The 144,179-nt window shown below is 35.9% G+C and overlaps 9 protein-coding genes and 3 long non-coding RNA genes across 18 annotated transcripts in view; 5 read left to right on the top strand and 7 right to left on the bottom strand.

The window, feature by feature from the left end:
- The window catches only part of LOC125656101 (galactoside alpha-(1,2)-fucosyltransferase 2-like), a 4,459-nt gene extending 935 nt beyond the window's left edge, over window positions 1-3,524 (bottom strand). The window contains exons 1-2 of the mRNA XM_048886690.2: window positions 3,300-3,524; window positions 1-212 (exon numbers count right to left, since the gene is read on the bottom strand). The exon at window positions 1-212 is cut by the window's left edge and continues 935 nt beyond it. Coding sequence (XP_048742647.1) covers window positions 1-212; window positions 3,300-3,333 — 246 coding nt within the window. The 5' untranslated portion in view covers window positions 3,334-3,524. The remainder of the gene's footprint in view (window positions 213-3,299) is intronic.
- A 6,375-nt stretch (window positions 3,525-9,899) lies between these two features.
- On the bottom strand, window positions 9,900-13,581 carry LOC125657062 (galactoside alpha-(1,2)-fucosyltransferase 2-like). Its single transcript, XM_056143057.1, has 2 exons — window positions 12,892-13,581; window positions 9,900-11,786 (listed from the first exon to the last, which is right to left on the bottom strand). The coding sequence occupies exons 1-2, from the start codon at window positions 12,911-12,913 to the stop codon at window positions 10,621-10,623; spliced, it is 1,188 nt and encodes a 395-aa protein (XP_055999032.1). The 5' UTR covers window positions 12,914-13,581; the 3' UTR covers window positions 9,900-10,620.
- Window positions 13,582-30,238: 16,657 nt separating this feature from the next.
- Window positions 30,239-32,595, top strand: LOC130047681 (uncharacterized). Its single transcript, XM_056143056.1, has 2 exons — window positions 30,239-30,325; window positions 30,583-32,595. Exon 2 carries the CDS (start codon window positions 30,613-30,615, stop codon window positions 32,272-32,274), a length of 1,662 nt encoding a protein of 553 aa, XP_055999031.1. The 5' UTR covers window positions 30,239-30,325; window positions 30,583-30,612; the 3' UTR covers window positions 32,275-32,595.
- Window positions 32,596-41,045: 8,450 nt separating this feature from the next.
- On the bottom strand, window positions 41,046-43,823 carry LOC130047680 (galactoside alpha-(1,2)-fucosyltransferase 2-like). The gene is made up of 2 exons (XM_056143055.1): window positions 43,610-43,823; window positions 41,046-42,503 (listed from the first exon to the last, which is right to left on the bottom strand). The coding sequence occupies exons 1-2, from the start codon at window positions 43,629-43,631 to the stop codon at window positions 41,338-41,340; spliced, it is 1,188 nt and encodes a 395-aa protein (XP_055999030.1). The 5' UTR covers window positions 43,632-43,823; the 3' UTR covers window positions 41,046-41,337.
- A 13,283-nt stretch (window positions 43,824-57,106) lies between these two features.
- LOC130047679 (uncharacterized) lies at window positions 57,107-59,991 on the bottom strand. The gene is made up of 2 exons (XR_008796511.1): window positions 59,857-59,991; window positions 57,107-57,205 (listed from the first exon to the last, which is right to left on the bottom strand). It is a non-coding gene; the product is annotated as an uncharacterized LOC130047679 (long non-coding RNA).
- LOC125654573 (E3 ubiquitin-protein ligase TRIM36-like) lies at window positions 58,341-60,902 on the top strand. The gene is made up of 2 exons (XM_056143048.1): window positions 58,341-58,442; window positions 58,700-60,902. Exon 2 carries the CDS (start codon window positions 58,730-58,732, stop codon window positions 60,389-60,391), a length of 1,662 nt encoding a protein of 553 aa, XP_055999023.1. The 5' UTR covers window positions 58,341-58,442; window positions 58,700-58,729; the 3' UTR covers window positions 60,392-60,902.
- On the bottom strand, window positions 60,631-105,189 carry LOC130047677 (uncharacterized). 2 transcript variants are annotated; one of them, XR_008796508.1, is made up of 6 exons: window positions 105,048-105,189; window positions 73,244-73,384; window positions 71,535-71,677; window positions 70,568-70,694; window positions 66,109-66,212; window positions 60,631-61,062 (listed from the first exon to the last, which is right to left on the bottom strand). It is a non-coding gene; the product is annotated as an uncharacterized LOC130047677 (long non-coding RNA). The 2 variants fall into 2 exon arrangements; XR_008796509.1 differs by lacking the exon at window positions 105,048-105,189 and adding an exon at window positions 75,149-75,239.
- On the top strand, window positions 76,097-99,076 carry LOC130047675 (uncharacterized). Of its 4 annotated transcripts, none has more exons than XM_056143052.1 (12): window positions 76,097-76,115; window positions 80,668-80,800; window positions 81,257-81,358; window positions 82,272-82,424; window positions 83,889-84,013; window positions 84,697-84,883; window positions 94,294-94,459; window positions 95,004-95,271; window positions 95,726-96,063; window positions 97,055-97,172; window positions 97,546-97,631; window positions 98,954-99,076. In XM_056143052.1, exons 4-12 carry the CDS (start codon window positions 82,319-82,321, stop codon window positions 99,066-99,068), a joined length of 1,509 nt encoding a protein of 502 aa, XP_055999027.1. In that variant the 5' UTR covers window positions 76,097-76,115; window positions 80,668-80,800; window positions 81,257-81,358; window positions 82,272-82,318; the 3' UTR covers window positions 99,069-99,076. The 4 variants fall into 4 exon arrangements, with proteins under 4 accessions (XP_055999027.1, XP_055999026.1, XP_055999024.1 ...); XM_056143051.1 differs by lacking the exon at window positions 76,097-76,115 and adding an exon at window positions 79,435-79,614; XM_056143049.1 differs by lacking the exon at window positions 76,097-76,115 and adding an exon at window positions 79,621-80,215.
- LOC130047678 (uncharacterized) lies at window positions 86,813-91,285 on the bottom strand. Its single transcript, XR_008796510.1, has 3 exons — window positions 90,870-91,285; window positions 89,509-89,658; window positions 86,813-87,327 (listed from the first exon to the last, which is right to left on the bottom strand). It is a non-coding gene; the product is annotated as an uncharacterized LOC130047678 (long non-coding RNA).
- LOC130047676 (mucin-7-like) lies at window positions 99,080-102,975 on the top strand. Of its 2 annotated transcripts, none has more exons than XM_056143054.1 (5): window positions 99,080-99,193; window positions 100,447-100,614; window positions 100,780-100,993; window positions 101,237-101,679; window positions 102,755-102,975. In XM_056143054.1, exons 1-5 carry the CDS (start codon window positions 99,080-99,082, stop codon window positions 102,923-102,925), a joined length of 1,110 nt encoding a protein of 369 aa, XP_055999029.1. In that variant the 3' UTR covers window positions 102,926-102,975. The 2 variants fall into 2 exon arrangements, with proteins under 2 accessions (XP_055999029.1, XP_055999028.1); XM_056143053.1 differs by having other exon boundaries at window positions 101,234-101,679.
- A 12,216-nt stretch (window positions 105,190-117,405) lies between the features above and the next one.
- On the bottom strand, window positions 117,406-129,699 carry LOC125654851 (chitobiase-like). 2 transcript variants are annotated; one of them, XM_056143047.1, is made up of 9 exons: window positions 129,510-129,679; window positions 125,448-126,159; window positions 124,875-125,299; window positions 123,770-124,507; window positions 122,675-122,915; window positions 121,141-121,393; window positions 119,338-119,353; window positions 119,160-119,284; window positions 117,406-118,912 (listed from the first exon to the last, which is right to left on the bottom strand). In XM_056143047.1, exons 2-9 carry the CDS (start codon window positions 126,154-126,156, stop codon window positions 118,849-118,851), a joined length of 2,571 nt encoding a protein of 856 aa, XP_055999022.1. In that variant the 5' UTR covers window positions 126,157-126,159; window positions 129,510-129,679; the 3' UTR covers window positions 117,406-118,848. The 2 variants fall into 2 exon arrangements, with proteins under 2 accessions (XP_055999022.1, XP_048740914.2); XM_048884957.2 differs by lacking the exon at window positions 119,338-119,353 and having other exon boundaries at window positions 119,160-119,300; window positions 129,624-129,699.
- An 8,408-nt stretch (window positions 129,700-138,107) lies between these two features.
- On the top strand, window positions 138,108-140,825 carry LOC125656109 (uncharacterized). Its single transcript, XM_056143046.1, has 3 exons — window positions 138,108-138,188; window positions 138,531-138,638; window positions 140,375-140,825. The coding sequence occupies exons 2-3, from the start codon at window positions 138,581-138,583 to the stop codon at window positions 140,722-140,724; spliced, it is 408 nt and encodes a 135-aa protein (XP_055999021.1). The 5' UTR covers window positions 138,108-138,188; window positions 138,531-138,580; the 3' UTR covers window positions 140,725-140,825.
- The last annotated feature ends 3,354 nt before the right edge of the window (window positions 140,826-144,179 follow it).

Raw genomic sequence — 144,179 nt, 5'->3', positions numbered from 1 at the left:
GACGTTGTAGCCACATAGATATGGGGGGTGGGTTTGTGTGTGTGCAGGTGGTGTACTCTCCTCTATATTTCTTTTATTTTCTTGAGATTGTGTGACATCATCAAATGAAATAATTATACGAAATGGAAGTTTGCTGCTAATATCCTTTAAGTTTTTCTGATGATGGGATATCAGAAGGACGACAAGTAGGACCACAGACCCGATCAGACAACCTAAAACAAAGGAGGCATTGTTTTATAGGATCAGACAACCTAAAACAAAGGAGGCATTGTTTTATAGGACCACACAACCTAAAACAAAGGAGGCACTGTTTTATAGGATCACACAACCTAAAACAAAGGAGACATTGTTTTATAGGACCACACAACCTAAAACAAAGGAGGCACTGTTTTATAGGATCACACAACCTAAAACAAAGGAGGCATTGTTTTATAGGATCACACAACCTAAAACAAAGGAGGCGTTGTTTTATAGGATCACACAACCTAAAACAAAGGAGGCATTGTTTTATAGGATCACAGACCCGGTCAGAACACCTAAAACAAAGGAGGCATTGTTTTATAGGACCACACAACCTAAAACAAAGGAGGCACTGTTTTATAGGATCACACAACCTAAAATAAAGGAGACATTGTTTTATAGGATCAGACAACCTAAAACAAAGGAGGCATTGTTTTATAGGACCACACAACCTAAAACAAAGGAGACATTGTTTTATAGGATCACACAACCTAAAACAAAGGAGACATTGTTTTATAGGACCACACAACCTAAAATAAAGGAGACATTGTTTTATAGGATCAGACAACCTAAAACAAAGGAGGCATTGTTTTATAGGACCACACAACCTAAAATAAAGGAGGCATTGTTTTATAGGATCACACAACCTAAAATAAAGGAGACATTGTTTTATAGGATCAGACAACCTAAAACAAAGGAGGCATTGTTTTGAAGGGGGCATAGACACGAATAATTTTTACATGGGATAAATTTTGCATTTACATAAAACCGTGTGTTTAAACACGTATTCATCACTTATACCCAGAGAGAGACGAATGCGCGCGCATTTCATAGGACTGCCAACAAACACCTGTAAACTACGTGCGTAAGAATACCAAGTTTTCTAAAACGTACGTCAATGAAAGGTGAAGATAACGAACAATGATCAATCCCATAACTCCTATAAGCAATACAAAATAGATAGTTGGGCAAACACGTACCCCTGGACACACCAGAGGTGGGATCAGGTGCCTAGGAGGAGTAAGCATCACCTGTCGACCGGTCACACCCGTCGTGAGCCCTATATCTTGATAAGATAAACGGATTTAAATAAAATACAAGATTTCGACATTTAGGGAGCAAGCACAAAGAAGTTTGGTAAGTTTTTTCATTGTAAAAACTTTTTTTTTTAATCCGAAACCGCCATGTGGATAGTTGTAAACATGGACAGGATCTTCGCGCCCCAAATTCAAAACGTATCTAGAATTCACATCTGTTTATCATTTAAAGTCGTTTTTGAAAGCATCCCCTACAAAAACATTATAGATATGAAATTCTCTATTCTGAAAAAAAAAAACCCGCTTCAAGTTGATTATTGAATTTCATCATGTATTCATCATGTATTCCAAATAGCAGCACGGGTTAATAAAGCTTTGAATTCTAGTATTACCGTGGATATACATATTATTGTGAGTTCCATTCTCTTTTCGTGTGTCGCGTTAGTATTTTACTGAAATATTCCTTAATTGAATTATATGAAGCAAAGTGGGATTAAGTAGGCGAGATATTGTAGAAATCAAGTAGTGCAGGATATTTTACAACACAACTTCACTTCAAATCACGTTTAACATAGACAATGTTCCTTCGCCATGCACCCAACATTAGAAGCAAAAATTACGGGTCTTTCAGATATGACCTTAAAAATGGAGGCAGAATATAGAACCCTCAGTGTTACGGCCCTAAGCGCCTCAGTGTTACGGCCCTACGCGCTTCAGTGTTACGGTCCTAAGCACTCCAGTGTTACAACACTAAGCGATTCGGTGTTACGACCCTAAGCGCCTCAGTGTTACGATCTTAAGCACCCCAGTGTTACGGTCCTAAGCACCTCAGTGTTACGACCCTAAGCGCCTCAGCGTTACGATCTTAAGCCCCTCACTGTTATGACCCTAAGCGCCTCAGTGTTATAATCCGAAGCGCCTCAGTGTTACGGTCCTAAGCGCTTCAGTGTTACAATCCGAAGCGCCTCAGTGTTATAATCCGAAGCGCCTCAGTGTTACGACCCTAAGCGCCTCAGTGTTATAATCCGAAGCGCCTCAGTGTTACGACCCTAAGCGCCTCAGTGTTACGGTCCTAAGTGCCTCAGTGTTACAATCCTAAACACTTCAGTGTTACGGCCCTAAGCGCTTCTGTGTTATGACCCTAAGCGCCTCAGTGTTACGGTCCTAAGCCCCTCAGTATTACGATCCTAAGCACGAGACCCTAAGCGCCTCAGTGTTATAATCCGAAGCGCCTCAGTGTTACGGTCCTAAGCGCTTCAGTGTTACAATCCGAAGCGCCTCAGTGTTATAATCCGAAGCGCCTCAGTGTTACGACCCTAAGCGCCTCAGTGTTACGGTCCTAAGTGCCTCAGTGTTACAATCCTAAACACTTCAGTGTTAAGCCCTAAGCGCTTCTGTGTTATGACCCTAAGCGCCTCAGTGTTACGGTCCTAAGCCCCTCAGTATTACGATCCTAAGCACGAGACTAAATTTGTGGCACTTCATCTGAAGTTAGAGACGTCTCTACAGGAGTGAAAAATTCTCGAATGGGTACGTACTACACCACCAACAAGAGGAAACCGATTTCACATTGCTGAAATCAGCTGCGTTTATTGAACTAGAATTAAACTTGTCCAAGTTCTCAATGTTGATTTTTATTGGATTTTATGCATTTGCATGTCGGACATTATAAAAAGGTATGAAAGCGATCAGATGCATGGAATAAAATAAAATTTAATACAGAGACCAGTCTACAAGAAATCCGATAACCAGAAATGAATATGCTAGAATTGTCCTTTTAACCTAGATAGCCCGCGAAATGTCCGCAGACAGTGGAGACATCCGACTAAGCCATTAATAACACTATATACCTGTTCACGATCGCGTACATGTATGTATTGCTACCACGTGACAGAAAATCGATCTGCGAGAACCTCAAAACGTTACCCATATCGCATCAACAGAGAAATGTAGAACGAATATTTAGAGAGAGAAAAAAATTAAAGAAAAAAGGACATTTTAAAAGTGAGATTACTGTATTACCTTTCAATGTCCGTGCCTTAGAAATGTGAGGCATGGAGACAACTGGAGAATATTTTCTCGGGTAGAATCTTGGGTGGAATCCGGTAACTGTACATTGAAGACTGGGCGGATCAAGGCTTTAGTCCAGGGACACAAGGCGCGTTATCTTGACAGGCTAAAAGTAATGAGGTTTGCGGTTTTTATCAGAAAAGTTCATACAAGTACATGCCGGGTACATTGTGAAGCAGAGGGGTTTCTAATGGATTTGTAAAATAGACTTTTGCATGAATGAAGAAATATTCCAGTACATTCACCCAGAGTTCTAATAATTCACAACCATTATCAAATTAACGTACGTGTATAGTTGTCATTCGTAATATACATAATCTTAATACACTTCATACAATGTTGTATACTAATCATCTATGGTTGATAATAAAGATCTGTACATGGTCCGATGTTTCGGCAAATTTTGTCCATTTGAAAAAGCATTTTTAACCCGTCGCATTTATGTACATCTGTAACGTATTTACATTAAATTCTGGGATCGTACCTGGTCAATTCCAGGGTTTGGGGTATTCAACAATAACTAATTTAAACTAATTGGTATGATTTTAGTGGACTGCCAAAATATACAAATATGTCCTAACCTTATCTAGGTTAATTATCATCCAACAGAGAATCACTGTATCAATCAGATGCAAGCAACGATAAACTGGTAGTGCTAACTTAAAATGTAGAGCCCAGTCGCCCTCGGATTACCCCCATATACTGTAGGACGCCTTATTCAGGACGGACAGTATATGTGGTAGTAGCCCTTCAACCACTACACTCACCGTAGGATGCCTTATTCAGGACGGACAATGAGTATATATTTAAGGAATGACTTTAATTCTGGGGCAAGTTATACGAGTATAACCTGGTTTGGGTCAGTTTACGCTTTATAATCCGCGAAGCGGATTATAAAAAAGCGTAAACTGACCCAAACCATGTTATACTAGTATAAATTGCCCCAGAATTAAAGTCATTCCTTATAATTTAATGCAAGTGACAAAGATGCTAACCTTCGTTTATCAAAATATACATACATTCGGAAAAATACAAGTCAACCAAGCCGCGCAATGATTTACTTAGCAACAGCGACACGAAGCGTCTAGATCGAGCTGCGAAGCCAAAGGTCGCCATCTTTAATCTTAGTTCTACGGAGCCTAGCCATTTATCAAAATATTGGATCGAAAGTGAAGTTTATCATGATAGAAAATATGTGTAAACTATCCATGTAATGAGTATTTCGCTGCCCTTTAGAGATAGAGATCGACTTTGAAGTCGCTCATCTCCGACAGATTGAGAAAATCCGAGAAATTGCATTGTTTAGGCCTACCCAAAATAAATCTTCAAATATCAGAAAATGCAATAATTTACGGCTTTCAACTCTGTGAAAACTTCTACTAAATGAAAACTTACCCTTGTATGCAATGTGTCTGACGTCATGTGATAAAATGTGACGTATGATTTTTTGCTTGCTTTGTTGAAAGACGGATCAAGGAATGAAACAACGCAGTGAGAAATGTATTTTAAAATGAACAGGGTAATGCTTACTTGGAAAATCATTAATTCGAATATAATATATTTGTTTTAATCTATCAATAGTATTATTCGACCATACATACAGAGAAAGATGTTTAACAAAAGTGATTTGCGTACAAGTAGGCCTAGATGCTAATATTGACAACGACAAAACAACATGTGTATCAAACCGAAGTATCTTATTGTGCACGTTGACTTTCTATTCCATAGAAGTTTAGAGAGAGAGAGAAAAATAGTTCCGACATCTGGTTGTCAAGGGGGTGTGTCCCCATACCAAACCAGCTGATACAAAAATAACCTGTGTTCCTCAATTGGAATTTGACCAATCAGAGACAAGGATACAATAAGAATTAAATTATAGCGGCCTACACCAAAATCAAACTATGGCTAGCCTCTTTACTGGAGGTCAACCTCTTCGTGGCAGGCCAGACTTCTGATGGCCTTCCAAATTCACTCTCTAACTGTAAGAACAGGCGAGGAATTGTTTACCATGAATACTTTATTAGTACACATAATCTCGTCCTCTCTACTTGGCTGGGTCTTCTATCTGAATGACACAGACGACTGCGGAGTCTCAGTATTGATACAGAAATGAGATCACGTGATATAAACAGTGACTAACTGAAAACTCCGCATGGTCGTACCTCAAATATCCGGAATCATTACAATCTAACATACCTTACATAATTACAACTGTTTGAACCAGATTTCGGTGTTTACAAAGAATTCAACAGGTAGTCACGTGACCATTTAAATAGGAACATTGGGTATCATGTATTTCTTTCGTCAGTCTGGGACGTCCAAAACATAATTTTGCCAATGAAGTGCATGGTTCTATCAAATCAAGTACCGAGGAATCATATGAGATGACTTAGGTCACGTGATTCCATTCAACCAATCAGATCCCTCAGTACTATTTGATTTGAGAGAATTACAATCAAACTTCATCAATATTCGTTTAATTTAAAATTATAGTCGATAGTAACTCTTCGGCTATTTCCGTAATCGCAAATAATGCGCGCTTCCGGCGAATAAATTATTGGATGCAATAATTGCGCTGATCCAGTGTTTCAATCTTACGACATCGAATGCTGATGTATACTGAAAAGGAAAAGGAAAAAGTTAAGATAACGAACAGTGATCAATCTCATAACTCCTACAAGCAATACAAAATAGATAGTTGGGTAAACACGGACCCCTGGACACACCAGAGGTGGGATCAGACAAACACGGGGACCCCTGGTCACACCAGAGGTGGAATCTCATAAAGAATACAAAACTGAGAGAAGGGCATGCAACCACGGACCCCTGGACATACCAGAAAAGTATCAGGTGCCTAGGAGATCGAGTAAACAGCCCTGTTGACCGGTCACATCCGCCGTGAAACGTATTCTCTCTGTATAGTGTAGTGTACTGCGCCAAGCTTATGCAACAGATCCAAAAAACTCGTTAATAATTCGTAAAACAAAGCAGTTTGAAGGTGACCGACCAAATCGAATGGTAAGAGATAGATGATATTCCACATTAATTATGAAGGTAGTTCTGTTCCCTTTATGAATGTCAAGGTAATTAAGAAAGTATTGAAATTGAGCATAATCGCACTTTGAAACAATGGAAACATCATTTTAAAGAAGATTAGAGACACAGTAGAATTTGTTTTCATCCCCATATTGTTTTCACCCATAGTGACGTCACCAGCTGGGTGTGATCATGCAAACTTCCACCAGAGTTCGTTTGCTCACAAACCAAACTCTTCCACTTAGGCATTATGGGATAGCGATTTCTTAGGCCGCGTATACTGTGACGTCACTGTAGAATGACGAAAAAACATAACGTCAAACGTAACCAACTTTCAAAACAAGAACGTAAACATCAAATTCATTACTTTACACAATAATTTGAACAGAGTATCCCTACTTTTTAATGATCTTTTGATCATTTTATGTTTAAAATAAAATCCATACTTTTATATTAATGCTTTTAATATTAATATCTTCAGACTCTTAACTGCGAACTACTTCTTTAGTGTAATTTGTCTGCGTGATAATCTCGGACTCACAATATACAAATCTGTATATTGTGGTGCGTCACATAGGAGAGGTCTATTCGTAGGCACTGTGACGTAATGAGGCCTCGACGGGGAGTTTGGTGATCATGCAATACTACAAAATGGCGCTCAAAGCGTTTCAGTGATAGTCTCGTGCAACCAGACGCTCTGCTTTTTTCGTAAATATCCAGAGATTTACGGAGACAGCTGAGTGTCTGGTTGAACGAGACTATTTCAGTGAGGGTTCTGAAGTATCGTGCCAACGGCGCCTCCGTGTTTAGTATCATTCCCGAAAAACACACACCTATTACATTTGGAATGATAGTACCAAACCTCGGAAGCGTAACCCGGACGCAGTTTACCCTAAGATTGCGCAGAGGTATAAATGTCTAGGTGCTGTGCGATTGGCTGAAATCAAGAGAGAAATTATTTGGAATTGAAAGAAATATTATTGTGGCGATGAAAATAGAGAAATGACCGGGGAAATTACTTTGGTAGGGGTATGTTTGAAATGCAGAGCGTAATTCACTGCAGATCGCTATGTGTTGTAAAATAGTACAAATATCACCTACATGTACATGTAAAATAGTACATTGATGGCCTACATGTAAAATAGTACAAAGATGACCTACATGTAAAATAGTACAAAGATGACCTACACGTATAAGAGCAACGGGCCCTATATATATATATTTGCCGTGTTTGTTTTTTTTTTTATTAGCGCTTGGAATGACCTTTGGCGGTCATTTGTGTACAATTGATACATTTAATTAGTGAGAGGGCCATAGGTTAGTATGAGGTCTATGGGAAATGAATTGGTATTTCCCCCATTTGATGCACGGCGCTTATCAGTGAAACAGTCCTATATAACCTCAGGTACACGATTTACGTGGACGCGAATCACTCGGAACGTCTCGGTTGTGAACGAAGAACCTTAATCACTACTAGCCTACCCTGACCAGCATTTTAGTAAGATTAGGTTTACGTTCCAGTGGCGGATCCAGAAATTTTTCAGGGGGTGGGGGGGGGGGTTTGCGACCCAAATATTTACCTTTGTCTACATAAGGTTTGAAGACCCCAAACTGGCCAAAAAAACAAACAAAAAACCAAACCAAACAAACAAACAAACACCCCCCCCAAAACAAACAAACAACGAAATACCCCCCCCCCCAAAAAAAACAACCCCCAAAACCAGTTAGTTAAAAATATTCACCCGCTACTGCGTTCATGTAAGATGGTTCTCCCCCCCCCCCCCCCCCAGGCGAACCTACCATGTAAATTTGTAACTCAAGCCTTGTGTCGATTGTATAGTACTGATTGACTTTATTCACCAACATGTGACATGGATGAAGTGTGACATAATTTAATGCCTATTATCTGTCGATGTGTGAAAACATGTTACACTTCGTAAACGTCTGTGCCGATGTTTGAAGCTCACCTGATGTTGATGGGAGACAAAAGAAGATTGATCTAGATTGATATCATACAGGATACCCAGAGCAAAAACTGAAATCCAGCCTCACCTTAAAACGAAAGATGTAGGCAGTACAATGCTAAAAATGTTACCATATTATCTAGAATCCTTGGAGATTGTTCATGGCTCCATGCCACTAGTACATAAACATGTTATACTATTTTCCCCACAATGTTCACTTCAAGGCAAAATAAAAGAAAAAAAAACCCTCAAACAAACTACAAACGAAAATAAGTCTGTGTATGGCAGCATACAGACATCACGTCTATTCATTATAACAGGAAGTAGGCCTAACACCAGTACACCCCAACATCCAGAAACTCCATATTCTGTTCATTATAACAGGAAGTAGGTCTAACACCAGTACACCCCAACATCCAGAGACCCCATATTCTATTCATTATAACAGGAAGTAGGCCTAACACTAGTACACCCCAACCTTCAGAAACTCCATATTCTATTCATTATAACAGGAAGTAGGCCTAACACCAGTACACCCAACATCCAGAGTCTCCATATTCTATTCATTATAACAGGAAGTAGGTCTAACACTAGTACACCCCAACCTTCAGAGACTACATATTCTATTCATTATAACAGGAAGTAGGCCCAACACTAGTAAACCCAACATCCAGAGACTCCAAATTCTATTCATTATAACAGGAAGTAGGCTCAACACTAGTAAACCCAACATCCAGAGACTCTATATTCTGTTCATTATAACAGGAAGTAGGCCTAACACTAGTATACACAACCTTCAGAGTCTCCAACTCCAAATGACCCCCTAGCGCAAACATCCGGGCATCAAGGGACCCCATTGGAATACCGTAAGCTCTCAAGCTTTCATGGGTTATCCTTGGTATTTATGTCTGTCTGTCTGTATGTATTTATGTACGTATGTTTGTATGTATGTATATATATGTACTTATGTATGTATTTATGTATGTATGTTTGTATGTATGTATGTGTGTATGTATGTACAGTATGTTTGTATGTATGTATATATGTATGTATGTTTGTATTTATGTATGTATGTATGTATTTATGTATGTATATATGTATGTATGTTGGTGTATATATGTATGTATGTATTTATGTATGTATATATGTATGTATGTATGTATGTAATGTAATGTATGTATGTATTCTATGTATGTATGTATGTGTATGAATGTATATATGTATGTATGTATTCTATGTATGTATGTGTATGTATGTATATATGTATGTATGTATTTATGTATGTATGTATGTATATACATGTATTTATTTATGTATGTATGTTTGTATATATGTATGTACCGAATAAACGTTTATTTTTATTTATAACTGTGGAAGTGCGGAGCTGGCACCTTCAACTATCCATTCCTAATATCAGTAAATACATTTATGATAGCTATAATTCACTCACAAAATAACCGTCACACATTGAACGCCGACATCATTGAGAACTTCCATCGACATCAGAATGGAATATAGTCAATCCTTTGATTTACTGCTGCAAACTGAACAATTTCATTGAGAAATGTCTTTATTAAAAATCACGAGATGACACATTACTTGAGTTTGATATATCCATGACCTTATTGTACTTGATTAAACAGAATTGACAGTATAATTAAATCTTTCCTAGTAATGTGAGAGAGACCGAGAGAGAAAGAGAGAGATCGAGAGAGAGATCGAGATCAATATTCTTATCGATGGACCAAAACCTGTTGCCCGTAAACAACAATGACAGTCATTGTCCTTATGATACAAATGACAATGGAACTATTGGTAACCCTAATTGATGTGTTGTCGGACGAGCCGCTGAATGCTTTAATACTAATCTCATCACAATACCGGCTCCATTATGAAAATGTCAAAAAAACTATAAATATTTGGGATAAACATATGTCTAGGATATTCATGTACCTAATATTTTCTCATGATAGCCCGGTGGCCCACGAGGACGCACGCATTCACAAACAAGTTCACACTCATGTTTACAATTCATTAGAAAACTCTGTAAGTACTTATATGTACGGTCAAGACGTAGTAATATTCTTTTGCAATAAGACAACATAATGTATATATTTTCACTATTTGAGGATCGATTAATTAATATTCTGTGCATATATTCTTTTTAAAAATATTTTCTTAAAAACTAGTTGAAGGAAGAGTAATGTATAAATATATATAATTTTGTTGACCCGATATACGTCAGAATCTCGTGCATTGTATGAATGCCTTTACTACATTCCAATCCAATGAGGCATGAAAAAATCCGAGTAATCCGAACTAAACGTCCCTCGTAACCTTCCTTTCTCCTTTGCAGGCCATTTATAATAAATTACTTTTCCATTGTTTAACCAACCAGCCCACCATCCAAAAGTACCGACTGTTTGAATCATGTGGTCAGAAGAGGCTAAAAGAGCCAAGTCCACATCACGTGCGTTTCCAACGCTGTACTCAACTCTCACGTTCTTTGGCATATGTTTTTGAGACCAAGTTAAATCCAAGGAACATACTATAAAAATAGTGTTTGTGTAATTTTTGAAATAAGCCACTGCACGAGAAATATATTCAGGGGTAGCTACGTCATAACCCAGAGGATCCGTCAACATGTCCCCTCTCCGAATATGAATTCCAACAAATGTGACGTCAGACCGTGACGTAAAATTGAATTTTTTAAACGTCCTATCCTGTATTTGGGTTGCTTTATCACGAATGTGTTTCCTAAACGTCATTTGTTTTCGCAGACTTTGATAAGAATCATTGAAATATTTCCACGATTGTAGACCCCATCCGATCCACATGTTGGAGTTGACGGTGAAATTCTCCAGTTGCGGATCATATCGACTGCACCATCTCTCGTATCGCGTCGGTACGTGCTCACATTCCTTCCGGTCAGACGAAAGCAGAAGATGACTGTCATTTTTTAGCTCAAACACGGAGTCTACCGAACCTTTCCGCCGAATAACTGAGATCATGTTCTTCTTGGCGGCTACGCCATATCCAGAGGCAAACTCAAACAAGTGGTTGCCTAGCCTACCCATAATGCCTGTGCATAGAAATAATCTAGGTTTCTTCTCAAGAGAAGTCACAGATAAAGTTTTTAATTCAATCTTTTTGATCGTGGAATTCTTCACTGGTGTACTTGAGACTGTGTGTAAATTCGGTTTGATACTAGTTTTTATAAGATGTTCAACTTTTGTGTATGATGCCTGGTGGGTGGATACGGTCGTCATTAACTCCCTTGACGTCATGTTAGTTAAATTTATATCATGTGAGATAGAATCGTTCATTGCAAAACGAGCCCATACCGTCAGAAGCTTGGTCTGCCATTTGTACTTCCGGGTAATTAGGAGATGCTGAAGTACGCCCACAATGACCAGTATGTAGACAAAAAACAGCAAACCTGTGGTGATTAAATTAGTGAATAAAGATTGTAACATTATAAAAACAGCGCTCATTATATATAAAATTGCAACGTTATAAAAACGGAGATTTCAGCGTTATAAAAACAGAGATTTCAGCGTTATAAAACAATTTCCAGCGTTATAAAAACCAATCGGCAATCTTCGGATGTTTCCGTTACCCTTCGGTGTGCGAGGAACGAGGCACACGAGGAGTTCCGAGATTTACTAGCGTTATAAAAACAGAGAGTACAGCATTATAAACAAAGATATTTCAGCGTTATGAAAACCGAGATTACAGCCACATGCACTTGAGCTTTCAAATATCTATAATAAAAAAATGACTTCCTGTAAATAACATATTTTGTTTACAGAAAGACGTTTTTTATTATATATATTTAAAACACCGAGTGTCTATGCTTATGTACAGCGTCATAAAAACTGATTTCAGAGTGATAAAAAGTTGTCTTTATTCGTAATAACAAGTGTTGTTTTACATTCTGTTAGCAATACTGATCACGTGATTATCCCGGGTAAAATATCAACATTTACAGCTAGTTTACAGTATGGCTCGCTATAAAAGCAGAAAATCAGGTGTCATGTATAAGGAATTGGAACAGAATGGTAGAAGTGTATTTACTATCATCATTGTGTATTCAATGGAAAATGAAAATAACGAAAAATTACATTCTTAGTAAATCCTTTAAAAACTCTAATTTCTAATTTTGTCTCATGAATGATGATCCCACCAAAATATAAATTACAAGAATCTATGGTTTAGATTTAAACTTTGCATTTCATGATCAACATTTCATAGTTGATAAGATCATTGTTTTGAAAGATCTGCTAAAGAATCCAGCTTTCAATGTAAAATATGCGTTCATTTGCTCCTGAAAATAACTGAAACTCAAAGAGACCCTCATGCGCTTCATTTTGAAATTCATAAACAGTTCTAAATCCCATGATTATTTCCCTTCTACATCATACTAGCTAGGATCTTCTTTGACACCTAGTAACATATTAGATAAAGAAAAGAAAAAAAAGTGAATAAAATATTAAATACGAAATTAGGAATTCATTAGCATGCTTTATGATAAACTGACTTACCATTAATATATTTTCTGTACATGATTGTCAATTTCACAGTTCACTTTGAAATAAAATAAGTATATTGATTCCAAACGCCATCTGTACATTGAAGAGAGACAAACAATGACAGATACTCATCACACGGATCGAGATACAACACCACGCAGGGACTGCTGGAAGATTTTACACGGAATGAATTTTATGATGAAGTTTTAAAACTTAGATGCTGTAGTTTAAGATTGATCTCGCTGTTTACAGAACAAAGTGACGTCATAATGACAATAATGACTATAATGACCATAGCGCAAAAAAAAAATCAACAACAAACAAACAAAAACAACAATAAAGAAACCAAAAAACAAAAAACAAACAAAAAACAAACAAACAAACCAAAAAAAACACCCCAAAAACAAACCCAAAACAAAACAAAACAACAAAAACCTGTCATATAGGTAAACGGGAAATAGCTGTGCCCATGGTTGCACATTTCTCAATTTAAATCTTTTTATATATATAAATGGTGTGTGTGTGTGTGTGCTGTCCGACTGCTGTGATGCTTTAAGTGTTCTAAAACAAGTTTTGACACTATATAAAACGGTATAAAAGAGAGAAAATATATCAAACAAGAGGCCCACAGGCCTTATCGCTCACCTGACTATTAGTTAGAAGTATCACTTGTGCCAAGAGCTATAAACTCCTGTTCTGCATATAAATTCAAATATTTAGCAACAGTATAAAACAAGATGTGTTTTTAAAACTGAAATGCACTCGAAAGTGCCTATACTGATGAAAGGTTTTATATAATAAAAATATAACATTAACACGATATGACTAATTTGGTTGAGTGATTAAATATTGTTTAACGTTCCTCTCGAGAATATTTCACTCATATGGAGACGTCACCACTGCCGGCGAAGGGCTGAAAAGGTTAGGCCTATGATCGGCTCTTACAGTCTTTGAGCAGGGAGGGATCTTTATCGTGCCACATCTGCTAAGACACGGGGCCTCGGTTTTTGCGGTCTCATCCGAAAGACCGCCCCATTTAGTCGCCTCTTACGACAAGCAAGGGCTAGTGAGGACCTATTCTAACCCGCATCCCCACGCGACTAATTTGGACCTGTCATAGAGTCTAACCCTAAGGTTGCAGAATTCATGTTTGGTGCATCCTTTCCTGCTATACCGTAACATAAAGAAGTGAAGACAATAATCACTATAATGATTTTGGCCCACCCTCAACCAAAAACCGTTACCCCTAAAGGAACATGAAATTTACAATTTTGGTAAAGGTCGTCCTACTCCTAAATATCTATAATAATTTAGGTTCAATTTAGTTTCAATAGCATTAAAGAAGATATTATTTAAATGTTTTACACCTATACACTATATGATGATAAACTCTGGCACTACTCTGGGGTCAGAACCTCTACCCCAGGGATCATAAAACAACATTTGTAGAGGTTCTTACTCTACATCAATACGCATTTAGTTTCTCTTATACATGATTTTAGAAAATTCGTCAATTTTTAGCAGTTTTTGGTCCCACCCCTAAGTTTTTGCCCCACCCCTAAGTTTTTGTCCCACCCCCTAAGACCCCAAGGATACAGAATTCATGAAATTTAAAATTTATGCCCCCCCCCTTGTCCAAAGAATGCTTCATACCAAATTTTAAAGGAATGGAATGGGACCTATCATTAAGAAGTTAAAAATGTTCTAATGTTCCCACATTTAGTAACTGTCCATTTTGGATCATGAAATTTACAATTTTGGTTGTGGTCATCCGGCTCAATATCACTATGGATTTAGTTTTTCTTACACATATCTGGTTGTAGAGAAAAAGATTTTTGAAAATTTGGCAATTTTTGGCAGTTTTGCCCACCACAAGGCCCCAGGGGTGCAGGAGTCCTGAAATTTACAATTTATGTCCTCCTTGTCCCAAAGATGCTTCATACCAAAATTGAAAGAAATTGGAATGGTACTTATCATTTAAAATGTTTTAATATTCACACATTTAATAAGTGACCACTTTGGCCCACCCTAATACCAAAACCCCCATACTCCTAGGATCATCAAATTTACAATTTTGGTAATGGACTACCTATTGTGGCCCCACCTTACCCCCGGGTGCCATATTAGCAAACTTGAATCTGCACTATGTCAGGAAGCTTTCATGTAAATGTAAACTTCTCTGACCCAATGGTTCTTGACAGGAAGATTTAAAAAAAAATTCTCTCTATATATTCAATTGTAAAACTTTGATTCCCTATTGTGGCTGCACCCTCCCCCCGAAAGGCATGGCTTTAACAAACTCGAATTTGCGCTATGTCAGGAAGCTTTCATGTAAATGTAAACTTTTCTGGCCCAGAGATTCTTGAGATTTTCTCTCTCTATATATATTCAAATGTAAAACTTTGATTCCCTATTATGGAGCCACCTTACCCCCAGAGGGCCATGATTTTAACAAACTTGAATCAGGAAGCTTTCATGTATTCACCTCTTCTGCCCCAGAGGTTCTTGAGAAGATTTGTAAATGAGCCCACCCTATTTTTGCATTTTTGTGATTATCTTCCCTTAAAATGGGAGCATGGCAACTCATTTGATTAAACTTGAAAGTCCCTCACCCAAGGATGATTTTTACCAAGTTTGGTTGAAATTGGCCCAGTGGTTCTGGAGAAGAAGTAGAAAATGTAAAAAGTTTACAGACAGACGACGGACAACAGGTGATAAGAAAAGCTCACTTGAGCTTTCAGCTCAGGTGAGCTAAAACTATAGACTTGAGCAAGTGCACTGTTTAATCATTACAATGGTAATGCCCCCACCTTTATTTTTGAGTTTTAGTAATTGACACTGCACTGTCAGTCGCGAGTTTTAAGTGTTATTCCCCCAGTGTATATCTCATTTTCATTTTTTTCTGTTTCTGAAAAGGATTAATAAACGTTGTCTGTGTGCTGCACCAGTCTACATGTGTGTTCTGTAGTGTGTGTTTGTGGATATGCGTATTTGTTGTATACTTACGGACAGTTTTATGGAAGCCCGTGGTTTTGTCACACGCTTTATATGTAGCCATTTAAAAATAGACTCTCCTCACAATACACATGACCCTACTTAAATTCATACGTTTGTTGATAGAGTGCATGTACAGCTTGATGATAAAAATATCAATTTAAGTAAGCAAATTCTACGATTAATTTGATAAAGAATGATTTGCTTAAATTACAGAGTAGCTATAAAAGTGATGACCTCCATTTTTGTTCTCAAAACCTCTCAATGGCATAGAAATGCACATTAAAGACTAATAAAAAACATTCAATTTTTTTTTTTTTTTTTTTTTTTTTTTTTTTACAAAATCAAGAGAAACCCGATAAAACTACTTTAGATAACCGCTGTTTGTGTGAAGACATATACAAGGAAGAATTATTGTCTTGCAAAGCAATACTTATTTGATCACCAAAATTAAATATGCATGTGTCAGGTATGAGGTTAAAAAGTTTGAAATAATTAAGTACTGGTGTTATTACTGAAACATATAATATAGATCTAGAGCAAATTTCAATGAATTCAATATTTGGGTGACAAAATGACAGCTAATTATACCCCTTCACGCCTCAATCCTCGTGTACAATATGTCGTTAACAATGTACCAGTTCATCACATCATTAGGAATTGTGAGCCGTAATTCACCGCGACGCCCGTCTTCAATCTGATATCCGACGAAATCATATGGTTCATCTATCTGTATACACAGTCTAGAAGATACTTAGTCAGTCATGTCATTGTTTATAACCTCTGGTTTGACTTTTAATAACCTCCAAGTAATAAAGTTGTTTTATGATGGGCCTCTCCTTTTACATAAAACATCAGATAAGCATATGTTACTATCGATAATGTTAAATACATGTATATTCTCTTCTCGTTGATAAACTACAGTCCTATTCCCAGATCTTTTGATTCGTCAACATTTTTGAATAATAGTTAAAAAATAATAATAAAACACCATCAGGTTGAAGTGTGCATAGGCAGTAACAGTCTGTAAAGCGTATCCTTTCTGTTGAATTTTCAAATAAAAAGATATCTCGAAATATTAAACGCTATTAGTATTCACTTTCTTAGAACAGACGCCGTAGTTTGGGACGAATATGGGTATTGCAAGTACATGAAATGTATACTTGTATTGTTAGTAATTGTAAGCTTGTGTTATACGTGTATGGGTATTGTAAGTATTGTTAGTAATTGTAAGACTGTGTTATACGTGTATGGGTATTGTAAGTCTGTGTTATACGTGTATGGGTATTGTAAGCCTGTGTTATACGTGTATGGGTATTGTAAGCCTGTGTTATACGAGTAGGGGTATTGTAAGCCTGTGTTATACGTGTATGGGTATTGTAGTATTGTTAGTAATTGTAAGGCTGTGTTATACGTGTATGGGTATTGTAAGTCTGTGTTATACGTGTATAGGTATTGTAAGTATTGTTAGTAATTGTAAACCTGTGTTATACGTGTATGAGTATTGTAAGTATTGTTAGTAATTGTAAGCCTGTGTTATACGTGTATGGGTATTGTAAGCCTGTGTTATACGTGTATGGGTATTGTAAGTATTGTTAGTAATTGTAAGTCTGTGTTATACGTGTATGGGTATTGTAAGTATTGTTAGTAATTGTAAGTCTGTGTTATACGTGTATGGGTATTGTAAGTATTGTTAGTAATTGTAAGTCTGTGTTATACGTGTATGGGTATTGTAAGTCTGTGTTATACGTGTATGGGTATTGTAAGTATTGTTAGTAATTGTAAGCCTGTGTTATACGTGTATGGGTATTGTAAGCCTGTGTTATACATGTATGGGTATTGTAAGTATTGTTAGTAATTGTAAGTCTGTGTTATACGTGTATGGGTATTGTAAGTCTGTGTTATACGTGTATGGGTATTGTAAGTATTGTTAGTAATTGTAATCCTGTGTTATACGTGTATAGGTATTGTAAGTCTGTGTTATACGTGTATGGGTATTGTAAGTCTGTGTTATACGTGTATGGGTATTGTAAGTCTGTGTTATACGTGTACGGGTATTGTAAGTCTGTGTTATACGTGTATGGGTATTGTAAGCCTGTGTTATACGTGTATGGGTATTGTAAGTCTGTGTTATACGTGTATGGGTATTGTAAGTCTGTGTTATACGTGTATGAGTATTGTAAGTATTGTTAGTAATTGTAATCCTGTGTTATACGTGTATAGGTATTGTAAGCCTGTGTTATACGTGTATGGGTATTGTAAGCCTGTGTTATACGTGTATGGGTATTGTAAGTATTGTTAGTAATTGTAAGTCTGTGTTATACGTGTATGGGTATTGTAAGTATTGTTAGTAATTGTAAGTCTGTGTTATACGTGTATGGGTATTGTAAGTATTGTTAGTAATTGTAAGCCTGTGTTATACGTGTATGGGTATTGTAAGTCTGTGTTATACGTGTATGAGTATTGAAAGTATTGTTAGTAATTGTAAGCCTGTGTTATACGTGTGTGGGTATTGTAAGTCTGTGTTATACGTGTATGGGTATTGTAAGTCTGTGTTATACGTGTATGGGTATTGTAAGTCTGTGTTATACGTGTATAGGTATTGTAAGTCTGTGTTATACGTGTATGGGTATTGTAAGTATTGTTAGTAATTGTAAGTCTGTGTTATACGTGTATGGGTATTGTAAGTATTGTTAGTAATTGTAAGCCTGTGTTATACGTGTATGGGTATTGTAAGCCTGTGTTATACGTGTATGGGTATTGTAAGTCTGTGTTATACGTGTATAGGTATTGTAAGTCTGTGTTATACGTGTATGGGTATTGTAAGCCTGTGTTATACGTGTATGGGTATTGTAAGTCTGTGTTATACGTGTATGGGTATTGTAAGTATTGTTAGTAATTGTAAGTCTGTGTTATACGTGTATGGGAATTGTAAGTATTGTTAGTAATTGTAAGTCTGTGTTTTACGTGTATGGGTATTGTAAGCCTGTGTTATACGTGTATGGGTATTGTAAGTATTGTTAGTAATTGTAAGTCTGTGTTATACGTGTATGGGTATTGTAAGTATTGTTAGTAATTGTAAGTCTGTGTTATACGTGTATGGGTATTGTAAGTATTGTTAGTAATTGTAAGTCTGTGTTATACGTGTATGGGTATTGTAAGTATTGTTAGTAATTGTAAGTCTGTGTTATACGTGTATGGGTATTGTAAGCCTGTGTTATACGTGTATGGGTATTGTAAGTCTGTGTTATACGTGTATGGGTATTGTAAGTATTGTTAGTAATTGTAAGTCTGTGTTACACGTGTATGGGTATTGTAAGTATTGTTAGTAATTGTAAGCCTGTGTTATACGTGTATGGGTATTGTAAGTATTGTTAATAATTGTAAGTCTGTGTTATACGTGTATAGGTATTGTAAGCCTGTGTTATACGTGTATGGGTATTGTAAGTATTGTTAGTACTTATAAGCCTGTGTTATACGTGTATGGGTATTGTAAGCCTGTGTTATACGTGTATGGGTATTGTAAGTATTGTTAGTAATTATAAGTCTGTGTTATACGAGTATGGGTATTGTAAGCCTGTGTTATACGTGTATGGGTATTGTAAGTCTGTGTTATACGTGTATGGGTATTGTAAGTATTGTTAGTAATTGTAAGCCTGTGTTATACGTGTATGGGTATTGTAAGTATTGTTAGTAATTGTAAGTCTGTGTTATACGTGTATGGGTATTGTAAGTATTGTTAGTAATTGTAAGTCTGTGTTATACGTGTATGGGTATTGTAAGTATTGTTAGTAATTGTAAGTCTGTGTTATACGTGTATGGGTATTGTAAGTATTGTTAGTAATTGTAAGTCTGTGTTATACGTGTATGGGTATTGTAAGCCTGTGTTATACGTGTATGGGTATTGTAAGTCTGTGTTATACGTGTATGGGTATTGTAAGTATTGTTAGTAATTGTAAGCCTGTGTTATACGTGTATGAGAATTGTAAGTATTGTTAGTAATTGTAAGTCTGTGTTATACGTGTATAGGTATTGTAAGTATTGTTAGTAATTGTAAGTCTGTGTTATACGTGTATGGGTATTGTAGTATTGTTAGTAATTGTAAGTCTGTGTTATACATGTATGGGTATTGTAAGCCTGTGTTATACGTGTATGAGTATTGTAAGTATTGTTAGTAATTGTAAGCCTATGTTATTCGTGTATGGGTATTGTAAGTATTGTTAGTAATTGCAAGCCTGTGTTATACGTGTATGGGTATTGTAAGCCTGTGTTATACGTGTATGGGTATTGTAAGTATTGTTAGTAATTGTAAGCCTGTGTTATACGTGTATAGGTATTGTAAGTATTGTTAGTAATTGTAAGCCTGTGTTATACGTGTATGAGTATTGTAAGCCTGTGTTATACGTGTATGGGTATTGTAAGTCTGTGTTATACGTGTATGGGTATTGTAAGTCTGTGTTATACGTGTATAGGTATTGTAAGTATTGTTAGTAATTGTAAGCCTGTGTTACACGTGTATGGGTATTGTAAGTATTGTTAGTAATTGTAAGTCTGTGTTATACGTGTATGGGTATTGTAAGCCTGTGTTATACGTGTATGAGAATTGTAAGTATTGTTAGTAATTGTAAGTCTGTGTTACACGTGTATAGGTATTGTAAGTCTGTGTTATACGTGTATGAGAATTGTAAGTATTGTTAGTAATTGTAAGTTTGTGTTACACGTGTATGGGTATTGTAAGTATTGTTAGGAATTGTAAGCCTGTGTTATACGTGTATGAGAATTGTAAGTATTGTTAGTAATTGTAAGTCTTTGTTACACGTGTATAGGTATTGTAAGTCTGTGTTACACGTGTATGAGAATTGTAAGTATTGTTAGTAATTGTAAGCCTGTGTTATACGTGTATGGGTATTGTAAGTATTGTTAGTAATTGTAAGCCTGTGTTATACGTGTATGAGAATTGTAAGTATTGTTAATAATTGTAAGTCTGTGTTACACGTGTATAGGTATTGTAAGTCTGTGTTATACGTGTATGGGTATTGTAAGCCTGTGTTATACGTGTATGAGAATTGTAAGTATTGTTAGTAATTGTAAGTCTGTGTTACACGTGTATGGGTATTGTAAGTATTGTTAGTAATTGTAAGTCTGTGTTATACGTGTATGGGTATTGTAAACCTGTGTTATACGTGTATGGGTATTGTAAGCCTGTGTTATACGTGTATGGGTATTGTAAGCCTGTGTTATACGTGTATGGGTATTGTAAGTATTGTTAGTAATTGTAAGTCTGTGTTATACGTGTACGGGTATTGTAAGTATTGTTAGTAATTGTAAGTCTGTGTTACACGTGTATGGGTATTGTAAGTATTGTTAGTAATTGTAAGTCTGTGTTATACGTGTATGGGTATTGTAAACCTGTGTTATACGTGTGTGGGTATTGTAAGCCTGTGTTATACGTGTATGGGTATTGTAAACCTGTGTTATACGTGTATGGGTATTGTAAGCCTGTGTTATACGTGTATGGGTGTTGTAAGCCTGTGTTATACGTGTATGGGTATTGTAAGCCTGTGTTCTACGTGTATGGGTATTGTAGTATTGTTAGTAATTGTAAGTCTGTGTTATACGTGTATGAGTATTGTAAGTATTGTTGGTAATTGTAAGTCTGTGTTATACGTGTATGGGTATTGTAAGTATTGTTAGTAATTGTAAGCCTGTGTTATACGTGTATGGGTATTGTAAGCCTGTGTTATACGTGTATGGGTATTGTAAGCCTGTGTTATACGTGTATGGGTATTGTAGTATTGTTAGTAATTGTAAGTCTGTGTTATACGTGTATGAGTATTGTAAGTATTGTTGGTAATTGTAAGTCTGTGTTATACGTGTATGGGTATTGTAAGTATTGTTAGTAATTGTAAGCCTGTGTTATACGTGTATGGGTATTGTAAGCCTGTGTTATACGTGTATGGGTATTGTAAGCCTGTGTTATACGTGTATGGGTATTGTAAGCCTGTGTTATACGTGTATGGGTATTGTAGTATTGTTAGTAATTGTAAGTCTGTGTTATACGTGTATGAGTATTGTAAGTATTGTTGGTAATTGTAAGTCTGTGTTATACGTGTATGGGTATTGTAAGTATTGTTAGTAATTGTAAGCCTGTGTTATACGTGTATGGGTATTGTAAGCCTGTGTTATACCTGTATGGGTATTGTAAGTATTGTTAGTAATTGTAAGTCTGTGTTACACGTGTATGGGTATTGTAAGTATTGTTAGTAATTGTAAGCCTGTGTTATACGTGTATGAGTATTGTAAGTATTGTTAGTAATTGTAAGCCTGTGTTATACGTGTATGGGTATTGTAAGCCTGTGTTGTACCTGTATGGGTATTTTTAGTATTGTTAGTAATTGTAAATCTGTGTTATACGTGTATGGGTATTGTAAGTATTGTTAGTAACTGTAAGCCTGTGTTATACGTGTATGGGTATTGTAAGTATTGTTAGTAATTGTAAGTCTGTGTTATACGTGTATGGGTATTGTAGTATTGTTAGTAATTGTAAGCCTGTGTTGTACGTGTATGGGTATTTTAAGTATTGTTAGTAATTGTAAGCCTGTGTTATACGTGTATGGGTATTTTAAGTATTGTTAGTAATTGTAAGCCTGTGTTATACGTGTATGGGTATTGTAAGTATTGTTAGTAACTGTAAGTCTGTGTTATACGTGTATGGGTATTGTAAGTATTATTGTTAGTAATTGTAAGTCTGTGTTATACGTGTATGGGTATTGTAAGCCTGTGTTATACGTGTATGGGTATTGTAAGTCTGTGTTATACGTGTATGGGTATTGTTAGTAATTGTAAGCCTGTGTGATACGTGTATGGGTATTGTAAATATTGTTAGTAATTGTAAACCTGTGTTATACGTGTATGGGTATTGTAGTATTGTTAGTAATTGTAAGCCTGTGTTATACGTGTATGGGTATTGTAAGTATTGTTAGTAATTGTAAGCCTGTGTTATACGTGTATGGGTATTGTAAGCCTGTGTTATACGTGTATGGTAGGAGACTGTGTACATGTATTATCCATCGCTCATTCCAATCCAACAGGTTTTTTTTCTGAAGGGAAAATAAAAAAGTTGTCGATGTTCGTAAAAACTCTAATCGTACATGTAACTAGTAATTGGTATAGTACAAGTTTTACATGTAACTAGTTGATAATAAGTTACATGGTTCAAGTCATCAATGAAGTAAATCACTGCTGTCCAGCATATAAAAGTGTGATCTGTATACAGAGCGTCGTTCATTGTTGTCTAGTAGATGAAGCCGTGGTCTATATAATCCGTGTCCATTGTTACCCGCTATATAGGGCGCGTGCTCTATTATCCACCGCCGTATAGTGGGATTCTTGTCATTATTCAAACAAATGAGTGGAAATCCATGTATATGCGCCATATGTGTGTGTAATTTCATCAGTTCTGAAACAAGTTCATTATGAAACCACTTTGCTATTTCTTACAATTAAAGCTAGAATGAGGTCCGGGGAATATGAACTATATGGGGCTATAATTTCAGTAGAATAAACGGTATAGTATAAATATAAATTTCTCTCCTTAATAAAAATATCTAAAATACTGACGTCTCGATTAGAACAAATCCACAATTAATTTTTTTTTCAAATAACGGAGTATAAAGCATACTATTTTGAACTCTCTACCCCTTCTAAGGCCATTTCAAGCTTATCCCTATCCTTTTCTTTAGGAATACATGAAAACATAATTTTCTGTTTCTGATATGATCCGATTTTCCTTCTTTATTGTATGTCAAGATTTATAGTGTTATCATAAGAAAACATCCAAGAAATCCAAGCAGAATTAGTAGGCCAAAAAATAGCAACCAATGTGCCAAAATTATCAGAGGAAATTCATTATACCTTATTGGATTTGCTAGTGTTCATTGCGAGTTTACTGGTTTTTCCAAGCTTTCCGACTTCGGATTTCTAATTTTTTAAAAACATTTTCCAGATTCAAGACATCGTGGTTTGCGATGAGAAGTGAATGCGATCGATCTCTCTGCACTTGATAGAGTCTTTATGTGAAAAGGCGTCTAGAATAGGTGCAAATCTAGATACATGGTGCTTTGTTAGAAATAATTGAAAAAACATAAATCTTTATGAATATCGGCATATCGGTGGGGAAGGTACAATTTATTGCCGTGTTGTCTTTATGATTCATATTTGCTAAACACACACTCAAATATGGCAATCAATGTTCGTGCTCAACATTAACTATATTTCACAACTCTTTTTATGCAAAACTGATTACGGTTTATCTATCAGCAGCTAGTTCGGTTAAGTTTCCATTACTGAATATTTTGCACATGGAGAGACGATTTGTTACGAGGACTTCAGAATGCATTGATAACTGTAATGTCACGCTTATATATAGTGTTGTGTCATGCTGCGGCCATTTTCCCTTTGATTTTAACCATACAGAATTCCAAAATACAATAACTTCTAGGGGTCAGAGCTTAGCTGTATTATAACTTCTATGGAATAGCATTACAACTTCCAAACAATGAACATAGAAAAGTAACAATTTTGTGACATTTCTTCAATGATGAAAATATAAGAAATGGAACATAGAAATAAATTAAGCAAAATTAATGAAAGATGAAGATAACGAACAGTGATCAATCTCATAACTCCTATAAGCAATACAAAATGGAGAGTTGGGCAAACACAGACCCCTGGACACACCAGAGGTGGGATCAGGTGCCTAGGAGGAGTAAGCATCCCCTGTCGATGTGTTCAATTAAGAAGAAACCAATATAGATACTTGTAATGATTCTCAAATGCTACACACGCGTGTTGTAGCTAAAGCCTGCGAAAAAGTCCTAACACCCGCACTAGGTAGATGGCCCGAATCAAGAGGACTTGGGCTCCCGCACTCGACCACAACAGACGTCCAAAACACCACAGTTCCCAGCATCGCGTGGTTAATGTGCCCAATCCCCCATCCACGCTGTTTTCCCCATTATCCGTATTTGAGATAACGTAATGTCATCGAATTTGAATCATTTTGAAACTCTTATTTTAAGTAGTCAATGTCACCGATACCCATACCGAAGGTAACGGTTTCCTAATTCTAATTTTTGACAACAGTATACTTATGACGTCACATCACGTGCACTTTCGCAATTATGTTATGAATATGTATAATGTAATGTTTTCTTTCTAAATGTATGCATTAATAATGAATGCAGGTCAAAATGTGCATTGTACTTTTTTCAAACAATCATGGGAAAAGTCAACATATTAAAGTATAATTTACAAATGTATTTTCAACAAGTATTCATTCAATTTGGTTTGATAAATGTAAGTTACTAGTATATAGCCAACAATATTGACCAACAAAAAAGAAGCTTTAGATCAATAACTGCCAATATCCGACCTACCCTTTCAAACAATGAAGGGCCAACCTATAACCAACCAGTCTATTCGTCGGCTGTTAGTTGGCTTACAATATTATCTACGTTGGCCCAACAATAATACCACCATTTGAACAAGGGGCCAACATTGGGCCAACCAAAACAACCAACTACCATTATTGGCTGTAAGTTGGCTTACAATTATACCTACATTGTTCTAAAAGTATGCCAACATGTTGGACCAATGTTGGGCCGATGAGCAAAATGACCGTGGGCCAACATAGGACTACCAACAGTGGCCCAACGTTGTAAAAAAAAAATGGGCCAACGTTGGCCCGACGTTGTCTTGCTATCTGGGCGGATATGTACCGAAAACACCAACGTATCATTAAACAACAATTACAAGAATTTAATGATTGATAGCTAATTTCTAAATAATTAATGGGGTGGGGACATGCATGCTGGCCAAGCGAAAAGGTTTTTTGGGTGAATCATTTCGGAAATAATTTCTTTGTTTTATCACACGGAGGTACAGGTGACATCCACGGAGATGCGCAGTGGCATCCACGGAGATCCTCCGTGGACTTCAATGTCTAGCTCGCGCGGAAAAAAAATAGGACTTCAAAGATGCCGACAATGTTAAAGGTCCACCGTGTTTGGGGCAAATTTGTTCCACCGCGTTGCGTGGGGAAATGGGGATGTGTATTAAATATATTCGGCAAAATACGGTAAATCACCGTATATAACTAACTACCTAACTATATTTATTTTCTAATCAAGGGCCCTCAAGGGGCAGCATGAAAATACATACAAATAATGTACCTATACAAGTAAAGAAAGAAGTGATTTCATAACACATAGTTATTTACAAATACAGTGTCATATATTGTTCAAAATAAATTTTCCAGTTATATTTAGAATGGATGGCTCTTCAGAACATAGTATGTAAATAAAGTTTTGTTCATCATTGAGTTTGGTAAAATTTTTAACTGTTTTTTCTATAGCACCACAAAAAGATTTTCTTTCATCAGCAAACTTTTCACATTTAATCAAAAAATGGATCTCATCACCTAATAAACCGGAGTTGCATTTGTTACATATTCGTTCATTCCTAGTAATACCAGAATATCTACCAACTTTACAATCAGCTGATATCCGTAACTTACAAATAGATCGTCTAATATCAAAATTTTTAATTTTATTAAGATAGTTCTCAAAACCAAAGTGCTCCTTAAGCTTAAAATAAGTGCACAGTTTCCCATCAATTAATTTATTTCGATTATTGTACCAGGTTTCAGTGTATTTATCACAGAGTAATTTCTTTACAATTTTCTTAAATCTATACTGACTAAAATCTCTTAACGGATATCCAATTTTAATACATTCTAAAGCTTTTTCTACTAGTGAGTACCATGACAGTTTGCTGTTTAAATGTAAAGATTTACTACATAGATAAGCATCCTTAAGTAGTATCTATATGTCTGAAAGCGAAAAAATAACAAACTGAACGTGCGTTTCTCGTCTCACCCCGGTAGATTCCCGCAGAAATAATCACATGGTTTTGACACATATCGAAGAGGCCTCGACGGGGAGTATGATCGGTCGTAATATACAAATACCATTTTCAAATATTTACTATACTTTTCCAACCTAAGAAAGCGAGATATTACATTCTTCACTATGAAATATTTACTTACAAGTTATTTGTTTCATGTTCACGAATCTATTTTTGTAGTTGATATAATAATAATAATAATAATAAATTCTTTTATTTAGACAGGATAGCACAATTAGTAAAAATGACTAGTTTACATTGTGGTCCTGTATAAAACATATTCACAGACAGATAAATGAGAGAATAGAAAAATAGATAACATAATATAAAATATATACATAAAAAACACACACGATATCACTGGGGGAAAATAAACAGATATTATCTATACACACACACACACACACACACACACACACATATATATATATATATATATATATACACACATATATATATACACACATACATATACACATCATACCCATATATCACTTATTTGAGAAATAATGCTGCAAATATGCTGATTTAAAAGATGTAATAGAACCACAGCTTCTGACAGACTTGGGCAACTGATTCCATAAAATTGTGGAGGATACCTTAAAAGACCGTTTATAATATTCAGTTCGAACTTTTGGTCAATATAAAATGCCACTATCGCTACTTCTTGTTGTTCTGGAACTAACTTGGCTGACAAAATTAAAAACGTTCATATATTCTGGTGTCATGTTATTAAGAACCTTAAAAGCAAGCACTAGTTTTCTATATACAAAATAATCATGAACAGGCATCCATTTAAGAACACTAAAAATATTAGGTGTAGAAGTCTGAGTTACTTTCACCTTCAATATAATTCTGGCTGCCCTTTTCTGTAACTTAAAAAGTCTGTCAATAAAAACCCATATATTTATACGCACGTACGTCGCAGGTTTAATTTCTAAAAAAAAAAAGTACAATCGCCCCTTTCTTACATCATGTATTCATGCGCACTATCTTTAGTTTTTTTAAACGTATTGAGGGGACTCATTTAAATTACATTGTTATAAGAATGTCAACATACATGCATGATATGTCTTTAAAACTTAATGAAGCTGTTCAAAAAGCAAATGAACAATTTTTGAAGATCTTTGTGTGCGGGTTTTATTTCTGTCGGTGTAAGAATAAACAGAAAGTTTGTGATACGCGATGAATCCGCACGCCGTTGATAGCTTTGCGAGCCAACTCAAAAACCAGAATTTGAAAAACTTTGCAACGGCGCTATCTGCTCATTGGAGCGGCGAGTATTATTATCCAAAACTGACGATGAGCAAAACTTTGTCGAATATAGTCTCGGCTAATAATAATGATAATCTATTCAGTGATAGTGAGAAATTAAATAAGTGTGTCAGACACTCACTCTTTGAATCTGTCTACGTTCAAATAACAGACGGAAAGTGTTTCTCCATCTCCAAATTCGAGGCTTATCTACAATTCTGATTTTTTAACATACACATGTCCTAAACTGTGTACATTGCAGTAAAGCAGAGAAAACTGCAATTGTTGTTGATTTCTGCTGGCGGCCGACATGCGTGTAAATTACTCCGCGAATCTGCAGCTTTTTCTATTTCGACTCTGTTGTTAATACATTTCACGGAAACTGACATTTTTTAATTTGCAATTGAATTACAAGCATTTAACATATAAATTGTTTTCTTCGTGGAGAAACGAATGTAAAAACCGAATTGCAAACTCTTTTAAAACAAAGTTTGCGATTCGGTTTTTATATTCATTTCTCCATGAAAAAAATAATTTATATATTCAATCCTATAATGATTTTACACACAACAGACATTTCCACAAAATATGTCCGGTTTAGGATTGTAAACTTCTTTTTTTTAATTTATAAAGCATTAACCCGATCATCCTGTTCTCCGAGCGATGGGTGCGATATTGTACGTGTTGGTTTCGGAGGATCGTTGGTTTCGCTGACTATATATAAACCTCCAAAATACAATAACAAGCATTATATTGTGATTTTTATTCAAAAAATCACTGGAAGAATTTTATTTATTTATTTATTTATTTTTTTAAAATTTTTGCTGTATTTACTATTTCAACAAAAACTAAAATATTCAGGAAATAAAACTCGAACACGTAATGTAGAGTAACCTTGCATGCGCGAGTGCAAACAGAAGTTTAATTATAATATACACATGTACATATACATCTGGAGGCTCATTTTCCCACTCAACTCAATCTACAATAGAAAACAAAATATGTTAACTACATGTACATTGATATACAAAATCATGCGTAACGTATTTCATGGCATTCTCTCACCAGAGAGCACATTACGCAAGCTTCTCCTGGACGTTAAAATACGGGTAATTTACATGTCCTTTATCTGTAAACAGGTGAGCGATTTATTGTAAATGTCTGTCAGGTAAATATAGCTTGCGTAACGCTCCCTCTGGTGAGATAACGATTCCATACCCTTACAAACAATTACATGTACTAATAAAAAATGTGAGATGTGAGGTTGTGTGCTTAAAGGTGGAGAAACGTTGAATTTCATTAAATAGGCACATATTTTTTTTTCACAGTGGTGGGGGGGAAGGAAATAGTAAAAATAAAATAAAAATTAATTCCTCAATTTTTTTTTTATAATAACCTCGCCTGCCAAATCCTTAATTGATTCATCAACTAAAACGGCATAAACATTAAATGGGGGAGAGGGGGGGGGGTTATCTTTTGATACATGAATTCAATTCAAAGCTTTAACTACTAAATATATATAATGTACTATCAAGAAGAGCATAAAATTAACATTAACATAAGAAGCTGTCAAACACTGAACTTTTATTCTTGTCCCTTAATATCTTTATAAATATATGCATGTTTTATTTTTGATGCTTTGAAGTAAAATATACATAAAAAAGTTAATATCGCAATTTACCTGCATAAGTAAAATATTTCACAAATGTAGTTAATGGCCCTTTACAGTGCCCTGTAATATAGAACTATAAGCCACAGGTCTTCAGATATGACGATGGAAACAGGGGTCCCGTGTCATGGTGGGCGTTGTCAAAATAAAGAACCCTCATTATTACGAGTCAAACGGGGACCCACTGAATGACACCCCCCCCCCCTTCCCCTCTCCTCCCCAGTGTCGTCAAGTTGACCTTGCAAATTTTTCTTTTGTACCTTAAACTCAATATTATTTGTGTGCACGGGGCGTAATTACAATAAGTATATATAATCAAAGAAAGCAGTTATTCATTGTATACATATTTGATTGCATTTTATTTTTTATGAAAGGAAATTCTATCTTCTGGCGGAAATGTTGACACAGCTACCCAACGTGATTCAGGTCAAAACAAGTTTTAAAACTATTTACTCAAGCGATAACACGTAGATAGTGTATACAGGCTGACACGCCGCACAAGTATTTAATTCTCAGGACTAGACGGAAGGTCGAAAGAACAGGGAGGCCATGTTGGATTTTAAGGTGAGACAGAATTATATATATGCATTCTGACATTGTAGTGTTAATAGTATCGATATTTCTGTGATTAATGAGATTGATCTGATCACTTAACCTGTGATCAACGGAATCGATCTACTCACTTCGTTACTAATTTCATAAAATGTCATTTGAAATATCAAATTTAATGACCACAGTGTTACATATCATGCTATAATTCTAGCTTCTCAATTGTTTTGACCTGTTAACGTCTCTAATTAAGATTCTTTTTTTATTGACAGTAAAGTTCTCGTGTGATCCCGCCATCAGAAATGCATCCCCAGCGCAGTGCTCAGGAAGTCCTACTGTGTGACCTCTGTGAAACTGTCCCCCTACAGAGTCATTGTGAACTTTGTAATATAAATCTCTGTGTTAACTGTGCAGTAAAGCATGTCTCAGACTCGTCTAAAAGACACAATGTCGTGCCGTTTTTACAGAGAAAGGTTACCCCTAACTACCCAAAATGTCCGAAACACCCCGAAAAACACTGCGAACTTCACTGCGAGGAATGTAACATTCCTGTCTGTTCTACCTGCGTCTCCTCAGGTAAACACAAAGGTCACGATATGTCAGATATTTTGGAAAAACTCAGCGCTAAAACAGAAAGTTTACAAAAAGATCTAAAAGAACTCGAGACAAGAATTTACCCGCGATATGAAGAAATGGCCTCCGATGTGCAAACTGAAAAAGCCGAGTTAGAAACGAAATACGGGAAACTGACCACAATTGCTTACCAACAAGGAGAAATCCTACACCAGGAGATTACCGCCATTGTCAACCGACGGAAATCCGCCATTGCGGAGATGAAAACTAAACATCTGGACGCGCTAAATAAAAATACAGATGAAATCACACAGAAAATGGCGGAACTCAAACAGATCATGTCCGACTTGAAATCAATCCTAAAATCAAATGACGTCTCCTTAACCTCTACTTACAAATCTAGGAATTCCCAATTTAGAACATTACCGCCTAAAGTCCGAGTTACATTACCGAGTTTGTCTCCTCAGAAAATAAACAAAGATCAGCTCAATGAAATGTTTGGTTCTCTGTCGCCATTCTCCATTAACACAGAACATGGCGACACAATGAAGTCAGCAGAAGCTGTATCGTCTCCTCCAGTCAAACCACTGCTTGATGAGCCGCGCGTCACCGCCACCATAGACACTGGGTATAACTATCTATACAGTGTTAGCTGTCTGAGTGAAGATCAAGTCTGGACATACGGGGATAACGACACCATGAAGCTGCTCAACCTCCAGAGTAAACTACTGACATCAATAAAAACCAAGTCAGGGAACGAACCAGACGACATAGCAGTGACACGGGACGGAGATCTTGTTTATACTGACTATTGGAATAACACCGTGAACTTAATTAAGAATAAAAAGAGACAGACCGTGATCACACTACAGGGGTGGAGACCTCGCAATGTCTGCTGTACCGCGGGTAACGATCTCCTGGTTACCATGATCAGTGATGATAGAAAACAATACAAAGTCGTGCGTTACTCCGGCTCCACAGAGAAACAAAGCATTCAGTTTGATGATCAGGGTCGTCCTCTCTATTCTTCTAATAGTTACTATAAATACCTCAGTGAGAACAAGAACCTGGATATCTGTGTGGCTGACTATGAAGCTAGTGCAGTAGTGGTGGTCAATCAGTCAGGAAAACTCCGATTTAGATACACTGGTCATCCCTCTAATACCTGGCAATCATTTAATCCACACGGCATCACTACAGACAGCCAGAGTCACATCCTGACAGCAGACTATAAGAATGACCGTATCCACATCCTAGATCAGGACGGACAGTTCCTCCGTTACATTCACTGTGATTTAGATTATCCATGGGGTTTATGTGTGGACATCAGAGACAACCTCTTTGTGGCTGAGTATCGCACTGCTAAAGTGAAGAAAATCCAATATCTATAAACAGTGTTAATTACACAGCTCTACAGTGTTAATTACATCTACCAACACAGTGTTAATTACATCTACCAACACAATGTTAATTACATGTCTAATCACAGAGTAAATTACAGCACCGTGTTAATTACATCTGCTTGTTAATTACAGCCCTGTGTTAATTACATCCCCTTGTTAATTACAGTCCTGTGTACATTACAGTCCTCTGTTTGTGATGTGTAACATGTACTTGTGTTTGTGAGTTTAACAGAACATTATTTTGTTTGTGAATTAATTCAATATGTGTTTGATTTTACAATGTATATATTAGATAAACATGATACAGAGTTCAGTCTTACATTATTACTGAGTACTTACTTAGATTTGTAGTACTGTAACAGAGAGTGACCCCAAACGTCCAGTCTTCATCACAGATCTTCAGATTCAAGGTCACAGTCTTCTGTTTACCATCAATAACATCACACCACTTATCTAAATCTCCACCGCCCTACAAAATAAACAAAGTGTAATCATATCAAACTGAATTGTCAAGGATAGTCTGCGATATGTAGATGTAATGAGAAGGAAAAGACGATATGATTGAACCGGGAATCAAATCCAAGGCCCTTCATTCCCACGATATGACAGGACCAGGGATTGGACCCGAGACCCCTGTATTACTAGTCAGGTGCTCTAACCACTGAACTATCCAGATTGATATCAATGGTTTGACTGGACGAGGAATCAAACCCGAGACCCCTGTATTACATATGTAATAGTCAGGTGCTCTAACCTCTGAGATATCCACACCGATATCCACAGTACAAAGGAAACTTTTCCCATTACGATTTGTCTGTTGTTATTAACTTTTCGCATTATGATCTTCTCTGGGAATTCAAGTTTGTTCAAATGAAGGATCAAAGGGGAAATAATCAAGAAAAGGCAAAAATACGGTGGGGTCACTTAAAAATCTTCTCAAGAACCACTGGGCCAGAAAAATTGTGATTGATGTAAAAGTTTCCTGATACATATTATAGATACAAGTTTGTTAAAACCATGGCCTGCCTGGGGTGGGGTAGGATCAAAGTTTTACATGGATATAGAGAGGAGAAATCTTCTTCACAAGACTAGAAGGTCATAATTAATCACATCAATATGCAAACATGCCCAGGTATAGCTGTAGAACTGTAGCTCTCCGAAAAAAATTATGTTGACAGACCGGAGAGCTACACATTTTTACGAGATCTCACTTACAAGTAAACATGGCTGTCGATAGGCGAAAATTTCGAACATATGACTTTCCGAGACTGATCAGAGCCATTTAAAACATTTTTAAGGTTTGTAAAGGGACGAGAGTAGTTGATAAATGTCTGAGGAATTTTTTTCATTTCATGCTTTTGGGTAGATTGTGTAAGAAGTTGGAGAAATAAACCTAGAACCGAGCGCAGCTTTTCGTGCGCAATAAATATACAGTTTTTACTATGAGTGGCACTTTAGCTCTCAGGTCTGTCAACATAATTTTTTTCGGAGAGCTACAGTTCTGCAGCGAGCCCAGGTAGTGCAGATTCAAGTTTGTTCAAGATGTTGTCCTCGGAGAGGGGGGGGGGGACAATAATGGACACAAGTTTTATACAGGGATATATAGGGAAACATTTTTGAAATTCTTCATCTCAACAACAGCAGGGTCATGTTAATATGTAAACACGTTCAGATAGTGCAGGTAATTCACTTAAACAAATCATTTTCAAGTGTAGCAGGTGTGCGGAGTTAAGTGTTTATACCCTTGCGACTGTATCCGGGGAGTGGGCATATTGTCCTGTCCTGTATGTCTGCCCCCTACTTTATTGCTAAATGTGTACTAACTTTTGAACTGTGGGTCATATGGCTCTCATATTTCATATATCGGTATTCTATACAACAAGACCTTCCTGATAGTTTTTAACCCTGTGACCTCAACTGTAATTAGAGTTTGACTTTTTAATAAGAATACCAAACTTAGGCAGTATCTCCTGAACTATTTAAAGTACAGCCTTTGGATTTTGTATATAGATTCCTTATGACAGAACCTTACATCTTAAGTACCTCAGTGTTACGACCCTAAGCGCCTCAGCGTTACGATCTTAAGCCCCTCACTGTTATGACCCTAAGCGCCTCAGTGTTACGGTCCTAAGCGCTTCAGTGTTATGACCCTAAGCGCCTCAGTGTTATAATCCGAAGCGCCTCAGTGTTACGGTCCTAAGCGCTTCAGTGTTACAATCCGAAGCGCCTCAGTGTTATAATCCGAAGCGCCTCAGTGTTACGACCCTAAGCGCCTCAGTGTTATAATCCGAAGCGCCTCAGTGTTACGACCCTAAGCGCCTCAGTGTTACAATCCGAAGCGCCTCAGTGTTACGGTCCTAAGTGACTCAGAGTTACAATCCTAAACGCTTCAGTGTTACGGCCCTAAGCGCTTCTGTGTTATGACCCTAAGCGCCTCAGTGTTACGACCCTAAGCACCTCAGTGTTACGGTCCTAAGCACGAGACTAAATTTGTGGCACTTCATCTGAAGTTAGAGACGTCTCTACAGGAGTGAAAAATTCTCGAATGGGGACGTACTACACCAACAACAAGAGGAAACAGATTTCACATTGCTGAAACCAGCTGCGTTTATTAAACGGTGCTGTTAGAATTAAACTTGTCCAAGTTCTCAATGTTGATTTTTATTTGATTTTATGCATTTGCATGTCGGACATTATAAAAAGGTATGAAAGCGATCAGATGCATGGAATAAAATAAAATTTAATACAGAGACCAGTCTACAAGAAATCCGATGGCCAGAAATGAATCTGCTAGAATTGTCCTTTTAACCTAGATAACCCGCGAAATGTCCGCAGACAGTGGAGACGTCCGACTAAGCCATTAATAACACTATATACCTGTTCACGATCGCGTACATGTATATATTGCTACCACGTGACAGAAAATCGATCTGCGAGAACCTCAAAACGTTACCCATATCGTATCAACAGAGAAATGTAGAACGAAAATTTAGAAAAAAAAATAAAGAAAAAAGGACATTTTAAAAGTGAGATTACTGTATTACCTTTCAATGTCCGTGCCTTAGAAATGTGAGGCATGGAGACAACTGGAGAATATTTTCTCGGGTAGAATCTTGGGTGGAATCCGGTAACTGTACATTGAAGACTGGGCGGATCAAGGCTTTAGTCCAGGGACACAAGGCGCGTTATCTTGACAGGCTAAAAGTAATGAGGTTTGCAGTTTTTATCAGAAAAGTTCATACAAGTACATGCCGGGTACATTGTGAAGCAGAGGGGTTTCTAATGGATTTGTAAAATAGACTTTTGCATGAATGAAGAAATATTCCAGTACATTCACCCAGAGTTCTAATAATTCACACCCATTATCAAATTAACGTACGTGTATAGTTGTCATTCGTAATATACATAATCTTTTAATACACTTCATACAATGTTGTGTACTAATTATCTATGGCTGATAATAAAGATCTGTACATGGTCCGATGTTTCGGCAAATTTTGTCCATTTGAAAAAGCATTTTTAACTCGTCGCATTTATGTACATCTGTAACGTATTTACATTAAATTCTGGGATCGTACACGGTCAATTCCAGGGTTTGGGGTATTCAACAATAACTAATTTAAACTAATTGGTATGATTTTAGTGGACTGCCAAAATATACAAATATGTCCTAACCATATCTAGGTAAATTATAATCAAACAGAGAATCACTATGTCAATCAGAGGCAAGCAACGATAAACTGGTAGTGCTAACTTAATAAAATGTAGAGCCCAGTCGCCCTCGGATTACCCCCATACACTGTAGGACGCCTTATTCAGGACGGACAATGAATATAGCGGCCTACACCAAAAACAAACTATGGCTAGCCTCTTTACTGGAGGTCAACCTCTTCGTGGCAGGCCAGACTTCTGATGGCCTTCCAAATTCACTCTCTAACTGTAAGAACAGGCGAGAAATTGTTTACCACGAACACTTTATTAGTACACATATTCTCGTTCTCTCTACTTGGCTGAGTCTTCTATCTGAATGACACAGACGACTGTTTATACAGAAATGAGATCACGTGATATAAACAGTGACTAATTGAAAACTCCGCATGGTCGTACCTCAAATATCCGGAATCATTACAATCTAACATACCTTACATAATTACAACTGTTTGAACCAGAAATCGGTGTTTACAAAGAATTCAACAGGTAATCACGTGACCATTTAAATAGGAACATTGGGTGTCATGTATTTCTTTCGTCAGTCTGGGACGTCCGAAACATAATTTTGCCAATTAAGTGCATGGTTCTATGAAATCAAGTACCGAGGAATCATATGAGATGACTTAGGTCACGTGATTCCATTCAACCAATCAGATCCCTCAGTACTATTTGATTTGAGAGAATTACAATCAAACTTCATCAATATTCGTTTAATTTAAAATTATAGTCGATAGTAACTCTTCGGCTATTTCCGTAATAGCAAATAATGCGCGATTCCGGCGAATAAATTATTGGATGCAATAATTGCGCTGATCCAGTTCGAATATTGAATGTTTCAATCTTACGACATCGAATGCTGATGTATACTGAAAAGGAAAAGGAAAAAGTTAAGATAACGAACAGTGATCAATCTCATAACTCCTACAAGCAATACAAAATAGATAGTTGGGCAAACACGGACCCCTGGACACACCAAAGGTGGGATCAGACAAACACGGACCCCTGGACACACCAGAGGTGGAATCTCGAAGAATACAAAACTGAGAGAAGGGCATGCAACCACGGACCCCTGGATATACCAGAAAAGCATCAGGTGCCTAGGAGATCGGGTAAACAGCCCTGTTGACCGGTCACACACGCCGTGAAACGTATTCTTTCTGTATAGTGTAGTGTACTGCACCAAGCTTAACAATTCGTAAAACAAAGCAGTTTGAAGGTGACCCACCACATCGAATTGTAAGAGATGGATGGTATTCCACATTAATTATGAAGGTAGTTCTGTTCCCTTTATGAATGTCAAGGTAATTAAGAAAGTATTGAAATTGAGCATCATCGCACTTTGAAACAATGGAAACATCAGTTTAAAGAAGATTAGAGACACAGTAGAATTTGTTTTCATCCCCATATTGTTTTCACCCATAGTGACGTCACCAGCTGGGTGTGATCATGCAATACTACAAAATGGCAGTCAAGGCTTTTCAGTGATAGTCTCGTGCAACCAGACGCTCTGCTTTTTTCGTAAATATCCAGAGATTTACGGAGACAGCCGAGTGTCTGGTTGAACGAGACTATTTCAGTGAGGGTTCTGAAGTATCGTGCCAACGGCGCCTCCGTGTTTAGTATCATTCCCGAAAAACACACACCTATTACATTTGGAATGAGAGTACCAAACCCCGGAAGCGTAACCCGGACGCAGTTTACCCTAAGATTGGGCAGAGGTATAAATGTCTAGGTGTTGTGCGATTGACTGAAATCAAGAGAGAAATTATTTGGAATTGAAAGAAATATTATTGTGGCGATGAAAATAGAGAAATGACCGGGGAAATTACTTTGGTAGGGGTATGTTTGAAATGCAGAGCGTAATTCACTGCAGATCGCTATGTGTTGTAAAATAGTACAAATATCACCTACTGTAAAATAGTACATTGATGGCCTACATGTAAAATAGTACAAAGATGACCTACATGTAAAATAGTACAAAGATGACCTACACGTATAAGAGCAACGGGCCCTATATATATAATATTTACCGTGGTTTTTTTTTTTTATTAGCGCTTGGAATGACCTTTGGCGGTCATTTGTGTAAAATTGATACATTTAATTAGTGAGAGGGCCATAGGTTAGTATGAGGTCTATGAGAAATGAATTGGTATTTCCCCCATTTGATGCACGGCGCTTATCAGTGAAACAGTCCTATATAACCTCAGGTACATGATTTACGTGGACGCGAATCACTCGGAACGTCTCGGTTGTGAACGAAGATCCTTAGTCACTACTAGCCTACCGTGACCGGCATTTTAGTAAGATTAGGTTTACGTTCCAGTGGTGGATCCAGAAAATTTTCAGGGTGTGTGTGTGTGTGGGGGGGTGCGACCCAAATATTTACCTTTGTTTAGAAAAGGTTTGAAGACCCCAAACTGGCCAAAAAAAACAAAACAAAAAAAAACAAAAAACACCCCAAAACAACCCAACAACCCCTCCCAAACCCCCCAAAAACAAACAAACAACCAAATACCCCCCCCCCCCGGCCAAATAAAGCACCAAAAAACCAGTTAGTTAAAATTATTCACCCGCTATTGCGTTCATGTAAGATGGTTTCTCCCCCCCCCCGGCGAACCTACCATGTAAACTATGTAAATTGTAACTCAAGCCTTGATTACTGATTGACTTTATTCACCAACATGTGACATGGATGAAGTGTGACATAATTTAATGCCTATTATCTGTCGATGTGTGAAAACATGTTACACTTCGTAAACGTCTGTGCCGATGTTTGAAGCTCACCTGATGTTGATGGGAAACAAAAGAAGATTGATCTAGATTGATATCATACAGGATACCCAGAGCAAAAACTGAAATCCAGCCTCACCTTAAAACGAAAGATGTAGGCAGTACAATGCTAGAACTGTTACCATATTACTAAAATCCTTGGAGATTGGTCATGGCCCCATGCCACTAGTACATCAACATGTTATACCACTAGTACATAAACATGTTATACCACTAGTACATAAACATGTTATACATTATAACAGGAAGTAGGCCTACATTAGTACATAAACATGTTATACCACTAGTACATAAACATGTTATACCACTAGTACATAAACATGTTATACATTATAACAGGAAGTAGGCCTACATTAGTACATAAACATGTTATACCACTAGTACATAAACATGTTATACCACTAGTACATAAACATGTTATACTATTTTCCCCATAATGTTCACTTCAAGGCAAAATAAAAGAAAAAAACCCTCAAACTACAAACGAAAATAAGTCTGTGTATGGCAGTATACAGACATCACGCCTATTCATTATAACAGGAAGTAGGCCTAACACTAGTACACCCAACCTTCAGAGTCTCCAACTCCAAATGACCCCCTAGCGCAAACATCCGGGCATCAAGGGACCCCATTGGAATACCGTAAGCTCTCAAGTTTTCATGGGTTATCCTTGGTATTTATGTCTGTCTGTCTGTATGTATGTACGTATGTTTGTATGTATGTATGTATGTACAGTATGTTTGTATGTATGTATATATGTATGTATGTTTGTATTTATGTATATACATGTATGTATTTATGTATGTATGTATATGTGTGTGTGTGTATGTGTGTGTGTATGTAATGTAATGTATGTATGTATGTATTTATGTATGTATGTATGTATGTAATGTATGTATGTATGTATGTAATGTATGTATGTATTTATGTATGTATGTATGTATGTATGTATTTATGTATGTATGTTTGTATGTATGTATGTATATACATGTATGTATTTATGTATGTATGTTTGTATGTATGTATGTACCGAATAAACGTTTATTTTTATTTATAACTGTGGAAGTGCGGCGCTGGCACCTTCAACTACCCATTCCTAATATCAGTAAATACATTTATGATAGCTATAATTCACTCACAAAATAACCGTCACACATTGAACGCCGATATCATTGAGAACTTCCATCGACATCAGAATGGAATATAGTCAATCCTTTGATTTACTGCTGCAAACTGAACAATTTCATTGAGAAATGTCTTTATTAAAAATCACAATATGACACATTACTTGAGTTTGATATATCCATGACCTTATTGTACTTGATTAACCAGAATTGACAGTATAATTAAATCTTTCCTAGTAATGTGAGAGAGAAAGAGAGAGATCGAGAGAGAGATCAATATTCTTATCGATGGACCAAAACCTGTTGCCCGTAAACAACAATGACAGTCATTGTCCTTATGATACAAATGACAATGGAACTATTGGTAACCCTAATTGATGTGTTGTCGGACGAGCCGCTGAAAGCTTTAATACTAATCTCATCACAATACCGGCTCCATTATGAAAATGTCAAAAAACTATAAATATTTGGGATAAACATATGTCTAGGATATTCATGTACTTAATATTTTCTCATGATAGCCCGGTGGCCCACGAGGACGCACGCATTCACAAACAAGTTCACACTCATGTTTACAATTCATTAGAAAACTCTGTAAGTACTTATATGTACGGTCAAGACGTAGTAATATTCTTTTGCAATAAGACAACATAATGTATATATTTTCACTATTTGAGGATCGATTAATTAATATTCTGTGCATATATTCTTTTTAAAAATATTTTCTTAAAGCTGTATGGTCCGAATTACAATATTTTTTTTTCCATCTCGTAAAAACGCTATTAAATCATCGCACGTATGTAGTTATGAGGCTGTACGACCTACCATAAATTATTTCACCTGTTTTAACCCAAATAATTTGATTTTAAATCGATGTTTACAAATAACCGCGTCACTCTGCCATTTCAAGTGACAGTCACGTGACCAGTTCAAACTTTCAGATCATCGGTGGTCTTATCTGTGTAAAGCTGTGTATTTTGTTATAACAGTACCGTACCATAAGTTTAATAGAAATAAAAATATCAAATACCTCTTAGTAATTCGTTGTTTTAAGCTCTATCAGCCTTTAAACTAGACAGTTGCGTATGAGTTAATACATCATTTTGGGATTCCCCTGACGCGCGTGGGTCTATTTATAGACGTCTATTCTGGGATGATTTATATATGTAGCCACTTTATTTACTTTCTAAATAATATTCGCACTGTTTTCTTTTACATGCAGATGTTTTCAAGCATGTAATTAAGGAAAAGTTAATAACTTTATAAAGTAATGAATCTGCTTTAAATTAATTATGTACAAAAATAATACATGAACATCGGGTCATACAGCTTTAAAAACTAGTTGAAGGAAGAGTAATGTATAAATATATATAATTTTGTTGACCCGATATACGTCAGAATATCGTGCATTGTATGAATGCCTTTACTACATTCCAATCCAATGAGGCATGAAAAAATCCGAGTAATCCGAACTAAACGTCCCTCGCAACCTTCCCTTCTCCTTTGCAGGCCATTTATAATAAATTACTTTTCCATTGTTTAACCAACCAGCCCACCATCCAAAAGTACCGACTGTTTGAATCATGTGGTCAGAAGAGGCTAAAAGAGCCAAGTCCACATCACGTGCGTTTCCAACGCTGTACTCAACTCTCACGTTCTTTGGTATATGTTTTTGAGACCAAGTTAAATCCAAGGAACATACTATAAAAATAGTGTTTGTGTAATTTTTGAAAAAACCCACTGCACGAGAAATATATTCAGGGGTGGTTACGTCATAACCCAGAGGATCCGTCAACATGTCCCCTCTCCGAATATGAATTCCAACAAATGTGACGTCAGACCGTGACGTAAAATTGAATTTTTTTAACGTCCTATCCTGTATCTGGGTTTCTTTGTCACGAATGTGTTTCCTAAACGTCATTTGTTTTCGCAGACTTTGATAAGAATCATTGAAATATTTCCACGATTGTAGACCCCATCCGATCCACATGTTGGAGTTGACGGTGAAATTCTCCAGTTGCGGATCATATCGACTGCACCATCTCTCATATCGCGTCGGTACGTGCTCACATTCCTTCCGGTCAGACGAAAGCAGAAGATGACTGTCATTTTTTAGCTCAAACACGGAGTCTACCGAACCTTTCCGCCGAATAACTGAGATCATGTTCTTCTTGGCGGCTACGCCATATCCAGAGGCAAACTCAAACAAGTGGTTGCCTAGCCTACCCATAATGCCTGTGCATAGAAAGAATCTAGGTTTCTTCTCAAGAGAAGTCACAGATAAAGTTTTCAATTCAATCTTTTTGATCGTGGAATTCTTCACTAGTGTACTTGAGACTGTGTGTAAATTCGGTTTGATACTAGTTTTTATAAGATGTTCAACTTTTGTGTATGATGCCTGGTGGGTGGATACGGTCGTCATTAACTCCCTTGACGTCATGTTAGTTAAATTTATATCATGTGAGATAGAATCGTTCATTGCAAAACGAGCCCATACCGTCAGAAGCTTGGTCTGCCATTTGTACTTCCGGGTAATTAGGAGATGCTGGAGTACGCCCACAATGACCAGTATGTAGACAAAAAACAGCAAACCTGTGGTGATTAAATTAGTGAATAAAGATTGTAACATTATAAAAACAGCGCTCATTATATATAAAATTGCAACGTTATAAAAACGGAGATTTCAGCGTTATAAAAACAGAGATTTCAGCGTTATAAAACAATTTCCAGCGTTATAAAAATCAATCGGCAATCTTCGGATGTTTCCGTTACCCTTCGGTGTGCGAAGAACGAGGCACACGAGAAGTTCCGAGATTTACTAGCGTTATAAAAACAGAGAGTACAGCATTATAAACAAAGATATTTCAGCGTTATGAAAACCGAGATTACAGCCACATGCACTTGAGCTTTCAAATATCTATAATAAAAAAATGACTTCCTGTAAATAACATATTTTGTTTACAGAAAGACGTTTTTTATTATATATATTTAAAACACCGAGTGTCTATGCTTATGTACAGCGTCATAAAAACTGATTTCAGAGTGATAAAAAGTTGTCTTTATTCGTAATAACAAGTGTTGTTTTACATTCTGTTAGCAATACTGATCACGTGATTATCCCGGGTAAAATATCAACATTTACAGCTAGTTTACAGTATGGCTCGCTATAAAAGCAGAAAATCAGGTGTCATGTATAAGGAATTGGAACAGAATGGTAGAAGTGTATTTACTATCATCATTGTGTATTCAATGGAAAATGAAAATAACGAAAAATTACATTCTTAGTAAATCCTTTAAAAACTCTAATTTCTAATTTTGTCTCATGAATGATGATCCCACCAAAATATAAATTACAAGAATCTATGGTTTAGATTTAAACTTTGCATTTCATGATCAACATTTCATAGTTAATAAGATCATTGTTTTGAAAGATCTGCTAAAGAATCCAGCTTTCAAAGTAAAATATTCTTTCATTTGCTCCTGAAAATAACTGAAACTCAAAGAGATCCTCATGCGCTTCATTTTGAAATTCATAAACAGTTCTAAATACCATGATTATTTCCCTTCTTCATCATACTTGCTAGGATCTTCTTTGACACTTAGTAACATATTAGATAAAGAAAAGAAAAAAAAAGTGAATAAAATATTAAACACGAAATTAGTAATTCATTAGCATGCTTTATGATAAACTGACTTACCATTAATATATTTTCTGTACATGATTGTCAATTTCACAGTTCACTTTGAAATAAAATAAGTATATTGATTCCAAACGCCATCTGTACATTGAAGAGAGACAAACAATGATAGATACTCATCACACGGATCGAGATACAACACCACGCAGGGACTGCTGGAAGATTTTACACGGAATGAATTTTATGATGAATTTTTAAAAATTAAATGCTGTAGCTTAAGATCGATCTCGCTGTTTACAGAACAAAGTGAAGTCATAATGACAATAATGACCATAGCGCCAAAAAAAAAAAAACAACAAAAAAAACAACAACAAAAAAAAAAACAAAAAAAAAAAAAAAAAACCCAACAACAAACAAACAAAAAAATACAAAAACCTGTCATATAGGTTGCACATTTCTCAATTTAAATCTTTTTATATATATAAATGGTGTGTGTGTGTGTGTGTGACTGCTGTGATGCTTTAATTGTTCTAAAACAAGTTTTGACACTATATAAAACGGTATAAAAGAGAGAAAATAGATCAAACAAGAGGCCCACAGGCCTTATCGCTCACTATTAGTTAGAAGTATCACTTGTGCCAAGAGCTATAAAATCCTGTTCTGCATATAAATTCAAATATTTAGCAACAGCATAAAACAAGATGTGTTTTTAAAACTGAAATGCAATCGAAAGTGCCTATACTGATGAAAGGCTTTATATAATAAAAATGTAACATTAACACGATATGACTAATTTAGTTGAGTGATTGAATATTGTTTAACGTTCCTCTCGAGAATATTTCACTCATATGGAGACGTCACCACTGCCGGTGAAGGGCTGCAAAGGTTAGGCCTATGATCGGCGCTTACAGTCTTTGAGCAGGGAGGGATCTTTATCGTGCCACATCTGCTGAGACACGGGGCCTCGGTTTTTGCGGTCTCATCCGAAGGACTGCCCCATTAAGTCGCCTCTTACGACAAGCAAGGGGTACTGAGGACCTATTCTAACATGCATCCCCACGCGACTAATTTGGACCTGTCATAGAGTCTAACACTAAGGTTGCAAAATTCAGATTTGGTGCATCCTTTCATGCTATACCGTAACATAAAGAAGTGAAGACAATAATCACTATAATGATTTTGGCCCACCCTCAACCAAAAACCGTTACCCCCCAAGGAACATGAAATTTACAATTTTGGTAAAGGTCGTCCTACTCCTAAACATCTATTTAGGTTCAATTTAGTTTCAATAGCATTAAAGAAGATATTATTTAAATGTTTTACACCTATACACTATATGATGATAAACTCTGGCACTACTCTGGGGTCAGAACCTCTACCCCAGGGATCATAAAACAACATTTGTAGAGGTTCTTACTCTACATCAATACGCATTTAGTTTCTCTTATACATGTACATTTGAGATTTCAAAGATTTTAGAAAATTCCTCAATTTTTAGCAGTTTTTGTCCCACCCCTAAGATTTTGCCCCACCCCTAAGTTTTTGTCCCACCCCCTAAGACCCCAAGGATACAGGATTCATGAAATTTGAAATTTATGCCCCCCCCCCTTGTCCAAAGAATGCTTCATACCAAATTTGAAAGGAATGGAATGGGACCTATCAATAAGAAGTTAAAAATGTTCTAATGTTCCCACATTTAATAACTGTCCATTTTGGATCATGAAATTTACAATTTTGGTAGTGGCGAATTTGCGCTATGTCAGGAAGCTTTCATGTAAATGTAAACTTTTCTGGCCCAGAGATTCTTGAGATTTTCTCTCTATATATATATTCAAATGTAAAACTTTGATTCCGTATTATGGACCCACCCTACCCCCCAGAGAGCCATGATTTTAACAAACTTGAATCAGGAAGCTTTCATGTATTCACCTCTTCTGCCCCAGAGGTTCTTGAGAAGATTTGTAAATGAGCCCACCCTAATTTTGCATTTTTGTGATTATCCTCCCTTAAAATGGGAGCATGGCAATTCATTTGATTAAACTTAAAAGTCCCTCACCCAAGGATGATTTTTACCAAGTTTGGTTGAAATTGGTTCAGTGGTTCTGGGGAAGAAGTCGAAAAGGTAAAAGGTTTATAGACGGACAGACGATGGACAACAGGTGATCAGAAAAGTTCACTTGAGCTTTCAGCTCAGGTGAGCTAAAACTATAGACTTGAACAAGTGCACTGTTTAATCATTACAATGGTACCCCCCCCTTTATTTTTGAGTTTTAGTAATTGACACTGCACTGTCAGTCGCGAGTTTTAAGTGTTATTCCCCCAGTGTATATCTCATTTTCATTTTTTTTCTTTCTGTTTCTGAAAAGGATTAATAAACGTTGTCTGTGTGCTGCACCAGTCTACATGTGTGTTCTGTAGTGTGTGTTTGTGGATATGCGTATTTGTTGTATACTTACGGACAGTTTTATGGAAGCCCGTGGTTTTGTCACACGCTTTATATGCAGCCATTTAAAAATAGACTCTCCTCACAATACACATGGCCCTACTTAATTTCATACGTTTGTTGATAGAGTGCATGTACAGCTTGATGATAAAAATATCAATTTAAGTAAGCAAATTCTACGATTAATTTTATAAAGAATGATTTGCTTAAATTACAGAGTAGCTATAAAAGTGATGACCTCCATTTTTGTTCTCAAAACCTCTCAATGGCATAGAAATGCACATTAAAGACTAATAAAAAACATTCAATTTTTTTTTTTTTTTTTTTTTTTTTTTTACAAAATCAAGAGAAACCCGATAAAACTACTTTAGATAACCGCTGTTTGTGTGAAGACATATACAAGGAAGAATTATTGTCTTGCAAAGCAATACTTATTTGATCACCAAAATTAAATATGCATGTGTCAGGTATGAGGTTAAAAAGTTTGAAATAATTAAGTACTGGTGTTATTACTGAAACATATAATATAGATCTAGAGCAAATTTCAATGAATTCAATATTTGGGTGACAAAATGACAGCTAATTATACCCCTTCACGCCTCAATCCTCGTGTACAATATGTCGTTAACAATGTACCAGTTCATCACATCATTAGGAATTGTGAGCCGTAATTCACCGCGACGCCCGTCTTCAATCTGATATCCGACGAAATCATATGGTTCATCTATCTGTATACACAGTCTAGAAGATACTTAGTCAGTCATGTCATTGTTTATAACCTCTGGTTTGACTTTTAATAACCTCCAAGTAATAAAGTTGTTTTATGATGGGCCTCTCCTTTTACATAAAACATCAGATAAGCATATGTTACTATCGATAATGTTAAATACATGTATATTCTCTTCTCGTTGATAAACTACAGTCCTATTCCCAGATCTTTTGATTCGTCAACATTTTTGAATAATAGTTAAAAAATAATAATAAAACACCATCAGGTTGAAGTGTGCATAGGCAGTAACAGTCTGTAAAGCGTATCCTTTCTGTTGAATTTTCAAATAAAAAGATATCTCGAAATATTAAACGCTATTAGTATTCACTTTCTTAGAACAGACGCCGTAGTTTGGGACGAATATGGGTATTGCAAGTACATGAAATGTATACTAGTATTGTTAGTAATTATAAGCTTGTGTTATACGTGTATGGGTATTGTAAGTATTGTTAGTAATTGTAAGGCTGTGTTATACGTGTATGGGTATTGTAAGTCTGTGTTATACGTGTATGGGTATTGTAAGCCTGTGTTATACGTGTATGGGTATTGTAAGCCTGTGTTATACGTGTAGGGGTATTGTAAGTATTGTTAGTATTTGTAAGTCTGTGTTATACGTGTATGGGTATTGTAAGTCTGTGTTATACGTGTATGGGTATTGTAAGCCTGTGTTATACGTGTAGGGGTATTGTAAGCCTGTGTTATACGTGTATGGGTATTGTAAGCCTGTGTTATACGTGTATGGGTATTGTAAGCCTGTGTTATACGTGTAGGGGTATTGTAAGTATTGTTAGTATTTGTAAGTCTGTGTTATACGTGTATGGGTATTGTAAGCCTGTGTTATACGTGTATGGGTATTGTAAGTCTGTGTTATACGTGTATGGGTATTGTAAGCCTGTGTTATACGTGTATGGGTATTGTAAGCCTGTGTTATACGTGTAGGGGTATTGTAAGTATTGTTAGTATTTGTAAGTCTGTGTTATACGTGTATGGGTATTGTAAGTCTGTGTTATACGTGTATAGGTATTGTAAGCCTGTGTTATACGTGTAGGGGTATTGTAAGCCTGTGTTATACGTGTAGGGGTATTGTAAGTATTGTTAGTATTTGTAAGTCTGTGTTATACGTGTATGGGTATTGTAAGCCTGTGTTATACGTGTATGGGTATTGTAAGTCTGTGTTATACGTGTATGGGTATTGTAAGTATTGTTAGTAATTGTAAGCCTGTGTTATACGTGTATGGGTATTGTAAGTATTGTTAGTAATTGTAAGTCTGTGTTATACGTGTATGGGTATTGTAAGTATTGTTAGTAATTGTAAGTCTGTGTTATACGTGTATGGGTATTGTAAGCCTGTGTTATACGTGTATGGGTATTGTAAGTCTGTGTTATACGTGTATGGGTATTGTAAGTATTGTTAGTAATTGTAAGCCTGTGTTATACGTGTATGAGAATTGTAAGTATTGTTAGTAATTGTAAGTCTGTGTTATACGTGTATGGGTATTGTAAGCCTGTGTTATACGTGTATGAGAATTGTAAGTATTGTTAGTAATTGTAAGTCTGTGTTATACGTGTATAGGTATTGTAAGTATTGTTAGTAATTGTAAGCCTGTGTTATACGTGTATGGGTATTGTAAGTATTGTTAGTAATTGTTAGCCTGTGTTATACGTGTATGGGTATTGTAAGCCTGTGTTATACGTGTATGGGTATTGTAAGCCTGTGTTATACGTGTATGGGTATTGTAAGTCTGTGTTATACGTGTATGAGTATTGTAAGTATTGTTAGTAATTGTAAGTCTGTGTTATACGTGTATGAGTATTGTAAGTATTGTTAGTAATTGTAAGTCTGTGTTATACGTGTATGGGTATTGTAAGTATTGTTAGTAATTGTAAGCCTGTGTTATACGTGTATGGGTATTGTAAGTATTGTTAGTAATTGTAAGCCTGTGTTATACGTGTATGGGTATTGTAAGTATTGTTAGTAATTGTTAGCCTGTGTTATACGTGTATGGGTATTGTAAGTCTGTGTTATACGTGTACGGGTATTGTAAGTATTGTTAGTAATTGTAAGCCTGTGTTATACGTGTATAGGTATTGTAAGTATTGTTAGTAATTGTAAGTCTGTGTTATACGTGTACGGGTATTGTAAGTATTGTTAGTAATTGTAAGCCTGTGTTATACGTGTATGGGTATTGTAAGCCTGTGTTATACGTTTATGGGTATTGTAAGCCTGTGTTATACGTGTATGGGTATTGTAAGCATTGTTAGTAATTGTAAGTCTTTGTTACACGTGTATGGGTATTGTAAGTATTGTTAGTAATTGTAAGTCTGTGTTATACGTGTATGGGTATTCTAAACCTGTGTTATACGTGTATGGGTATTGTAAGTATTGTTAGTAATTGTAAGTCTGTGTTATACGTGTATGGGTATTGTAAGCCTGTGTTATACGTGTATGGGTATTGTAAGCCTGTGTTATACGTGTATGGGTATTGTAAGTCTGTGTTATACGTGTATGGGTATTGTAAGTATTGTTAGTAATTGTAAGCCTGTGTTATACGTGTATGGGTATTGTAAATATTGTTAGTAATTGTAAGCCTGTGTTATACGTGTATGGGTAGTGTAAGTATTGTTAGTAATTGTAAGTCTGTGTTATACGTGTATGAGTATTGTAAGTATTGTTAGTAATTGTAAGCCTGTGTTATACGTGTATGGGTATTGTAAGCCTGTGTTATACGTGTATGGGTATTGTAAGCCTGTGTTATACGTGTATGGGTATTGTAAGCCTGTGTTATACGTGTATGGGTATTGTAAGTCTGTGTTATACGTGTATGGGTATTGTAAGCCTGTGTTATATGTGTATGGGTATTGTAAGCCTGTGTTATACGTGTATGGGTATTGTAAATATTGTTAGTAATTGTAAGCCTGTGTTATACGTGTATGGGTAGTGTAAGTATTGTTAGTAATTGTAAGTCTGTGTTATACGTGTATGGGTAGTGTAAGTATTGTTAGTAATTGTAAGTCTGTGTTATACGTGTATGGGTAGTGTAAGTATTGTTAGTAATTGTAAGTCTGTGTTATACGTGTATGAGTATTGTAAGTATTGTTAGTAATTGTAAGCCTGTGTTATACGTGTATGGGTATTGTAAGCCTGTGTTGTACGTGTATGGGTATTTTTAGTATTGTTAGTAATTGTAAATCTGTGTTATACGTGTATGGGTATTGTAAGTATTGTTAGTAACTGTAAGCCTGTGTTATACGTGTATGGGTATTGTAAGTAATTGTAAGTCTGTGTTATACGTGTATGGGTATTGTAAGTATTGTTAATAATTGTAAGTCTGTGTTATACGTGTATGGGTATTGTAAGCCTGTGTTGTACGTGTATGGGTATTGTAAGCCTGTGTTGTACGTGTATGGGTATTTTAAGTATTGTTAGTAATTGTAAGCCTGTGTTATACGTGTATGGGTATTTTAAGTATTGTTAGTAATTGTAAGACTGTGTTATACGTGTATGGGTATTGTAAGTATTGTTAGTAACTGTAAGTCTGTGTTATACGTGTATGGGTATTGTAAGTATTATTGTTAGTAATTGTAAGTCTGTGTTATACGTGTATGGGTATTGTAAGCCTGTGTTATACGTGTATGGGTATTGTAAGTCTGTGTTATACGTGTATGGGTATTGTAAGTTTTGTTAGTAATTGTAAGCCTGTGTTATACGTGTATGGGTATTGTAAATATTGTTAGTAATTGTAAGCCTGTGTTATACGTGTATGGGTATTGTAGTATTGTTAGTAATTGTAAGCCTGTGTTATACGTGTATGGGTATTGTAAGTATTGTTAGTAATTGTAAGTCTGTGTTATACGTGTATGGGTATTGTAAGCCTGTGTTATACGTGTATGGGTATTGTAAGCCTGTGTTATACGTGTATGGGTATTGTAAGCCTGTGTTATACGTGTATGGGTATTGTAAGCCTGTGTTATACGTGTATGGGTATTGTAAGTATTGTTAGTAATTGTAAGTCTGTGTTATACGTGTATGGGTATTGTAAGCCTGTGTTATACGTGTATGGGTATTATAAGCCTTTGTTATACGTGTATGGTAGGAGACTGTGTACATGTATTATCCATCGCTCACTCCAATCCAACAGGTTTTTTTTCTGAAGGGAAAATAAAAAAGTTGCCGATGTTCGTAAAAACTCTAATCGTACATGTAACTAGTAATTGGTACAGTACAAGTTTTACATGTAACTAGTTGATAATAAGTTACATGGTTCAAGTCATCAATGAAGTAAATCACTGCTGTCCAGCATATAAAAGTGTGATCTGTATACACAGCGTCGTTCATTGTTGTCTAGTAGATGAAGCCGTGGTCTATATAATCCGTGTCCATTGTTACCCGCTATATAGGGCGCGTGCTCTATTATCCACCGCCGTATAGTGGGATTCTTGTCATTATTCAAACAAATGAGTGGAAATCCATGTATATGCGCCATATGTGTGTGTAATTTCATCAGTTCTGAAACAAGTTCATTATGAAACCACTTTGCTATTTCTTACAATTAAAGCTAGAATGAGGTCCGGGGAATATGAACTATATGGGGCTATAATTTCAGTAGAATAAACGGTATAGTATAAATATAAATTTCTTTCCTTAATAAAAATATCTAAAATACTGACGTCTCGATTAGAACAAATCCACAATTAATTTTTTTTCAAATAACGGAGTATAAAGCATACTATTTTGAACTCTCTACCCCTTCTAAGGCCATTTCAAGCTTATCCCTATCCTTTTCTTTAGGAATACATGAAAACATAATTTTCTGTTTCTGATATGATCCGATTTTCCTTCTTTATTGTATGTCAAGATTTATAGTGTTATCATAAGAAAACATCCAAGAAATCCAAGCAGAATTAGTAGGCCAAAAAATAGCAACCAATGTGCCAAAATTATCAGAGGAAATTCATTATACCTTATTGGATTTGCTAGTGTTCATTGCGAGTTTACTGGTTTTTCCAAGCTTTCCGACTTCGGATTTCTAATTTTTTAAAAACATTTTCCAGATTCAAGACATCGTGGTTTGCGATGAGAAGTGAATGCGATCGATCTCTTTGCACTTGATAGAGTCTTTATGTGAAAAGGCGTCTAGAATAGGTGCAAATCTAGATACATGGTGCTTTGTTAGAAATAATTGAAAAAACATAAATCTTTATGAATATCGGCATATCGGTGGGGAAGGTACAATTTATTGCCGTGTTGTCTTTATGATTCATATTTGCTAAACACACACTCAAATATGGCAATCAATGTTCGTGCTCAACATTAACTATATTTCACAACTCTTTTTATGCAAAACTGATTACGGTTTATCTATCAGCAGCTAGTTCGGTTAAGTTTCCATTACTGAATATTTTGCACATGGAGAGACGATTTGTTACGAGGACTTCAGAATGCATTGATAACTGTAATGTCACGCTTATATATAGTGTTGTGTCATGCTGCGGCCATTTTCCCTTTGATTTTAACCATACAGAATTCCAAAATACAATAACTTCTAGGGGTCAGAGCTTAGCTGTATTATAACTTCTATGGAATAGCATTACAACTTCCAAACAATGAACATAGAAAAGTAACAATTTTGTGACATTTCTTCAATGATGAAAATATAAGAAATGGAACATAGAAATAAATTAAGCAAAATTAATGAAAGATGAAGATAACGAACAGTGATCAATCTCATAACTCCTATAAGCAATACAAAATGGAGAGTTGGGCAAACACAGACCCCTCGACACACCAGAGGTGGGATCAGGTGCCTAGGAGGAGTAAGCATCCCCTGTCGATGTGTTCAATTAAGAAGAAACCAATATAGATACTTGTAATGATTCTCAAATGCTACACACGCGTGTTGTAGCTAAAGCCTGCGAAAAAGTCCTAACACCCGCACTAGGTAGATGGCCCGAATCAAGAGGACTTGGGCTCCCGCACTCGACCACAACAGACGTCCAAAACACCACAGTTCCCAGCATCGCGTGGTTAATGTGCCCAATCCCCCATCCACGCTGTTTTCCCCATTATCCGTATTTGAGATAACGTAATGTCATCGAATTTGAATCATTTTGAAACTCTTATTTTAAGTAGTCAATGTCACCGATACCCATACCGAAGGTAACGGTTTCCTAATTCTAATTTTTGACAACAGTATACTTATGACGTCACATCACGTGCACTTTCGCAATTATGTTATGAATATGTATAATGTAATGTTTTCTTTCTAAATGTATGCATTAATAATGAATGCAGGTCAAAATGTGCATTGTACTTTTTTCAAACAATCATGGGAAAAGTCAACATATTAAAGTATAATTTACAAATGTATTTTCAACAAGTATTCATTCAATTTGGTTTGATAAATGTAAGTTACTAGTATATAGCCAACAATATTGACCAACAAAAAAGAAGCTTTAGATCAATAACTGCCAATATCCGACCTACCCTTTCAAACAATGAAGGGCCAACCTATAACCAACCAGTCTATTCGTCGGCTGTTAGTTGGCTTACAATATTATCTACGTTGGCCCAACAATAATACCACCATTTCAACAAGGGGCCAACATTGGGCCAACCAAAACAACCAACTACCATTATTGGCTGTAAGTTGGCTTACAATTATACCTACATTGTTCTAACAGTATGCCAACATGTTGGACCAACGTTGGGCCGATGAGCAAAATGACCGTGGGCCAACATAGGACTACCAACAGTGGCCCAACGTTGTAAAAAAAAAATGGGCCAACGTTGGCCCGACGTTGTCTTGCTATCTGGGCGGATATGTACCGAAAACACCAACGTATCATTAAACAACAATTACAAGAATTTAATGATTGATAGCTAATTTCTAAATAATTAATGGGGTGGGGACATGCATGCTGGCCAAGCGAAAAGGTTTTTTGGGTGAATCATTTCGGAAATAATTTCTTTGTTTTATCACACGGAGGTACAGGTGACATCCACGGAGATGCGCGGTGGCATCCACGGAGATCCTCCGTGGACTTCAATGTCTAGCTCGTGTGGAAAAAAATAGGACTTCAAAGATGCCGACAATGTTAAAGGTCCACCGTGTTTGGGGCAAATTTGTTCCACCGCGTTGCGTGGGGAAATGGGGATGTGTATTAAATATATTCGGCAAAATACGGTAAATCACCGTATATAACTAACTAACTAACTATATTTATTTTCTAATCGAGGGCCCTCAAGGGGCAGCATGAAAATACATACAAATAATGTACCTATACAAGTAAAGAAAGAAGTGATTTCATAACACATAGTTATTTACAAATACAGTGTCATATATTGTTCAAAATAAATTTTCCAGTTATATTTAGAATGGATGGCTCTTCAGAACATAGTATGTAAATAAATTTTTGTTCATCATTGAGTTTGGTAAAATTTTTAACTGTTTTTTCTATAGCACCACAAAAAGATTTTCTTTCATCAGCAAACTTTTCACATTTAATCAAAAAATGGATCTCATCACCTAATAAACCGGAGTTGCATTTGTTACATATTCGTTCATTCCTAGTAATACCAGAATATCTACCAACTTTACAATCATTAATTTATGAGCTGATATCCGTAACTTACAAATAGATCGTCTAATATCAAAATTTTTAATTTTATTAAGATAGTTCTCAAAACCAAAGTGCTCCTTAAGCTTAAAATAAGTGCACAGTTTCCCATCAATTAATTTATTTCGATTATTGTACCAGGTTTCAGTGTATTTATCACAGAGTAATTTCTTTACAATTTTCTTAAATCTATACTGACTAAAATCTCTTAACGGATATCCAATTTTAATATATTCTAAAGCTTTTTCTACTGGTGAGTACTATGACAGTTTGCTGTTTAAATGTAAAGATTTACTACATATAGATAAGCATCCTTAAGTAGTATCTATATGTCTGAAAGCGAAAAAATAACAAACTGAACGTGCGTTTCTCGTCTCACCCCGGTAGATTCCCGCAGAAATAATCACATGGTTTTGACACATATCGAAGAGGCCTCGACGGGGAGTATGATCGGTCGTAATATACAAATACCATTTTCAAATATTTACTATACTTTTCCAACCTAAGAAAGCGAGATATTACATTCTTCACTATGAAATATTTACTTACAAGTTATTTGTTTCATGTTCACGAATCTATTTTTGTAGTTGATATAATAATAATAATAATAAATTCTTTTATTTAGACAGGATAGCACAATTAGTACTAAATGACTAGTTTACATTGTGGTCCTGTATAAAACATATTCACAGACAGATAAATGAGAGAATAGAAAAATAGATAACATAATATAAAATATATACATAAAATACACACACGATATCACTGGGGGAAAATAAACATATATTATCTATATATATATACACTCACACACACATATATATATATATATACACATACATATATATATATACACACATACATATATATATATACACACACACACACATATATATATATATATACACACACATATATATATATACACACACATATATATATATACACACACATATATATATATACACACACATATATATATATACACACACATATATATATATACACACACACACACATATATATATATATATACACACACATATATATATATACACACATACATATATACATCATACCCATATATCACTTATTTGAGAAATAATGCTGCAAATATGCTGATTTAAAAGATGTAATAGAACCACAGATTCTGACAGACTTGGGCAACTGATTCCATAAAATTGTGGAGGATACCTTAAAAGACCGTTTATAATATTCAGTTCGAACTTTTGGTCAATATAAAATGCCACTATCGCTACTTCTTGTTGTTCTGGAACTAACTTGGCTGACAAAATTAAAAACGTTCATATATTCTGGTGTCATGTTATTAAGAACCTTAAAAGCAAGCACTAGTTTTCTATATACAAAATAATCATGAACAGGCATCCATTTAAGAACACTAAAAATATTAGGTGTAGAAGTCTGAGTTACTTTCACCTTCAATATAATTCTGGCTGCCCTTTTCTGTAACTTAAAAAGTCTGTCAATAAAAACCCATATATTTATACGCACGTACGTCGCATGTTTAATTTCTAAAAAAAAAAAAGTACAATCGCCCCTTTCTTACATCATGTATTCATGCGCACTATCTTTAGTTTTTTTAAACGTATTGAGGGGACTCATTTAAATTATATTGTTATAAGAATGTCAACATACATGCATGATATGTCTTTAAAACTTAATGAAGCTGTTCAAAAAGCAAATGAACAATTTTTGAAAATCTTTGTGTGCGGGATTTATTTCTGTCGGTGTAAGAATAAACAGAAAGTTTGTGATACGCGATGAATCCGCACGCCGTTGATAGCTTTGCGAGCCAACTCAAAAACCAGAATTTGAAAAACTTTGCAACGGCGCTATCTGCTCATTGGAGCGGCGAGTATTATTATCCAAAACTGACGATGAGCAAAACTTTGTCGAATATGGTCTCCGCAAATAATAATGATAATCTATTCAGTGATAGTGAGAAATTGAATAAGTGTGTCAGGCACTCACTCTTTGAATCTGTCTACGTTCAAATAACAGACGGAAAGTGTTTCTCCATCTCCAAATTCGAGGCTTATCTACAATTCTGATTTTTTAACATACACATGTCCTAAACTGTGTACATTGCAGTAAAGCAGAGAAAACTGCAATTGTTGTTGATTTCTGCTGGCGGCCGACATGCGTGTAAATTACTCCGCGAATCTGCAGCTTTTTCTATTTCGACTCTGTTGTTAATACATTTCACGGAAACTGACATTTTTTAATTTGCAATTGAATTACAAGCATTTAACATATAAATTGTTTTCTTCGTGGAGAAACGAATGTAAAAACCGAATTGCAAACTCTTTTAAAACAAAGTTTGCGATTCGGTTTTTATATTCATTTCTCCATGAAAAAAATAATTTATATATTCAATCCTATAATGATTTTACACACAACAGACATTTCCACAAAATATGTCCGGTTTAGGATTGTAAACTTCTTTTTTTTAATTTATAAAGCATTAACCCGATCATCCTGTTCTCCGAGCGATGGGTGCGATATTGTACGTGTTGGTTTCGGAGGATCGTTGGTTTCGCTGACTATATATAAACCTCCAAAATACAATAACAAGCATTATATTGTGATTTTTATTCAAAAAATCACTGGAAGAATTTTATTTATTTATTTATTTTTTTAAATTTTTGCTGTATTTACTATTTCAACAAAAACTAAAATATTCAGGAAATAAAACTCGAATACGTAATGTAGAGTAACCTCGCATGCGCGAGTGCAAACAGAAGTTTAATTATAATATACACATGTACATATACATCTGGAGGCTCATTTTCCCACTCAACTCATTCTACAATAGAAAACAAAATATGTTAACTACATGTACATTGATATACAAAATCATGCGTAACGTATTTCATGGCATTCTCTCACCAGAGAGCACATTACGCAAGCTTCTCCTGGAGTTAAAATACGGGTAATTTACATGTCCTTTATCTGTAAACAGGTGAGCGATTTATTGTAAATGTCTGTCAGGTAAATATAGCTTGCATAACGCTCCCTCTGGTGAGATAACGATTCCATACCCTTACAAACAATTACATGTACTAATAAAAAATGTGAGATGTGAGGTTGTGTACTTAAAGGTGGAGAAACGTTGAATTTCATTAAATAGGCACATATTTTTTTTTCACAGGGGGGGGGGGGAATAGTAAAAATAAAATAAAAATTAATTCCTCAAATTTTTTTTTATAATAACCCCGCCTGCCAAATCCTTAATTGATTCATCAACTAAAACGGCATAAACATTAAATGGGGGAGAGGGGGGGTCATCTTTTGATACATGAATTCAATTCAAAGCTTTAACTACTAAATATATATAATGTACTATCAAGAAGAGCATAAAATTAACATTAACATAAGAAGCTGTCAAACACTGAACTTTTATTCTTGTCCCTTAATATGTTTATAAATATATGCATGTTTTATTTTTGATGCTTTGAAGTAAAATATACATAAAAAAGTTAATATCGCAATTTACCTGCATAAGTAAAATATTTCACAAATGTAGTTAATGGCCCTTTACAGTGCCCTGTAATATAGAACTATAAGCCACAGGTCTTCAGATATGACGATGGAAACAGGGGTCCCGTGTCATGGTGGGCGTTGTCAAAATAAAGAACCCTCATTGTTACGAGTCAAACGGGGACCCACTGAATGACACCCCCCCTCCCCTCTCCTCCCCAGTGTCGTCAAGTTGACCTTGCAAATTTTTCTTTTGTACCTTAAACGCAATATTATTTGTGTGCACGGGGCGTAATTACAATAAGTATATATAATCAAAGAAAGCAGTTATTCATTGTATACATATTTGATTGCATTTTATTTTTTATGAAAGGAAATTCTATCTTCTGGCGGAAATGTTGACACAGCTACCCAACGTGATTCAGGTCAAAACAAGTTTTAAAACTATTTACTCAAGCGATAACACGTAGATAGTGTATACAGGCTGACACGCCGCACAAGTATTTAATTCTCAGGACTAGACGGAAGGTCGAAAGAACAGGGAGGCCATGTTGGATTTTAAGGTGAGACAGAATTATATATACGCATTCTGACATTGTAGTGTTAATAGTATCGATATTTCTGTGATTAATGAGATTGATCTGATCACTTAACCTGTGATCAACGAAATCGATCTACTCACTTCGTTACTAATTTCATAAAATGTCATTTGAAATATCAAATTCAATGACCACAGTGTTTCATATCATGCTATAATTCTAGCTTCTCAATTGTTTTGACCTGTTAACGTCTCTAATTAAGATTCTTTTTTGATTGACAGTAAAGTTCTCCTGTGATACCGCCATCAGAAATGCATCCCCGGCGCAGTGCTCAGGAAGTCCTACTGTGTGACCTCTGTGAAACTGTCCCCCTACAGAGTCACTGTGAACTTTGTAATATAAATCTCTGTGGTAATTGTGCAGTAAAGCATCTCTCAGACTCGTCTAAAAGACACAATGTCGTGCCGTTTTTACAGAGAAAGGTTACCCCTAACTACCCAAAATGTCCGAAACACTCCGAAAAACACTGCGAACTTCACTGCGAGGAATGTAACATTCCTGTCTGTTCTACCTGCGTCTCCTCAGGTAAACACAAAGGTCACGATATGTCAGATATTTTGGAAAAACTCAGCGCTAAAACAGAAAGTTTACCAAAAGATCTAAAAGAACTCGAGACAAGAATTTACCCGAGATATGAAGAAATGGCCTCCGATGTGCAAACTGAAAAAGCCGAGTTAGAAACGAAATACGGGAAACTGACCACAATTGCTGACCAACAAGGAGAAATCCTACACCAGGAGATTACCGCCATTGTCAACCGACGGAAATCCGCCATTGCGGAGATGAAAACTAAACATCTGGACGCGCTAAATAAAAATACAGAAGAAATCACACAGAAAATGGCGGAACTCAAACAGATCATGTCCGACTTGAAATCAATCCTAAAATCAAATGACGTCTCCTTAACCTCTACTTACAAATCTAGGAATTCCCAATTTAGAACATTACCGCCTAAAGTCCGAGTTACATTACCGAGTTTCTCTCCTCAGAAAATAAACAAAGATCAGCTCAATGAAATGTTTGGTTCTCTGCCGCCATTATCCATTAACACAGAACATGGCGACACAATGAAGTCAGCAGAAGCTGTATCGTCTCCTCCAGTCAAACCACTGCTTGATGAGCCGCGCGTCACCGCCACCATAGACACTGGGTATAAAGAACTACTCAGTGTTAGCTGTCTGAGTGAAGATCAAGTCTGGACATGCGGGAATAAGAAAACCATGAAGCTGCTCAACCTCCAGAGTAAACTACTGACATCAATAAAAACCAAGTCAGGGAGAGAACCAAAGGACATAGCAGTGACACGGGACGGAGATCTTGTTTATACTGACGATAGTAATAACACCGTGAACTTAATTAAGAATAAACAGATACAGACCGTGATCACACTACAGGGGTGGAGACCTCTCTCTGTCTGCTGTACCGCGGGTAACGACCTCCTGGTTACCATGATCAGTGATGATTACAAACAATCCAAAGTCGTGCGTTACTCCGGCTCCACAGAGAAACAAAGCATTCAGTTTGATGATCAGGGTCGTCCTCTCTACTCATCTGGTGATAACACTACATACATCAGTGAGAACAAGAACCTGGATATCTGTGTGGCTGACTGGTCAGCTAGTGCAGTAGTGGTGGTCAATCAGTCAGGAAAACTCCGATTTAGATACACTGGTCATCCCTCTAATACCAAGCAATCATTTTATCCAGTCGGCATCACTACAGACAGCCAGAGTCACATCCTGACAGCAGACATTGTCAATCACCGTATCCACATCCTAGATCAGGACGGACAGTTCCTCCGTTACATTCACTGTGGTTTACGCGGTCCATGGGGTTTATGTGTGGACATCAGAGACAACCTCTTTGTGGCTGAGTGGCACACTGCTAAAGTGAAGAAAATCCAATATCTATAATCACAGTGTTAATTACACAGCTCTACAGTGTTAATTACATCTGCCAACACAGTGTTAATTACACAGCTCTACACAGTGTTAATTACACAGCTCTACACAGTGTTAATTACACAGCTCTACAGTGTTAATTACACAGCTCTACACAGTGTTAATTACTCAGCTCTACACAGTGTTAATTACTCAGCTCTACACAGTGTTAATTACACAGCTCTACAGTGTTAATTACATCTACCAACACAGTGTTAATTACATCTACCAACACAATGTTAATTACATGTCTAATCACAGAGTAAATTACAGCACCGTGTTAATTACATCTGCTTGTTAATTACAGCCCTGTGTTAATTACATCCCCGTGTTAATTACAGCCCTGTGTACATTACAGTCCTCTGTTTGTGATGTGTAACATGTACTTGTGTTTGTGAGTTTAACAGAACATTATTTTGTTTGTGAATTAATTCAATATGTGTTTGATTTTACAATGTATATATTAGATAAACATGATACAGAGTTCAGTCTTACATTATTACTGAGTACTTACTTAGATTTGTAGTACTGTAACAGAGAGTGACCCCAAACGTCCAGTCTTCATCACAGATCTTCAGATTCAAGGTCGCAGTCTTCTGTTTACCATCAATAACATCACACCACTTATCTAAATCTCCACCGTCCTACAAAATAAACAAAGTGTAATCATATCAAACTGAATTGTCAAGGATAGTCTGCGATATGTAGATGTAATGAGAAGGAAAAGACGATATGATTGAACCGGGAATCAAATCCAAGGCCCTTCATTCCCACGATATGAAAGGACCAGGGATTGGACCTGAGACCCCTGTATTACTAGTCAGGTGCTCTAACCACTGAACTATCCAGATTGATATCAATGGTTTGACTGGACGAGGAATCAAACCCGAGACCCCTGTATTACATATGTAATAGTCAGGTGCTCTAACCTCTGAGATATCCACTCCGATATCCACAGTACAAAGGGAACTTTTCCCATTACAATTTGTCTGTTGTTATTAACTTTTCGCATTATGATCTTCTCTCGGAATTCAAGTTTGTTCAAATGAAGAATCAAAGGGGAAATAATCAAGAAAAGGCAAAAATACGGTGGGGTCACTTAAAAATCTTCTCAAGAACCACTGGGCCAGAAAAATTGTGATTTATGTAAAAGTTTCCTGATACATATTATAGATACAAGTTTGTTAAAACCATGGCCTGCCTGGGGTGGGGTAGGATCAAAGTTTTAAATGGATATAGAGAGGAGAAATCTTCTTCACAAGACTAGAAGGTCATAATTAATCACATCAATATGCAAACATGCCCAGGTATAGCTGCAAAACTGTAGCTCTCCGAAAAAAATTATGTTGACAGACCTGAGAGCTAAAGTGCCACTCATAGTAAAAACTGTATATTTAATGCGCACGAAAAGCTGCACTCGCTTCTAGGTTTATTTCTCCAACTTCTTACACAATCTACCCAAAAGCATGAAATGAACAATTCCTCAGACATTTATCAACTACTCTCGTCCCTTTACTAACCTTACACATTTTTACGAGATCTCACAAGTAAACATGGCTGTCGATAGGCGAAAATTTCGAACGTATGACTTTCCGAGACTGATCAGAGCTATTAAAAACATTTTTAAGGTTTGTAAAGGGACGAGAGTAGTTGATAAATGTCTGAGGAATTGTTCATTTCATGCTTTTAGGTAGATTGTGTAAGAAGTTGGAGAAATAAACCTAGAAGCGAGTGCAGCTTTTCGTGCGCAATAAATATACAGTTTTTACTTTGAGTGGCACTGTAGCTCTCAGGTCTGTCAACATAATTTTTTTCGGAGAGCTACAGTTCTGCAGCTAGTCCAGGTAGTGCAGATTCAAGTTTGTTCAAGATGTTGTCCTCGGAGGGGGGGGGGGGGGGGGGACAATAATGGACACAAGTTTTATATGGGGATATTTAGGGACATGTTTTTGAAAACAGCAGGATCATGTTAATATCCACACAGTTCAGATAGTGCAGGTAATTCTTCATCTCAACAACAGCAGGGTCATGTTAATATGCAAACACGTTCAGATAGTGCAGGTAATTCACTTAAACAAATCATTTTTAAGTGTAGCAGGTGTGCGGAGTTAAGTGTTTATACCCTTGCGACTGTATCCGGGGAGGGGGCATATTGTCCTGTCCTGTATGTCTGCCCCCTACTTTATTGCTAAATGTGTACTAACTTTTGAACTGTGGGTCATATGGCTCTCATATTTCATATATCGGTATTCTATACAACAAGACCTTCCTGATAGTTTTTAACCCTGTGACCTCAACTGTAATTAGAGTTTGACTTTTTAATAAGAATACCAAACTTAGGCAGTATCTCCTGAACTATTTAAAGTACAGCCTTTGGATTTTGTATATAGATTCCTTATGACAGAACCTTACATCTTACACCATTTTTTTTTTACTTTGCAGTCTTGTCCTTATAGTTTGACTTATCTTTCAAAACTTGAGCTGAAACTTGAACCTTGCTGCTCATCACTTTTGAATTGTGAGTGATAGGTCTTTCATTTTTCATATGTGCCTCTTGTGACAAAACCTTTTTACGTATCAGAGTTTGACCAACTTTTAAGAAAACCTCATCAAGATCATATCTTTGGAACTATTTAAGCAGGTGTTTTCATATTTTGTATATAAAATACGTTATGACGGTACCCTTTGATAAGATGATATTGTGACAAGGCCGTTCCTTTCCTACCTTGTCACAATAAAGGATGAGGCCTTTCCTTTCCTACCGATCCCGTGGGGATCCGGGTTAGAATAGGTCCTCAGTACCCCTGCTTGTCGTAGAAGGCGACTAAATGGGGCGGTCCTTCGGATGAGACCGCAAACACCGAGGTCCCCTGTCACAGCAGGTGTGGCACGACAAAGACCCCTCCTTGCTCAAAGGCCAAAAGCGCCAAGCATAGGCCTAAATTCTGCAGCCCTTCACCGGCAGTGGTGACATCTCCATACGAGTGAGATATTCTCAAGAGGGACGTTAAACAATATTCAATCAATCCTTTCCTACCAAAGTTGTTGACCTTGTAACCTTGACCTTGATCTTGACCTAATTGTAGAAAAACTTATCTAAGGCAATATTTCCTTAAATATTTAGGTAGGTCTTTCATACTTCATATATAGATTCCTTATGGGAAAACCTTTCATCTCATACCATGACCTTTGACCTTGTATCAAGGTTATGTAGTGCTCATTTTGGGCTATGTTGGGATCACAATATGGGTTAATTTTTTTTTTTGAAATAAAGATTGAAAACATATCTTTTTCAAGATCCCAACAGCAGAATAAGAGGGTTTATCTTGATTCAGGTGAGCATTGTTGCCTATGAGGCTCTTGTATTTGTGACTGATGAATTACCTTTAAGCATGACATTTTAACTTGGCGTGAGGCTGGTTCCATGTTACTCAGTTGGTAGGGCACCTGACTAGAGATTCTGATAGCACCTGACTAGAGATTCTGAGAGCACCTGACCAAAGATTCTGAGAGCACCTGACTAGAGATTCTGAGAGCACCTGACTAGAGATTCTAATAGCACCTGACCAGAAATTCTGAGAGCACCTGACCAGAGATTCTGAGAGCACCTGACTAGAGATTCTGAGAGCATCTGACCAAAGATTCTGAGAGCACCCGACTAGATATTCTGAGAGCACCTGACCAGAGATTCTGAGAGCACCTGACTAGAGATTTTGAGAGCACCTGACCAGAGATTCTGAGAGCACTTGACTAGAGTTTATAATAGCACCTTACTAGAGATTCTGGGACCCTGGGTTTGACTTCCAATCTAGTCCATTGTATTTTTTGTAGCAAACAGCTATATCTACAAATATTCATAGAAAATTAAGCTGTCCTACAGCAGAAAATAATCCCATACTTGAAAAGTAAGTGTGGATCATTTAAGGGGTATTTATGTCTCCCCTCTTCCCGGGGGAGAAGTATTGTTTTTGTACAAAGTTATAGTGGATCTGAGGGGTGGAGTGTAAAATAGTTTGTGTACATATCTCCTCCTATATGGCTTATCGGAATTTATTATGTCTTTGTTCCTGCCCATGCTTGCTCCTTCATACCATGCTGTACATAAGAGGTTTCATTTGATGCACGTCCAATTTGGGGAGCTGGGGAGTTATTTGTTTTTCATAAAAACAACTTCTATTAAACATGCTTCTACACAACAAATTTGCTGTCATTTTAAATCACGTGATTCAAGATTTCCGAGTCAGCATGAAGAAACCTATCAATTCCGGATGATTTGTTTTTGTACAAAGTCCCCACTTAAACTTTGATTCCATTATGACCCCATCTTACCCCCCCCCCCCCCCCCCCCCCCCCCCCTTGATATAACCATGATTTGAAAATACTTCAATTTTAATACCTTGGGATGCTTGTATATTAGTATGAGTATTCATGACCCTGTGTTGTCAGAGTTATAAAGATATTCCCTATGCTGTCTGACGTGTTTCATATCGATTGCTAGATGTTAGGCCGTTCTTGGCACACTGATTTTGACTACAGATAACTCTGTTTACAAGATCAGGACATCAGGCTCATGGCGAGTGTGACTGGTCAACAGGGGATGCTTACCCCTTCTAGGCACCTGATACCACCCCTGGTGTGTCCAAGGGTCTGTGTTTGCCCAACTATCTATTTTGTATTGCTTATAGGAGTTATGAGATTGATCACTGTTCGTTATCTACGCCTTTCCTATAATCCCTATATAACACTTTGATTCCCTATTGTGATCTCACCCTATCCCCAGGGGCAAAAATTTGAACATATTTGAATTTGCACTACCTGGAAATGCTTGCACATTAACATATAGTGATCATGACCCTGTTTTTCTTAAGAAGATTTTTAAATATGTATCCTATATATCTCCCTTTAAATCTTATATCCCTCATCGTTGCCCCATCCTACCGCCGGGAGCCAAGATTGGGAGAAACTTTAAACTACATTATCTGGGGATGATTGTATATCAAAGTATTCATGGCCCTGCTGTAAGATTATTAAAGATATTCCCTATACATTCCTATGTAAAACTCTGATTCCCTATAGTGGCTTCACCTTACCCAAAGGAACCTTAATTTGATCAAACATGAATCTGTACTACCTGGGAATGAATGCTTGCATATCAGTATGATTACTATTATGACCCTGTTGTTCCTGAGAATTTTTAATGCTTTATCCCATGCATCACCATGTAAAACTTTGATCCCCCATTGTGACCCCATCTTACCCATTGGTACCATGACTTGAACAAACTTGAATCTACACTATGTCAGGAAGCATTCATATAAATTTCAACTTTTCTGACCTAGCGGTTCTTAAGAAGATTTTTAAATGACTCCACCCTATTTTTTTTTTATTATCTCCCATCTGGAGAGAGCATTCATGACCCTCCATGTTGCACAAACTTGAATTCTCTTTACCCAAGCATGATTTGAGGCAAGTTTGGCTGATATTAGTCCTGCGGTACATGCTTGAGAAGAAGTAGAAAATGTTAAAAGTTTAGGAAGAGACAAATAGACTGATGCTGGACAATAATTGATCAGAATAGCTCACTTTAGCTTTCACCTCGTGTGAGCTAAAAAGGGTTAACACTACATGCCCCAGTCATTGCATGAATGAGGCATAAAAACGGAACATTTTGAATAACTTCATAAACAAACCTGACATTTTCTACAGTGATAGAGCTATCCAAGTCTTACAGAATGTCAGAGTCGCAGGACATTTATCCTCGTCAATCAGCCAGACATCTCAAGTAACTGCTACCCTGTAAAATTTATTTCAACATTAAGGAATACGTAACCAAAATGACTTCTTCACACCATTATATTATGCCACTAGAACATGAATGTCTAGAAAAAATCCATGTAAGCATTCTGAATGTTCCAAACTGAGAACAAACCTCAATCTAAAAACATTCATAACACAATATCTAACCTCTGTATACATCAAGTCCTATGCGACATCAATAAAAAGTTTCTCACACCCTCACCTCCCAAAGTAAATTTCAGAAAATAGTTCTCTATCCTCTCATATCTCAATGTAAAATTCAGAAAATAGTTCTCCATCCCCTCACATCTCAATGTAAAGTTCAGAAAATAGTTCTCCATTCCCTCACGTCTCAATATAATGTTCATATAATAGTTCTCATCCCTGTCACCTTACTACATCAAGTTCAGAAAGCAGTTTTCCAACCCCTCACGTCTCAACGTTTAATTAAAAAAATAGTTCACCACCCCCTCACCTCCCTACGTAAAGTTCAAAAAATAGTTTACCACCCCTCGACTCCCAATGTAAAGTTCAGTATTTGTAAATATGTTTAATACCTAAACCATGTACATATATGAATAAAGAGTCTTAAAAGTCCATTGTAATGAATCAATCTTACTTATCCCTATTTTCTCCATAAATTTTATGACATCATATTTTAGCTGTTTTTGGCTATAATAGCTCTAAAACTTCATTGTTATTTCGGATTTCAAAGATTTTGGTTGAGCATCACTGAAGAGACATTATTTGTCGAAATGCGCATCTGGTGCATCAAAATTGGTACCGTATAAGTTTTACATTAACAATTTTTACTTAAGCACAGATTCAACTCAGAATTTAAGAATAAAGGATTGATGAAAAATCAATAGAAAACATTATGTGTTGTTGAATTAGTGTACCTGGTGTCAACAACAAAACATTAACAACAGGTCCATTGGCCACACTGCTCACCTGAGTCACCTTGGCCCATATTTAAAAGATTTTTCCTATATAATAACATGTAACACTGTGATCCCTATTGTGCCCCCATCCTACCCCCAGGGTCGATAAATTTTACAAACTTGAATCTGCACTATGTCAGGAAGCTTTCATGTAAATGTAAAGGGCCAATGATTCTTTAGAAGAAGATTTTTAAAGATTTTTCCTATATATTTGTATATAAAACTTTGATCAATTATTGTGCCCCCATCCTTCCCATGGAGGGGGGGGGGGAGCAATAATTTTAACAATCTTGAATTTGCACTATGTCAGGAAGCTTTCAGGTAAATGTAAACCTTTTTGGTCCAGTAATTTTTGAAAAGACGATTTTTAAAGATTTCCCCCATACCTAGTTACCTCGGTATATCACCACTCATTATATCGCCATCCCCACATACCGCCATCAAAATGTGTACAACGGATTTCCATAAACGCTAAAAATCCTATATAACGCCAACCTCGCCTATCGCCACCTGTTTTCAGGTACAAAAGGTCAAACTGCCTTTCTAAATACCCGATAAAAAATCCTTGCTTAACGATTAAAATAACAATGCCAACGACCAAGGATCAGAATCCCTAATTATACATAGTCTGTCTGCTCCGCTGAATCAGACTAAATTTAGTATGTGTCATGAAAACAGGTAAACATAGGTAACTGCAATAATAACTTGAACATACTCAATTAAAATTGTCTTTCAAATTGTCTAGTAGTTTTGCCTACGCATGAACTGAGAAACGAAACTACTATCGGCTGCAAACTTCCACCAATGTCCATTTGCACACTAACTAAATCTCTATTCGATGAGATTTGCTATCAACTGCTGTAAATGTGTATTTATTTGTGTGACATCATATTTCTGTGTCCCAGAAAAATGTTGCAGCCATTGCATGTGTGTTTGTCAACCGCTCAACCCATTCAGTCAGCGTAGAACCTACCATGACACAAATGAAACTATTGTAGATATACTTGCGTGTTTTACAAATGCACAAGGGCAGAATAGGCATTTTTAAGCAAAAATTAAAGACGTTAAGCAAAATAATTATTTTTACATATCGTGTCATATGTGGAGGGCAATAGCTGGCGATATAACATGGTAACACTACATTTGTATGTAAAACTTTGATCCCCTATTATGGCCCTATCCTACCCTCGGGCGCGATAATTTTAACAAACTTGAATCTGCACTATTATGGCTCTATCCTGGCGCAATGGTTCTTGAGAAGAGGATTTTCAAAGATGTTACCGATACATTCGCATGTAAAAGTTTGATCCCCTAATATGGCCTCAACGGGGGTCATGGTTTTAACAAACTTAAAAATGTACTATGTCACGAAGCGTTCATGTAAATTTCGACTCATTTGGCCCAGTGGTTCTTAAAAACAGATTTTTAAACGACCCCACCCTATTTTTTGTGATTTTCTCCCCTTTGAAGAGAACAGGGTCCTTCATTTGAAACAAACCTGAATTCCCTTTACCCAAGGATGCTTTATGCCATGATTGGCTGAAATGGTCGAGTGGTTCTGGAGAAGAAGATTTTCATAAATCGCCAATGTATTTTCACTATTTCTCTATTAACTCCCCTTGGAAAGGGGCATGGTCCTTCATTTGTACAAAGTTGAATCCCCTTTACCCAAGAATGCTTTGTGCCAAGTTTTGTTGAAATTGGCCAACTGGTGCTGGTGAAGAAGATGAAAATGTGAAAAGTTTATGATGACCCCAACAACAGCGGACAATGTGCAAACTTCGGTCAGAAAAGCTCACTTAAGCCTTCGGCTCTGGCGAGCTGAAAATGGACCTAATGAACATAATTTCAGCCAAATAAATTTCAGAATGTCCCCATCGTTTTACCATACTTGGTGTCATTAGCCTGTTGTGTTTGCCCTTCCCAGGCACCGATGGTCTTATCTTATCCCCTGGAGCCAGAATTAACAAGAGGCCCATGGGCCACATCGCTCACCTGAGTCACCTTGGCCCATATCTGAGGACTTTCCATATATATTTGCATGTAAAACCTTAGTCCCTATTATGGCCTCAACTACTCCTGGAAGCCATGGTTTTTGCAAACTTGAATCTACACTACGTCAGAAAGCTTTCATGTAAATGTCAACTTCTTTGGCCCAATGGTTCTTGAGAAGAAGATTTTTAAAGATTTTCCCAATATTTGTATGTAAAACTTTGACACCCCCCCACTTGTGGCCCTATCCTACCCCCCAGGGGCCATGATTTCAACAAACTTGAATCTGCACCATATCAGAAAGTTTTCTTGTAAATATCAGCTTTTCTGACTCAGTGGTTATTGAGAAAAAGATTTTAACTATATATTTGTATGTAAAACTTTGATCCCCCTTGTGGCCCCATCCTACCCCCGGGGGCCATGATTTAAACAAACTTGAATCTGCACTATGTCAGAAAGTTTTCATGTAAAAATCAGCTTTTCTGGCTCAGTGGTTCTTGAGAAGAAGATTTTTCCTATATATTTGTATGTAAAACTTTGATCCCCTATTGTGGCCCCATCCAACCCCTGGGGCCCATGATTTGAACAAGCTTGAATCTGCATTATGTCAGGAAGCTTTCATGTAAATCTCAGCTTTTCTGGCTTAGTGGTTCTTGAGAAGAAGATTTTAAAGTTTTCCCCTATATATTTGTATGTAAAACTTTGATCCCCCTTGTGGCCCCATCCTACCCCCGGGGACCATGATTTAAACAACTTGAATCTGCAATATGTCAGGAAGCTTTCAGGTAAATTTCAGCTCTTCTGGCCCAGTGGTTCTTAAGAAGAAGATTTTTAAATGACCCCACCCTATTTTTGCATTTTTGTGATTATCTCCCCTTTGAAAGGGACATGGCCCTTCTTTTGAACAAACTTGAAAGCCCTTCACCCAAGACTGCTTTAGGCCAAGTTTGGTTGAAATTTACCCAGTAGTTCTGAAGAAGAAGATAAAATTGTGAAAAGTTTACAACAACGACAACAACAACGACAGACAACAGACAAATTTTGATCAGAAAAGTTCACTTGAACCTTCGGTTCAGGTGAGCTAAAAAGTTAATAATATATTTAAGGAGGGTTTCACATGACTTAAAGAGGTTTCTTCATTTCTACCTCTGTAGTTCTGGAGACGATACTTAAATGACCCCATTCTATCTTTTTTCATTTGTTGATTATCCAACCTTTGAAGGTGGGAGTCCCTTCATTTAAAGGATTTTTAATCCTTTAACAGTACTAAGTTTGGTTGAAATTGGGCTCTGTGATTGTAGATAAGTTAAAAAATAAGTTTACAGACAGACGGACAGACAGATGTACAACAGACAACTGGTGATCAGAAAAGCCCACTTGAGCTTATAGCTCAGATGAGTTAAAAAGATAGAAATTTTACCAGCTCCATTCAAAAGTTTGTCTCCAGAAATGGATCAGATGCTACGAAAACCTCTGTCTTCTTTTAAGAGATACCGGTAAGAACTGCTCCTACTGCAGGGTGTCACCATCTCATGAGGACCAGGGAACTGAAAAACCAAAGTGACAATGAGTGCTGGAATGGCCAGAAATCAGACAGGTAATTGAAAGTTTGAGCAAATTAAAAATCCTCTTGAATTTAGTGAAAGGAAACCAGCTTGTTCTCTTTTAAACAGAAGACTCACTGTCCTTATTGGTCACCTGAACATTGGTTATATGTAACACTAAGACTAGAAAGTCAATAACAATTTTCCTATATTGACCCTGCCTTCGAGCGTGACCCAGACAGAGTTTCTAATTCAGGTTTTTTAAGGTCTTCATTTCGATGGTCTGGACCTTTCCAATTGGGAAAAATAATGGAATATTTGGCATTGGGAATGGGAACTTATCTCAGCTCCCTATAGCTGCAGATCTGTAGCATTATGGTTTTATATTCTTGTCTTTGACCATAACGCTACAGTTCCTGTAACGTAAATATTGTGCAATTTACGGCGCAAGATTTTCTGCGCACGTTTGGGGATGTATTTATCCACTTTCCAGCATTGGGCAATCATCTACCCTTCATTTCCTAATTGTAAACATACAGACATTGCTGTACGATAATATGTCCCATACACAGACAGACATACAGACATTGCTATACAATAATACGTCCCATCTACAGACAGACATACAGACATTCCTGTATCATAATATGGTACAATGCATGTAGCTATAACTCATGTTTTTGACTATGAACCAAATTTTCAAAATTCAAACAAAATTTATTATGTAAAATAACACCATTAACAAGTGTTGTATTATAATTTACATAGTCTAAGGGAGATCACTGTACAATATGCCAGCATGCTCTTTACATGATCTAAACTTTTTACATTAAATATGAATACTTCTCTTAGTCTTCTCAGGGCAAATGATGACACCCATTGATTGCTACATCCTATCAATTTTCAATAAAGTGTGCAGTCTCCAACACCAGGCAATGATGGAGTGGTGAATTAAGAAAATGTCTTCTGCCCATTCATACAAGTCCCTAAAAAAATTCAATGATAAGTTATTGCCAAAATTGAGAATGTAAATGAGGCTGAGATGATTGAGTCACAGATGTTGCCATCTGGTAAATATCACGTCCCTCAGGAGCCAAGTCCCTACATGTAATCCCTGTTTAGAGTGATGCAATGTACAATAACCCCCTGTACACATTATGTACTCGAGGGTGGGTGAGTCGTTCTTGCAGCCAGCAATACAAACTGTGTACTCCTTCCATGGAAGTGTCACCTCAAAGCATGAAAATAATTAAAATGTTGACAAAGAATGAACATTGCTGAATACATGGTCACTTACATGAAGAAAATGACAAAACAAAGATGATGTTGACTACAGTAAAACTCTGATATAGTGAATTTCTGGGGACCCTCGATAAAAATTCGCTAGAAGCGTAATTCGCTATATGTTTTTAGCGAATTCATAATTCAAATACAATGAATTCGTTATAAAACTGATTTGTTCTACATATATACCAGTTATATAAGAGAGCAGCAATCGATATACTTGCGTTTGTGTCGTCTTTAAAAGAAATGAAGCCTATATATTTTCGAGAAGAAATATTTTTATACAAGAAATATACACATTGATTTATATGATAATTTATCTTGATGGATTATTAAGTCATGCAAGAACATGTCGAGAGAGAAATGTCAACAAAATTTGGCGCAATACATACATGTACAATCTACTGCAATTGTCATTTACTTGTTGCTTTACACAAATAAAGGAGTGTACTATAAAATAAATGCAATCAAACACCAAATTTAATTAAGGAGAATATTAAACAATACCGACAATATATTTCCTAAACATATGTGTAAGTATTGTTTTGCGTTAACAACCTTTTTGAAAAAATACAAACAGAAATTTTGTAACAAGTGTGGATCCTTTATGACAATGGAAAATGATTGTTAAAAATCACAAAGAGTTTAAAATGAAAAAATAAATTCGTTATAAAAGGTGATTTTTATGTTCATTTTTAATTCAAGGGGAATAGGAATTTACTTCCGTTATATCCGTAAATTCGCTATATCCGTGTTCGTTATAGATGCAAATTTTTATATAGAATATATAAAGAGTTTGCCGGGGGAATCGTTTTCGCTTCACTACAGCCGTAATTTCGCTATATCCGTGTTCGCTATATTCGAGTTTTACTGTATAGTGTTAGTTTAGATGACAAATAAAACCTCAGACTCATTTTTAAGTAGTTGCCTTTAAACATTTAAAGTGTGTCACAAGAAGATTTGATTTATTTCTTCAAGATATTAAAAATATTTTTTTTTGCTTTCTTAATTATTTGCTAGTAGTTAACATGGTTATTAGGTATAATATATTCACTATATGTTAGTAAGTTTAAACAATTAATGTTTGAAATCTAAGAACTTTTTTTAATGAAAGTGTTTTATTTTATTCAGTCATGCAATTTGAGCCAACCATTTTCATATCCATTGGACCAAAACCACAGTAAAAGTTCTCAGAGGATTCTAAAAAAATAAGTTGATAGCCAAGTGACTAAGAAGTATACATAATTTAAAATAATGTAGCCCTGTACCTTGTAATGCTTTTCGATAAACTTCTCTGATCGGATACACAGTACTGCCCACTCTTCTGATAATGGACCAGACAGCTCCATTCAATGTCTGTGTGCAGGGTAGCTGCTACGATCCCCACCATTAGCTTAGTGGACAACATCCTAGATAAAATATAGACAATACGATTTGAATAAAACACATCAACATCTCAGTTTAAAAACAAGCAAGTCATAATGTAGACAGGATCACAAGCCCGAGACAAAAAAGTAGACATCCCGAGCATCATTCTAATTGTTCATCCAAAAAAGTAGACACCCTGAGCATCATTCTAATTGTTCAGATACAAATCATTAGTTTTTCAATTATTCTTTGATAGTAATCTATTTTTAATTTTTACACAAAATGATGCATTTTTAATGGACTGTGAACTACAACGAAATCCCGCAGGTATAAATAGTGCACCCCCCACCCCGGGGCCATGATGTATTGTAAACAAACTTCATTGTGAATCTACAAGACTAGTACACATGATAAACTTTTGATGCTGTGCCACACAACAAAATTCTACAGGTGGAAATAGTGCATGGACTCAAGGGTGGTGATGTAAACAAACTATGACTCTACAAGGGTGGTGATGTAAACAAACTATGATTCTACAAGGGTGTTGATGTAAACAAACTACGACTCTACAAGGGTGGTGATGTAAACAAACTATGACTCTACAAGGGTGGTGATGTAAACAAACTATGACTCTACAAGGGTGGTGATGTAAACAAACTATGACTACAAACCATAAAGATGCTAGAACACATAATTTTGAAGAATTGCTTTCATTTGGTCCTTGAAATGATTTTCATTAAAAATGTCTAGATTGATCATACATAATAATTAAAACTCTTTTTTTACCCCATCCTTCCCCCAGGGGTCATCTTAACATGAAATAACTGTAATCTACACATGAAGATGGTCATCTGAGCTACAGTGTTATGACCCCATCTTGAACCCAAGAGTCGTGTTGTGCACAAATTTAATGTACAAAATGATGCTTGCATATATCTATTTGTAAAATGAATTTAAATTTGTTGTTCCTTAATAGAGAATTTATCTTAGAAGAAAACAGTTTTCCTCTGTGACCTCACCCTGACCTCAGGAGTTATGGTATGAACAAACTTGAATGTACACTTCATGAGGATACATGTATATTGATTTCTCTATATATACCAATAACCATTGCGATTCTTCAGAAGATTTACGACAGAGACTTGATGGGCGTTACTGGTCACACGAGCTTTTGTATGTCGTATGTCCATATTTTTCCAGCTCCCATCTGAGATCATTGTCTACAAACTGGAATCTACACCAGTCTACATGAGGATATGGCATTACAACTTAAAGAATTACATGTCATGTGTGGATTTTGAATGTATTTTGAAAGTATTCTTTTGAAATACATTCCTACATAAACCTTTAGACTCCTATATTCCCCCACACTAATGGTGATGGTCACATTGGTGTACATAAATTTAAATTTCCTATAATCCTTTAATAGTCCTTACTCCTAGAACACACAGGCCAAAATACCAAACAACATCTTGAACCTTTACATCAAATGCCATATTATACCCCAGTGGTTCTTGAGAAAAAGATTTTCAATATTATGAATTCTATTTAAAACTTCGAACCCCTTTTAATATTCCATCATTCTCCCTAACAGATAGCTGCAGAACTGTAACTCTCTGAAAAAATATTTTGACATAACAGAGAGCTACAGAGCCACCCCTTATAAAAACCTTTGATTTACGGCGCACAAAAAAGCTGCGCACGGTTGAGGCCTTATATCGTTGTGTTCTTGAGTTGCTGTCTCATAAATTTAATATCAAAAAATTCTCAACATACTTTCCTACTATACTTGTGTCTAAACATACCTTCAAACATTCATTAAAGCCCCATACGACCTGAAAACTCCCAGCTTTAAATGATTTCGTTTGTTGACGTAGCCATGTTAGGTAGCCGGTCAATTCGTACCCTGTTGCTGTTGGTATCTTATTCATAAAATTCGTTATATGTTATGTATTCGCTCTTCATTTATTATCAATACGAATAATTTATAGAAATTAAAAAAATAAAGTTTTTCTAAAGGTTAAATAAGCTTTTGATTCATGAAAATGCTACTAAAGTCCTTAGGTCTCAAACTACCAGAAAATGGAGGAAAATTCGACTCCATGAGGCCATTTTTTAAATTTCATATTTTGTTACCATGGCAACCAATTTTTTCACATAATGTATATGCATCTTGAAAGTACACATATGAAAGATTTTGAAGGTCCATGATGACACCTGCTGCTAGCCTGGTAATGGGTTGAAATACACTCAAGCACCTGTCATCCTGAGAGTAAAATGTCACCAAAAATGATGAGAATCGACCCATTTTCAAACCCTCGTGATTCCCCTCAAAAAATGTTCACAGTATAATGACAGGTTTCAACTTTTAGCAAAAATCCTAACATTTCCAACAAGGCCAAATTTGCAATAGGGTCCTTGATTCCTTTTCGAGATATTTTGCATCAAAGATGTATCATGCTGTTTTCAACTTACCGTTTAAAGTGAAAGTAGAAGTACCCATCTACAAGTCAAACTCTCCTACATCTCACAGTCACAGTTTCGAATCCCATTAAAAGGCACCAGATCAATGTAGAATGGTCACCTCCCTATATTAATACAGATATCAACTACAATGAAACTATTTAAATTCTATAAAATACTCTTTTAACATATTTACATTTTAACCCTTGTCACTTTAGCTTCGTATTGGCAATTCGCCAGGTATATTGAGACTTTAACAATCGTGTGGCAGGGATGGAGCCGGACCAGACTAATGAAAGCCGCATTGCCGTGAGTTTAGCTATTTGAATAATTATTATTTAAAGGCACTGGGGTGATATATTATTTAAAATATTTAGCTAAAATATTTGTGGGGATATTAGTTCACATCTAGACGTTATTGTGCAAGTATGGAAATTAACCAGGATTCGAATTGACCGGCTACCTACATATATGGCAAGGAATAAGGACTCTGTTTTAAGGTGATACTTTTGTACCCTAGGTTACATGCTATAAATGTCTATACTAGAAAGTTACAGAAAGGGTACAGTACCACTCATATGGAAAATGAAAGTACACATTATGATAGGTGACTGTATTATGTAACCTGGGGTACAGTGGTTACATTCAGTAGGATGCAGCCGATTGGTCAGTGGTCCCATGCCCACACCTCCATAGCTGGGGTACAGTGGATACATTGAGTGTCAATTGGATCCGATTACCAGTAGTTATTTATCTCCCGCTACCTGTGATTATTACCTTAATTGCTACCTGAACAATCAAGTACATGTAACAGCTGTGTTCTTCATCTGTATCCATCTATCTGCATTGTGAATCAACTGTGGAGTTAATTCCAACATGGGTCAGTTCTTACACTCTATTTGCAGTAATTAAAATATGTATGTAAAAAAATTAATATATAATATTTAGCTTGAGTTAATTCACTTAATTAATTATATATATCCATACAGCCATCGCTGTAAAAAAAATTCCCAAATCAAGCATAATCGCCTAGATTTAAATATGTTATTGATATTTTTTGTACCCTATATAACATTTTTCATGAGTCTTGAGTGAATTCTGCATATATTTTGAAAAAATCATAATGATGAAAATTACTTGTCAAAAGTTTGTGAAGTTTTTAAAATATGAAAGTTTTACATGTAATGTATATATAGTGATATATAAAAGTGAGGAAATGTTATGATCCTTGAGTGTAGATGTATATTTTATTACAACTTCCAGTCAAGAAATAGCATTGTATATAGGCTATCTAAGCAAATTACAAATTATTGGAGTGCAATTAATGATTAATAATTAATAATTTTCATTCATTTCTCTGTAAATGACACAGACAATTATAAAGCCAGCATATTTTAGATATACAGTAGTGGGATTTCTTCTTTCACACCTGTTGTACTTCAAAGGGTACACCTGTCTTTGAAGGGAGCAAGGTATTAAAGCAGAAAATCCTTGCAATATGCAATACAATATACAGAGTCCTAACTGAAGCTAGGTGTGTGTATATATGTAAAAAGATCAAAAGGAATGGTGAATGACAGTAACCAAAAAAAGAAAATGGGGGGGGGGGTGTTCTTGGTGAAAAAATGTGAATATCAGTTTATTGTTTTTTAGACAGAGAACTACATTTTGACTTTTAGCAAAGTAATAATGGTAAAAGTGTTGACAGAAAAAAAGTAACAATGTGTGTGCACTTTGTACCATTATATAATTTTTTTTATGTCCGTGTAATTTTAAAGGAATAGTGCTCTCCATCCTTGAAAAGGTTATCAGTTCTAACTTTCTGAATAGAGAACTTTTTAAGCTAATTCTATTCCTTGCTAAAGTTTAGAAAGGAAGTGATGGGGCAAAAAGTTTTGGGGCTTGTTTACAAAAATTCAAAGTTACCAAGTTGTTTATACTACATGTTTTAGACTCCTTAAAGACCCAACTTTAAGTTAAGGCCCACAAATTTTACCTGTGTAGTGATCAATGATAAGCCCCTGGTCAATCAAACTTTTAACAATAGAGCTTAGGTTGATTGACCTTTGCAGAGACCATGGTCTACAGCTACCTGAGAAAGATGTTTTGATAACAATCATGGCTAAGGATGACCCACAGTCTTCAGATCTCCAGGAAAACCCCAGTATACCTGAGTTTTGATAGCATTGACTTGCACCTAGAATATTTTAATTTCTAACGTCCCCTATACAATGCAATTTATCATCGTATTTTCTCTCTCCATCTTTATACATGTATTATAGATTAAACAATCAGAAATCAAACAATAATAATAAAAAACCCACCAAACAAACATAAGTTATTGGAATATTTTCTATTAATGATTTATTGTGGCTTTATATTTATAAAAACATGAACAATTCTTTATTGGCGCAGCACATCAACATGTATAATGGTTATATTGCCCATGCGTAAAACTGTTACAGTAGTTGTAGTTTAAAAAATGCTTCTGTTTGAGATAGAGAGAGAGAGAGTTATTGAGATATTTATAATTTATCACGTTTTATGTTTATAAAGAGAGAGAGAGATGTGTAAAACTGTAGCAATAATATAGATGAAATAATATGGCATGGCAATAGTGTTGCATACGTATGACAATAATTACTCATTTAGTCAATGATTGAGAGTAAGAGAGAGAGAGAAAGTGGGGGGGGGGGGGTAGACTAGCTATGTGTCAGCTTCTGTTTGGGATACCATCGTTACACAATTTTTTAAAAGTATATTAATATAATATTTTGCTGGTAACAATGATTAATAGTTATAATCAAAATATATTTCTCTGTAAATGGCACAGAAGATTATAAAACCAGCATATTGTAGATATACAGTAGTAGGATTTCTTCTTTCACACCTGTTGTACTTCAAAGGGTACACCTGTCTTTGAAGGGAGCAAGGTATTAAAGCAGAAAATCCTTGCAATATGCAATACAATATACAGAGTCCTAACTGAAGCCAGGTGTGTGTATATATGTAAAAAGATCAAAGGAAAGGTTATTAAGGATAATACAAAAAGAACCCTCCCCCCCCCCAAAAAAAAACAACAACAATGAAACAAACTAACTAAATGTTTACAATATACTAAAATTGATTTGTAGAAAACGATGTAGCAATCAAAAGACAACGGTGCCTGGTGAAATGTCACATTTGAACCTACGTCTTACAAATTTCAATAAATCTGTATGAAAATGTGGTTTTCAAATAGACTTTTGAGTGACAATGTTAGTGGTTACCCTGTGTGGTTTCTTTTACCGACTTTTGTTAACAGTCTTTCACACTGATCATACATGTATGCCTTCTTTTTATAAATGACACAAAATATTCTTTCACAGAATATTCTTTTCAGGGTTGTATCTATAAAAAGCCTAACATCGATATGAGTATTCAATGCAGGGCATCATTAACATTAACATTTCAGTCCTATGCTAGTACAATTATCTGCGAGTACAATATTACAATGACTGTATGAATTCCTCATTTTAACCCGATTTACTGTGTAGACTAGCTAATAGTATGAATATACTCATTATAGGTACTGTGCATGTATATTCATATTCCTATTCATCACTTATTTTCAATGTATTTTCAGAAACTCCACAGAAGAGACGGACACTGAGGGATGTGAAGAAAAGTGACCAGACACCAAAAGCAAAAAGGTCACTGTCCAAAGCATGTGAAGGGACACCATCCAAGAAGATAGAGTCACTGGTTAGCACAATGTGGAAAAAAGAAGTCATTACCGCTGAAATTTCAGAACTCAGACGAAAAATTAGTGAGCAGATTCACCTACTACCACTGAATTCCAATGAAGACACAATAAGAGTGCTTTCCCTATACTTCACCCCACCCCAATTGGCCATCCTTTCAAGTGCCATAAACCATGTGCCTGCTAACTTCTTAAACAGCACAATGTTGATTTTAAATATATGCATGGCATCTCCCTTTTTTAAGGATATTCCTCCTGCGACCTTAAATCATGTAATACCAGTTCTGAAGAATTGCGAGAACTACATCCAGTTTTGGAGGGAGAACCCACAAGACATTTCCGGAATTTTATGGCAGGCTTCTCAAGACTGGAAGGAACCTTATCTAAAATTTGTAAACCCACCTGTTCAACAGTGTGTTGAATGTGGTGAAACTTTATATCCATATTCCCGAATTTGTGTGACATTTTACAGTCTTGGTGGACCTATTCCTGGCCAGCGAGGCATTTCAAAATGCAAAAAATGCAGAATTTATTACCATTTAACTGGTTATGTAGTTCCTAATCGAGGGAAAATGTTTTATGCTGAGCCCATTACATGTGACTGGAAATGTGCCAGTAATAAAGTCTTCTTCGATAAAGATCTGCATGAATTTATGTGCGAGTCCAGGTATATAGCATCATGCATGAGTCCATTACTTACATACCATATTTATGTTTCCCAAACTTGTTTTTACTCTGTTTCTTAGTATTAGGGACAATTGGAAAATTTTAAAATCACAGTCATTTTCTTATAAATGATGCAAACATTATGGAATTCAAGCTGTAGGTATGTCTTGCAAATGAGGTTTGAGTGGCATAATCATATGCCCAGTAATAGTCATGTGTTGATTTTCTTTCTGTTCCCAACTGCCTAGTAAATCAATATTTGTTGAAATTATATATACCGTATATATATATATATATATATATATATATATATATATATATAAATATCTCATGGATAATTGATTGTGCCAAACATATCAATTTGTTTTGGAACAAAATCCTTTGAAGTCAACGGAGTATCATTTGATAAGTGGATGCAGAGTTGATAAAAAGTTCCTATTTTTTCATTCACAGCAATCATGCCTTTGTATCACACCAAGCTTTTGCAGAAATATACAATTGTGTATACTCAGACAGACGGACACAGCACAATTCTATGCGTGGAAGGACCAAATGATGTCAGCAGGAGTTGGGTCAGAATACAAGGGTATGTATGAATATCATTCCCAGTGCAACTTTATTAGTTAAGAAGCAGGTTACCTTATTCTGTGGGGATCTGGGTTACATTATTGATCATTACCCCTTGCTTGCTTACTGGGGCACTCCTTTGTATAAGGCAGCAGGTGTGACACAATAAAGATCCCTTCCTGCTCAAAGACTAGCTGTTAGCATTGATCATAATAAGGCCTGAATTAATTTGCAGCCCTTTACAGGCAATGATGACGTCTCCATATGATTTACGAATTCTCGAGTGGGACGTTCAACAAGATACGATCAATCAATCAACAATTTGAAATGTAGAAAAAGAATTTATTATAGTTATTTTATGCTTAAAAATAAAGGTAGATCAATAAATAAAAATACCCTCAATGGTGGCATTATTAAATATACCTGTTTATTGTATTGATAAATATCAATTTATTTTTACTGTTACGTTACGTAGAGATTGTAGAACTCATTCCTTGAACACAGGAAGACAATGTCAATGATACCCTAAACAGCGATGAGGGTGATATTACAATTGAAGAAACACAGTCACTTCAAGGTAACATACTGTACGAATAATAAAAAATCAATATATACACCCAGGGGTGCATGAGCCGAGTTGCATGGGATACATTGTAAAGTCAGGAATGATGTGGCATATTTATATAATTGTGAAGAACTAATTGTTGGATATAATGTAATAAATTCTTGTGAATACATCTTTAAAAGGAGTTTGGAAATGGGCATCCTTCATTGTTGTATATTACCTCTTCTAATACTCCTATATGAATGCCAATTAAGTCATCAATGAATTTTAAAAACAAGTAAATGAATTGGTGTTGTATCTCCAGGAGTTTAAAATCCTCTTGATTAGAAAACAATAGGAACTGTTTCAGAAGAAAATTTTATAACCCCTAATCAAAGCTGAAAACTCGTACACCCTGATTAGATTACAATAGGAATTGTTTGAAGTTCTAGTTATGAATACAAGTTTTAATATATTTCGAGTTATCCTCCTGAAACCAATTTTTTTTTAATTCTAAACCTATTTTCTAAAAAAAAAAAAGCAATAGGGGTCTTCCTTACCTGATACATTACAATATCTTTAAGTATCATTTGATTCGGATTTAAACTTTCTTAGTTATCACCCGGAAACCAAATTTTTCTGAAATTTTCATTCCATTTTCGGTCACTGTGACCTTGACCTATGACCATTTTTCTCCTAAATTAATAGGGGTCTTCCTTACCTGGTACCCAACAATATATCAAAGTTTCATTTGATTGGATTGTAAACTTTTCGAGTTATCATCCGGAAACCAATTGTTGACCCCCCCCCCCCCCACCAAACCAATAACCGAGTTCTACTTCGTTGCAACTCGGCTAAAAATGTGCTTCATACTTCAATCATGTAGTATTAATGCAGATATGGAGTTACCCTTACTACAAATTCATTACATGTTTTGCATTAGTAGCTTCTGTGGCTGAGGACCACTCAACTGGACTAAGTCTCCAGGTAACCATGACAAGGAAAAATGCTGCTGCATATTTTAATGGAGAGATAGCAAATGAAGTCAGAGAAAGAGGGCTGTTTGATATCTATATCACAAAGAATAAGACAAGAGAAGGTACCTATTGGTAGTGGTGTTCCAATCATCGATTATAATCGAAAATCAATCGATTGTTGGCAATTTGTAATTTAAGCGCTTGATTATGAATTTTTTTATTCCAATTAATCAGCTTTTAGATTTTGTTTTCTCCACGACTGTAGTTTTTGAAGAATATTCCTACCGTGACCTATCTAGTACACCAAAAGTTTTGTTTATCGTAATAGGGCGGCGCACTCGAAAACGAAAGTATCCATACCTGTACGGGGAGTAACTTGGTCCGATACTGAGATAGACGTACTTTGATTCAGGCATGTAAACGAAGCACAATTATCAAAGAGAATCTTGATACTAGCAAAGCCAAGTGTGAATTACACAGATAAAAACCGCTTTCAAAGGCCACTGTTACTCCGCATGTGTGTATCGTGTTTTCAGTTGGTGACAATAAAAATTAATCTCTTATAATTTATCTGTTTTAATTTTTGTTTTTAAGAAAATGAATTTCTTTCCTCATTTTGCTTTGCTGAACGTTAGGCCCTAATTATATTTTAATTAAGCCGGATCATCGTCAGTTAATGACATTTAACTTTGATATACGGGCCGTAACTGAAGCAAACGATTTCTGTTTTTTGGCGACTTTTATATATGTAATTAAAAGAATAAAAAAAATACACACAAAATATTCACTTACACTCTCTCAGCTATAGAAACAACAAATTTAAACGTAGAAAATATTTCTTTACACTTTTTCAGTACATATGTACAATTAATATAGAATTTTTCTATGTCCAATTATAATCGATAATTAGTTAGTTACAGTAAACCAATCATCGATTATGAAATTCTCAATGATTCCCATCACTACCTATTGGTGAAATCAATGTCATTCATTGCCTTTATCTTTAATGTGAATGATCTTAAAATACTTTTAAAATATTTGAAATTTTAATAGACTTGGGATTTCTTGTATAATTCCCAAATTCTAACTTACAAAGAAATATAAATCATACTTGCAGTACATCTAAGAATTACAACATCAACGAAACATTGAATGAAATGTAACCTTTTAGATTTAATGCAAAAGTTAAAACTCTACATTTCTCTACGGTACGGTTGCATTACAATTAAACATATCTGAATAGAATATAAATGTATTGTTGTAGATATTAGTACACATGTGAATTATTTGTTCTAGCCTTGCACCAGTGTTAGAAAATTAGAATTTGCAAAAACAATACAGGCATATGCTGTTGGATTATTTTGGGCATTTTCATTGAATTTTGACCTTAAACTTACAATCACATGTACCGTAAATCCTTTTGCGTAAAGATTGTTCTTCCAAAAAAGGTATGCCAAGTGCAATGCAAGTTCAGTTTGCTTGGTAATTATAATTTAACAAGGTTGAGAGTGAAAAATTGTCAAGGAAATGCTAAATAATTGCTATTAAAATTAAAACAGCAGCCTCACATGTTATTTTCATTGCAGATTTGATGAAGCAGATACACAGCATTCGAAAAGAGGAATTATATGAACACAGAGAGGAAGATTGTTCACCTCTATGCAAAAGCAAGGGATGCAGCAATCTCCGTGTGATTGACAGTTGCTGGAAGGTACTTTTATCTAATGTCAACAAGTTTACAATTAAAAATCAGGCATCTTAATAAAAATTGAAAGATGAACATTGATCACCTGCGCTGGCTTTTCATTCAAATTTTGATAAAATTATATATTTTTCTATCATAAAAACTAGCTGCAATAATGTAGCCCTATCCAATTTTTTTTTATTCTGATGTTTTTGGCCTCTCCCTTAAAAAAAAAAATCAAAAAAAATCAGAGGGCTACATTATTGCAGCTAATAAAAACTTATTTTAACGTAAATCATATCGATGTTCTGACTAATAGCGTGCGCGACGTCTATATAATTCAACGGAAAACAGTGTCGCTACTAACACAATGGTATGTTAAAGAAGTAATTACTAAAAAAAAAACTGTACTGTTGAATGAAAAACAATTTTCACAGAGTAGACTAGTATATACATTGTCAAGATACATCGGTCAAATTTTCAGATGGGTTTTTCTAGTGAGAAAAAGTGTTTGTAAACCTGCGACCCACGTAAAAACCACAGGGCAATGGTCTGAACATATTTGATTTCACTGAGGATGCTTACATGTGCATTGGAAAACTTGTGACTGTATCTATTTGAATTTTAAAATTGCAGAGAGTAACTTGATTGAAAAAGGATAGAAATTTTCTAGAAGCCATTGCCAATACATTGCTATATTTGTTGTCCAGGTATGCATGTGCCACTGCATGTTTGCTGTTCCCATGGAAGTTGGGGGCTATCCATTGCTAACCTTCCCCAATGTGTGCACATTGGAACCGAAACACGGGTCTGTGTTTTGCAAAGAACATTTCAACCTGCTAGAAAGACACAACATTCCAACAAAAAAAGATTTCCTCAAGTTCTTAGGATGTGCAGGTATTATAGTATTTTCATATCGCTAATTAATAATATAGACACTTATTATATACTTTCAATTTCATCTCTTCTTTTTTCTTTAAAAGTTTGCGGGCATATATCACACGATATATGCCCGGAAACATTCCTGCCCGCATACATTACGTCACAATCAAATTTCTACGCCGTTAATTTTCAAATTTTTCGTGTTTTTCATCTTTTACTCAGTTAAACCGATATAGTTATTGTTAAAAATAAAATTATTGTTAGTTTCTAAATGAAATTGAAAGTATATAATAAAAAGGTTATAGACTTTGTATGGGAAATATGACGACCTCGTTTTTTGTCGCGAACGGACCTCGCAAGCTCGGTCCGTCTACGCGCCAAAAACCTCGGTCGTCATATTTTCCCATATAAAGTCTATAACCTATAAATATGTTATACGACCCGAGTTTAATACTACCCAACGTGGGAAGACCGTAATACATGTCATATTTCTGCAAGCGGACCATCTAGGCATTTAAAAAAAAATTGTATCTTTGCTAGCCAAAACCATACACCTACGGAGAGCACAGTGGGCCCAAAACCTATGGCTAGTGGAGATGAATTTAATTCCCGTATTCGGGTATTATAGCTGACCAAAAACCAGGGCCCATATTTACTAAAGTTCGTAGACGTAAACGTAGCGTAAATCTAGACGTAGCGTACGTTTACGTGTGGGACAGTATTCACTAACAGTCGTAGACGTAGATTTACGTCAGAAATAAGCGTAACTCTACGTGTGCTATACTAGTACACGTAAACTGATCGTAACTATAAGAATAAACAAAGCAAATGGCGACTTGTCATTTTTATCGATAATTTCTTGCGTAAAGACCTTACAAACCCTCTAGATTCATATAAGCTGGTTAGTAATACACAAATTAATTGTATTTATTCAGATTATCGTTTTCTTTGAGATCATCTGCAATTGTGTGACAATTCTCAAAATTTTGAGCCCGATCTAATTTACCTTGTGGCGGATCTCAGTCTGATTTAAAATCAAACCTCTCACTTCGCTCGATATACGGACAGTCGCTGTCCGTATATTGAGCGAAGTGCGAAATTTGATTTTAATCAGACTGGGTGGATCTAACCTTGCCTTTAGAAATAATTGGGAAGCTTTTTATTTTAGTCATGCAGGTTATTTAAAAAAAAAAAAATATTTGCCATTTATCTTATTATACAGGGTAGGTCTAGCATCTTTCAGGGAAATACATTTTTTTTAATTTTCCAAACATGGTAGAATTAATGTATATATATGCAATCAAACATGCAATGTTTTAGATTTGAAAAGAAGAGAGTCACTGTATGTACAAGAATACATGGTGATTGACAGCTATAGAAAAACAATTTCTACTTATAGATATGTGATCTTTTCTTTGTGGTTATAAGCAAATATTGGTAGTCCAAATAACTTTGTTACATTGTAACTTACACAACAGGGAAATGAGCCTCTAAATAAATATTTCTTTAAAAAAAAAAAGATATGCATTTCATTCCAAGAATACAATTTTGTGTAATTTGTTTCAGAGAGCAATTGTGATGCCTACTAGTGTAGTCATGTGTAGACTTTCAATCTTTCAGAGTGCCATTTCCTTTAACTATAATCCTACAGGAGTCAAACCTTCATTGATAATGCATATATATGAATCTTTCTACCATTCATGATTTGTATGTAATTGACCTTTATATGTGATCAGCTAGGTAAAAGTCTTTGCAGTGTATATTACCAAACTCCAAGGATGATGCCGTCAACATACATATTATTTTGTTGAAGCCCATCCCCCCCCCTCCAATTTACAAAAATCTCACTGATAAAAGTTCATTCTGAAGGCTTCTCACATTAAACCAACATATGTACTAATGCTCCTCTTTACAAATTTTAACCCACCAGACAACTTTGTTGACAAATATTTAAGATTTATTTATTATGTCATCTTTTTAATATCAAGATGTTAAAATCATTCTAGAAATGGAAGTAATACATGTACATGTCAATATCAATAACAACATGAAAATTCATCTAAAAAGTTATCTATTAACAAATATAATTACATGTACATAATTGTATGCATAACAATGCATGTACATGTACTTAATTTCTTAAACATGTATTGTAACAAATTTTATTTTGCTGAATATCAAACTTTTTTTAATTTTACTGTCAATTTTTAAATGTCCATATGATATAAATGAATAAATAAATATATAAGATGACATCAATGTAGCAGATGGACCATCAGCATGGATTGATCAGTGGGTAGAGTACCAGACTACGGGTCATGGGTTAGATTCTCAATCCTGCCATATATTTTTGAATCATTCCTCTGCTCGTCCTTTTACACAATCAAGGCAATGAAAGATGAACATTTCTCGGTTTCGCAAAAGATTTTTCAGGCCATTACAGCAATGTACCCATAGACCTAGAAAAATAATAGTATTACACTGATTTAAATAAACAACTGTCATTACACTGCAATCAAATTTCATAAGGCTTGAAAAATACATGCAACATAATTGTTAGTTAAATAAACTGTAAAATTGTGATAATACTGATTTTATTTACATTATATTTATCTACCGTACACCATATCTGGGAAGATATCATTAAGTATCACCTACAATTTCTAATTTTAATGATTTATAACCCAAGAGCCCATATTAAGAAAAAGATTTCAAATGACCCCAAGGTCAACTTTAGTATTTTTTCATTAAACATTTTCCTTGTAATGAAATTGGCTTCTTTCCAAACCAGAAAAAAATACTTTTTAACCAAGAATGGTAAGTTTCAGTTAAGGTCATTCACGTTTATAAATAAAAGATAAATTTTTGTGATATTTCAGGTACAATTCACTTGCATTCTATTTTCTTTCTACAAAATTCTCAGGTTTAATTAGTCTAGAGTTAACATATTTTGATAGTCCCTGGTTGTGGCAAGTAAAAATGTAAAATCAGCTGATATGTACTGCAGTAAGGTATATGAATGGGATTTTACTGTAGCAAAGAAGGTGAGAAAAATCTTTAGCAAAATTGAGTATTGAACCTGGTACCTTTGCACTAAGCTACTCAGGCTGACATATAATACATGGTAGTACAACATTATAAATTTAAAGGGGCATATTTGTTGTGAAAGTGATGGCAACCATTTTTATCTCTCAAAATCTCCCAATGGCAAAGGAATATGTATTACTGATTAATAAAAATATTTCTTTAGTAAAATAAAAAAAACAAACAACAGAAACCTAACAAGAAGCCCACAGGCCTTATCGGTCACCTGAATACTAGTGGAAAAGTATCATTACTTCCATGGACTATGAAATCTAGAAAAAATTTCCTGTTATTTATATTCTAATGTTCAGCAACAGTATAAAACAAGATGTGTTCTTAAAACTTCACATCCCTCAAAGTGCATACACTGATGAAAGGCTTTAAATAGGTGTATTCACATGAAAACATCAAAAGATATGACTAATTTGGACTCATCTTAAAGTCATAACCCTGGGTTGTGAAATTCACCATTTTTTGTACATCCTTTTCTGCATTTATATTTTATACAGTATCAGCAAACTCACACATAAATACTATATACTAAGTTTGACCCCACCCTGGGGTCAAAACCCTTACTCTGGGGGAAATCAAATTTACAATTTTGGTAAAAGACTACCTGCTCTATCCATTTAGTTTCAATTTAGTATCAATAGCATTAAAGAAGATGTAATTTAAGTGTTTTATACACATAAACACTATATAACAAGATTTGCCCCGCCCTGGGGTCAAAACCCCTACCTCGGGGATCATGAAATTTACAATTTTGGTAGAGGCCTGCCTGCTCTACATCACTATGCATTTAGTTTTTCTTATATATGTGTGTTTCTTGATAAGAAGATTTTTGAAAATTGGTCCCCCTTGTCCCAATGATGCTTCATACCAAATTTGAAAAGAATTGGACTGGTAGTTATTAAGAAGTTAAAAATGTTCAATTGTTAACGCACGACGAATGAAAACTAATTGCAATAGGTTACTGAGTAAACTCAGGTGACCTAATAAAAGTACATTTGATAACCGCTTTTAGTGTAAAGAAATATATAAAGAAGAATTATTGGCTTGCAAGATAATAATTATTTAATCACCAAAATTACATATATTCATTTGCTTGCTTTGAGATTAAAAGGTGTTTCAAATAACTGAATACATGTGTTATTACTGATCAGAAATATATGATATAGAGCAATTTTTATTGAGTGTTGATTTAAAATTTTGGTGACAAAATTACAGCTATTATTTTGGAAATCATGCAAGAATTTTTAATATCGAAGAGATAAAAAATAATTTCAAAGAAACATAGTGTATGTCCTTAGATTGGTTAAATTTCTATTTGCCAAAAAGGTGAAGATATGCTTAGACAGACAGGTACAAAACTTGCAAAATGGACAAACTTTGATCATAAAAACTCATAAATGTATGTTCTTAAATCTTTGCCTAAGGATTTAATCATCAATGCATTACAAAAATCATTACATCATGTACCATAATTTGTTTTGGATTTTTTAAAACTTTGTAAGTACAGAAATGATTAAATGTGTACAAACAGTGGATATACTTACATCATATATATGTACTGTACATCTTGCATCCCAATCCTAACCCTGAGGCATCATGGAAAATCTTTCAGGAGAGGACATGAAGAGAAATGCATCTAAATCAAGGAATGCTGCTGTCTGATGGCAATTTATTTCTTGACAACCTTTATGACCCTTTGAAAAATAAAAGAGGTCAGCTACCTTGGATATCTAGTGCATGTTACATGTATATCACACCTAATATCTCCAATTAATATATAGTCAATGTTATTCTACATTAAATAAATTAACACTGACTTCACACAGTTGTACAACTGTATTTGAATGCGATTTTGTTTCACAATATTTTCTGAAAGTTTTGCACATGGATGTGCACAAGCAATATAATTGAAATGATGCTAAAAGAGACTGTAACTGTTCTCATCTGGTACCAAGTCCATTCATCCTATCTACCTGTTCACCCAGAGTATATATTGTTAAAACAATAATAATTTCATATTTTATAACCATGCAATAGAGAGACACGTACAAATCACACATTTTAGAATTAGTGCCTGTATATATAATGTATATTTTAGATTAATTTTTCACCAATATTCTTGTTTTTCTTTTTGCGAAATGATGTGAAAGCATGTGCGTACTTGTGTACAGGTAGCTATGATACTGCTTTGATGTTGTCCCAGTCATGAAATTAAAAAAATGGGATAAATAATTTTGAATTTAAATTGTGGTATTGTCAAAAGTTTGAAGTTACCATGTACACAAATGAGCTTGTGTCTTAATGTGTTAATAGTGGGCACATATCAAATTGTAAATAACAAACACATATGTATATGAGCTCACTATTTAGAAATTAAGATCCAGGCATTATAGCAGCTACATAGGTTGAGAACAAAATGAATAAGGGACTGTGATTTTACCATGTGTGTCATGTACTGAATCCCCTTGAAGTCAATTTAACATTATTTAGGGGACTAGTGACGAGTAGTCAGTGGTAAAACATTTAAGGTTATTCAGGGCCGTAACTGCCGATGAGGCAGACGAGGCAACTGCCTCGTCTGATTTTTTGGCAAAAATGTGTTAATATTTTTAGTGAAGCTTTGACAAGAGACATTTGTTCTGCTTGCTATCAAATGGCTAATCCTTAATTTAATATAAATGTTATATTATAGGATATATGTTTAAAATGAAGACAAGCACCTTTGTCTTTGACACCATATTACGATTCTTTACATAGTACAAATGAAACACAAACATGATAAATTGGGATTTAAAAAGTGTCATTTTCAGTCGTAAAGTCAATCGGCGGCCCCCAATCCCCTGCCTCCCCTGATTTAGAACCCTACTTACGGCCCTGTTATTACTACACAAACAACTTAACTTACTTGTCAGTCCATGCCGACTTCTTTTTGAACACCTACAGCATCACAGATCCATGCACAAGTCAAATGCGTTAAATTTGATGAACCTTCCATTTGGATTTGTAAACAACACTGAATAACGGTACAGTTGATCGACATGCCGTTGGCAGGCATACGTATACGTTGAAATTCGTTGAAATTCGTTGCTTTCTCACAAAATTCTGTGTTCTTTTTCGTCATAATGCGGCGGTAGCGCAGGGAATTCAAAGTAAATGAGCAAATTCACACTTTTTACGCTTCGAAGTGAAAATAGCCACTGCGCACGCGTACGTGCAATCGTACATCGTAAGTTACGTTTGCGGCTACGAACGGTTTTGTAAATACCATTTCACGAGTACGTAACTCTAATCTTAAGTCAGACGTAAATTCTACGTTTACGTCTACGTCTACGAACTTTAGTAAATATGGGTCCAGGGCTCTTATTCACAAAATATCTTACGACTAAGATGAAAAAAATAATTCTGTCTGATAATCAAATACCAATCACAAGGTCATAAGTATGTATTCAACTTTTATAAACCATCGATGTACTTTACATATTGATTAAGAAAGTCTACAAGAAATGAAAAATAAGGAAATTACAGTGTTTGTAAATTTTGATCTTAGTCGGAGGCGGAGGAGGCAGCTGCCTCCTCCAACTTTTGAGCCAAAAAAAAATTAAAATTTAAAGTTCATTAGAATTTATGTTGTTTCCAATAACTAAGAACATGATACCTCCCTTAAAAAGCATTCCAAATCTTTCTTTTAGAATGAGTTAGTCAAGTAACATCTTAGAAGGCCCTAGAATCAAGGATTTTGCACGAAACGTGTTCAGTGTGCCCCCAGACCCCCGCCTAATTTTCTGCCTCCTCCAAATTGAAGGTTAATTTACGGCCCTGAAAACTAGTAGCTTTCATTCGGATAAGATTGCGAGTCACTAGCTGGTTATTCTGTTTACTTCGTGATATTTCCATCGTCGCAAGCCACGGCTGAAAAGGGAAGAGGAGCGTACGTTTCAGCCGTGGCTTGCGACAATGGAATATTTCATGACTACATGTACACATGTATATAGCAGACATACATTTCCTATATGTGCAGTTTTACAAATTGTCGTCCCCCCCCCCCCTGCTTTACACGGTACACTGCTATATATCAAATTGCCATTACAGGAAATTTATACCTTGTGATAGTCGTTCGTTCATGATCATTCTCTTATTTGGTGAACTTGTGCTGCACGTGCTGTGAAACAATGTACCGACGAGTGGTGGGAATAACGCAGGTGTTTGTGTTGTACGAGATGTTTAAAATTTGGGCATGTCTGTTGTGTTCTCTCTCTCTCTCTCTACTATTTTTTTTTTTTTTTTTAGAAAAGATTATCCTTCAAATGAAATCTTGGAATGTAATTTTGGAAGAAATCCTATAAACTATTCATGGAATTCTAATAAATGTTTCACAGGAAGTATCAAAGCACTATTTGCATTTATGTGTAGATTTCCTAACTTGCGATGCATTCTTGCGAAGACCAGGGAACATAAAGTGGCAAGAAATGAAATATACAGCACTCGTGATGTTCATCTGTTACAGTCAAAACATTTCATATCACTGGGTGTTTAAGAAGCTTTTCGCCGGGCACGAATGTACGGAAGCCGATAGGTGCCAGGGTATAGAATTAATATATATTTAACTGGCAGCCGCCACTTAAAATAATATATTGCCAATTGCAAAAACAGTGTAATTCGTATCGCTGAGTGATTATTTTTGGAAAGATTTAGAATAGTACGCAAACACGCATCATCGTTTTTTAAAAGTGTATAGGGACAGTCGGGAATTGTCTTCTACAATTATTGTTGACAAGCAGAAAAGGAACCTAAAATGTCTCTTTTGTCCAAACTTCGTACTCATAAATTGGAGGGAGGGAGCTCCGTTCATCCTTCAATTGATCAGTTCATTCATTATTACATTTTTACCATCCATTACTACCACCAGAAGAGTGGAGTGGGGGCCAATCCTCCAATTAATCTTATTTCACATGTGAAAATAATTCAGTTTGCATGAGAAAATAATAGAAATAGAACGTTGTCAAAAAATTGTATTTAACAGTACAAGCAAAAAACAATAATTTAATGCTCATAATTGTATATATATATATATATATATAGAAAGCACCAGATAATTTCACTTGTTTGGGATACCCACTTCCGCCCCTATCCGGAGTTGAACTCACGACCTGCGGAACCAAATCTCCTAACAGCATGCAACCAGCGCGCTAGACCGCTCGACCATCTAGGCAAGTCAATAAACTTGCTTTTGATGACGATGGAATTCTCGCCACGCTGTCACACGCTACACGGTCATTGAGAATGGAAATGGGATACAGTTATTTAACGTACACTTAAGAGGATCATACATGATACACATTTAAATTGAGTGGCGGCCGCCATATAAATTAAGTGGCGGCCGCCAGTTACTATACCCTGGCACCTATCGGCTTCCGTACGAATGGATATATTTTTCAGCACGTACAATTTAAAGCGCATGTGTTGAAATTTATTTTAATTAATATTTATTATATATATGATATACATTATACACATATAGTTTAACAGTCTTCTTCATAACTTAGAGCGCTGCTACTTCTTGCAATTTTTTTTTGCGATAGTAATACACATGATACATGCATAAGAAATAAGTTATATGTATATTCTTAAGCGTTTTTTAACTTGCATTTTAAACTCTAGGACCCCCCACTGGACCCGCCCTTGAATTATACAATCAACATGTAGTGAAACAATATTTACAAAACATGTGCAACAACAGCACAATAACCGGCATTATCAGCAATGTGCTATGAAATGTATTACTATACAAGTTAAGAAATTTAAGAACTAATATAATCTAAATCAAATGATGTTTCATCTTAATACTCGTTTTATATAGAAAGTAGTAATGCTATCATCGATGTAAGAACAATTTGATAGTTTTCCAACATTACAAATGCATTGAACTGTCATTTAAACATGTAAATGCACTACTATGCAGAACAATAAGATACTAAAGACACTATTTCAAAAAAGATTAGGCAATAATTATGTAATACTAAAGACATTAGTTCAAGAAAGACTAGGCAATAATTACGTAATAAGTACAATAACTAATTCAGGTAAAGTTAAGCAACATAGTGTGTGCGGAAGCATATGGAGATGAGCTTGGTATAATCCTGGCCGCTCATTTGCTTTGCTTGCAAATGTGTTCCATACCACTAATTAGGTGCATCCCCCAACTGGGGTATAATTTAGTTGGTAAAATATATGCAGTGTAGAACACCTGTTTTTCAATGCAAAAAATTTCTTATTTTTGCACAAGGTGAATACCAATAGCATAAATAATAGTTCCTTGAATAACCTTTCAGGTTTCAGCATGGACAACATAAAAATTTTGGATGGACAGTGGCATGTGCGAAATGGGAAAAGATGGAACATAAGATCAAATTTCGTATTCGATATTTTATATGAAGTGGCTCATCCACAAGACTCCATTTATGTGGTAGAGGTGACAACGGACAGTGGCCAGAAGGGGTAAGGAGCTAGCTTCATATTCATTCAAGATAATGTATTTTGTTATATGGTAATGAAGAGTGTTTTTCCTTCCCATCCAAACTAAGAAATGAAAGGCTATGAAGGATATTAATCAAAAGTTATTCATGTTCATATATATGCAGGCCATATATTTTCTTTAAACTTCATCATTTCAAGCTCATGGTCAATACACATAGAAGATTATGAACATGAATTACTGACTGAAAGACAATCATTCATGAATTTAAATTGTCTGTGTACTGGTTCATTGCTTCTGATCCACTTTGATTTAATGACATTACATATTCAATCACAAATATGTCATTCTATATGTTCTTTTATTTTTCAATTTATTTATAACTTGCCATTGACTGAAAAATAGGTGAATTAATTGTCTGAAATTAATGACATAATCCTTCTATTAGCATTGCATTGCAATGACCAGCTCCCTCTTAAAAACATTTGTATGTTTTTAAAACATACTAGCAAACTTCGCTGAACACCACATGACATGAGAATAATCCAAACATTTTATTCCACTCAGAGAGGCTTTCTTCAAAGCTGGAGACTTGCATAATCCAAAAGATTTCCAAACCTCCCTTAACCGCACTTTTAAAGTTGGAACCCTGCTGTGCCATTTTAAGCAAGTGGAGTTACTGCAGTTGGTGGCACAAATGGCATCAGAGGCCAGAAGACGAGCAGAGGCAGTGACATATAGGAGAAGAATGGTGTTAAATGCGGGGAAACAAGAAGGAACATCCATCATATTCCTTAGTCCAAATCAGATTATGGACATTTCAACTGGTGCCATGGTAATTACTGAGCAAAGAAAGACTAAAATTAGTATGTTGCGGTATCAATAAAAAAAAATGTATCAATTAGAACACAAATACTGTTGTCAACGTCAAAAATTGCAATTTTCCTTAAATAGCATTATCAATATTTCACAAAAACTGGTTAAAACGATATAATAGTATTCATAACAATTTCATGAAACTGTTTCTTTAAAAAAATATACAAAATATTTGTGAAAAACATAGGGAGTATATCGCATAATGGACTTTTTATGAAGGATTCTATGAAAACAGAGTTATTGCCCTTGGATTCAATATTTTCAAACATATAATTAATTATTTATATATGACTTAGACATTTGAAATAATTTATCGTTAACAAGATATGTTACAATAACTATGGGAAAAAACTCCAACAAAATTTATGCAAAAATCTTAAGAAATCATTGAGTTTGAAATGAATTACTTTTAGATCCATCCCATGGATTGCCCATTCATGTGGCTGAAGGGCGAAATTGTGAACCTGAGAGGACCCAAGATGGATATAGTGCATGAGATAAGGACACCAATAGGTCTCACGACACTGACCGCCTTTTTAGGAAAAGCAGAAGTTATCTTAAAGGAGAATATCGGTCCAGCCATCCTAGCATGGAGTAGTATGTACAGCTTAAATCTTTACCAGAAATGGATGGACACCATTCGGCATTTCAATTTGCCAATGTTGTATGGGCCACCAACGGCAGGGAAAACATTGATTGCTCATTGTGCCGCATGGATGAATGGCTGCAGTGAGCTGCACATAGCCTCAAGGTAATTGGATCATTTTGCATCTATATATATTATTATGGTCTACAGTCGTTTTATTCTTTTAGTCTGAAGATACAATACATGTACAGTGCTCCCTCTTTAAACCTTTGTTTAAGATGAATTTGGGCAATAAAGCGGGGTTGGCATTATAAAGAATTCACCAATACTGACATTTCACAGAGCAATAAAAAGAAATCCAATACCACTTAAATACCTTGTCCAAACTGGACACTTCACAGCACCAGTATCAAAATACAGTTGTGATTGATTACCTATGTGTGTTAGGTAATTGGCATTATTATCAAGGGTAAACCCTATAAAATTTGACCATTTGTTGGTGAAAGTCAGTGGCATATGGCATTATGCTGGGGTGGCATTATAACGGGAGTGTTAACAAGGGAGAAAATTGGTCTTTAGGAATTTCAGGCAATAAGCGGGGGGGGGGGGTGTTATAAAGGAGGGGGGGGTGCAATATACCTAGCACTGTATAACAATTGTACAGATTGCAAATCTATATGATATATACGTATATACCTATGCTATTCTCAGTATGATTTCATAATACATTGGTAACTTAATTGTGAATATGGAATGATTCTGGGTGTGGCATTAGCCTTAAAAGTGGTGTGAGCTCTTATTCTTTTCAGTTAATTTTGCACGGGTGAATTTTGCCCAGTGGTTCTGGAGAAGATTTTTCTATGAATACATGAATTTACGACTTTTGACCCCTACTGTGGTTACACTATACCACCGGGGCCATTATTTTAAGAATATAGAATCTGCTCTATATCTGGATGCGTTTCTGTCTCATTTTTCATATCCACTCTTCTGGTTCTTCAGAGAAGAGTTAAAGCATCACATGTACAACTTGTATCCCCTATATAGTATCTGCATTATGTCAGGAAGCTTTTTTGTAAATTCTAACTTTGTTTTGTGATATGCATATTATGAATTCTTATTATGACATATTATGCAACTTTTACTCCCCTCTCAGGTGTACCCTAGCTTTTGTCACGTCATGGCTGACTACAAGTAGTCTGCCATTTGTGTGGGACGACCCAACATCAAGCGAAGAGGTAGCCCAGCTAGCCATAGATCTTGGAAACGGGGCAGTATGTACACATTTATATTGTTTGTATCTTTGGAACAACGTCAAACGATACCATTAACAGGACGCCCATGGGCCACATTGCTCACCTGAGTCACCTTGACCCTTATCTGAAGACTTCTATTGTGGCCCCAACCTATCCCGTAGGCCAATGATGATAAGAAGAAACTGAGTGATAAAACTGTTCCCAAACTTTAATAACAATACCCTGTCTCTGGTCAACTAAATTTTACATTGAATGGATACAGCCTGAATTGCCTAGGTTGCATAGCATATTGTGTCAATACCACTGAAAACTAATAATGAAAACCTATAACTTCAAGCGTAGTAATTGTAATAATGTATGAAATTCTACCAATTTTATTCATATAATTTAGGTGAGAGGAAGGGTGAATGAAGACACCAAGAAACCTTTAACCGGTTGTCTTGTGACGGCAAATTTCGACCTCAGCGCAGCTTACAAGTAAGCATTTAGCAACTTTATAGGAGCATGAATACAATTTAAAATGAAAACTTTTATTTTTATAATTTTCTCATTTTTCATTTGACTGCCAATTGTTGAGTTGCAAGTGAAAGAAAGCACTCACAATTCTTTGTTATGAAAAGAAGGCTTGCGACATGTTTTTTCCCCCCACTCAATATATATATATAACATATCACTATAATACATATAATACAAGATTTCATATATGAGTCATATCAAAATCCGCCTTCTAATAATCTCATAATTTTAATTCAAACATTTCTGTATTTAAGTATTCATTTTTTCCATGATACATCTGTAATAGATATAGACAAGAAAATTTATTGATAGATTATAGATTTATGAAAAGTCACTGATTTGTCTGTCCTGTTACGATGACTGTCTTTCCTGTTATAAGCAGGTCTCTCCTGTTACAGGTAACATAATCACTAAAATTTCTTTCATTTAATATCATTTTGTGCACCAAAGTCTTTTGAAATATTTCCAAGTTGTTAATATCTACTATAAAAGAGTTTTTTAAAACTGTTTTGCAATAATTTAATAAGTTAATCATTTTAATAATGTACAGATTATCTTACTGCTTAGAAATTGTCACATTTTGCAATGTTCATAGGTATAAATTGTTGTCATTGGTTGTTGTGAGAAGTATTTTTTAATTTATTTTTATGGAAGACCTTTCCACCATCATGTCAATGCAGTTTGCAAACGTTTCCATAATGATTTTGATTTTTTTATTGGCATTTTAAAATTTGTAACAGGAAGGACATATTATGATGAGTGGTGTCTTTTATATATCATCATATTCCAAAATTATGCTGTTTCTTGATCGGAGTTGTATCTTCTTAGGTTCATTATTATGTGTTTTATTTCATCCAATTTAAGATTTCAGAAACTTAAAACTTGTCATTTTTCAGAAGGTTAAATGTCTGCCGATTTTGATAATGACTCATATGTGATTTGTAAATGAGGCCACAAAACATTAAAATTGAACTCAGAGGCAATTGCTCTATAATATATATTTGAGTAATAGCACCTGAGTATATCGTGCATATTAGGGAAATCATTGTATAATTAGACTTAGGTCTACACTAGTGGAAATACCAGCATAGGACCTATTGTCCTTGACAACAATTATAAAAGTAAATTAAGTAATTGATTATCTGTCATGTAAATCTTTTCACTATCAATAGTTTACCAAAGATTTTATTTTGTCTAGTTCATAAAATTCCTCAGAAAGATATATTTGTATTATATGCCAAGGTTATTTTCATTTAGATTTAATCAAATGCATTATTATACAGATACTTCAGTCGACTCTTTGTCCTGAAAATTTATCCACTCAAGGACAAAAAAAGACTGGTGATGCCAGAATATTGGAAGAGGCTGCTAAGGCATCATCCTCAGCACTTCCATTAATACTCAACATCATGTCAGGGCTGAGCCATGATGATATCCACAAGGAGGTGGAGAAAATCCAGACAGTGGAGATGGATATCCGTATTTTGGAGGGAATAGCCCTGCCAACAATCCTGGCGCGACAGGTGATTATCTTCAGCTACATGTATGGTCTGATGTTTAGTATTATTTGTACAAAGTTACTTTAAAAGGAATGGTTCACATTTTTAACCAAACAAATTATTTTTGATGTTTTAACATTTACAAGAGGCCCATGGGCTACACTGTACCAAAGCCCTAGCAGTTCTAGTTTTCAACATCTTTATTCCCACACTGTGGCCCAATTTAACTAGCCCCAAAGGATCACGGCATAACAGAATCCATTTTAAAAACCTTTAATTTTGACCTTGAGGTCAAGGTCATATGGAGGTCATGAAAGTACATGATACATCGTCTCATGGTGATACACTCATGTGTCAAATATGGTATGCCTATGTCAAAGAACAAAGAAGTTATGGCCCGGACACGAATCCATTGTAAAAAAAACCTTCAATTTTGACCTTGAGGTCAAGGGTTAAGGTCATATAGAGGTCATGAGGGTACTCGCAACATCGTCTCATGGTGATCCACCTGTGTGCCAAATATGGTATGCTAATATGTTAATATGGTATATTAATAAATATGACATATGAAGTTATGGCCCGGACACAAATCTGCACAGACAGACGGACAGACAGACTAGATTCAGTGATTCCTATATACCCCCGATGTTCGGGGGGGGGGGGTGTAAAAATGTAGGACAACGACGGCAATGGCAGATAGCAAATTTGATCAGAAAAGCTCACATGAGCCAGCTCAGATAAGATTTAAAGTTGATAACCAAAAATGGGATTTGTTTTAATGAAAGGATAACAGCAATTTAATATTTGAGCTTTAATTCTGTGTTATGTAAACAATACACATTGTATTATTTATGTTTGGAAAAAACAGCATTTCAATTTTGCACAGTCACAATTATTAATTATACTTAAGTATCCTTGAATGTGATATATAATAAACTTTGATTGCAATTCATACATGGTCAACAGTTAGGAAACAATAACATACCTCAATTATTGCTTACATAACATACATGTATACTAAACTCATAAATTTGGAGTGTGTTGTTCAAATAAAGCTGTTACAAAATACAGTGAAACTATGGGCATGATTTGTCAAGGCATGTTCTAAGAATCTATTGCATGGATTATTATGAAATATGAGATTACACAACTTCTGTATTTATATAAGGATGTCTGTTTTATCCATTATATAGCGTGCCCGCGGGGGTAATAGTCGCAAAAGGACAGTTCTAGTTCTATATTAGATTATTATTATACTAGATTATTTTTTATTGTAGTTTTTAAATGCTGCAGGGCGTTACGATTTAATGGAGACAGTCCTCAACTACATTAAAGATGTCCTTATTCCATATCATAAGGAAATTATAAACCCCAGCATTAGGGATGTTGCAGATACACCAACACCTAATTTGATGAAGACTCTTTTGAACATCTGCACATCACAGGTATATACCTACAACATTAATGCTTTCAAAAGACTTGTACAAGCACTATAACCCTGTAATTCGATCACTACCATCTAGTGTACCAAATGACATTAGAATGTGGTGTGTATATAATGAAGAACTGGAGGGGGTCAAGTTGTAATATACGTTCATTTTATACCACAGCAAGGGAATGGTGTTACCACCATCGTTAATTCGACACTTGCTGTCAAGAGTGACAGCATTAAAGACCCCAGCCTTCGTAAGAAAATTCAGGCTCTGGGAGGCAAGCTGAATCATTCGGTTCGACTAAATGGAAAACCGAAAAAATGTGTCACCATTCCAAAGACTTCCATGACCGAAGAGCAATGGAAGTCAGTGGCATCGGCTATGTTAAAAGGTCATTTATTCTAAGTCAGATATTTGCCTAATGCTATTGATTTGCCTAATGCTATTGAGCCATTGAAGACCTGTCAAAAATTATTTCCAATCCCTTTGATTTAAAATCAATGAAAATTGTCAAAAAAAGGCAAACATACTATCTTCAATTCAGTCATCTGTCAGTCACTCAAAACGATCTGCCTGAGATGTCACTAGGCATTGGTACCAGTTCAAATCATTGATTATTGAAATGTTTCAGCAGCTGTACCACCTCCAACTACAACTGACCGGGCAGCTGTACCTCCTCCAACTACAACTGACCGGGCAGCTGTACCTCCTCCAACTACAACTGACGAGGCAGCTGTACCTCCTCCAACTACAACTGACCGGGCAGCTGTACCTCCTCCAACTACAACTGACGAGGCAGCTGTACCTCCTCCAACTACAACTGACGAGGCAGCTGTACCTCCTCCAACTACAACTGACGAGGCAGCTGTACCTCCTCCAACTACATCTGACCGGGCAGACAGGGCAGCTGTACCTCCTCCAACTACAACTGACCGTGCAGCTGTACCTCCTCCAACTACAACTGACGAGGCAGCTGTACCTCCTCCAACTACAACTAACGAGGCAGCTTTACCTGCCCAGGCAACACATAGAACTGTCCCGCAGTTGCCTTTTCCTATTCAGAAGTTACAGAAAAAGGTAGGCTGTTTTGTTGGAACAAAGACAATTCCTTGACAACAGTGAGACTTCAATGTCTGACTGTACAGGAACATAATTGAAGGAATATAATCTAGATTTGCTTTGTCTGCCCTGATTTGGTAGGAATCCTGCTGGGGAACATGCTGATGCTGTTCTACGTATACTCGTTCACATTTTCCCCATTTCTAAGATTCAGTCGTGGTGTACTTTCTTATGCCATTTAATGTTAATTATTTCAGTCAAGTTGTGCCAACTCTTTCACATTGAGTTTACTATTCTCAGTTGCACTTTAGGTGTGCAAGCTGGTGAGCCCATGACATTAATAATTGTGTTCAGATCTACAACTAAGTTTGAGACAGTAAAAGAAGGCCACATTGCTCACCCATTTAACCTTGACCCTGTCATTGTTCAGGAGTAGTTATTTCTATCAATCTGTGTCACCATGAATAGGGCATGTGGTGTTACATACATAAAATTGTATTAAGCTGTCTTTTGAAATTAAGATATATCTTCAAATTAATAAACATACATACCCTAAATCAATTATAGATACAAGTATAATAGATAGGTTTACTTTAATAAGTATATAAATGTAAATTGATTCAATTCAGCACAGGAATAATGTTACCACCATCATTAATTCAACCTTAGTTGTGAAGTCTGATCAAATAAAAGACCTGGAACCCCACCCCCACCCCAATGACAAAAAAAAACCATTCCATTTTCCTGCACATTTATTCCCGAGAAGATATCTCATCTGTGAGGGGGGTGGGGGTGGGGTCACTTTATGTGGACAAATTCCTAAACCCATATACATGTGTATTCTTTCTGGCAATTTTGACTGATATTAGCCCATTTTTGGCTGAGAAGAGAAATTGCATATATGAGCACTTCCCCCAGCATCTTCATGCAAACATCCACAGTCTTAGATTTTATATAGTGATGAGAGTAATGATTTATTATCGTTTAGCACATTTTCTTTAATCTAAAAAAAGAATGCAAAGTTAGTGGACTTGCGCAAAATATGAAATCATTGAGTTGCTAATTAATTTTATATACTATGATTTCCTTTCAGACAATCACCACATGCTTTAAATGCAAGAAAGTTGGCTCGAAGTTTTTACACTGGGTTGCATGTGATGGCTGTCGAAAATGGTACCACCGAAAATGCACCACCTTATCCTGCAAGGACTATCTAAAGTTAACGGAGGATTCTGTATGGAATTGTGACATTTGCATTGTGTAGGATAACTGTAGTGTTTACATGTATTAAAGCTGAAATGAATTAATAAATATAGTATAATTCTATATGTCCGCCATATTTCTCTGCTAATCCGCCATATTAGTTGGTAGGAATGGTTAAAAATCAATTACCATTCAGGTACAAAGAAAAGACCAGGCAAAGGACTAATTAATGATTAACCTAATTATGAGATATGAGAGAGATAACTCAATACACACGCTATGACAATTTAAGATGAAAACCTCCCTGTACAAATTCAACGATTAATAGAACCGGAAGTACTGAAGATATTCAATTGAAACTTGGAAGACAGATTGTATTTATCATTATCAACAGTAATATTTGTCTGTAATAAATCAGGATTCTTATTTCTAGTTTTTGTAAATGTCATCCCCTTTAATTTTAAGGGCCTTGTATCTCGGAAATGACTGGGAACGAAAGTAGGTCACCAACTTTTTTGTTTTTCAAGACAAAATGAATCTTAACTGAAAAGTTTCATTGATTTCTATTGACCAATAGAAAGGTTTTAGGACTTTTTCTAAAATCAAGTCTAATTCACCGTCGTGCTTTTGACACCGTCAGTGAAGAAAATGGAAGTACTTTAATGACGAACAAAAGTTAATATGCCTTCCATGGACAAAGCATATCTTTTTGAAATAGCAAGAGAGATAACTCTTAAGAACTTTTATTTGAAACTACCAATTTTTAACGTTTTTAAAGTCTTAAAAGTCCCTTAAGGGATCAAAATAGTGACCTGGCCTTTCTCTCTCCCCTCCCTAATTCTATACTTAGAAATATCAGCTTGTACCTAAATATAGAGTTGTCACCATCTGTAACCAAGTGTACCCTATGTAACCCTTGTAACCTGGCCTCTCTCTCCCTTCCCTAATTCTATACTTAGAAAATTTAGCTTGTATCCATTTAATATAGAGTTGTCACCATCTGTAACCAAGTGTACCCTGTGTAACCTAGTCTCTCTTTAAATTCCCTGTTCTCCAAATCTGACAAGAGCATATATGCCATTATATTTATTCCTTACTTTCATTTTCCATATGAGTTGTATACTGTACCCTTTCTAGTATAGACATAGCATGTAACCTAGGGTACAAAAGTATCACCTTAAAATGGAGTCCTTATTCCTTGCCATATCTAGCTACCTAACATGGTTATGTCAACAAACGAAATCATTTAAAGCTGGTAGTTTTCAGGTCGTATGGGGCTTTAATGAATATTTGAAGGTATGTTTAGACACAAGTATAGTAGGAAAATATGTTAAGAATTTTTTTATATTAAATTTATGAGACAGCAACTCAAGAATACAACGATATAAGGCCTCAACCGTGCGCAGCTTTTTTGTGCGCCGTAAATCGAAGGTTTTTATAAGGGGTGGCTCTGTAGCTCTCTGTTATGTCAAAATATTTTTTCAGAGAGCTACAGTTCTGCAGCTACCTAACAGACAGCCATGGCCTAAACATGCAGTGGGTTAATAACTACCCCCCCCCCCCCCCCCCCCCCCCCCCCCCCCCCACCACACACACACACAATTGGTCGAGTATTTTTTAAGAAAGTAATTTTTCTCATTTCGTGCACAGGAGTCGGCAGTTTTATCAATAAAGTAGAAATATATGAGAAATGGGCATAAATACTACCACTGAGCTTCGCGAGCGTAGCGAGCAGTGGTAGTATTTATGCCCATTTCTCATATATTTCTACTTTATTGATAAAATTGCCGACTCCTGTGTTTCGTGGTCTTTATCCCCTTTTTGGGTGGCAAAAAGTACACACATAGGTCCCACCCCTTTCAATATTGCTTGGATCCGCCACTGGTGTTAACGCACTCAAAGTTACGTCAGGCGAAGTAAAGGTCGACAATCCCATACATTTGTTTTAAGTGTAGCGGTCAGCCGCATTCGATCACCGTTGGCCAGTTAGCTCAGTTGGTAGAGCAACTGACTAGAGATTCAAGGGGCCCGGGTTCAAATCCCGGTCGCGATCTGGTCTGTTGCATATTCTCCCTTCCTGTTACATATGCAACTCACATATATAGATAATTAACAAGACGATATATTCAGTAACACCTAATAGCACTGTACCCGATAGTCAATTTTACTAAGTTAGTAAGTACCTGCAAATATCCCTAAAATGAACTCAGAACTGTTCTTCACGGCGCGGCATCCACTTTTGTTTTCACAGCAAGTGTCTTCTGCTTCATAAAGAAAGACAACTCTGGTAGATTTTTCGTGGCATGAAACGAACATGGAAAGAGTTGTATTTCTTGAAAACAAAATCATTGGCGAATCCAGAAAATTCCTTCAAAAAGGGAAGTGAATCAAAGACCGCAAAATAGCAATTGCTAAAAAAAAATGTTGATAATGTTAAAATAAAACCCACCCACTAGATCCGCCACTGTAAGATATATAGTGCTCAGCTAAAAATTATCATTACAAAATATCAGCGAATATCTAAAATATCTTCCCACTCCACACATTTATTAGATTGTCAGAGTATTTGTAGTGTGAGGGTATTCTATCAGAGTTACTTCCCTTTGTTTAAGGTAGCTCCATCCTCATGTGACTTATCAATATTAATGGATAAAAGTGGAAAAACTTTATTAATTTCCACTCAATATAGTTTAATTTGATTAATAACCAAAGAAAATGGATATGTTGCCACCTTTTTAAAGATGTCAGACATGCAAAAACAGAAGCATGCATCAACATCAGAAAATCACACATTTTCGTCAAACAGAATAATAAAATAGATAAAAACTTGTTGAAGTGACAAAATTTAAATATCAAACAGTTTAAAAAAAAAAAAAAACCTGCTAATTCACAAATATGTATAGATTAATTGTGGATATCAGGGAAACCAATGTATAATAGGCATCCAGTAGAGGAAATTCCAGCATAGGATTTATTGCCCTTGACAACATTTTTCAAATCATAAATAATTGTTTATCTAGGGAAAATATAAACTTTTTCAGTGTTGATGGTTTACCAGATTTTTTATTATATCCAGTGAATAGAATTTCTCAGACAGATATATTTCTATCATGCAGATTATTCATTAAGATTTTTGCAAAAACCTATGACATCACATGAGGATCGATCAACCTTAAAACCGACCGGGTTTCTTATGCGCGTGCCGGGATTGTAACACAGGGGCGGATCCAGCAATTGCGGTTACGGGGAGATCTAGTTTATTAGAAAGTGGGGTCTGGGGACCGCCTTGAGGCCCCTGATGGATCCAGGGCACAGCCTTGCTGAGGGCCTATGTGGCGAAGCCTCCGGAAGCTCCTGCAATTTACAGATTTTATAGGGCTTGAAATGTGTCTCATATTTAGTCATCTATATACTATTTTTTTAAATTTTTTTTTATCATTTTCAATAAGGTGAAATTAATGAAATGACTCAAGAAAAAAAATTAAGTTCTCCCAATAAAGTCATTCAAGAAATAAAAAGATTTTGTCATTTATTTCTCCGGGAACGGAAGAAATTATTGCTTCTTTTATCGTTTAGTATATTTATCTAAACAAGATACCGATTTACCTTGAAATTGACAATTTTAGGGGAGGGCGGCTGCGTCCCCCTTAAATCCGCCACTGTAAGATCCGGCCGGTCGGATATTCTAGAGTGAGTTAACAACTTACTTCAGTACGGTTTAGACATATTTCGGGGACTGCCAGGGCTAAATCCAATCTAATTAAGATCAGATCCTAGGATACGGTCACAATCGCTATAATACTTACGCAGAGTATACGGGGCGGATCTAAGAATTACAGTAGATCCACGGGGACTGTAAGATTGATTTGAAAGAACATTTTTCGCAATACTCAGATACAAAATAAGCCACAGGAAGACAAGCATAATTTTATCTAAAACCGGTGAACATAGTGCCCCCCCCCCCCCCCCCGCGCTATTCAATTTGTAAATGACAACTGATATGCATACATACATTTTAATACTAAGTCTACCCCATGCTCGTGCTGTGATTTTGCCTTTCTTCAAATGCTAAAAGCGATTTTTTTTTCAAAACGTGAAAAAAATATCTTCAAAAGTGACAAGATTTTTTTGGCAATAAATCATAATAAGTGAAAATCTGTCTTGTGTGTTAATTTTTCCACAGGTGCTTGTGGACAGGACTTCCGGTACCCCCCTTCTTTGATTTTTAAATGTTCAATTCCTTGGGTATTTCGGACGTATTTTTGATAAAATATGTAACTTCAGAGTTTATCTATTTCAATGGAATACACAAATCTCGCATAGAAACCGTTTTTAAAAATGTCATATCACCGATCATAATATATGATATATTGGAGTATAGTCAGAAATGAGAAGTGGCGAGGTTAAAACGATGAAATTGAGCGGTGTGAAGTAGTTATTGCGCACCAAATAGCGATGCATTTAATCCTCGAATCATCAGTAGATTTAGAATGACCGTTCTTTTCAGTTGGTATATGCATTATTGGTGTTTTTTCGATAGGATTTCTCCGTGAGGTGTAGATTTTTTTAAGATGTCGCTGGCTGAGTTGCACACCTTGTTCATATATTATGATCGGTGATATGACATTTTTAAAAACGGTTTCTATGCGAGATTTGTGTATTCCATTGAAATAAATAAACTCTGAAGTTACATATTTTATCAAAAATACGTCCGAAATACCCAAGGAATTGAACATTTAAAAATCAAAGAAGGGGGGTACCGGAAGTCCTGTCCACACAACTGATGTACGATCATCGTCCCACGCCCCATGATGACTATATATTAAAAACAGCTTATAAAGTTTTATTCTGTTTAAATTAATTTTTCTGGACCGCACACCAGAATTCTCTGCCTACCAAAGGGATACCTGTAAAGTGCGAAACGAAACGAAATCTACCGAAACGAAACGAAATCTACCGAAACAAAACGAAATATACCGAAATGAAAGGAAACCCACCGAAACGAAACGGAACAGATTGTACAACCGAACTCTTTTAATTATAATTATTAAAAATGGTATCTTAGGCCGCTGTGAAAGTTACCACATATAAATAAAATTCGCCTCCCCTTTGATGTAGGCTTTGGGCTTGACTTGTACAATTTTTTAAAAATTGGAATGGGGGAGGGGGGGGGGGTGAGTAAGCACAAAGTACATATCCGATTAAATACCGTGTGCAATTAGTTTCAGATCCATAATTTCAGAACGGAGGGTTACAGTCTCACAGGTCAGAGGTCTGGGGAAACACACTTAACGAGGGGTGGGGTCGCCGGCGCTGGATCCGCGTTTGGGCATAAATACATGTTTCAGTGTTTTTTGCTCTAAAGACAAATCTATGTATAGATGTGGATATTGTGTATTTGTATGTAGTATATCAAACGGTGGATTCTGAGTATGTCCTCCCGTTCTCTTTGTAATTTATGCTTCCCTTGTTCATAAGCCTTTTAATTTTACAAAATGCAGATCTCTTCCTGATATTATTGCATAAAACAAACTTTCTCGGACACCAGCTTCTTCAAACAATGTATCTATACCCAAAGGCGGATCCAACGCCGGTGACCCCACCCCTCGTTGGGTGTGTTTCCCAAGACCTCTGAAACTAACCCTCCGTTCTGAAATTTATTGATCCGAAACTAATTTCACTTGGTATTTAATCAACTTCGGATATGTTCTTTGTGCTTACTCCCCCCCCCCCCCCCCCCCCCCCCCCCCACCACCGTTTTCCAACTTTTAAAACTTTGTATCAGTCAAGCCCAAAGCCTATATCAGGGGAGGCGAATTTTATTTATATGTGGTAACTTTCACAGGGGCCTAAGATACCATTTTTAATTATTATAATTTAAAAAGTTCGGTTATACATGTACAATCTGTTTCGTTTCGTTTCGGTAGGTTTCGTTTCGTTTCGGTGGGTTTCGTTTCGTTACGGTAGATTTCGTTTCTTTTCGTTTCGCACTTTACAGGTACCCCTGCCAAAGTTGTCTGTGTGAATGTAGGACAGAAAGTCACAGAACAAAAGTCACAGACAAACAGTCACGGACAAAATGACCATGGACAAAAAGTCACAATAAGAAATTTTATGAAAGTAGGACAAAATGTCACAGGACAAAAATCACAGGACAAAATTTCACAGGACAAAAAGTCACAGTTTATAAGAAAATAAAAAGTTTTGATTTTTTATATATATTTTAAAAATATCGTTCTTTTTGTAAAGTTTAAGAAAATATATATGCAAAATTTATATTTTCTATGAGATTCTGATAATCATAAAATTGTTATTCCTTTTATCATATTTATTGTAAAATATTATTTTGATTTTTAAAAAGAGATTAAATAAAAATAAGCTTTATGATGATTTGGTTTAGTATACTACATATTAATGATTGTCAAAACAAAATCTGATGGCAGAATTATGGTTAGCTTCCTTTCACTCCAAATTATTGTCAAAACAAGAAGTAAGTGAACTGTCATTTAATAATTGCTATATAAACAAGTTAATGATTTTCCTTTCTTATTATCTAATAATGAACATCTAATAATGAACTGAAAGTGTTAAATGTGGCAAAACAAACACCCATAAGAATGATGACATGTATTCCCTTCTACCTCCCATCCACTGTAAGAAGTGTCTGGTGTCTGAACAACAGCTTTAGTGAGCATTTTTGTGACTTTTTGTCCAGTGACGTTTTGTCCTGTGACTTTTTATCCTATCTAATCAAAAGTCATCATTGTGACTTTTTTCCTGTGACTTTTTGTCCTACGGATTTTGTGACTTTTTGTCCTGTGTCTTTTTGTCCTGTGACTTTCTGTCCGTATACCGTCTATGTGACTCGTCCATAACGCATGGCCTACAAAAAACAGGACATTCGTATTTTCCGACAGTTTCTTCAATAATTGGTCTAGACGAAGAATTTGTTCTTCCTCTGGATCCCAATTCCAACCATTATACACAAGAAAGAGATCTTATAGCGGCTAATTTCTCTTCCGACTAGTTGAACTTTGTATCATGTTTCAATGGGAAAATTACGCTTATAAATTTTCAACTGAGTGTAAACAAAATTTCAAGTGTAAACAAGATTTCATTAATGTACGATGTATTAATTATGTACATTATTTGTATGTATTTTCATGCTGCCCCTTGAGGGCCCTTGATTGGAAATAAATATATAGGTAGTTAGTTAGTTAGTTATTCATGACACAAACCATTTACAAATACATTCTATTATTTGTATAGAATTTATTGTACAGAGTCTGCGTGACTCGAGACGGCCACGTCCCTCTATACAATAAATCCCACGCAAACGAAAGAAAGTGCCTGTGCTGTAAACATAATTTGGCTTCTCGATCAACTTTCGCCATATTGTTTGTGGTGTCGTACAAACGAACAAGAGCCCTATGGGGGGGGGGGGGGGGTGTTCCGGGTTAGAATAGGTCCTCAGTAAGCATCCCTTGTTGACCGGTCACACCCGCCATGAGCCCTATATCCTGATCAGGTAAACGGAGTTATCCGCAGTTAAAAGCTGCACTTCTTACCCTCTAAGTATGAAAATCCCAAAATGAAAACGGTCACTAAATCTTTCGTTCAAAGGAAGACACCCCATAACGTAATTTTTTATCTCCTTCTATTGAAGAGTCCTTAAAGTCTGTTTCTCCTTATTAGTGATATACAGTAGGTATGGACATTTACTAAATCACTGTAGTAAAAACAGACCATAGGAACTGTTTAATACCAGAAAATAAAACAATAACATTAAGGGTGCCTTCATTTGAACGGGGAATTTTAATAGTGACCGTTTTTATTTTGGGATTGTCAAACTTAGGAGGTAAGCAATGTAACATTAATAGTAGTGGAGAGTCAGTCCAACATCTGAAGGGAACAGTTGTGTCAATTATGTGCACATTAATTACTAGAACGGTAAATTCAGAATAAATTGGTGTTTCGGTAATGACTCGAAACTCTCCTACTACAATGATAGCATGCTTTATTCATGATGTCCTAAATGGTGTCTTCCTGCTATGAATGGTTTCTTCCTGCTATGAATGGTGTCTTCCTGCTATGAATGGTTTCTTCCTGCTATGAATCACTAACACGGAATAACAGTACACGGGTATCTTTATTTTCTGCACTTAGAATGCAATCAAAGAAAACATGTTTAAATGAGTATGTGAAGGAAAGCTGAAATCTAACTGGTCTGATACTGTAAATATCACAGTTAATGTACATTCTGGTAGCGTAAGTTTCTTACTACAATGTATAAAAAAGAAAACAAAACATATAAGCCTACAGCCATTCTCAAATAACTTAAAATGCAATAAATTACACCAAGCAATTGTTCTCTTCTATATGATAAAGGGAGTTGTTCAATGCTAGATTTATTTTTATATGGAACCAAAAATTACCACGCGTTCAGAACAAAGCACTGTGATTTTATATATTTCATAAGTACTGATGTATACTGATGGATAAACACTATCAACTTCATACAATAAAGAAAATGTTCAAATGTTCCAGAAGTTTTTTATGGATCAGGAAATTTTTGATGCTCTTTCATTGGTCCAAACAATCTTTTCTGGTGTGTACCTCCGAGTGAGTTCATCTCAATATTAACTTAGGAAGGTTTATTCAGGATGTCTTTCTTGACCAGCCATAGATTTCCTGACATTTTTATTGACCAATCAAAATGCACATTTTATGAATCGTCAACTTTGTGATCAAGTAAAATGGATTGGGGTCAAAAGGTCACAATAAAACTTCGGAGAAAAACCCCTTTTTTTTGCTCTATTGATGTCATACTCAGGGCTGACTGAATTCCTCAGAAATCCAAGGAAAACTGGTCAAAAAGAAAAAGGTTGGAAAACACCTCACTCTACTTGGAAAAATATAATTTTCTGTCACTTTAAATCAAACCCAGAGTGTTTAATTTTTTTCCGAAAATTAAGCCAATCAGAGGATTTCTTCTAAACAGAGGAAAAATCACACCCCTGCATATTGCATATGTAGCTTTGTTATCAAGAGAGGAAATACCCTTTTGATGTCAAAAAGTCAATAGCCTACATTGTGAGGGGATGCTCAGCAGTCAATAGCCTACATTGTGAGGGGATGCTCAGCAGTCAATAGCCTACATTGTGAGGGGATACTTAGCAGTCAATAGCCTACATTGTGAGGGGATGCTCAGCAGTCAATAGCCTACATTGTGAGGGGATGCTCAGCAGTCAATAGCCTACATTGTGAGGGGATGCTCAGCAGTCAATAGCCTACATTGTGAGGGGATGCTCAGCAGTCAATAGCCTACATTGTGAGGGGATGCTCAGCAGTCAATAGCCTACATTGTGAGGGGATGCTCAGCAGTCAATAGCCTACATTGTGAGGGGATGCTCAGCAGTCAATAGCCTACATTGTGAGGGGATGCTCAGCTTTGTGGAGCTCTTGTTGATCTTTGACTTGGTTTACTCACGACTCTACAGACCGGATCAGGTATTGGTTGACCTCCACCTATGATCTCGTTTGACCAGTACGTGACCATCAGAAGTCCGTAATTGTATAGAAAACAATCTGACCAATGAGCTCTAGACAACACATGAAAAATAAGGAACTTTCAATTTTTTCGATGTAATTTTGTCCTGTGTATGTGTGTTATATAGTGTACAGTGAAACTGCTATAGATTCCTATATATCGATGTCTGTCAGTCGTTACTGTAGATTCCTATATATCAATGTCTGTCAGTCCCTATATATCAATGTGTGTCAGTCGTTACTGTAGATTCCTATATATCAATGTCTGTCAGTCGTTACTGTAGATTCCTATATATCGATGTCTGTCAGTCGTTACTGTAGATTCCTATATATCAATGTCTGTCAGTCCCTATATATCAATGTCTGTCAGTCCCTATATATCAATGTCTGTCAGTCGTTACTGTAGATTCCTATATATCAATGTCTGTCAGTCGTTACTGTAGATTCCTATATATCAATGTCTGTCAGTCCCTATATATCAATGTCTGTCAGTCGTTACTGTAGATTCCTATATATCAATGTCTGTCAGTCGTTACTGTAGATTCCTATATATCAATGTCTGTCAGTCGTTACTGTAGATACCTATATATCAATGTCTGTCAGTCCCTATATATCAATGTGTGTCAGTCCCTATATATCAATGTCTGTCAGTCGTTACTGTAGATTCCTATATATCAATGTCTGTCAGTCCCTATATATCAATGTCTGTCAGTCCCTATATATCAATGTCTGTCAGTCGTTATTATAGATTCCTATATATCAATGTCTGTCAGTCCCTATATATCAATGTCTGTCAGTCGTTATTATAGATTCCTATATATCAATGTCTGTCAGTCGTTACTGTAGATTCCTATATATCAATGTCTGTCAGTCCCTATATATCAATGTCTGTCAGTCCCTATATATCAATGTCTGTCAGTCGTTACTGTAGATTCCTATATATCAATGTCTGTCAGTCGTTACTGTAGATTCCTATATATCAATGTCTGTCAGTCGTTACTGTAGATTCCTATATATCAATGTCTGTCAGTCCCTATATATCAATGTGTGTCAGTCGTTACTGTAAATTCCTATATATCAATGTCTGTCAGTCGTTATTGTAGATTCCTATATATCAATGTCTGTCAGTCCCTATATATCAATGTCTGTCAGTCACTATATATCAATGTCTGTCAGTCGTTACTGTAGATTCCTATATATCAATGTCTGTCAGTCCCTATATATCAATGTCTGTCAGTCGTTACTGTAGATTCCTATATATCAATGTCTGTCAGTCGTTACTGTAGATTCCTATATATCAATGTCTGTCAGTCGTTACTGTAGATTCCTATATATCAATGTCTGTCAGTCGTTACTGTAGATTCCTATATATCAATGTCTGTCAGTCGTTACTGTAGATTCCTATATATCAATGTCTGTCAGTCCCTATATATCAATGTCTGTCAGTCGTTACTGTAGATTCCTATATATCAATGTCTGTCAGTCCCTATATATCAATGTCTGTCAGTCCCTATATATCAATGTCTGTCAGTCGTTACTGTAGATTCCTATATATCAATGTCTGTCAGTCGTTACTGTAGATTCCTATATATCAATGTCTGTCAGTCCCTATATATCAATGTCTGTCAGTCGTTACTGTAGATTCCTATATATCAATGTCTGTCAGTCGTTACTGTAGATTCCTATATATCAATGTCTGTCAGTCGTTACTGTAGATTCCTATATATCAATGTCTGTCAGTCCCTATATATCAATGTCTGTCAGTCCCTATATATCAATGTCTGTCAGTCCTATATATCAATGTCTGTCAGTCCCTATATATCAATGTCTGTCAGTCCCTATATATCAATGTCTGTCAGTCCCTATATATCAATGTCTGTCAGTCCCTATATATCAATGTCTGTCAGTCATTACTGTAGATTCCTATATATCAATGTCTGTCAGTCCCTATATATCAATGTCTGTCAGTCGTTACTGTAGATTCCTATATATCAATGTCTGTCAGTCGTTACTGTAGATTCCTATATATCAATGTCTGTCAGTCCCTATATATCAATGTCTGTCAGTCCCTATATATCAATGTCTGTCAGTCCCTATATATCAATGTCTGTCAGTCGTTACTATAGATTCCTATATATCAATGTCTGTCAGTCCCTATATATCAATGTCTGTCAGCCGTTACTGTAGATTCCTATATATCAATGTCTGTCAGCCGTTACTGTAGATTCCTATATATCAATGTCTGTCAGTCCCTATATATCAATGTCTGTCAGTCCCTATATATCAATGTCTGTCAGTCCCTATATATCAATGTGTGTCAGTCCCTATATATCAATGTCTGTCAGTCGTTATTGTAGATTCCTATATATCAATGTCTGTCAGTCCCTATATATCAATGTCTGTCAGCCGTTACTGTAGATTCCTATATATCAATGTCTGTCAGTCGTTACTGTAGATTCCTATATATCAATGTCTGTCAGTCCCTATATATCAATGTCTGTCAGCCGTTACTGTAGATTCCTATATATCAATGTGTGTCAGTCCCTATATATCAATGTCTGTCAGTCCCTATATATCAATGTCTGTCAGTCGTTACTGTAGATTCCTATATATCAATGTCTGTCAGTCCCTATATATCAATGTCTGTCAGTCGTTACTATAGATTCCTATATATCAATGTCTGTCAGTCCCTATATATCAATGTCTGTCAGTCGTTACTATAGATTCCTATATATCAATGTCTGTCAGTCCCTATATATCAATGTCTGTCAGCCGTTACTGTAGATTCCTATATATCAATGTCTGTCAGTCGTTACTGTAGATTCCTATATATCAATGTCTGTCAGCCGTTACTGTAGATTCCTATATATCAATGTCTGTCAGTCGTTACTGTAGATTCCTATATATCAATGTCTGTCAGTCCCTATATATCAATGTCTGTCAGTCGTTACTGTAGATTCCTATATATCAATGTCTGTCAGCCGTTACTGTAGATTCCTATATATCAATGTCTGTCAGTCCCTATATATCAATGTCTGTCAGTCCCTATATATCAATGTCTGTCAGTCCCTATATATCAATGTCTGTCAGTCGTTACTGTAGATTCCTATATATCAATGTCTGTCAGTCCCTATATATCAATGTCTGTCAGCCGTTACTGTAGATTCCTATATATCAATGTCTGTCAGTCCCTATATATCAATGTCTGTCAGCCGTTACTGTAGATTCCTATATATCAATGTCTGTCAGTCGTTACTGTAGATTCCTATATATCAATGTCTGTCAGTCCCTATATATCAATGTCTGTCAGTCGTTACTGTAGATTCCTATATATCAATGTCTGTCAGTCCCTATATATCAATGTCTGTCAGTCCCTATATATCAATGTCTGTCAGTCGTTACTATAGATTCCTATATATCAATGTCTGTCAGTCCCTATATATCAATGTCTGTCAGCCGTTACTGTAGATTCCTATATATCAATGTCTGTCAGCCGTTACTGTAGATTCCTATATATCAATGTCTGTCAGTCCCTATATATCAATGTCTGTCAGTCCCTATATATCAATGTCTGTCAGCCGTTACTGTAGATTCCTATATATCAATGTCTGTCAGTCGTTACTGTAGATTCCTATATATCAATGTCTGTCAGTCCCTATATATCAATGTCTGTCAGTCGTTACTGTAGATTCCTATATATCAATGTCTGTCAGTCCCTATATATCAATGTCTGTCAGTCCCTATATATCAATGTCTGTCAGTCGTTACTGTAGATTCCTATATATCAATGTCTGTCAGTCGTTACTGTAGATTCCTATATATCAATGTCTGTCAGTCGTTACTGTAGATTCCTATATATCAATGTCTGTCAGTCGTTACTGTAGATTCCTATATATCAGTGTCTGTCAGTCGTTACTGTAGATTCCTATATATCAATGTCTGTCAGTCCCTATATATCAATGTCTGTCAGTCGTTACTGTAGATTCCTATATATCAATGTCTGTCAGTCCCTATATATCAATGTCTGTCAGTCCCTATATATCAATGTCTGTCAGTCGTTACTGTAGATTCCTATATATCAATGTCTGTCAGTCCCTATATATCAATGTCTGTCAGTCGTTACTGTAGATTCCTATATATCAGTGTCTGTCAGTCGTTACTGTAGATTCCTATATATCAATGTCTGTCAGTCCCTATATATCAATGTCTGTCAGTCGTTACTGTAGATTCCTATATATCAATGTCTGTCAGTCGTTACTGTAGATTCCTATATATCAATGTCTGTCAGTCCCTATATATCAATGTCTGTCAGTCGTTACTGTAGATTCCTATATATCAATGTCTGTCAGTCGTTACTGTAGATTCCTATATATCAATGTCTGTCAGTCCCTATATATCAATGTCTGTCAGTCGTTACTGTAGATTCCTATATATCAATGTGTGTCAGTCGTTACTGTAGATTCCTATATATCAATGTCTGTCAGTCCCTATATATCAATGTCTGTCAGTCCCTATATATCAATGTCTGTCAGTCCCTATATATCAATGTCTGTCAGTCCTATATATCAATGTCTGTCATTCCCTATATATCAATGTCTGTCAGTCGTTACTGTAGATTCCTATATATCAATGTCTGTCAGTCGTTACTGTAGATTCCTATATATCAATGTCTGTCAGTCCCTATATATAAATGTCTGTCAGTCCCTATATATCAATGTCTGTCAGTCCCTATATATCAATGTCTGTCAGTCCCTATATATCAATGTCTGTCAGTCCCTATATATCAATGTCTGTCAGTCCCTATATATCGATGTCTGTCAGTCCCTATATATCAATGTCTGTCAGTCGTTACTGTAGATTCCTATGAGGAATTTATTATCATGTAATTTCGCGAGAGGCATCACCCGCGAAATAAAATTACTCGCCTTTAATTTTCTGTTGCTAAAAATACATGCAAGAACTCTTGATAAACAGATAATGCACAAATACATGTTCATGCGATTTGACGTATACGAGTCATTTTATCATATTAAGTACTGGCGTAAAATAAGGAAGCTACAGAATAATCTAATAGAAACAGAGAAATTCAGACCAACAAGAAAAGCCTGACTTGTAAACACAACACAGAAAACTTTCAACATATATAATATGTGAATTCAACATAGATAATGTGCAAAGTCAACCTACATAGTGTCATCTTTCCGAGTCATGGGTTTCTGATCCGCTCCGCTTCATATAAACCCTTAACCGAATAGGCAGAGTAAGACAGGTTAGAAATCCGGTTCTTTGATTGGCCTCATTAAAAGACACATGATCCAATCAGAAACATTGTTTTATCATACCAGAAACTCAATCTTAAAGAGAAAACCATGCGGTTTTGTGACCTGTGTGACCCCTATTTGCTGTCAGTGGTTAAGTGAATAGTTCGAATTTGAATATCTTTAGCTGAAACTGAGTGTATGGAGCAGAATGTTGCAGATACTTGTTTAATTGCGAACTTTATAACAATTCATGTTGACGCTAAAGAATTGGATTTTATTATTTAAACTAGACGTGTAGTTCGTAGGAAAGTGGAGCGGATCAGAAACCCTGGACTCGGAATGATGATATAGTGTGAGAAGTCAACATCATATAAAGTGAGAGGTCAACATTATATAAAGTGAGAAGTCAACATTATATAAAGTGAGAGGTCAAAATTATATACAGTGAGAAGTCAACATTATATAAAGTGAGAGGTCAACATTATATAAAGTGAGAGGTCAACATCATATAAAGTGAGAGGTCAACATTATATAAAGCGAGAAGTCAACATTATATAATGTGAGAAGTCAACATCATATAGAGTGAGAGGTTAACATTATATAAAGTGAGAGGTCAACATTATATAAAGTGAGAAGTCAACATTATATAAAGTGAGAAGTCAACATTATATAAAGTGAGAGGAGAAATCAACATCATATAAAGTGAGAGGTCAACATTATATAAAGTGAGAGGTCAACATTATATAAAGTGAGAAGTCAACATTATATAATGTGAGAAGTCAACATCATATAGAGTGAGAGGTCAACATTATATAAAGTGAGAGGTCAACATTATATATTGTGAGAAGTCAACATTATATAAATCGAGAAGTCAACATTATATAATATGGGATTCAACATATATGATAAGAAAAGTAAACACACATATCGTAAGAGACTTTGAGAAGTAAACAAATATAATGTAGGATGTCAACACATTCATGTATAATGTGTGGAATCCACTCTATAAATAATACGTAAAGTCAACACATGTAGAATATGTGGAGTCATCTTAAATAAGGCGAGAAGTCACTACATATAATGTGTGGAGTCAGTTTATATAACAATATTCCTAAAGAAGACGGAATAGATTTCAACATCTGCTGGCTGAGGTGAAACCTACGACTCCACTGTTTCAGTCTTTACTTGATGTCGACTCTAATATCACCACCCTGCTCTCTCTCTTTGCATCAGCTGACCTACACCATAAAAGCAACAAAAAAATCTGTTAAAAAAATCCATAAACATTTATACACATCCAGAAAATGTGAACAACCACGAAGACTTAAAGTTTTGTATTACAGGCTGAAAGGCCCCTTCATATCAACACACGATACTGTAACGGAAATGATTCCACTGAAAATTTTGTGGATATTAGTTGTACGATTGTTAAACTTTAATCCGTAAAATAATGCTTCCTAGTCTATTTTTATAAAAAGTACTTACTTCGACATTAATTTGATTTTTGATCTTGGGTCTACTTTCACTTTCTTTTCATAGAGAATCCACGATTCACCGCCATCTAGACTATAGAACATCGGCAGTCCTGGGTAAACAGCATTCATCTCCAGCTCTCCGTTTACAACCCTACAGAGAAAAACCAGATTACAGAACAGAGACATACCTCTCCGTCTACAACCCTACAGAGAAACCAGACTATAGAACAGAGGCAGGCCTCTCCATCTACAACCCTACAGAGAAAACCAGACTATAGAACAGAGGCAGGCCTCTCCATCTACAACCCTACAGAGAAAACCAGACTATAGAACAAAGGCAGATCTCTCCATCTACAACCCCACAGAGAAAACCAGACTATAGAACAGAGGCAGGCCTCTCCATCTACAACCCTACAGAGAAAACTAGACTATAGAACAGAGGCAGGCCTCTCCATCTACAATTCTACAGAGAAAAGCAGACGAGGCATTGTCAAGATCCAATCTCTTTAAATCTTCAAAAATCAGAGACACAAAGATTTGATTCGTAAGCTAGACATTGCTCTGATAGCAGAGCTTGGTTAAAGTAGTTGAAATAATCCAAAATTCGTCTTTGATTAAAAGGTCTGGTGAAAGTAGCACATATCATGGCATTAAACATCCAGCGGTTTGAATCAACATATGCTTTTACATGTATTTCAAAATTAATTTTGCTACATTGCAAACACATATTATTATTAAGATGAATTCGCCAATAAACTGAGTCCTTATGACATAAACGGCAGCTCATTATGAAACATTACTGCACGTACAGTAGACCTAAACAATCTACAGTAAAAAAAAAAACAACCCTATTTTCAAATACAAAAATGATCAAGATTTACAAAAGAAAATTAATGGATGACACAATAGATATATTCAGTAATAATTTGAAATCAGAAAATTGAATATTTACATGTAACACCTTAATTTGTTTAAAAAAATGCAGTTCTAGTGAAAAATTAAAATCTTTGTTGGTTTCAATCTCATGAATTACAGATCAACAGAATCACACTAAAATTACTGATGATAACGAGCTAGGAACAAATATTGATCGTGACGATAACGAGCTAGGAAACAAATACTGATCGTGATGATAACGAGCTAGGAAACAAATATTGATCGTGATGATAATGAGCTAGGAAACAAATACTGAACGTGATGATAACGAGCTAGGAAACAAATACTGATCGTGATGATAACGAGCTAGGAAACAAATACTGATCGTGATGATAACGAGTAGGAAACAAATACTGATCGTGATGATAACGAGCTAGGAAACAAATACTGATCGTGATGATAACGAGCTAGGAAACAAATACTGATCGTGATGATAACGAGCTAGGAAACAAATACTGATCGTGATGATAACGAGCTAGGAAACAAATACTGATCGTGATGATAACGAGCTAGGAAACAAATACTGATCGTGATGATAACGAGCTAGGAAACAAATACTGATCGTGATGATAACGAGCTAGGACACAAATACTGATCGTGATGATAACGAGCTAGGAAACAAATACTGATCGTGATGATAACGAGCTAGGAAACAAATACTGATCGTGATGATAACGAGCTAGGAAACAAATACTGATCGTGATGATAACGAGCTAGGAAACAAATACTGATCGTGATGATAACGAGCTAGGAAACAAATACTGATCGTGATGATAACGAGCTAGGAAACAAATATTGATCGTGATGATAACGAGCTAGCAAACAAATACTGAAAGGCCAGAGAGTACAGGACTGATATTTATCTGTGCCTCTGTATGAATTTAAAAGAAAACCAGTCATTGTTGTGATGTAGCACCTAAAATATACAGCCCAGTCTACGACTGGTTTATGGAACCGGTGGATTCAAGAAATATAATGAATGAAAATTGACAATTCATTCAAATTGATAACTGATACATATACTATTTTACAATTTCCTATTTGTCGAATCTTACCTTGCCCCGGGAGGGGTGAGATGATATGCCACGCCCATTCTGTCTAGAACCGGGAGTTCCCTGTAGCCCAGACTGTTCGCAAACATTGACCAATCTTTGTTCAGTCTAACCCTTCTTGATGAGTCATCCTCCACGTCTTCCCATGATGCTTTGTGCCAGGACCTTTCAGCCACAGCTAGAAGACGTGGAAAAATCATGGAATCCATCTCATCAGGGGTCCTCACCAACTCGGTCCACAGGTGTCCTTGTATTCCTTAATAATAAAAGGTATTGAATGGAAGACCGTGTCTGTACAATGCTGCGATTGAAAACGTAGTCTACACACGTAACCAGCATAATCAGGAATTCCTTAAGGAGGTACTCTACATCGTCATAATGGCCGACTTCCTTTTAAAACATGGACAACAAGAAGTACTGTGAGCAATGCTCACTAAGAATACCCCCCACTTACCCCAATATCCCAAAGGGTGTTGGTAATAGGTATAAACTACCTCTTTTCTGAGTGTAAAAAACAAATGGCATGACAAACCGAACCATATTGCTACTTCGATGTCCAGTGCACGTGACCTTTGACCTTTTGACCCCAAAATCCATAGGGAATATCTTCATCCCATGGGTAGTCCATATGTATGATATGGTGACTGTAGGTGGAAAGGATAACGCTTTAGAGCCCGTAAACCATATTGTTACTTCGAAGTCCAGTGCGCTTGACCTTTGACCTTTTGACCCAAAATTCAATAGGGAACATCTTCAGAGCTTTAGAGCCCAGAAACCATTGCGTCTACAGACGGACGGACGGATGGACAGACAGACAGCCCGATTCCAGTATACCCCCCCCCCTCCACAACTTGTTGCGGGGGGTATAAAAATATAAATATCAGCAATAGTTGTCTATTCATTTAAAAAGTCTCGCCTAACTGAGTAGCTCAGTAGGTTAGCATGTCAACTGCTGAATGGTAGATTGCGTGTTTGAGTCCAGCAGGGGTTTTAAATTTTTCTCAGATTGCTGTCAACTAAAGCTGTATTTTTTTACTATATAAAGTAAATCTGAAAGTTTTCAATTTCAAAATATTGCTGTACATATCCTCCACTTTTCACCCGTATCAAATTTCTCTGGTGTAGCATACCTCCTTAATTAACAAAAACGAAGAAATAATTCATAGATTTTCCATCTACCACAGTAAAGATTTACGATTTTATTTTCTTACAAAATTTCAACAATGTTACAGCACTAACACTCAGTCTGCTACACAACAAGAAAGTCATATAATATGGTTGGAAAATATTGTTCATGGAACAATGGATGTGTTTTTAAGACGCGTGTATGAGGTAAAATGGTATGATTGTAACAATAGTTATTGGTTTTATAGTTGTATTTCATAACTGTTTACACGTTTACTCACTTGGAGGATTTAATCGAAACTTGTAATCACTTCCCCATTACTTTAGCCTGTAAAGGTTCTAAATTATCAAAGCTATCCAATCTTCTGCAGTGGGTCAGCAGAAAAAAAGAAGTCCTCGATCGATAACATACCTAAAACATTTTTATGTTCTTTCAATGGATCATGGTCCTCTGGATGCTTGTTCAGTAAATCAGTCATGCAGATTGGGTCACCAGTCAGTTTGACGTCCGCATTGGCATAGATGTTATCAGGCATAAAGCCAAAGGTTTTCCTAGTATCACAGAATCGACACGCCCAGTACAGACCTCGTTCCTCTGGGTCCGGTTCGTAAGGGTGGTCAAAATAAAGGTGGGTACCCTGGGCCATCACAACCTAAAACAAATTCCAAGTCTACAGTTGATGTTTCATAAATATACTAAAAACGAATTTCAATGGATCTTGCTCGTAAAAATTTTGGCCAGCTTTCAGGCACTATTAACTGCTTTGTTTTGATACAATGTTTTAAGTTACATGTACAAATAGAAATAAAAAGACAACATTCAAACATGGTCAATGACAAAGCCCGTACTCCTACCCAGAACTGCATACTGTAAATCTATGTAATTTGATATATTTAATTGACAGCGAATTTTGGATCACATTTAAGTGTACAAACACTGTGGAATCACTAGATTATGTGAGGAGTCAGTTTTCATGGATATTCCTCTAAAACTACATCACAAATTTCAAACAGCATAACTTTAATTTATAAGTTAATGAAATACACATTTTTTATATTCACGACAATGTCTCCATGTACAGAAACTATATCAATGACATTACACACCAGCGAAACTGTAAAATCTTAAAAATCCACGACACATGGACCCCACAGATTTAAATGATACCACAGTACATTGCATTTCTCTTAAAAAAAAACATGAGGTTGCAGGTTCTGATTCGTAGAAGGGTGGGACCCGAGATTTTAATCAAAATACTACATAGAAAGTTTACCAGACACTCTGACAGCACAGAGAGTCCTTTTATATAGGACTGTGAAAATTGAGGTTCAATGTCATAATACATGTAGATATGATATCTGACACCTCATTCACGACTATAATAATTCTGTATTTGGCAGGTGTCATCTCAACATGTAAAGCATCTTGTGTGACTTTCAAAACTTCCCAAAATCAACCCATACCTTATATCCATTATTAGCCAGCCTGTATGTAAACCAACCTTACCTTATAACCATTATTAGCCAGCCTGTATGCACACCCCGATAATCCAGACTCCCACACATTCTGCCAGGTGTACACATGGACCTCTTTATTTGGAAATTCCTTCCGCTCCACGGGCTCCAAATCTACCTCATCATGAATCACCCCGTCCTGCCAGGCTCCCATCATTAAGTCGTGTTTAGCCACAATTTTAGCCACACGTTTCACAAAATATTCCATTAGTTTGGAGAAATCCTTGACTTTTTTATTTTTGACCAGGGCTATACACGCCTCAGAGTCTTCCCACGTCTCGTAGGGAACCTCATCACCTCCAAAGTGAAATGTTTCCAGGGGCGCAATAGGTTCGTACATCTTCTGCACCTCAGCCACCACTTTGTCCACGAACCTATACGTTGACTCCAGTCCTGGGTCCATGGAGTTCTCCGAGAACATCTGCACTGACTGAGCGAGCAAGGAATCATTCACGTTACACAGAAGGAACTCTTCTGCTTTTTGCATATCACCAGTTTTCTTGTATTTATAGAAACGTGCCTTCATAGCCATAACGGCAGCATGACTGTGACCGGGCATGTCAATCTCGGGGATGACCTTTATGTGTCTCTTTTTGGCAAATCGTAGAATTTCTTGATAGTCTTCAACTGAATAGAACCCTGACCCAGAGGAAGTTAAGTGGGGCCCCGAACCTAGCATGGGTAGTATACAGGTCCTCTCACTTAGATCATGGCCTCTCTTGCTTCCAATCTGAAAATACACCCACACATGGATCTTACTTGTAGTTGATGTTGAAAGATTTTGAAATAATAAAAATTTCTGAGTGAGTGTGCGAGTCTATATACATGATATATATACTGTAAATTCCCCAATTTATGCAAGGAATCTATTATCGCATAATTTCGCAAGATAAAATTACTCGCTTTTGGTTTTATATTGCTAAATCAATTGTATATACTCTTTATCAACAGAACACGCATGAAATTATGTTCTCGCAATTTGACGTCCATGAGTCATTTTGCAATATTAAGTACTCGCATAAAACCAGGAATCTACAGGATACGTATATAAATTGTATATACACATGCACAGCATCATTTCACCCATAGATACGAACATCGGTGAGTTCCTCCAAGCCTGGAATTTCCAGTCGCCAGCCCTCATCGTCCGTCAGATGAAAGTGAAACTTATTCATCTTATATCTAGCCATGGTGTCCAGCAACTTCATCACTTGTTGTTTCCCATGAAAATTTCGAGAAACGTCCAAGTGCATGCCTCGGTAGGAAAACCTGGGATAGTCCTCCAGTTCTGTAGTTGGTACTCGGTCATTTTCCAGTAGGGAGATGAAGGATTGAATACCATAGAAAGCTCCTGCAGGATCACTGGCCTCAATTCTGACTGAGGGGAGCTCAGCATTGATAGACAGTTTGTAGGAAGAGGAGGGGGCGTCGTCTTTAGTCTCTTGAAGTAGCAGGAAAATGGCGTTTGATGTCTGTGTAGATTTTGTGTCATAGGATATTTTTAAATCCAGTCCTAGTTTTTCTGAAGTGGAAAGAGAGTATTCATTAATCCAATTTATATTTTCCATTTACAAAAACAATATAAAAGTGTATGCACATTTGTGGTCACATTGAAAATCTAACAATAGTTCGATAGTTTTCGAGATGAGAATATGTATGTATATGGATACCTTTCAAGATGTCAGCTTCATTTTCAAGTTTTTGATCACAAACAATCACAAATTTATCAACTGACAAAACTGCCGTTTTATCCCAGTCATATAAAGCTTTCACTGGGGTCGGCAAAACAGGTGCTCCTGCTTTCCCAAGATCCTCCACTGAATTCCTCTCGAATCTCTCCTCAGGAGTAAAAGGATTGTACTTGTCTATTCTCATCGCACCATTCTCTTGTTTATAATGAAATCTCTTCCATTTTTCTAGTTTGTCGAAAGGCTGCACAAAACCTAAATCAGAACTGCTTGTGCATTTAATGATACGAGGTTCCAGATCCCCCGACACAATGTACCAGTTTGGTAATAAATCAGTTCTTGCTACACAATAATACTGACACTTAAACTGGATTTTTACACTCTCGTCTTTCTTCAGTGTTTTGAAAGTCTTCATAGGTTCCAGAGTAAACAGGCAGCCGTTCACATGCGAGAATCTGACCCCTTCCGTTTTTATTTCTGCATGGTTACGTTTAGGAAGAGAGTCGGGTTCCACCATGCGAATGTGGCAGAAGTAAATCTTCCAGTTTGGTTTGTACTCCAGCGGAATATCCGACTTGTTTGTGAGGATAATCTGAGATCTGTATGTTGCCTTTCCATCTTTTAGATTGTCCAGAACACCATATTTTATATCCAGTGTATCGGCAAGACTGTCCAGCTGTGTTTGATCCATGGCCTAAAATATACAACATGAACATTTCAGAGATGCATGTATACAAAGAAAACAGTCTAGTTAGTAATACTCTGTGTCTCCAGAAATTAAACAAGTTAAAACAACAGTTCAGGTGTTGCCATGGTAACCTATGTTCATTTCTCCTTTAAAAAATAATGGACATATACTATTTCCTGTAAACAGGATATTAAAAAATACAATGTATGTACAGGAAATAAAACAGCCTCCCACACACAACAGATTTGTTAACCTCCAGGTCCTACACAGTGACTAAGGACCTATATGGTGATATTTGATCATTTATCTTGTCATGTAAACTTCACACCGACCTGAAACAAAGACCTTCAATACCAATCTATAAAATAATCTGAATCGGAGGCAACACAGACCAGTGCCAGATATCAATTGGAAAAGTGACACCATTGATTAACCGAACATCATCACTGCCCTTCCATTATTAGCCAGTCTTTTATTGACACCTTTAATGACACTGCCTGCCATCATATAGATTTTCCTATCTGCCAAAGCAACATCTTGGACATATTAGCTACAAACTGACCCCCTTCGGTCCACAAGTGTTCTGCAATACCTGGGCTTAAAGATCATGACACAGTCCTTGTGGATACCAACGTTGCAGCCCAGAGGCGTCGCCCAGTAAGGTGCCTTATTTACATCTGGTCCAAAGCAAATTTACAAGCTATGGAAAAAGAACTTGGCGACTTCTCTTTAGAGCAACAGGAAGAGGCAAAATCAGAATCATTTACACCCCTCGACACACTCTGGCTGAAGTTCAAATTATAGTGCACAAGTACCATCTTTGCCCATGTACCTAAATACACAGTTACACGCTTCAGCCAGCCCTGATGTAACAGAAACATTCCACAACTGAGCAGACAGAAGAAACGGGCACACAAGGGGGCCAGACACACTCAAATTCCTGATGACTGGGAGAGATATCGACATACCCACAAAGAGAATAGAAAGGCATGTAATGTGTCATCTAACAAGTATAATATCAACACGATGTCTGAGGATGGAAACAACAAGTACATTATCAACATGATGTCTGAGGATGGAAACAACAAGTACAATATCAACACGATGTCTGAGAATGGAAACAACAAGTACATTATCAACACGATGTCTGAGGATGGAAACAACAAGTACAATATCAACACGATGTCTGAGGATGGAAACAACAAAAAGTTATATTCATAAGTGAAAAGCGAGAGGTTTGATGGTACTGGAATATCCCCACTTTGTGATAGCGGTACTCTTCACTCATCACCAAAAGAAAAAGCAGAGATACCGAACAAGCAATTTCTATCAGTATTCACCACTGACAACTTGACCCATGTTCCCGACCCTGGCAAGTCACCATACACCTCAGCTCCAAAAACTGCTGGAGGACTTAAATCCCAACAAAGCCAGTGTCCAGACCAAATATCATCTCCAGCACTGTCCATCATCTTTCAGACCTCAATAAATTAAGGCAAAGTGCCAAATGACTGGAGATCAGCGTTTGTCACCCCGCTGTTCAAGAACGAAGAGGGAGCAAAAACTTCTAATTACCATCCAGTGTCATTATTCCGTCCATTGCAGGTGACTAGAGCAGATTATACACAGTCAACTCATCAAGCATCTAGAGAGGCTTAGCATCCTAGCAGATGAGCATAATGGATTCAAGAAACGACTCTCCTACAAAAACCAACACAGGACCTCATCAGGGGACTCAACTCTATAGACATTCCGCAACACAGACTGGCAATGCAGCTACACCATTATCAGTGTTCGAAATTATCCATAGACCGAGTCTATGTCAAATGACACTGGTCTATGCCAATTGTAATTGGGATAGACCAAATTGTCTATGCCAATTTTCTAGGTTTAAAGCAATAGGGTTATCCCAAAAGTCGATGTCTGATAAATGTTATGAGGGAAGGAGAACATTGTTATGGAAATGGAAAGAAAATATGCTTTTAAGTACATTAGAAGTAAATGACAATGTTTTAAATTTGTGTTATTTTTTTTCTCAATGTTACGGTCTATGCCAATTCAAAGAGGTCTATGTCATCTTGTTTTGGCATAGACCCATGGTCTATACCAAGTTTTAAACCAATTTCGAACACTGCATTATAGTATGTAACAAAAACATTGGAATGGATAAGATTTCTAGTTGACAGAACACAACAAGGTGTTGATAGAGAAACATCACAACCAACCAATGATACATCAGGAGTACACCAGGGCACTATCATTGGACCCCTAGTGTTTCTAGGCTAGCATTTATAATGATCCATTATCCAAAGTCACTTCAACATTGCTGATGCATGTATGTCATATTGTAACATCAATACAGAGACAGACACAAGATCACTGCAAGAAGACCTGAACTACTAAAAGGAGAAGGACTGGGTGATTTAGTTTCAAATCAGCAAATGTGCAGTAGTATGTAGGCCTACATCACGGATGCCGGTTCACTTCAAGTCCGAATCAGTGAACAAATGACACCATAAATAGAGAAGTGGTTTTTATCCAGTTTTAATTACAAGAGCCCTTCACCGCAAGATTTTAACCTTTTATTTAAACAAGACACAGGGGCTCGTCACGAATTGACCCTCTCTATTCTAAAATTTAATAAGACAAAAATTTCGTGATGAGCCCCTGTGAACAGGTTGGGAACACTTCCCCTATAGCGAGATATTCTCGCTAAAACGCGATTATCCCTCTTTAGCGAGAAATAAACATTACCATAAACAGGTGTTTTGGCATCTGTATTGAAAATAATGGCAAATCCTGTGCAACGCTGAATAAGTGCGCCACGCACTCAACATGATGTGAATTGTTTCTATGAAATTGACAACATAGTCAAGAAATTGCATATCAAAGTTGCTGCATAAGAGTGAAGCAGTCTGAAATCTAATACACATCGTGAGTGTTTTTGTTTTGATTATTATATTTGCAGAAGTATCACACATTTTAGCACTTTTTCTTCTTTTCACGTGAATCGCGAAAAGATGTACTCCGCGGGTGTTTTTCTCGGTTATACGGGATATATTTATTCTCGTTAGAGAGGGATAATCGCGTTTTAGCGAGAATATCTCGCTATTGGGGAAGTGTTCCCAACCTGGTGAACAAGACTATGTTCATGGCCTACGAATTCTCAATCTTGTAACGTATATTTTAACTTATCGCCAACTTAAGAAATCATAAACAGACACGTATCTACGTAGATATACCCGTTTAATCAATATAGTCCCCTGATCTTTAGGACATGAGTTTTTCGCTTTGAGGTATTTGGTAATAAATAAAACTAAAGGCGCTTTAACAATCAACGAAGAAATTCGAGCTACCTCAAAAAAGAAAGAGGACCCTTTCTTTTAGATTACTAAGTCAAAATCTTCACCCTTTCCTTAAAGTTAACAGTATTTTTTGGTTGTATTTCACAAAAAATCCATATAATTTACATTTCTTCCTCGATTTTCCCCAAGCCGCAATCTAATATGAGAGCGACCGAATGATCTGCAAAAATGAGAGTGCCGATTTTAGCTATGTCGTACTGATGTAATTCGTTTAATTTGCCCGCTGTTTCACTGGCCTAATATAAAACTTTATCGAATCCATGTCCACAAGGGATCTTCAAGGGGAGCAGAACTTTTGAATGCCGTAAGATGTTTAAAAATATATGACATCTACACCAATATTTTATTTACTTCGATAAAAAGTAGTGGCGGATCCAGGAATTTTTTTAGGGGGGGGGCACAGTACCATCAATTTTGGTTTCCTCAGAAGCGTTCGTCATATATTTTATTTATATTCGATAATCGTCGTATGTCCATGTCTTGAGTAAAGATCGAAGAGAGAGAGAGAGAGAGAGAGAGAGAGAGAGAGAGAGAGAGAGAGAGAGAGATGACAATTTTTTAACCATTTGACAGACTTTGTGAGGACAGAACGTACACTTTTAGGACAAAATTCTGTCTTCACAATTACGTCCCCATAAATTAACGTGATCTATGTACAGTATGTGAAATATGTAGATACAAAATATAAGGATTAGCGAGGGGACATGTTCTCACTAATATACTCTCTCAAAACCATTTTTCACAATGCGAAAGAGAGTATTAGATAAACATTCATAGGTGTCCCTATAGCTAAACCTAAGTAACACAGGCCATTTTTTATGTCTTTACAATAACATATCCGTGTATTCTCTTCTAGACATTGTGAGGACGTCCTCACTAAACAGGTTTAATAGGTTCAATCGGAGAGAGAGAGAGAGAGAGAGAGAGAGAGAGAGAGAGAGAGAGAGAGAGAGATACAGAGAGAGACAGAGAGAGAGAGAGAGAGAGATACAGAGAGAGAGAGAGAGAGAGAGAGAGAGAGAGAGAGAGAGAGAGAGAGAGAGATGGTTTTCGAGTCCTGCATTTGCTTTTGTATATCCGTATTTTGTATTTAATCAATCATAAATGAAAAATCTAGATTTTTTAGTAGAAACTTTTTAGACACATATGATTCACAATGCTGTCAAATATTTCAATGGGTGACTGACATACCCATTAACACCACCCCTTACTACTATTAAGTACTACTTACGATAACCTACTTCGTTCCTTATTCAATATATATTGCCTGACATATTTCCGAATTTTTCAGCTATAAATGTAATAAATTTCAGGATATCATTATTTACACAAATCCGGATATCGCAGTGGGATTTGCGTAACATGTACTGTGGACAGCGAGAGCGCTACATACTCAACATTCAGTGAGATATTTAATATGATTTAAGGATACATGAACGCATTCTACAAAGTGTGTTTGTGAAGTGTGGGAGTTTACAAGGTATGTAGTGATAATAATGATAATTTCTTTATTTAAACAGACCAGAATTGCCCAATTATTTTAAAACTAGTTTACATTGTGGCCCTGAAAACATATACCAGGCATACAGACAGCAGTATTATACAGATACAATATAAAATAGTATATGAAGATATGTTGTATACATACATGTACGCTATCTACATATATTTAAAACTGAAAATAAATAAATAAATAAATAGATGGAACACTAATTGATCCATCGGTATAGAAACCTGTTTTCATTCTCTCTAGAAGAACTTTCATAAAATTAGAATATACCATTATAAAGTAACCATGACGACTAACAGTTAATTGTTCTGCATGTTTCCATACCAACTAGTATTCAATGTCATGCATACGTCACAAACACGTTATGTTTAATTTTCAAAGTCAGCCATATGTCTGAAAACAACAAGAAGAATAGATGCGCTGCTTTCAAACAACAGTGGACATCGAGAAATTTTTGGTTCCGCCATGAGAACCCCAAGGATTTCATCCAACTTCAGGTTAGTGAAAGACTGTAATCAACAAAACTTCTCGTTTTAAGTCAACCTCATCCATTGTTAATAAGGAGTTGAATATTGTATGTGCCATAAACTATATAATTAATTCATTTCTTAATGCCATAACCTATATTCATTTCTTATAACATTTGATAAGAGCTGTAGATAATTATTTACGATCGTATACTTGAGAACTTTGTAATGATATTATGTCATAAATCATGTTTCACAACAACGGTATATGTTCAAATTCAGTAGTCTTATTTTAAAGATTCAGTATTCGTTTTAATATAATTTAATATTTTTATTTTTAAATCATTCAATACTATTGTTTCGTAGATTCAATATTATCATTTTATAGATTCAGCATCTTATCATTTTATAGAAATACTACTGTAGTACTTGTTTTGTGTAAATATTTACATAGTTTGGACCATGTATGTTTATTGTCTGTTTTTGTATGTATACTTTTAATTCTGTTTCACAGGTATAGTTTGGACCTGTTTTATTTAATATGCCATATGCATCGCTAGTTTGGATTTTTTATATTCCGTTTTGAATGTTCAGTTTGGACATGCCTAGTTGGTCCGTTTAAAGTTCCGTTTTGCCGGTATTACTTGGAGTTGGTCGATTTATTGTTCCGCTTTGCAAGCATAGTTTGGATTTGGTCTATAAAAAAGGGAAGATAACAAACAATAATCAATCTCATAAATCCTATAAAGAATACAAAATTAGAAGTTGGGCAAACACGGACCCCTGAATATACCAGAGGTGGGATCAGGTGCCTAGGAAGAGTAAGCATCCCCTGTTGACCGGTCACACCCGCCATGAGCCCTATATCTTGATCAGTAAACGGAGTAACCAGTGGCCAAAACCAGTATGTAAATCAGGCATCAGTTGACTAGTTGCAAATTAGATCTTTATAACAACTATGGAATTTGTGAAATACTGACTTTAAACGAGACTGTTGAAACTCCTGTAACATCAACGTATTTGTCACTAGCCTGCCGCAATTTAGAAATTGATCATACGCAGAACACTCTCGCATATCGAATCAATTGAGAGACATGAACCCCATAAACACTGTATACAGGTGATACTAGAATAGTGCTAATTAGATATGACGAAAGAGAAGCTGAAGTTATTCCTTTAGTCAAAAAGTTGAGTGCTGTTAACGAATATGTTCAATAAGATATCCAAATATGAAACAGGTATGGAATACTCTGTGGTGTCTTTTAATTCGAGTTCACTGGGATATATCGAATGGACATAACGATAAAACGTCGTCGACGAATTTAAGTATCGAGTTAAACACAGCAAAAAATTGTTTTCTTGTCTATTAACAATGATAGCTTTCATTCATATGTCGATTTGATATATCCCTGTGAGCTCGAAATAAAGGACACCACAGAGTCGTCCACTTCTGCTTCATACTTAGATATTTTATTGAAAGTAGACATTAACGGCAAACTAACAACTCAACTGTATGAGAAACGGGATGGTTTCAGCTTCTCCATCGTCAACTTCCCACATTTATGTAGCAATATTCCATTATCAACTGCATATGGTGTTTATATATCTCAACTGATTCGATATGCAAGAGCTTGTTCTGGGTATAGTCAGTTTTTAAATCGAGGTCAGCTACTGACAAACAAGTTGATGGTACAGGGGTTTCAACAGTTTCGATTGAAGTCAGCATTTCGCAAATTCTATGGTCGTTATAACGATCTAGTTCGTCAATACAACCTCGCATTGGGTCAAATGCTGTCTGACGTGTTTCATACCGATTGTTAAGCCGTTCTTGGCACACTGATTTTGACTGCGGATAACTCCGTTTACCTGATCAGGATATGGGGCTCACGGCGGGTGTGACCGGTCAACCGGGGATGCTTACCCCTCCTAAGCACCTGATCCCACCTCTGGTGTGTCCAGGGGTCCGTGTTTGCCCAACTATCTATTTTGTATTGCTTGTGGGAGTTATGAGATTGATCGCTGTTCGTTATCTTCACCTTGCATGTAGAGGTTTTTGAATAAATCCTGCTTCATAAAAATACAAAAACACATTAGCTAATAAAGAATCACAATTTGTGCTCATGGGAATTCCTACAGACTGTTTGAAGAAACTACGTAGATATTGTCAATGAGAAACTTCGGTATCATTTTAACATTAACTTCGGTGTGCTTGTGCGCAGAATCATAACGGTATTAAATAAACTAATTTTATATCACAGATCAAAAAATAAGAATATTTTGAGTTCCAATTTTATTGAAGAAGTGGGTGGCTATGACGTCAACAAACCTACCGGATAGTCTTTACCTGTAATTTGTTGTAAAAATGGTGTAAAAATTTATTGTTCTGTTTTCCGTGTATGGTTTGATTTGCACGTGGTCTATTGTTCGGTTTTGCGTGTATGGTTTGATTTGCACGTGGTCTATTGTTCGGTTTTGCAAGAGAAGTCCGGACTGGTCTATTTATGTTCTGTTTTACATAAATAATCTCGACCTGGCTTGGATTTCTCGAAAAAATATCAAACTTAAGTTTGAGTTTCCTTTATTTGAGCACTCAAAATTTGAGTAAAACCTCACACTTGAGCCCAAGATTCGACTGAACTTCATTACGAGAAATCCAGACCAGGTCTATTTATTGACGATGTTGTGTGTATATTTTGGACACGGTCTATTTATTGTCTGTGTTGTGTGTATATTTTGGACATGGTCTATTGTCTGTGTTGTGTGTATAGCTTGAACACGGTCTATTTATTGTCTGTGTTGTTTGTATATTTTGGACACGGTCTATTTATTGTCTGTGTTATGTGTATATTTTGGACACGGTCTATTTATTGTCTGTGTTGTGTGTATAGCTTGGACACGGTCTATTTATTGACTGTGTTGTTTGTATATTTTGGACACGGTCTATTTATTGTCTGTGTTGTGTGTATATTTTGGACACGGTCTATTTATTGTCTGTGTTATGTGTATATTTTGGACACGGTCTATTTATTGTCTGTGTTGTGTGTATATTTTGGACACGGTCTATTTATTGACTGTGTTGTATGTATATTTTGGACATGGTCTATTTATTATCTGTGTTGTGTGTATAGCTTGGACATGGTCTATTTATTGTCTGTGTTATGTGTATATTTTGGACATTGTCTATTTATTGTCTGTGTTGTGTGTATATTTTGGACACGGTCTATTTATTGTCTGTGTTGTGTGTATATTTTGGACACGGTCTACTTATTGTCTGTGTTGTGTGTATATTTTGGACACGGTCTATTTATTGTCTGTGTTGTGTGTATATTTTGGACAGGGTCTATTTATTGTCTGTGTTGTGTGTGTTGCAGGGGTGGTGGTTTGTAATATAGAAATAACCAACTCCTGGCTTAGGGTTCACAATGCAATCATTTATTGCATGGTAAAACGAATAAGGATGATAACGATGATTACAAAATGTCCATTACAAAAATAAATGGCCCTAAAAGACAAAATAGTAACAATGAATATCACATCAATTTACAATCAATAGAGAGTACATTTCAACCTTAAGAGTTATCTCCCTTAATTCAAATATAGTAAAATATACTTTTTACTCAAATATTTACAGTTGCATTACAAATAATGTAACACTATGAAATTACATGTTTTAAATATAATAAAAGGTAATATCTTATAATTAGCTATCTATGGGACAAGGCCCAATGCATGCAAACATCAAAATGCTGCCTGGATGCTTCTAATCTATTTATAACAAATATATCATTACAGTATTATATACACTATAATAACTATAGATATAATATAAGCATATACTGAGAGGAAATAACTTTAAATTGATATTTACTGTTCTTCATAATATTTAAACTTTCACTCTTCTCTCAAACAGTGATATTAGTTATATATACATATTATGAAGATAAATGTTAATAAAATTAGTACTTACTGTCAGGTCTGGATTTGAAGGTCTAATAATGTCTTTGTCAAAACCAAAATGCCAAATCAGCAAAAAGATACAAAAACTGCTTAAAAGCAAGCCACGACCAACCTGACCAAAAACTCTCTAGATTCTAACTGAATAAAACTCAGTTCTATAGCCAATGAAATAGCAAGACCTGTGAACCTTTTCACTCACCTATTACACTAAGTAGATAAAGGAGTGGATCTGGGAATTTGACTTAAATCATAAAATGCGCTTTTAATTCCATATGCACTATTCATGTTTATTAAAATACGGTATCATATAATATATACAAGGTAAAACACACTGCTACATGTGTATATTTTGGACACGGTCTACTTATTGTCTGTGTTGTGTGTATATTTTGGACACGGTCTATTTATTGTCTGTGTTGTGTGTATATTTTGGACACGGTCTATTTATTGTCTGTGTTGTGTGTATATTTTGGACACGGTCTATTTATTGTCTGTGTTGTGTGTATATTTTGGACACGGTCTACTTATTGTCTGTGTTGTGTGTATATTTTGGACACGGTCTATTTATTGTCTGTGTTGTGTGTATATTTTGGACACGGTCTACTTATTGTCTGTGTTGTGTGTATATTTTGGACACGGTCTACTTATTGTCTGTGTTGTGTGTATATTTTGGACACGGTCTATTTATTGTCTGTGTTGTGTGTATATTTTGGACACGGTCTATTTATTGTATGTGTTGTGTGTATATTTTGGACACGGTCTATTTATTGTCTGTGTTGTGTGTATATTTTGGACACGGTCTATTTATTGTCTGTGTTGTGTGTATATTTTGGACACGGTCTACTTATTGTCTGTGTTGTGTGTATATTTTGGACAGGGTCTATTTATTGTCTGTGTTGTGTGTATATTTTGGACAGGGTCTATTTATTGTCTGTGTTGTGTGTATATTTTGGACACGGTCTATTTATTGTCTGTGTTGTGTGTATATTTTGGACACGGTCTACTTATTGTCTGTGTTGTGTGTATATTTTGGACACGGTCTATTTATTGTCTGTGTTGTGTGTATATTTTGGACACGGTCTATTTATTGTCTGTGTTGTGTGTATATTTTGGACACGGTCTATTTATTGTCTGTGTTGTGTGTATATTTTGGACAGGGTCTATTTATTGTCTGTGTTGTGTGTATATTTTGGACACGGTCTATTTATTGTCTGTGTTGTGTGTATATTTTGGACACGGTCTATTTATTGTCTGTGTTGTGTGTATATTTTGGACACGGTCTATTTATTGTCTGTGTTGTATGTATATTTTGGACACGGTCTACTTATTGTCTGTGTTGTGTGTATATTTTGGACACGGTCTATTTATTGTCTGTGTTGTGTGTATATTTTGGACACGGTCTATTTATTGTATGTGTTGTGTGTATATTTTGGACACGGTCTATTTATTGTCTGTGTTGTGTGTATATTTTGGACACGGTCTATTTATTGTCTGTGTTGTGTGTATATTTTGGACACGGTCTACTTATTGTCTGTGTTGTGTGTATATTTTGGACAGGGTCTATTTATTGTCTGTGTTGTGTGTATATTTTGGACAGGGTCTATTTATTGTCTGTGTTGTGTGTATATTTTGGACACGGTCTATTTATTGTCTGTGTTGTGTGTATATTTTGGACACGGTCTACTTATTGTCTGTGTTGTGTGTATATTTTGGACACGGTCTATTTATTGTCTGTGTTGTGTGTATATTTTGGACACGGTCTATTTATTGTCTGTGTTGTGTGTATATTTTGGACACGGTCTATTTATTGTCTGTGTTGTGTGTATATTTTGGACAGGGTCTATTTATTGTCTGTGTTGTGTGTATATTTTGGACACGGTCTATTTATTGTCTGTGTTGTGTGTATATTTTGGACACGGTCTATTTATTGTCTGTGTTGTGTGTATATTTTGGACACGGTCTATTTATTGTCTGTGTTGTATGTATATTTTGGACACGGTCTACTTATTGTCTGTGTTGTGTGTATATTTTGGACACGGTCTACTTATTATCTGTGTTGTGTGTATATTTTGGACACGGTCTATTTATTGTCTGTGTTGTGTGTATATTTTGGACAGGGTCTATTTATTGTCTGTGTTGTATGTATAGCTTGGAGCCGTTCAGCCTATTGTTCTTTTTTGTATACGTGTATGGTTTGGATCTTGTCTATATAGTACTCCTATTTGTATGTATAGTTTGGATCCCCAGACCTCTATATCGCCTGGATCACTGTCTGGAGTTTGTTCCACCTCACGGTCCTAGGCTTACAGCCATACTTCTACATCGACAGACTTCCAAACTGGCGGTGGTTTGTGATGTTTACCAACTGGAGCTACATCATACTGACGTCATACACTCTTACAGATTGTCTGTCTGTCATATATATCAGAGTACAGAGGGATGACGTCATCAACGGAGGTGAGTGCTACATCATACTGACGTCATACACTCTTACAGATTGTCTGTCTGTCATATATATCAGAATAAAGAGGGATGACGTCATCAACGGAGGTGAGTGCTACATCATACTGACGTCATACACTCTTACAGATTGTCTGTCTGTCATATATATCAGAATACAGAGGGATGACGTCATCAACGGAGGTGAGTGCTACATCATACTGACGTCACACACTCTTACAGATTGTCTGTCTGTCATATATATCAGAATACAGAGGGATGACGTCATCAACGGAGGTGAGTGCTTACTAAAATCAGTTAGTCATGAAATCATTGCGTCCAGGTCTGTAATATTGATAGAGATATACAGTTAACATAAACAGCCGAGGAGGAAGAAAAAAGAGGAAGAATGTAGGTTAATGAAATAAAATTGAGGGCATTTTCTATGAAGTTCCAAGCTAAGCAAAACGACGTCAATCTTTGATAGTATTAGTGTACAGTAAAGCTTTCATTTAGATATCAGGCTCTTTGTATCCATTCATGCACACTAAGTCACTCAATATTCATCTTGATTTACATTTAGTTTAATTTCATTCCCTTCTTTCTACATACTAAATCTTTAAAATTTGACTCCTGCAGATGCTGGTTCGTTGCCATGGTATCTTAAGATCTCCTGGGCTCTATACAACATGACTTCCTTCACCAGCATGGTGACCTTCCTAGTCTACTATATACTGATAAACAACGGTAAGTAATAACTATATACTGATCAACAACGGTAAGTAAGAACTATATACTGATCAACAACGGTAAACAATAACTATATACTGATCAACAACGGCAAGTAATAACTATAGGCCTATACTGATCAACAATGGTAAACAATAACTATATACTGATCAACAACGGTAAGTAATAACTATATACTGATCAACAACGGTAAGTAATAACTATATAATGATTAACAACGGTAAGTAATAACTATATACTGATCAACAACGGTAAGTAATAACTATATACTGATTAACAACAGTAAACAATAACTATATACTGATCAACAACGGTAAGCAATAATTATACACTGATCAACAACGGTAAGTAATAACTATATACTGATCAACAACGGTAAACAATAACTATATACTGATCAACAACGGTAAGTAATAACTATACACTGATCAACAACGGTAAGTAATAACTATACACTGATCAACAACGGTAAGTAATAACTATACACTGATCAACAACGGTAAGTAATAACTATATACTGATCAACAACAGTAAACAATAACTATATACTGATCAACAACGGTAAGCAATAATTATACACTGATCAACAACGGTAAACAATAACTATACACTGATCAACAACGGTAAACAATAACTATATACTGATCAACAACGGTAAGTAATAACTATACACTGATCAACAACGGTAAGTAATAACTATACACTGATCAACAACGGTAAGTAATAACTATACAATGATCAACAACGGTAAGTAATAACTATATACTGATCAACAACGGTAAGTAATAATTATACACTGATCAACAACGGTAAGTAATAACTATATACTGATCAACAACGGTAAGCAATAATTATACACTGATCAACAACGGTAAACAATAACTATATACTGATCAACAACGGTAAACAATAACTATACACTGATCAACAACGGTAAACAATAACTATATACTGATCAACAACGGTAAGCAATAATTATACACTGATCAACAACGGTAAACAATAACTATATACTGATCAACAACGGTAAGTAATAATTATACACTGATCAACAACGGTAAATAATAACTATATACTGATCAACAACGGTAAGCAATAATTATACACTGATCAACAACGGTAAACAATAACTATATACTGATCAACAACGGTAAACAATAACTATACACTGATCAACAACGGTAAACAATAACTATATACTGATCAACAACGGTAAGCAATAATTATACACTGATCAACAACGGTAAACAATAACTATACACTGATCAACAACGGTAAACAATAACTATATACTGATCAACAACGGTAAGTAATAACTATATACTGATTAACAACAGTAAACAATAACTATATACTGATCAACAACGGTAAGTAATAACTATATACTGATCAACAACGGTAAACAATAACTATATACTGATCAACAACGGTAACTAATAACAGAGTTAGGAATGACGCCCCCCCCCCCAATTTTTTTTTTTTACAATTTATAAACTACATGTAATCATAACGCCCCAGAATTGTTTTTGTATTCGCGGTTCCTTTCTCGTTAAAACATGTGTAGTTACATGTCTGGATTTTTTATTTGTGATTTATTTGTTTGTGGTTTCTTTTAATTGTGGTTTCTTTTATTTGTGGTTTCTTTTATTTGTGGTTTCTTTTGTTTGTGATTTCTTTTATTTGTGATTTCTTTTAATTGTGGTTTATTTGTCTGTGGTTTCTTTTAATTACAGATGACAGCGCTAATGGATTACTGAAGCACGGAATCACATTCATTTTTTTCATTTCACATCTCGGACTTTCCAGGAAACCTTTTCGAATCTTACATTGTTACTTGTCGTTAATTTTCGTTTTTGTTTACGTCATAATCACTGTGATCTACCAGAAAGGTTTCCGCCAGATGGCAGTGTACGATATCTTTGATTGGGACAACGCCCCCAACGCCGTCCTCTACAGCTTTTTCCTCGTCGTTCTGGCTCCAGTGACAGCAATGGCGTGTTTTGCTTTAACGTTGCTTAGGGACTTTGTAAGCCAAAAATGTAGAAAGGTGGACGAAGAGACCGAAAAATTTGATTCGGTATGAAAGCTTGAAAGTAAAACAAATTTTCTGTACGTAATAAAATTGCAAATGGACATCCACCTAAGCTGCATAAAATATCTGTAGAAATTAAAATCTTGCGAACATTGAAATTGAGTCTGTCTGATTCTGACCGCTCAGTTTTCCAAGATTCTTTCAATGTCAGAATTAAATCAAAGTACTTAAAGTACTCGTGGGAGTTGAACATTGTGGAAATTCAGTTAGAAAAGATAGTACTGGAAGGGTAGGGGGATAAATGACTGAATATTATCATGATTTTAGATACAAATCAACTGTTGTTGTTTTTCAAAGCGTTACAACAGCAAACATGGATAATGGAAGGCCCATGGGCCACAACGCTCCTCGAGTAACTGAAGTCGTGTTGTTGTTTTCTAGAATTTCACCCCTTTATATTCTCATGAAAAATGTGACCACATATTATGGCCCAAACATTCAAATCAATATGGTTATCAATGCCTTGCAGTTGTGAAGAAGTTTTTCCCCTGTATATATACATTCAAGTTTAATCCTAGTTATAGCTAATTCTAAGGATTCATTACTTGAAAAGGTAGTCCAATATGCTAAACTGTCACCTGAGTATACTACAGTCCTGTAGAGGATCAATGGAATGGTAAATAATTGTATAATAACTCAAAATAAATGAAATGCAAAAAAAATAAAAATTGTCGGGCATCGGAAATGCGCAAACTGAGTTGCGCAAGGAATGGGCATAGAGGGAACCGGCAGAAAAGTTTTCAAGAATTATCAAGCAGGGAGCAAAATTTTGCGTACATAAATTTCAGCCGACTTAAATCCTTTGTGACCTTGACCTTTAACCCTTGACCAAAATCAATAGGCTTCTTTGTCTCATCAAGGGCGATAATCCATCTAAGTTTAATTGAGATCCTATAATTTGTTAAAAAATTATAGTGCAGAAAACAAAATTTTCTCCAAATTTCAGTCTATTTATAGCCACTGTGACTTTGACCTTGTGACCCCGGAATCGATAGGCTTCTTGTCTTACTTAATCGATCTAAGTTTGATTGAGATCCTATAATTCGTTCAAGAGCTATGGTGCGGAAAACAAAATTTTCTCCAAATTTCAGTCTATTTATAGCCAGTGACCTTGACCTTTGACCTAGTGACCCCAGAATCGATAGGCTTCCTCATCTTACTGAGGGTGACAATCCATCTAAGTTTGAATGAGATCCTATAATTTGCTCAAGAGCTATGGTGCGGAAATGAAATGTTGATGCGTGCCCGCCTGCCCGCCCAAAGGCACTTCATCAGATCATAAGCCGAGTTCGACTTCATAGCAACTCCGCTAAAAATGAAACACTAGTCAAATAATGTTATTTATTGCCAAGGTATTTGGGATATTATACTGTGGCTCAAACAGGGGGTGAATGAACCTGACAGTATGGAAAGCATATAGTGGAATCAGACTTGTGATGCTGGAAATCTATAGTGATTAATAAACTATACATGTGCAAGATCCATAACTATTTTTTTTTCAGTTTGTGAGGGAGAATCCTCATGTCTCTTTCATCTGTAGACAAATAAACAATGTATTTTGACCAGAGCAATTTCCAATCCTTTTTGCAGCATAAATTCAACATTGTGGCAACTGGGTTAAACTTTGATAGTGAAGTAATACATGGCAGCACCTTATCACTTGCTCTTAAAATTTCTGTTTGACACACACTCATGACATCCACTCAAACATTACAGAGTGCAGCAAAATCCCATTGTAATAGGGGATTCAAAATGGATAACTGGTACAAAATATGGTACATACTATTCAAAAAGGATAATGAATTTGACATATTGATGTCTTGGAAAAGGAAATTCTGACATCGGGGCTCTAAGCGTTTTCAAACATTGTCATTTGATAAAAGTGTTTTACATTTTTAAAAATAGAGATTAATATGTCTTTACATACATATGTGAGAAAGTTTCCATTATTCCTAGCCGAGACATACCATGTATGCGCAAAAAATTCATAAACAAATATCACACTACTCACGTAGAAAATGTGGACCTTACCGTCATCAAGCGCAGCGAAACACGCCATTTCGAGATTATAGTCGACGAAAGCTCGGTTACAGTAATGAATAAGGTACACTCATTTTGTATCTATTTTGTGACTTTCTTTATTAAAAGGAACAGTTCTCTAATGTGTAACGTGCAATTACTACGTAATTCAATAACTTGAAGCATGAAGAAGTTTCACTTTGCCACCGGATATAAGAAATTTTATTTCGTATTCCGATCCCAATCGAAAGTTGTTGACTGGGAATGACGTGTTTTAATTCAATCTACATGTAACATCAAGCATTTTTTATATCACATTAAAAAAAAAACCAAATATATACACATACACAATGTTGTAGAGCTATTTCTTGTAAATTTTCTGAGGTTTCGCACCATATTCGATATTTCGCGCCACGGTGTCAATAGGGCTTGTGTGCAGTTGTCGTTCGTTTCCCTATCAATGTTTATAGGTGACGCTGCGCTACAAACGACAATTTTCAACCTTATCTTTTATTTTTCTATGTATATCAGTATCAATTTGATCGAAATCTTGTATTCAAATTGATTTGAATACAATATCATTGCATTTATTTACATGTCAATTATCAAAATTAGATTAATTCAGTAAAGTTACATGGATTATTTAATGGCGGATGTTTATAAAAGTTTATGTTGATTTACCTAGGAGTAAATCAGCTGACACAGAACCCTCGCTGACGACCACTATACAAATCAATACAAATTACTGCGCAGAAAAGTGCGTGATGACCCAGGGAGATTGAACATAGTTCAACTCCCAAAAAAAAACCCCAACTCACACTGTTCAGCAATATTTAAGACAGCAGTATTTAAGACGTTGAAAAGAAATCGGCCTCTAATCTTCAATGATACTTCATTAAAGTTAAATGAGAGCAATCTCTTTAAGATATCGAATTTCTTGCATATTTTTGTCACCACGGCATCAATATATAGATTCCCGAAGACTTGTTATTGATGAAAACATCAAACTGTTTGGATATCTACCTGTACATATACCACCATAACTCTACATCTCAACTGCATGATTCGATACGCAAGAGCTTGTTCTGCGTATGATCAGTTTTTAAATCGAAGCAGGCTACTGACAAACAAGTTCAAGGTGCAGGGGTTTCAACAGTCTCGCTTAAAGTCAGCATTTCGCAAATTCTATGGTCGTTAAACCGATCTAGCTAGCCAATATAACCTATCTTTGTAGCGCCAAATTAACATAAACTCAAACAATTATTGAAGATATCTTCAATTATTTGAAGATATCATCAATTCAAATATTGCTCTATTTAGTTGAATTGATGCCTGCATTAAATCAATTATTGTTCTCATCAAATGGATTAATGCGCACTTCAATTGAATTATTGCTCTCATCAATTGAATTTATGTGCGCATCAATT

Source organism: Ostrea edulis, chromosome 7 (genome assembly GCF_947568905.1).
Source record: "Ostrea edulis chromosome 7, xbOstEdul1.1, whole genome shotgun sequence".
Lineage (NCBI taxonomy): Eukaryota > Metazoa > Mollusca > Bivalvia > Ostreida > Ostreidae > Ostrea > Ostrea edulis.
The sequence above is the reverse complement of the archived record's forward strand: the minus strand, read 5'-3'. Positions and strand labels throughout refer to the sequence as shown.

Bases quoted from the DNA above. Each gene is read 5' to 3' on its own strand.
- LOC125657062 (XM_056143057.1), bottom strand. From the start codon at position 12,913: ATGTACAGAAAATATATTAATG. The intron at 11,787-12,891 runs GTAAGTCAGTTT...TAATCACCACAG, and splicing joins GTACAGAAAATATATTAATG to GTTTGCTGTTTTTTGTCTAC.
- LOC130047681 (XM_056143056.1), top strand. From the start codon at position 30,613: ATGCATCCCCAGCGCAGTGCTCAGGAAGTCCTACTGTGTGACCTCTGT.
- LOC130047680 (XM_056143055.1), bottom strand. From the start codon at position 43,631: ATGTACAGAAAATATATTAATG. The intron at 42,504-43,609 runs GTAAGTCAGTTT...TAATCACCACAG, and splicing joins GTACAGAAAATATATTAATG to GTTTGCTGTTTTTTGTCTAC.
- LOC125654573 (XM_056143048.1), top strand. From the start codon at position 58,730: ATGCATCCCCGGCGCAGTGCTCAGGAAGTCCTACTGTGTGACCTCTGT.
- LOC130047675 (XM_056143052.1), top strand. From the start codon at position 82,319: ATGACAAGGAAAAATGCTGCTGCATATTTTAATGGAGAGATAGCAAAT. The intron at 82,425-83,888 runs GTACCTATTGGT...TTTTCATTGCAG, and splicing joins AAAGAATAAGACAAGAGAAG to ATTTGATGAAGCAGATACAC. The intron at 84,014-84,696 runs GTACTTTTATCT...TTTGTTGTCCAG, and splicing joins TGATTGACAGTTGCTGGAAG to GTATGCATGTGCCACTGCAT.
- LOC130047676 (XM_056143053.1), top strand. From the start codon at position 99,080: ATGTCAGGGCTGAGCCATGATGATATCCACAAGGAGGTGGAGAAAATC. The intron at 99,194-100,446 runs GTGATTATCTTC...TTTTTATTGTAG, and splicing joins CAACAATCCTGGCGCGACAG to TTTTTAAATGCTGCAGGGCG. The intron at 100,994-101,233 runs GTCATTTATTCT...GAAATGTTTCAG, and splicing joins GGCATCGGCTATGTTAAAAG to CAGCTGTACCACCTCCAACT.
- LOC125654851 (XM_048884957.2), bottom strand. From the start codon at position 126,156: ATGGATCAAACACAGCTGGACAGTCTTGCCGATACACTGGATATAAAA. The intron at 125,300-125,447 runs GTATCCATATAC...TTTCCACTTCAG, and splicing joins TGAAGCTGACATCTTGAAAG to AAAAACTAGGACTGGATTTA. The intron at 122,916-123,769 runs GTAAGGTTGGTT...AATTTGTTTTAG, and splicing joins TGGCTAATAATGGTTATAAG to GTTGTGATGGCCCAGGGTAC.
- LOC125656109 (XM_056143046.1), top strand. From the start codon at position 138,581: ATGACTTCCTTCACCAGCATGGTGACCTTCCTAGTCTACTATATACTG. The intron at 138,639-140,374 runs GTAAGTAATAAC...TTTTAATTACAG, and splicing joins CTATATACTGATAAACAACG to ATGACAGCGCTAATGGATTA.